Raw genomic sequence first — 144,179 nt, forward strand, 5'->3', positions numbered from 1 at the left:
GAATCTCCCACAGGGCAATGTCGTCTCAGGGAGCTCCAGTCCTCCCTTATAAAGAGCTCGGATGATTGAATTAGACCCAGCCCTTAGCAGCTATTGGCTCAGGATATCCCTAAGGTAATCAGGGATTTGGGCGGGCTCATCCATTCACGCTTCCGCCCACACCCAAGGGAGGGGCAGACACAGGGCGAGTCTCCGAGGGGCGGGAAATGCAGGGGGTATTTCAGAATTCAGTCTTCCTCACAGAATCGCAAAGTTCACGTTTCACAACCATAAAGAAACTATTTACGCTAAAAATGAGACTTTTTATGGAGTTGCACTTAGAAAACTTCAATGTCTGAGAAAAAAAAAATCTCTAACGCACAGGGAAACAGGTGGTTTATCCAATACTCTGAAAATAAAATGGGCTGGGTGAGGGGAATATGAAAATATTATTTCAATTTCATTTCATTTTATTTATTTATTTAGGTACTTATTGATTTATTTCTGAGACAGAGTCTCCCTCTGTCCCCCAGGCTGGATTACAGTGGCCTGAGCTCAGCTCACTGCAGCCTCCGCATCCTGGGCTCAAGGCATTCTCCTGCCTCAGCCTCCAGAGTAGCTGGGACTAAATGAGCACGCCACCACGCCAGGCAAATTTTTGTCTTTTGTTTAAAGTGTAGAGGAGGTTTCACCATTTGGGCCAGGGTGGTCTTCAACGGCCGACTTCAGGTGATCTGCCCCAACTTGACTTCCCAAAGTGAAGGGACTATAGGCGTGAGCCACTGCGCCCAGACTATGATAGTTTCACACGGAAGCCTGAAGCTGCTCTGCCTTAGGATTTTTCCTGAATTTTACTTTCTTGCCATGATGAGTTGCTAGCTCATATTTTCCGTTGGATCTTTTCGAAAGGCATTACTGATGAGATTATGGCTTTCTCACAAAGAATACCACTTTGGTGAAACTATACTGAAATTAAGAGTACCTTAAGTTTCCGATACTTATCAAGCACAATATTTGAACACGGCGTGGTAGGTGAAAGTGTAAGAAGCAGAATTTGGCAAACCCCATTTTTTTTCAATTTCGACGGTTTCAGGTTTTTTGGTTTCAGCCAAACTGAAGAATGTCCTAATGAGCTGTCAATTCACAGGCCATTGCAGACAGTTTTTGAAACTACATCACAGTGTAATTTAAGGAGTACGATTCTAAAGAAATTTGAACAATCTGGTGGTATTGCTAACACCAAACAAGGTTGTTCAGCTCTTTCATCTTTAAAAACAAACAAACAAAAACATGATGTGGAATTCTCTCCTTTTACCAAACAGCCGTACGCTCCCTTGAATATGTGACTATGAAACCCAAGTAACTGGAAGACAAAAAATAAAGGAAACACCTCATCAGTCTCATTAACAGTGTTGTTGAGAATAATTTATTTTTCAAAAACTGCTGGCTATGTCTTGATATTTGTAGACACGGCTAAAATTGAAATTGCATGAATCCTCTCTCTAGCATTCATGCTACTTAAGAAACTTTTCCCAAGATTTGACTGCATTCATTTCATAAAAGCCCTGTCCTCTTCTCCCCTATATATCGATATTAGCACTCTGCCTTCTACCCTCTTCCATAGGAAACACGAATCCGTCAATTGATCACTTAAGCCTTTCCAGTTTGGGTACAACATTTTCTGTAGTTGTACTCGTACGATTTGTCCTTTATACTTCTAAAGACTAGACCCTAGATAATACATGCTTGGGAATAGTGGAGCTAGCTTGCTTAAACTTTATTTAGGCGTATGCTAATTACTTGTGGGGGGCAAAGGCAGGCAGTGAGGATGTTAAGCTTATCCCAAAATAGTCAATTTTGGAAAAGACACAAGTACAGGCCGGGCGCGGTGGCTCAGACCTGTAATCCCAGCACCTTGGGAGGCCAAGGCGCCCGGTCACGAGGTCAGGAGATCGCCACCATCCTGGCTAACACGATGAAACCCCGTCTCTGCTAAACATACACAAATTAGCCGGGCGTGGTGGCAGGCGCTTGTAGTCTCAGCTACTCGGGAGGCTGAGGCAGGAGAAGAGCACGATCCCGGGTGGCGGAGCTTGCAGTGAGCCGAGATTGCGCCACTGCACTCCGGCCTGGGCGGCAGAGTGGGATTCCGCCTCAAAAAAGAAAAAAAAAAAATCTACCTATATATGTATGTGTGTGTTTGTGTGTGTGTGTGTGTTTGTGTGTGTGTGTGTGTGTGTGTGTGTGTGTGTGTGTGTGTGTGTATAGTCAGGTACACTCATTTTACTTCTGAGTTATCTCGTCACCACTTAACCAGCACCAATCAGAGACCACATTTTTCTAGGCAGTCTCCAAATGTACATTACGAATAGTAACGTACTTTAAGGATAGTATTGAAGCTCCGGGAAAAATTGCTTGTCTCCACCTCAGCAGACCAACCTGCCTGGGCCAGCTTCTCTTTTCCTCTACTCTTCAGAAAGTGCTAGACCTGCAACATCTGACAGAATACAGCTTCCATGACTCCTCAGTGCCATGGCAAAGGAACGAGCTGAGAGCCATCTAAAGACTGGGAGATATTAAGTCTCTTGGATCTTACTTCTTTTGGTTGCTCGAGCACTTTAATTCCCCAGAGAGCCCTCCCATCTCCATCAGTTCTTCCAGGAACCTGTACCCTCCTTGTGTCTCGAAGATACACTGTTCTAACTTGTTACCTGCCTTTACAAGAAAGTTGGTAAAAATAAAAGGAAAGCTGAACAACGTCACTATATGGAGGTATGAAACAGAATTTCCCCATACTTGGTAAAGTTTAGAAATTTGTGTAATACCCGAAGGCAGATTCTATGTACAATAAGTCCTAGTTTAAGAGCAAGAGCGGAGGGTATGAGGAAATAAAACTATATTTTCCGGGAGTATCTCTGGCTTCAGGAAGAAAGAGCACACGTTACTCTCCATTCCATATTAGGGCTGAACTATGGGGTCTTTTCGATCCTTTTTGCTTACCCTCTGCGATTCAGGGGGCACATGGCAAAGGTAAACAGACTGAAACAGCACCGTGGATAGCTGTGAGCTGTGCTGGGAAGATTCACGGTGATTCCATAATAAATCTCAGGTCTTTATTCTATAACAAAAAATTACTCTCTTCCATCATCAAGGTAAAGCCGAGTATGTACAAGTAGAGTATGGGATAACTTTGTCACTCGTGACGAACCTAGTCGGTCCGATACTTTAACAACTTCTCCGATGTCTCTGCACTCAGGTTGGATATTCTGAGTGGGTCATCGGTAGAATGAATGAAATCAAGAATACTCTAAAGCAATGTTTGGAAGTCAATTTCAGTGTCTCCGGAAGCACTGGTAAAATCACCATGTGTAGCGAACGTGAGGTATCCATAGGCTCTCTCTGTGTCTTTGAAACTGCCCATGTGTTCATTACAAACGGCGGCTTGAGGAAAGGTGGTTTTGGAATTGGTTTCCCTCTAGTCTTACGTGATGCATCTCTACTATATTGCATTATAATAAAGCAAAGGGTCACTTGCTGACATAAAGCACAGTAGGCAGGAATGGAAGAGTCAACTTAGAGAACAAAAGTGCTTTTCGGTTTTATGTTCACTTCTGCAGTTTGGAAAACAGTTGAACAGTTTAACTGATTTTGTGGTGGCTCCCAAAAATACATATGAGCGTTGAAAATGTACAGAAGAACAACAATTGGGAGACATTTCCGGAAGCTTCAGTTTCTGAAACCCAGACATGAGCCTACAAGCTAAGACACGGCTACACCAGGCTTCAGCGTGAAACCATACAAATCTCCTGGGGAGGGCTTCCCTCTCTGAACGCAGCTACCTGTCCACAGGATGCTCTAGGCCCAGGCACCTTTATTCTCCCAACTAGAAAGACATAGAAAGATGCCTCAATATCCCATGAAGATGCCCAAGCATTTGGCCAAGGCTCCTATGAAACAGTCTGCTGTCTTTATCCAGGTAAGGGCAACTTCACATTTTCAGACACGAAGATCGTGGGTAAATCCGGGCTGGACTGAGAGGCGGAAGCTCCAGCAAACGCAGTCCTGTGGTTGGAAGATGAATGCAGTACTTATTCCTGCACCAACAGACCCTTGCCTCTGGCCTTGGGCCTAGAGCATGATTTTTTGGTAGTTGCTGTTGGGGAAGAGGCCCTTGGGCTTTAACCTGCGGACAGCCTCCCTTAAATGCTTGGGCTGCAGCGGGGGCGTTTCTCCCCACATCTCGCACACGTCCAGGGCCTCTTCCACCACCTCTCCAACAAAGACCTTGGCGATTCCAGCCATGGCAATGGCGGCGTTCTCAGACACCGAACTGCCGGTGATAGACTTCATCAGACCCGCAATGCGTGCTTTTGGGAAAGCTGACCGGCGACACACTTCGTAGCGGGCCAGCTGCTCCTCAGACATGGCAGACAGCAGGGCTGTCATCCTCTGAGCCTCCTCTGCATCCACGGTGGGCTTCCTCTCCTTCTTTCCTTTGGTATCTCTTTTCCGTCTTTTGGCGGCAGGAGGAGCTGAGGCTGAGGCCTCCTGGTCCCCTTCTGTGAGGTCCATGACATCCTCACTCCTGAGCTCACCTTCCTGATCCCTGGGTTCTTCCAAGTTCCCACCTAGGTCCTCAGGGATTCCATCCTTCTTGCTGCCCTTCAGACCTCGGGGCATGGCGAACATCTCAGCAGACACACCTGTTTGCCTGCCCGTCTCCACGGGTGAGATTCAAGTCTGCCCCGTGACAGCAGCTGTAGAGGCAGAAGTTCTGGCTGGGGTGGTTTGATTACGGATCTGCAGCGAGAACCTTTCGAAGATTTTAGCTGCCGTGTTTCTGCTGAGCCACTTTAGCCATAACTGGACACAGCTCCCTGCCTCCCCTTCCCACACACAAACACACACGCTGAATTTTCTCACTTCCACAATGTGAAGAAACTTGTGGATGGAGAGTATATTAGTTTTACATCAATGCAGAATAGATTCTCACAAGTTTTGGACACTTAAAACAAACACCAGCTCAGAGGTCAGAAGTTCTACCAGTCCAAGTGACTGCCACCTGCTCAGAGGCACACGAGGGACCTCCGGGATGGGTCCGGCTGTGTGGCCGCTGCCTTCACCTGAGAAGGGTCTGGCTTCGATCTGACTCGAGGTGGTGGCAGAATTCAATGCCTTCCGGTTGTGAGCCCCAGGCCCACTTGTCTGTTCTGCCTGCTGCCGTGAGGATGCTCTCGGCTCCTGCAAGTGTTGCCCAGGTCTGGGCTGTGAGGCTCCCTGGGTCTGCACGGCCAGTGCCGGGGAATCTCCCACAGGGCAATGTCGTCTCAGGGAGCTCCAGTCCTCCCTTATAAAGAGCTCGGATGATTGAATTAGACCCAGCCCTTAGCAGCTATTGGCTCAGGATATCCCTAAGGTAATCAGGGATTTGGGCGGGCTCATCCATTCACGCTTCCGCCCACACCCAAGGGAGGGGCAGACACAGGGCGAGTCTCCGAGGGGCGGGAAATGCAGGGGGTATTTCAGAATTCAGTCTTCCTCACAGAATCGCAAAGTTCACGTTTCACAACCATAAAGAAACTATTTACGCTAAAAATGAGACTTTTTATGGAGTTGCACTTAGAAAACTTCAATGTCTGAGAAAAAAAAAATCTCTAACGCACAGGGAAACAGGTGGTTTATCCAATACTCTGAAAATAAAATGGGCTGGGTGAGGGGAATATGAAAATATTATTTCAATTTCATTTCATTTTATTTATTTATTTAGGTACTTATTGATTTATTTCTGAGACAGAGTCTCCCTCTGTCCCCCAGGCTGGATTACAGTGGCCTGAGCTCAGCTCACTGCAGCCTCCGCATCCTGGGCTCAAGGCATTCTCCTGCCTCAGCCTCCAGAGTAGCTGGGACTAAATGAGCACGCCACCACGCCAGGCAAATTTTTGTCTTTTGTTTAAAGTGTAGAGGAGGTTTCACCATTTGGGCCAGGGTGGTCTTCAACGGCCGACTTCAGGTGATCTGCCCCAACTTGACTTCCCAAAGTGAAGGGACTATAGGCGTGAGCCACTGCGCCCAGACTATGATAGTTTCACACGGAAGCCTGAAGCTGCTCTGCCTTAGGATTTTTCCTGAATTTTACTTTCTTGCCATGATGAGTTGCTAGCTCATATTTTCCGTTGGATCTTTTCGAAAGGCATTACTGATGAGATTATGGCTTTCTCACAAAGAATACCACTTTGGTGAAACTATACTGAAATTAAGAGTACCTTAAGTTTCCGATACTTATCAAGCACAATATTTGAACACGGCGTGGTAGGTGAAAGTGTAAGAAGCAGAATTTGGCAAACCCCATTTTTTTTCAATTTCGACGGTTTCAGGTTTTTTGGTTTCAGCCAAACTGAAGAATGTCCTAATGAGCTGTCAATTCACAGGCCATTGCAGACAGTTTTTGAAACTACATCACAGTGTAATTTAAGGAGTACGATTCTAAAGAAATTTGAACAATCTGGTGGTATTGCTAACACCAAACAAGGTTGTTCAGCTCTTTCATCTTTAAAAACAAACAAACAAAAACATGATGTGGAATTCTCTCCTTTTACCAAACAGCCGTACGCTCCCTTGAATATGTGACTATGAAACCCAAGTAACTGGAAGACAAAAAATAAAGGAAACACCTCATCAGTCTCATTAACAGTTTTGTTGAGAATAATTTATTTTTCAAAAACTGCTGGCTATGTCTTGATATTTGTAGACACGGCTAAAATTGAAATTGCATGAATCCTCTCTCTAGCATTCATGCTACTTAAGAAACTTTTCCCAAGATTTGACTGCATTCATTTCATAAAAGCCCTGTCCTCTTCTCCCCTATATATCGATATTAGCACTCTGCCTTCTACCCTCTTCCATAGGAAACACGAATCCGTCAATTGATCACTTAAGCCTTTCCAGTTTGGGTACAACATTTTCTGTAGTTGTACTCGTACGATTTGTCCTTTATACTTCTAAAGACTAGACCCTAGATAATACATGCTTGGGAATAGTGGAGCTAGCTTGCTTAAACTTTATTTAGGCGTATGCTAATTACTTGTGGGGGGCAAAGGCAGGCAGTGAGGATGTTAAGCTTATCCCAAAATAGTCAATTTTGGAAAAGACACAAGTACAGGCCGGGCGCGGTGGCTCAGACCTGTAATCCCAGCACCTTGGGAGGCCAAGGCGCCCGGTCACGAGGTCAGGAGATCGCCACCATCCTGGCTAACACGATGAAACCCCGTCTCTGCTAAACATACACAAATTAGCCGGGCGTGGTGGCAGGCGCTTGTAGTCTCAGCTACTCGGGAGGCTGAGGCAGGAGAAGAGCACGATCCCGGGTGGCGGAGCTTGCAGTGAGCCGAGATTGCGCCACTGCACTCCGGCCTGGGCGGCAGAGTGGGATTCCGCCTCAAAAAAGAAAAAAAAAAAATCTACCTATATATGTATGTGTGTGTTTGTGTGTGTGTGTGTGTTTGTGTGTGTGTGTGTGTGTGTGTGTGTGTGTGTGTGTGTGTGTATAGTCAGGTACACTCATTTTACTTCTGAGTTATCTCGTCACCACTTAACCAGCACCAATCAGAGACCACATTTTTCTAGGCAGTCTCCAAATGTACATTACGAATAGTAACGTACTTTAAGGATAGTATTGAAGCTCCGGGAAAAATTGCTTGTCTCCACCTCAGCAGACCAACCTGCCTGGGCCAGCTTCTCTTTTCCTCTACTCTTCAGAAAGTGCTAGACCTGCAACATCTGACAGAATACAGCTTCCATGACTCCTCAGTGCCATGGCAAAGGAACGAGCTGAGAGCCATCTAAAGACTGGGAGATATTAAGTCTCTTGGATCTTACTTCTTTTGGTTGCTCGAGCACTTTAATTCCCCAGAGAGCCCTCCCATCTCCATCAGTTCTTCCAGGAACCTGTACCCTCCTTGTGTCTCGAAGATACACTGTTCTAACTTGTTACCTGCCTTTACAAGAAAGTTGGTAAAAATAAAAGGAAAGCTGAACAACGTCACAATATGGAGGTATGAAACAGAATTTCCCCATACTTGGTAAAGTTTAGAAATTTGTGTAATACCCGAAGGCAGATTCTATGTACAATAAGTCCTAGTTTAAGAGCAAGAGCGGAGGGTATGAGGAAATAAAACTATATTTTCCGGGAGTATCTCTGGCTTCAGGAAGAAAGAGCACACGTTACTCTCCATTCCATATTAGGGCTGAACTATGGGGTCTTTTCGATCCTTTTTGCTTACCCTCTGCGATTCAGGGGGCACATGGCAAAGGTAAACAGACTGAAACAGCACCGTGGATAGCTGTGAGCTGTGCTGGGAAGATTCACGGTGATTCCATAATAAATCTCAGGTCTTTATTCTATAACAAAAAATTACTCTCTTCCATCATCAAGGTAAAGCCGAGTATGTACAAGTAGAGTATGGGATAACTTTGTCACTCGTGACGAACCTAGTCGGTCCGATACTTTAACAACTTCTCCGATGTCTCTGCACTCAGGTTGGATATTCTGAGTGGGTCATCGGTAGAATGAATGAAATCAAGAATACTCTAAAGCAATGTTTGGAAGTCAATTTCAGTGTCTCCGGAAGCACTGGTAAAATCACCATGTGTAGCGAACGTGAGGTATCCATAGGCTCTCTCTGTGTCTTTGAAACTGCCCATGTGTTCATTACAAACGGCGGCTTGAGGAAAGGTGGTTTTGGAATTGGTTTCCCTCTAGTCTTACGTGATGCATCTCTACTATATTGCATTATAATAAAGCAAAGGGTCACTTGCTGACATAAAGCACAGTAGGCAGGAATGGAAGAGTCAACTTAGAGAACAAAAGTGCTTTTCGGTTTTATGTTCACTTCTGCAGTTTGGAAAACAGTTGAACAGTTTAACTGATTTTGTGGTGGCTCCCAAAAATACATATGAGCGTTGAAAATGTACAGAAGAACAACAATTGGGAGACATTTCCGGAAGCTTCAGTTTCTGAAACCCAGACATGAGCCTACAAGCTAAGACACGGCTACACCAGGCTTCAGCGTGAAACCATACAAATCTCCTGGGGAGGGCTTCCCTCTCTGAACGCAGCTACCTGTCCACAGGATGCTCTAGGCCCAGGCACCTTTATTCTCCCAACTAGAAAGACATAGAAAGATGCCTCAATATCCCATGAAGATGCCCAAGCATTTGGCCAAGGCTCCTATGAAACAGTCTGCTGTCTTTATCCAGGTAAGGGCAACTTCACATTTTCAGACACGAAGATCGTGGGTAAATCCGGGCTGGACTGAGAGGCGGAAGCTCCAGCAAACGCAGTCCTGTGGTTGGAAGATGAATGCAGTACTTATTCCTGCACCAACAGACCCTTGCCTCTGGCCTTGGGCCTAGAGCATGATTTTTTGGTAGTTGCTGTTGGGGAAGAGGCCCTTGGGCTTTAACCTGCGGACAGCCTCCCTTAAATGCTTGGGCTGCAGCGGGGGCGTTTCTCCCCACATCTCGCACACGTCCAGGGCCTCTTCCACCACCTCTCCAACAAAGACCTTGGCGATTCCAGCCATGGCAATGGCGGCGTTCTCAGACACCGAACTGCCGGTGATAGACTTCATCAGACCTGCAATGCGTGCTTTTGGGAAAGCTGACCGGCGACACACTTCGTAGCGGGCCAGCTGCTCCTCAGACATGGCAGACAGCAGGGCTGTCATCCTCTGAGCCTCCTCTGCATCCACGGTGGGCTTCCTCTCCTTCTTTCCTTTGGTATCTCTTTTCCGTCTTTTGGCGGCAGGAGGAGCTGAGGCTGAGGCCTCCTGGTCCCCTTCTGTGAGGTCCATGACATCCTCACTCCTGAGCTCACCTTCCTGATCCCTGGGTTCTTCCAAGTTCCCACCTAGGTCCTCAGGGATTCCATCCTTCTTGCTGCCCTTCAGACCTCGGGGCATGGCGAACATCTCAGCAGACACACCTGTTTGCCTGCCCGTCTCCACGGGTGAGATTCAAGTCTGCCCCGTGACAGCAGCTGTAGAGGCAGAAGTTCTGGCTGGGGTGGTTTGATTACGGATCTGCAGCGAGAACCTTTCGAAGATTTTAGCTGCCGTGTTTCTGCTGAGCCACTTTAGCCATAACTGGACACAGCTCCCTGCCTCCCCTTCCCACACACAAACACACACGCTGAATTTTCTCACTTCCACAATGTGAAGAAACTTGTGGATGGAGAGTATATTAGTTTTACATCAATGCAGAATAGATTCTCACAAGTTTTGGACACTTAAAACAAACACCAGCTCAGAGGTCAGAAGTTCTACCAGTCCAAGTGACTGCCACCTGCTCAGAGGCACACGAGGGACCTCCGGGATGGGTCCGGCTGTGTGGCCGCTGCCTTCACCTGAGAAGGGTCTGGCTTCGATCTGACTCGAGGTGGTGGCAGAATTCAATGCCTTCCGGTTGTGAGCCCCAGGCCCACTTGTCTGTTCTGCCTGCTGCCGTGAGGATGCTCTCGGCTCCTGCAAGTGTTGCCCAGGTCTGGGCTGTGAGGCTCCCTGGGTCTGCACGGCCAGTGCCGGGGAATCTCCCACAGGGCAATGTCGTCTCAGGGAGCTCCAGTCCTCCCTTATAAAGAGCTCGGATGATTGAATTAGACCCAGCCCTTAGCAGCTATTGGCTCAGGATATCCCTAAGGTAATCAGGGATTTGGGCGGGCTCATCCATTCACGCTTCCGCCCACACCCAAGGGAGGGGCAGACACAGGGCGAGTCTCCGAGGGGCGGGAAATGCAGGGGGTATTTCAGAATTCAGTCTTCCTCACAGAATCGCAAAGTTCACGTTTCACAACCATAAAGAAACTATTTACGCTAAAAATGAGACTTTTTATGGAGTTGCACTTAGAAAACTTCAATGTCTGAGAAAAAAAAAATCTCTAACGCACAGGGAAACAGGTGGTTTATCCAATACTCTGAAAATAAAATGGGCTGGGTGAGGGGAATATGAAAATATTATTTCAATTTCATTTCATTTTATTTATTTATTTAGGTACTTATTGATTTATTTCTGAGACAGAGTCTCCCTCTGTCCCCCAGGCTGGATTACAGTGGCCTGAGCTCAGCTCACTGCAGCCTCCGCATCCTGGGCTCAAGGCATTCTCCTGCCTCAGCCTCCAGAGTAGCTGGGACTAAATGAGCACGCCACCACGCCAGGCAAATTTTGGTCTTTTGTTTAAAGTGTAGAGGAGGTTTCACCATTTGGGCCAGGGTGGTCTTCAACGGCCGACTTCAGGTGATCTGCCCCAACTTGACTTCCCAAAGTGAAGGGACTATAGGCGTGAGCCACTGCGCCCAGACTATGATAGTTTCACACGGAAGCCTGAAGCTGCTCTGCCTTAGGATTTTTCCTGAATTTTACTTTCTTGCCATGATGAGTTGCTAGCTCATATTTTCCGTTGGATCTTTTCGAAAGGCATTACTGATGAGATTATGGCTTTCTCACAAAGAATACCACTTTGGTGAAACTATACTGAAATTAAGAGTACCTTAAGTTTCCGATACTTATCAAGCACAATATTTGAACACGGCGTGGTAGGTGAAAGTGTAAGAAGCAGAATTTGGCAAACCCCATTTTTTTTCAATTTCGACGGTTTCAGGTTTTTTGGTTTCAGCCAAACTGAAGAATGTCCTAATGAGCTGTCAATTCACAGGCCATTGCAGACAGTTTTTGAAACTACATCACAGTGTAATTTAAGGAGTACGATTCTAAAGAAATTTGAACAATCTGGTGGTATTGCTAACACCAAACAAGGTTGTTCAGCTCTTTCATCTTTAAAAACAAACAAACAAAAACATGATGTGGAATTCTCTCCTTTTACCAAACAGCCGTACGCTCCCTTGAATATGTGACTATGAAACCCAAGTAACTGGAAGACAAAAAATAAAGGAAACACCTCATCAGTCTCATTAACAGTTTTGTTGAGAATAATTTATTTTTCAAAAACTGCTGGCTGTGTCTTGATATTTGTAGACACGGCTAAAATTGAAATTGCATGAATCCTCTCTCTAGCATTCATGCTACTTAAGAAACTTTTCCCAAGATTTGACTGCATTCATTTCATAAAAGCCCTGTCCTCTTCTCCCCTATATATCGATATTAGCACTCTGCCTTCTACCCTCTTCCATAGGAAACACGAATCCGTCAATTGATCACTTAAGCCTTTCCAGTTTGGGTACAACATTTTCTGTAGTTGTACTCGTACGATTTGTCCTTTATACTTCTAAAGACTAGACCCTAGATAATACATGCTTGGGAATAGTGGAGCTAGCTTGCTTAAACTTTATTTAGGCGTATGCTAATTACTTGTGGGGGGCAAAGGCAGGCAGTGAGGATGTTAAGCTTATCCCAAAATAGTCAATTTTGGAAAAGACACAAGTACAGGCCGGGCGCGGTGGCTCAGACCTGTAATCCCAGCACCTTGGGAGGCCAAGGCGCCCGGTCACGAGGTCAGGAGATCGCCACCATCCTGGCTAACACGATGAAACCCCGTCTCTGCTAAACATACACAAATTAGCCGGGCGTGGTGGCAGGCGCTTGTAGTCTCAGCTACTCGGGAGGCTGAGGCAGGAGAAGAGCACGATCCCGGGTGGCGGAGCTTGCAGTGAGCCGAGATTGCGCCACTGCACTCCGGCCTGGGCGGCAGAGTGGGATTCCGCCTCAAAAAAGAAAAAAAAAAAATCTACCTATATATGTATGTGTGTGTTTGTGTGTGTGTGTGTGTTTGTGTGTGTGTGTGTGTGTGTGTGTGTGTGTGTGTGTGTGTGTGTATAGTCAGGTACACTCATTTTACTTCTGAGTTATCTCGTCACCACTTAACCAGCACCAATCAGAGACCACATTTTTCTAGGCAGTCTCCAAATGTACATTACGAATAGTAACGTACTTTAAGGATAGTATTGAAGCTCCGGGAAAAATTGCTTGTCTCCACCTCAGCAGACCAACCTGCCTGGGCCAGCTTCTCTTTTCCTCTACTCTTCAGAAAGTGCTAGACCTGCAACATCTGACAGAATACAGCTTCCATGACTCCTCAGTGCCATGGCAAAGGAACGAGCTGAGAGCCATCTAAAGACTGGGAGATATTAAGTCTCTTGGATCTTACTTCTTTTGGTTGCTCGAGCACTTTAATTCCCCAGAGAGCCCTCCCATCTCCATCAGTTCTTCCAGGAACCTGTACCCTCCTTGTGTCTCGAAGATACACTGTTCTAACTTGTTACCTGCCTTTACAAGAAAGTTGGTAAAAATAAAAGGAAAGCTGAACAACGTCACTATATGGAGGTATGAAACAGAATTTCCCCATACTTGGTAAAGTTTAGAAATTTGTGTAATACCCGAAGGCAGATTCTATGTACAATAAGTCCTAGTTTAAGAGCAAGAGCGGAGGGTATGAGGAAATAAAACTATATTTTCCGGGAGTATCTCTGGCTTCAGGAAGAAAGAGCACACGTTACTCTCCATTCCATATTAGGGCTGAACTATGGGGTCTTTTCGATCCTTTTTGCTTACCCTCTGCGATTCAGGGGGCACATGGCAAAGGTAAACAGACTGAAACAGCACCGTGGATAGCTGTGAGCTGTGCTGGGAAGATTCACGGTGATTCCATAATAAATCTCAGGTCTTTATTCTATAACAAAAAATTACTCTCTTCCATCATCAAGGTAAAGCCGAGTATGTACAAGTAGAGTATGGGATAACTTTGTCACTCGTGACGAACCTAGTCGGTCCGATACTTTAACAACTTCTCCGATGTCTCTGCACTCAGGTTGGATATTCTGAGTGGGTCATCGGTAGAATGAATGAAATCAAGAATACTCTAAAGCAATGTTTGGAAGTCAATTTCAGTGTCTCCGGAAGCACTGGTAAAATCACCATGTGTAGCGAACGTGAGGTATCCATAGGCTCTCTCTGTGTCTTTGAAACTGCCCATGTGTTCATTACAAACGGCGGCTTGAGGAAAGGTGGTTTTGGAATTGGTTTCCCTCTAGTCTTACGTGATGCATCTCTACTATATTGCATTATAATAAAGCAAAGGGTCACTTGCTGACATAAAGCACAGTAGGCAGGAATGGAAGAGTCAACTTAGAGAACAAAAGTGCTTTTCGGTTTTATGTTCACTTCTGCAGTTTGGAAAACAGTTGAACAGTTTAACTGATTTTGTGGTGGCTCCCAAAAATACATATGAGCGTTGAAAATGTACAGAAGAACAACAATTGGGAGACATTTCCGGAAGCTTCAGTTTCTGAAACCCAGACATGAGCCTACAAGCTAAGACACGGCTACACCAGGCTTCAGCGTGAAACCATACAAATCTCCTGGGGAGGGCTTCCCTCTCTGAACGCAGCTACCTGTCCACAGGATGCTCTAGGCCCAGGCACCTTTATTCTCCCAACTAGAAAGACATAGAAAGATGCCTCAATATCCCATGAAGATGCCCAAGCATTTGGCCAAGGCTCCTATGAAACAGTCTGCTGTCTTTATCCAGGTAAGGGCAACTTCACATTTTCAGACACGAAGATCGTGGGTAAATCCGGGCTGGACTGAGAGGCGGAAGCTCCAGCAAACGCAGTCCTGTGGTTGGAAGATGAATGCAGTACTTATTCCTGCACCAACAGACCCTTGCCTCTGGCCTTGGGCCTAGAGCATGATTTTTTGGTAGTTGCTGTTGGGGAAGAGGCCCTTGGGCTTTAACCTGCGGACAGCCTCCCTTAAATGCTTGGGCTGCAGCGGGGGCGTTTCTCCCCACATCTCGCACACGTCCAGGGCCTCTTCCACCACCTCTCCAACAAAGACCTTGGCGATTCCAGCCATGGCAATGGCGGCGTTCTCAGACACCGAACTGCCGGTGATAGACTTCATCAGACCTGCAATGCGTGCTTTTGGGAAAGCTGACCGGCGACACACTTCGTAGCGGGCCAGCTGCTCCTCAGACATGGCAGACAGCAGGGCTGTCATCCTCTGAGCCTCCTCTGCATCCACGGTGGGCTTCCTCTCCTTCTTTCCTTTGGTATCTCTTTTCCGTCTTTTGGCGGCAGGAGGAGCTGAGGCTGAGGCCTCCTGGTCCCCTTCTGTGAGGTCCATGACATCCTCACTCCTGAGCTCACCTTCCTGATCCCTGGGTTCTTCCAAGTTCCCACCTAGGTCCTCAGGGATTCCATCCTTCTTGCTGCCCTTCAGACCTCGGGGCATGGCGAACATCTCAGCAGACACACCTGTTTGCCTGCCCGTCTCCACGGGTGAGATTCAAGTCTGCCCCGTGACAGCAGCTGTAGAGGCAGAAGTTCTGGCTGGGGTGGTTTGATTACGGATCTGCAGCGAGAACCTTTCGAAGATTTTAGCTGCCGTGTTTCTGCTGAGCCACTTTAGCCATAACTGGACACAGCTCCCTGCCTCCCCTTCCCACACACAAACACACACGCTGAATTTTCTCACTTCCACAATGTGAAGAAACTTGTGGATGGAGAGTATATTAGTTTTACATCAATGCAGAATAGATTCTCACAAGTTTTGGACACTTAAAACAAACACCAGCTCAGAGGTCAGAAGTTCTACCAGTCCAAGTGACTGCCACCTGCTCAGAGGCACACGAGGGACCTCCGGGATGGGTCCGGCTGTGTGGCCGCTGCCTTCACCTGAGAAGGGTCTGGCTTCGATCTGACTCGAGGTGGTGGCAGAATTCAATGCCTTCCGGTTGTGAGCCCCAGGCCCACTTGTCTGTTCTGCCTGCTGCCGTGAGGATGCTCTCGGCTCCTGCAAGTGTTGCCCAGGTCTGGGCTGTGAGGCTCCCTGGGTCTGCACGGCCAGTGCCGGGGAATCTCCCACAGGGCAATGTCGTCTCAGGGAGCTCCAGTCCTCCCTTATAAAGAGCTCGGATGATTGAATTAGACCCAGCCCTTAGCAGCTATTGGCTCAGGATATCCCTAAGGTAATCAGGGATTTGGGCGGGCTCATCCATTCACGCTTCCGCCCACACCCAAGGGAGGGGCAGACACAGGGCGAGTCTCCGAGGGGCGGGAAATGCAGGGGGTATTTCAGAATTCAGTCTTCCTCACAGAATCGCAAAGTTCACGTTTCACAACCATAAAGAAACTATTTACGCTAAAAATGAGACTTTTTATGGAGTTGCACTTAGAAAACTTCAATGTCTGAGAAAAAAAAAATCTCTAACGCACAGGGAAACAGGTGGTTTATCCAATACTCTGAAAATAAAATGGGCTGGGTGAGGGGAATATGAAAATATTATTTCAATTTCATTTCATTTTATTTATTTATTTAGGTACTTATTGATTTATTTCTGAGACAGAGTCTCCCTCTGTCCCCCAGGCTGGATTACAGTGGCCTGAGCTCAGCTCACTGCAGCCTCCGCATCCTGGGCTCAAGGCATTCTCCTGCCTCAGCCTCCAGAGTAGCTGGGACTAAATGAGCACGCCACCACGCCAGGCAAATTTTGGTCTTTTGTTTAAAGTGTAGAGGAGGTTTCACCATTTGGGCCAGGGTGGTCTTCAACGGCCGACTTCAGGTGATCTGCCCCAACTTGACTTCCCAAAGTGAAGGGACTATAGGCGTGAGCCACTGCGCCCAGACTATGATAGTTTCACACGGAAGCCTGAAGCTGCTCTGCCTTAGGATTTTTCCTGAATTTTACTTTCTTGCCATGATGAGTTGCTAGCTCATATTTTCCGTTGGATCTTTTCGAAAGGCATTACTGATGAGATTATGGCTTTCTCACAAAGAATACCACTTTGGTGAAACTATACTGAAATTAAGAGTACCTTAAGTTTCCGATACTTATCAAGCACAATATTTGAACACGGCGTGGTAGGTGAAAGTGTAAGAAGCAGAATTTGGCAAACCCCATTTTTTTTCAATTTCGACGGTTTCAGGTTTTTTGGTTTCAGCCAAACTGAAGAATGTCCTAATGAGCTGTCAATTCACAGGCCATTGCAGACAGTTTTTGAAACTACATCACAGTGTAATTTAAGGAGTACGATTCTAAAGAAATTTGAACAATCTGGTGGTATTGCTAACACCAAACAAGGTTGTTCAGCTCTTTCATCTTTAAAAACAAACAAACAAAAACATGATGTGGAATTCTCTCCTTTTACCAAACAGCCGTACGCTCCCTTGAATATGTGACTATGAAACCCAAGTAACTGGAAGACAAAAAATAAAGGAAACACCTCATCAGTCTCATTAACAGTTTTGTTGAGAATAATTTATTTTTCAAAAACTGCTGGCTATGTCTTGATATTTGTAGACACGGCTAAAATTGAAATTGCATGAATCCTCTCTCTAGCATTCATGCTACTTAAGAAACTTTTCCCAAGATTTGACTGCATTCATTTCATAAAAGCCCTGTCCTCTTCTCCCCTATATATCGATATTAGCACTCTGCCTTCTACCCTCTTCCATAGGAAACACGAATCCGTCAATTGATCACTTAAGCCTTTCCAGTTTGGGTACAACATTTTCTGTAGTTGTACTCGTACGATTTGTCCTTTATACTTCTAAAGACTAGACCCTAGATAATACATGCTTGGGAATAGTGGAGCTAGCTTGCTTAAACTTTATTTAGGCGTATGCTAATTACTTGTGGGGGGCAAAGGCAGGCAGTGAGGATGTTAAGCTTATCCCAAAATAGTCAATTTTGGAAAAGACACAAGTACAGGCCGGGCGCGGTGGCTCAGACCTGTAATCCCAGCACCTTGGGAGGCCAAGGCGCCCGGTCACGAGGTCAGGAGATCGCCACCATCCTGGCTAACACGATGAAACCCCGTCTCTGCTAAACATACACAAATTAGCCGGGCGTGGTGGCAGGCGCTTGTAGTCTCAGCTACTCGGGAGGCTGAGGCAGGAGAAGAGCACGATCCCGGGTGGCGGAGCTTGCAGTGAGCCGAGATTGCGCCACTGCACTCCGGCCTGGGCGGCAGAGTGGGATTCCGCCTCAAAAAAGAAAAAAAAAAAATCTACCTATATATGTATGTGTGTGTTTGTGTGTGTGTGTGTGTTTGTGTGTGTGTGTGTGTGTGTGTGTGTGTGTGTGTGTGTGTGTGTGTGTGTATAGTCAGGTACACTCATTTTACTTCTGAGTTATCTCGTCACCACTTAACCAGCACCAATCAGAGACCACATTTTTCTAGGCAGTCTCCAAATGTACATTACGAATAGTAACGTACTTTAAGGATAGTATTGAAGCTCCGGGAAAAATTGCTTGTCTCCACCTCAGCAGACCAACCTGCCTGGGCCAGCTTCTCTTTTCCTCTACTCTTCAGAAAGTGCTAGACCTGCAACATCTGACAGAATACAGCTTCCATGACTCCTCAGTGCCATGGCAAAGGAACGAGCTGAGAGCCATCTAAAGACTGGGAGATATTAAGTCTCTTGGATCTTACTTCTTTTGGTTGCTCGAGCACTTTAATTCCCCAGAGAGCCCTCCCATCTCCATCAGTTCTTCCAGGAACCTGTACCCTCCTTGTGTCTCGAAGATACACTGTTCTAACTTGTTACCTGCCTTTACAAGAAAGTTGGTAAAAATAAAAGGAAAGCTGAACAACGTCACTATATGGAGGTATGAAACAGAATTTCCCCATACTTGGTAAAGTTTAGAAATTTGTGTAATACCCGAAGGCAGATTCTATGTACAATAAGTCCTAGTTTAAGAGCAAGAGCGGAGGGTATGAGGAAATAAAACTATATTTTCCGGGAGTATCTCTGGCTTCAGGAAGAAAGAGCACACGTTACTCTCCATTCCATATTAGGGCTGAACTATGGGGTCTTTTCGATCCTTTTTGCTTACCCTCTGCGATTCAGGGGGCACATGGCAAAGGTAAACAGACTGAAACAGCACCGTGGATAGCTGTGAGCTGTGCTGGGAAGATTCACGGTGATTCCATAATAAATCTCAGGTCTTTATTCTATAACAAAAAATTACTCTCTTCCATCATCAAGGTAAAGCCGAGTATGTACAAGTAGAGTATGGGATAACTTTGTCACTCGTGACGAACCTAGTCGGTCCGATACTTTAACAACTTCTCCGATGTCTCTGCACTCAGGTTGGATATTCTGAGTGGGTCATCGGTAGAATGAATGAAATCAAGAATACTCTAAAGCAATGTTTGGAAGTCAATTTCAGTGTCTCCGGAAGCACTGGTAAAATCACCATGTGTAGCGAACGTGAGGTATCCATAGGCTCTCTCTGTGTCTTTGAAACTGCCCATGTGTTCATTACAAACGGCGGCTTGAGGAAAGGTGGTTTTGGAATTGGTTTCCCTCTAGTCTTACGTGATGCATCTCTACTATATTGCATTATAATAAAGCAAAGGGTCACTTGCTGACATAAAGCACAGTAGGCAGGAATGGAAGAGTCAACTTAGAGAACAAAAGTGCTTTTCGGTTTTATGTTCACTTCTGCAGTTTGGAAAACAGTTGAACAGTTTAACTGATTTTGTGGTGGCTCCCAAAAATACATATGAGCGTTGAAAATGTACAGAAGAACAACAATTGGGAGACATTTCCGGAAGCTTCAGTTTCTGAAACCCAGACATGAGCCTACAAGCTAAGACACGGCTACACCAGGCTTCAGCGTGAAACCATACAAATCTCCTGGGGAGGGCTTCCCTCTCTGAACGCAGCTACCTGTCCACAGGATGCTCTAGGCCCAGGCACCTTTATTCTCCCAACTAGAAAGACATAGAAAGATGCCTCAATATCCCATGAAGATGCCCAAGCATTTGGCCAAGGCTCCTATGAAACAGTCTGCTGTCTTTATCCAGGTAAGGGCAACTTCACATTTTCAGACACGAAGATCGTGGGTAAATCCGGGCTGGACTGAGAGGCGGAAGCTCCAGCAAACGCAGTCCTGTGGTTGGAAGATGAATGCAGTACTTATTCCTGCACCAACAGACCCTTGCCTCTGGCCTTGGGCCTAGAGCATGATTTTTTGGTAGTTGCTGTTGGGGAAGAGGCCCTTGGGCTTTAACCTGCGGACAGCCTCCCTTAAATGCTTGGGCTGCAGCGGGGGCGTTTCTCCCCACATCTCGCACACGTCCAGGGCCTCTTCCACCACCTCTCCAACAAAGACCTTGGCGATTCCAGCCATGGCAATGGCGGCGTTCTCAGACACCGAACTGCCGGTGATAGACTTCATCAGACCTGCAATGCGTGCTTTTGGGAAAGCTGACCGGCGACACACTTCGTAGCGGGCCAGCTGCTCCTCAGACATGGCAGACAGCAGGGCTGTCATCCTCTGAGCCTCCTCTGCATCCACGGTGGGCTTCCTCTCCTTCTTTCCTTTGGTATCTCTTTTCCGTCTTTTGGCGGCAGGAGGAGCTGAGGCTGAGGCCTCCTGGTCCCCTTCTGTGAGGTCCATGACATCCTCACTCCTGAGCTCACCTTCCTGATCCCTGGGTTCTTCCAAGTTCCCACCTAGGTCCTCAGGGATTCCATCCTTCTTGCTGCCCTTCAGACCTCGGGGCATGGCGAACATCTCAGCAGACACACCTGTTTGCCTGCCCGTCTCCACGGGTGAGATTCAAGTCTGCCCCGTGACAGCAGCTGTAGAGGCAGAAGTTCTGGCTGGGGTGGTTTGATTACGGATCTGCAGCGAGAACCTTTCGAAGATTTTAGCTGCCGTGTTTCTGCTGAGCCACTTTAGCCATAACTGGACACAGCTCCCTGCCTCCCCTTCCCACACACAAACACACACGCTGAATTTTCTCACTTCCACAATGTGAAGAAACTTGTGGATGGAGAGTATATTAGTTTTACATCAATGCAGAATAGATTCTCACAAGTTTTGGACACTTAAAACAAACACCAGCTCAGAGGTCAGAAGTTCTACCAGTCCAAGTGACTGCCACCTGCTCAGAGGCACACGAGGGACCTCCGGGATGGGTCCGGCTGTGTGGCCGCTGCCTTCACCTGAGAAGGGTCTGGCTTCGATCTGACTCGAGGTGGTGGCAGAATTCAATGCCTTCCGGTTGTGAGCCCCAGGCCCACTTGTCTGTTCTGCCTGCTGCCGTGAGGATGCTCTCGGCTCCTGCAAGTGTTGCCCAGGTCTGGGCTGTGAGGCTCCCTGGGTCTGCACGGCCAGTGCCGGGGAATCTCCCACAGGGCAATGTCGTCTCAGGGAGCTCCAGTCCTCCCTTATAAAGAGCTCGGATGATTGAATTAGACCCAGCCCTTAGCAGCTATTGGCTCAGGATATCCCTAAGGTAATCAGGGATTTGGGCGGGCTCATCCATTCACGCTTCCGCCCACACCCAAGGGAGGGGCAGACACAGGGCGAGTCTCCGAGGGGCGGGAAATGCAGGGGGTATTTCAGAATTCAGTCTTCCTCACAGAATCGCAAAGTTCACGTTTCACAACCATAAAGAAACTATTTACGCTAAAAATGAGACTTTTTATGGAGTTGCACTTAGAAAACTTCAATGTCTGAGAAAAAAAAAATCTCTAACGCACAGGGAAACAGGTGGTTTATCCAATACTCTGAAAATAAAATGGGCTGGGTGAGGGGAATATGAAAATATTATTTCAATTTCATTTCATTTTATTTATTTATTTAGGTACTTATTGATTTATTTCTGAGACAGAGTCTCCCTCTGTCCCCCAGGCTGGATTACAGTGGCCTGAGCTCAGCTCACTGCAGCCTCCGCATCCTGGGCTCAAGGCATTCTCCTGCCTCAGCCTCCAGAGTAGCTGGGACTAAATGAGCACGCCACCACGCCAGGCAAATTTTGGTCTTTTGTTTAAAGTGTAGAGGAGGTTTCACCATTTGGGCCAGGGTGGTCTTCAACGGCCGACTTCAGGTGATCTGCCCCAACTTGACTTCCCAAAGTGAAGGGACTATAGGCGTGAGCCACTGCGCCCAGACTATGATAGTTTCACACGGAAGCCTGAAGCTGCTCTGCCTTAGGATTTTTCCTGAATTTTACTTTCTTGCCATGATGAGTTGCTAGCTCATATTTTCCGTTGGATCTTTTCGAAAGGCATTACTGATGAGATTATGGCTTTCTCACAAAGAATACCACTTTGGTGAAACTATACTGAAATTAAGAGTACCTTAAGTTTCCGATACTTATCAAGCACAATATTTGAACACGGCGTGGTAGGTGAAAGTGTAAGAAGCAGAATTTGGCAAACCCCATTTTTTTTCAATTTCGACGGTTTCAGGTTTTTTGGTTTCAGCCAAACTGAAGAATGTCCTAATGAGCTGTCAATTCACAGGCCATTGCAGACAGTTTTTGAAACTACATCACAGTGTAATTTAAGGAGTACGATTCTAAAGAAATTTGAACAATCTGGTGGTATTGCTAACACCAAACAAGGTTGTTCAGCTCTTTCATCTTTAAAAACAAACAAACAAAAACATGATGTGGAATTCTCTCCTTTTACCAAACAGCCGTACGCTCCCTTGAATATGTGACTATGAAACCCAAGTAACTGGAAGACAAAAAATAAAGGAAACACCTCATCAGTCTCATTAACAGTTTTGTTGAGAATAATTTATTTTTCAAAAACTGCTGGCTATGTCTTGATATTTGTAGACACGGCTAAAATTGAAATTGCATGAATCCTCTCTCTAGCATTCATGCTACTTAAGAAACTTTTCCCAAGATTTGACTGCATTCATTTCATAAAAGCCCTGTCCTCTTCTCCCCTATATATCGATATTAGCACTCTGCCTTCTACCCTCTTCCATAGGAAACACGAATCCGTCAATTGATCACTTAAGCCTTTCCAGTTTGGGTACAACATTTTCTGTAGTTGTACTCGTACGATTTGTCCTTTATACTTCTAAAGACTAGACCCTAGATAATACATGCTTGGGAATAGTGGAGCTAGCTTGCTTAAACTTTATTTAGGCGTATGCTAATTACTTGTGGGGGGCAAAGGCAGGCAGTGAGGATGTTAAGCTTATCCCAAAATAGTCAATTTTGGAAAAGACACAAGTACAGGCCGGGCGCGGTGGCTCAGACCTGTAATCCCAGCACCTTGGGAGGCCAAGGCGCCCGGTCACGAGGTCAGGAGATCGCCACCATCCTGGCTAACACGATGAAACCCCGTCTCTGCTAAACATACACAAATTAGCCGGGCGTGGTGGCAGGCGCTTGTAGTCTCAGCTACTCGGGAGGCTGAGGCAGGAGAAGAGCACGATCCCGGGTGGCGGAGCTTGCAGTGAGCCGAGATTGCGCCACTGCACTCCGGCCTGGGCGGCAGAGTGGGATTCCGCCTCAAAAAAGAAAAAAAAAAAATCTACCTATATATGTATGTGTGTGTTTGTGTGTGTGTGTGTGTTTGTGTGTGTGTGTGTGTGTGTGTGTGTGTGTGTGTGTGTGTGTGTGTGTATAGTCAGGTACACTCATTTTACTTCTGAGTTATCTCGTCACCACTTAACCAGCACCAATCAGAGACCACATTTTTCTAGGCAGTCTCCAAATGTACATTACGAATAGTAACGTACTTTAAGGATAGTATTGAAGCTCCGGGAAAAATTGCTTGTCTCCACCTCAGCAGACCAACCTGCCTGGGCCAGCTTCTCTTTTCCTCTACTCTTCAGAAAGTGCTAGACCTGCAACATCTGACAGAATACAGCTTCCATGACTCCTCAGTGCCATGGCAAAGGAACGAGCTGAGAGCCATCTAAAGACTGGGAGATATTAAGTCTCTTGGATCTTACTTCTTTTGGTTGCTCGAGCACTTTAATTCCCCAGAGAGCCCTCCCATCTCCATCAGTTCTTCCAGGAACCTGTACCCTCCTTGTGTCTCGAAGATACACTGTTCTAACTTGTTACCTGCCTTTACAAGAAAGTTGGTAAAAATAAAAGGAAAGCTGAACAACGTCACTATATGGAGGTATGAAACAGAATTTCCCCATACTTGGTAAAGTTTAGAAATTTGTGTAATACCCGAAGGCAGATTCTATGTACAATAAGTCCTAGTTTAAGAGCAAGAGCGGAGGGTATGAGGAAATAAAACTATATTTTCCGGGAGTATCTCTGGCTTCAGGAAGAAAGAGCACACGTTACTCTCCATTCCATATTAGGGCTGAACTATGGGGTCTTTTCGATCCTTTTTGCTTACCCTCTGCGATTCAGGGGGCACATGGCAAAGGTAAACAGACTGAAACAGCACCGTGGATAGCTGTGAGCTGTGCTGGGAAGATTCACGGTGATTCCATAATAAATCTCAGGTCTTTATTCTATAACAAAAAATTACTCTCTTCCATCATCAAGGTAAAGCCGAGTATGTACAAGTAGAGTATGGGATAACTTTGTCACTCGTGACGAACCTAGTCGGTCCGATACTTTAACAACTTCTCCGATGTCTCTGCACTCAGGTTGGATATTCTGAGTGGGTCATCGGTAGAATGAATGAAATCAAGAATACTCTAAAGCAATGTTTGGAAGTCAATTTCAGTGTCTCCGGAAGCACTGGTAAAATCACCATGTGTAGCGAACGTGAGGTATCCATAGGCTCTCTCTGTGTCTTTGAAACTGCCCATGTGTTCATTACAAACGGCGGCTTGAGGAAAGGTGGTTTTGGAATTGGTTTCCCTCTAGTCTTACGTGATGCATCTCTACTATATTGCATTATAATAAAGCAAAGGGTCACTTGCTGACATAAAGCACAGTAGGCAGGAATGGAAGAGTCAACTTAGAGAACAAAAGTGCTTTTCGGTTTTATGTTCACTTCTGCAGTTTGGAAAACAGTTGAACAGTTTAACTGATTTTGTGGTGGCTCCCAAAAATACATATGAGCGTTGAAAATGTACAGAAGAACAACAATTGGGAGACATTTCCGGAAGCTTCAGTTTCTGAAACCCAGACATGAGCCTACAAGCTAAGACACGGCTACACCAGGCTTCAGCGTGAAACCATACAAATCTCCTGGGGAGGGCTTCCCTCTCTGAACGCAGCTACCTGTCCACAGGATGCTCTAGGCCCAGGCACCTTTATTCTCCCAACTAGAAAGACATAGAAAGATGCCTCAATATCCCATGAAGATGCCCAAGCATTTGGCCAAGGCTCCTATGAAACAGTCTGCTGTCTTTATCCAGGTAAGGGCAACTTCACATTTTCAGACACGAAGATCGTGGGTAAATCCGGGCTGGACTGAGAGGCGGAAGCTCCAGCAAACGCAGTCCTGTGGTTGGAAGATGAATGCAGTACTTATTCCTGCACCAACAGACCCTTGCCTCTGGCCTTGGGCCTAGAGCATGATTTTTTGGTAGTTGCTGTTGGGGAAGAGGCCCTTGGGCTTTAACCTGCGGACAGCCTCCCTTAAATGCTTGGGCTGCAGCGGGGGCGTTTCTCCCCACATCTCGCACACGTCCAGGGCCTCTTCCACCACCTCTCCAACAAAGACCTTGGCGATTCCAGCCATGGCAATGGCGGCGTTCTCAGACACCGAACTGCCGGTGATAGACTTCATCAGACCTGCAATGCGTGCTTTTGGGAAAGCTGACCGGCGACACACTTCGTAGCGGGCCAGCTGCTCCTCAGACATGGCAGACAGCAGGGCTGTCATCCTCTGAGCCTCCTCTGCATCCACGGTGGGCTTCCTCTCCTTCTTTCCTTTGGTATCTCTTTTCCGTCTTTTGGCGGCAGGAGGAGCTGAGGCTGAGGCCTCCTGGTCCCCTTCTGTGAGGTCCATGACATCCTCACTCCTGAGCTCACCTTCCTGATCCCTGGGTTCTTCCAAGTTCCCACCTAGGTCCTCAGGGATTCCATCCTTCTTGCTGCCCTTCAGACCTCGGGGCATGGCGAACATCTCAGCAGACACACCTGTTTGCCTGCCCGTCTCCACGGGTGAGATTCAAGTCTGCCCCGTGACAGCAGCTGTAGAGGCAGAAGTTCTGGCTGGGGTGGTTTGATTACGGATCTGCAGCGAGAACCTTTCGAAGATTTTAGCTGCCGTGTTTCTGCTGAGCCACTTTAGCCATAACTGGACACAGCTCCCTGCCTCCCCTTCCCACACACAAACACACACGCTGAATTTTCTCACTTCCACAATGTGAAGAAACTTGTGGATGGAGAGTATATTAGTTTTACATCAATGCAGAATAGATTCTCACAAGTTTTGGACACTTAAAACAAACACCAGCTCAGAGGTCAGAAGTTCTACCAGTCCAAGTGACTGCCACCTGCTCAGAGGCACACGAGGGACCTCCGGGATGGGTCCGGCTGTGTGGCCGCTGCCTTCACCTGAGAAGGGTCTGGCTTCGATCTGACTCGAGGTGGTGGCAGAATTCAATGCCTTCCGGTTGTGAGCCCCAGGCCCACTTGTCTGTTCTGCCTGCTGCCGTGAGGATGCTCTCGGCTCCTGCAAGTGTTGCCCAGGTCTGGGCTGTGAGGCTCCCTGGGTCTGCACGGCCAGTGCCGGGGAATCTCCCACAGGGCAATGTCGTCTCAGGGAGCTCCAGTCCTCCCTTATAAAGAGCTCGGATGATTGAATTAGACCCAGCCCTTAGCAGCTATTGGCTCAGGATATCCCTAAGGTAATCAGGGATTTGGGCGGGCTCATCCATTCACGCTTCCGCCCACACCCAAGGGAGGGGCAGACACAGGGCGAGTCTCCGAGGGGCGGGAAATGCAGGGGGTATTTCAGAATTCAGTCTTCCTCACAGAATCGCAAAGTTCACGTTTCACAACCAGAAAGAAACTATTTACGCTAAAAATGAGACTTTTTATGGAGTTGCACTTAGAAAACTTCAATGTCTGAGAAAAAAAAAATCTCTAACGCACAGGGAAACAGGTGGTTTATCCAATACTCTGAAAATAAAATGGGCTGGGTGAGGGGAATATGAAAATATTATTTCAATTTCATTTCATTTTATTTATTTATTTAGGTACTTATTGATTTATTTCTGAGACAGAGTCTCCCTCTGTCCCCCAGGCTGGATTACAGTGGCCTGAGCTCAGCTCACTGCAGCCTCCGCATCCTGGGCTCAAGGCATTCTCCTGCCTCAGCCTCCAGAGTAGCTGGGACTAAATGAGCACGCCACCACGCCAGGCAAATTTTTGTCTTTTGTTTAAAGTGTAGAGGAGGTTTCACCATTTGGGCCAGGGTGGTCTTCAACGGCCGACTTCAGGTGATCTGCCCCAACTTGCCTTCCCAAAGTGAAGGGACTATAGGCGTGAGCCACTGCGCCCAGACTATGATAGTTTCACACGGAAGCCTGAAGCTGCTCTGCCTTAGGATTTTTCCTGAATTTTACTTTCTTGCCATGATGAGTTGCTAGCTCATATTTTCCGTTGGATCTTTTCGAAAGGCATTACTGATGAGATTATGGCTTTCTCACAAAGAATACCACTTTGGTGAAACTATACTGAAATTAAGAGTACCTTAAGTTTCCGATACTTATCAAGCACAATATTTGAACACGGCGTGGTAGGTGAAAGTGTAAGAAGCAGAATTTGGCAAACCCCATTTTTTTTCAATTTCGACGGTTTCAGGTTTTTTGGTTTCAGCCAAACTGAAGAATGTCCTAATGAGCTGTCAATTCACAGGCCATTGCAGACAGTTTTTGAAACTACATCACAGTGTAATTTAAGGAGTACGATTCTAAAGAAATTTGAACAATCTGGTGGTATTGCTAACACCAAACAAGGTTGTTCAGCTCTTTCATCTTTAAAAACAAACAAACAAAAACATGATGTGGAATTCTCTCCTTTTACCAAACAGCCGTACGCTCCCTTGAATATGTGACTATGAAACCCAAGTAACTGGAAGACAAAAAATAAAGGAAACACCTCATCAGTCTCATTAACAGTTTTGTTGAGAATAATTTATTTTTCAAAAACTGCTGGCTATGTCTTGATATTTGTAGACACGGCTAAAATTGAAATTGCATGAATCCTCTCTCTAGCATTCATGCTACTTAAGAAACTTTTCCCAAGATTTGACTGCATTCATTTCATAAAAGCCCTGTCCTCTTCTCCCCTATATATCGATATTAGCACTCTGCCTTCTACCCTCTTCCATAGGAAACACGAATCCGTCAATTGATCACTTAAGCCTTTCCAGTTTGGGTACAACATTTTCTGTAGTTGTACTCGTACGATTTGTCCTTTATACTTCTAAAGACTAGACCCTAGATAATACATGCTTGGGAATAGTGGAGCTAGCTTGCTTAAACTTTATTTAGGCGTATGCTAATTACTTGTGGGGGGCAAAGGCAGGCAGTGAGGATGTTAAGCTTATCCCAAAATAGTCAATTTTGGAAAAGACACAAGTACAGGCCGGGCGCGGTGGCTCAGACCTGTAATCCCAGCACCTTGGGAGGCCAAGGCGCCCGGTCACGAGGTCAGGAGATCGCCACCATCCTGGCTAACACGATGAAACCCCGTCTCTGCTAAACATACACAAATTAGCCGGGCGTGGTGGCAGGCGCTTGTAGTCTCAGCTACTCGGGAGGCTGAGGCAGGAGAAGAGCACGATCCCGGGTGGCGGAGCTTGCAGTGAGCCGAGATTGCGCCACTGCACTCCGGCCTGGGCGGCAGAGTGGGATTCCGCCTCAAAAAAGAAAAAAAAAAAATCTACCTATATATGTATGTGTGTGTTTGTGTGTGTGTGTGTGTTTTTGTGTGTGTGTGTGTGTGTGTGTGTGTGTGTGTGTGTGTATAGTCAGGTACACTCATTTTACTTCTGAGTTATCTCGTCACCACTTAACCAGCACCAATCAGAGACCACATTTTTCTAGGCAGTCTCCAAATGTACATTACGAATAGTAACGTACTTTAAGGATAGTATTGAAGCTCCGGGAAAAATTGCTTGTCTCCACCTCAGCAGACCAACCTGCCTGGGCCAGCTTCTCTTTTCCTCTACTCTTCAGAAAGTGCTAGACCTGCAACATCTGACAGAATACAGCTTCCATGACTCCTCAGTGCCATGGCAAAGGAACGAGCTGAGAGCAATCTAAAGACTGGGAGATATTAAGTCTCTTGGATCTTACTTCTTTTGGTTGCTCGAGCACTTTAATTCCCCAGAGAGCCCTCCCATCTCCATCAGTTCTTCCAGGAACCTGTACCCTCCTTGTGTCTCGAAGATACACTGTTCTAACTTGTTACCTGCCTTTACAAGAAAGTTGGTAAAAATAAAAGGAAAGCTGAACAACGTCACTATATGGAGGTATGAAACAGAATTTCCCCATACTTGGTAAAGTTTAGAAATTTGTGTAATACCCGAAGGCAGATTCTATGTACAATAAGTCCTAGTTTAAGAGCAAGAGCGGAGGGTATGAGGAAATAAAACTATATTTTCCGGGAGTATCTCTGGCTTCAGGAAGAAAGAGCACACGTTACTCTCCATTCCATATTAGGGCTGAACTATGGGGTCTTTTCGATCCTTTTTGCTTACCCTCTGCGATTCAGGGGGCACATGGCAAAGGTAAACAGACTGAAACAGCACCGTGGATAGCTGTGAGCTGTGCTGGGAAGATTCACGGTGATTCCATAATAAATCTCAGGTCTTTATTCTATAACAAAAAATTACTCTCTTCCATCATCAAGGTAAAGCCGAGTATGTACAAGTAGAGTATGGGATAACTTTGTCACTCGTGACGAACCTAGTCGGTCCGATACTTTAACAACTTCTCCAATGTCTCTGCACTCAGGTTGGATATTCTGAGTGGGTCATCGGTAGAATGAATGAAATCAAGAATACTCTAAAGCAATGTTTGGAAGTCAATTTCAGTGTCTCCGGAAGCACTGGTAAAATCACCATGTGTAGCGAACGTGAGGTATCCATAGGCTCTCTCTGTGTCTTTGAAACTGCCCATGTGTTCATTACAAACGGCGGCTTGAGGAAAGGTGGTTTTGGAATTGGTTTCCCTCTAGTCTTACGTGATGCATCTCTACTATATTGCATTATAATAAAGCAAAGGGTCACTTGCTGACATAAAGCACAGTAGGCAGGAATGGAAGAGTCAACTTAGAGAACAAAAGTGCTTTTCGGTTTTATGTTCACTTCTGCAGTTTGGAAAACAGTTGAACAGTTTAACTGATTTTGTGGTGGCTCCCAAAAATACATATGAGCGTTGAAAATGTACAGAAGAACAACAATTGGGAGACATTTCCGGAAGCTTCAGTTTCTGAAACCCAGACATGAGCCTACAAGCTAAGACACGGCTACACCAGGCTTCAGCGTGAAACCATACAAATCTCCTGGGGAGGGCTTCCCTCTCTGAACGCAGCTACCTGTCCACAGGATGCTCTAGGCCCAGGCACCTTTATTCTCCCAACTAGAAAGACATAGAAAGATGCCTCAATATCCCATGAAGATGCCCAAGCATTTGGCCAAGGCTCCTATGAAACAGTCTGCTGTCTTTATCCAGGTAAGGGCAACTTCACATTTTCAGACACGAAGATCGTGGGTAAATCCGGGCTGGACTGAGAGGCGGAAGCTCCAGCAAACGCAGTCCTGTGGTTGGAAGATGAATGCAGTACTTATTCCTGCACCAACAGACCCTTGCCTCTGGCCTTGGGCCTAGAGCATGATTTTTTGGTAGTTGCTGTTGGGGAAGAGGCCCTTGGGCTTTAACCTGCGGACAGCCTCCCTTAAATGCTTGGGCTGCAGCGGGGGCGTTTCTCCCCACATCTCGCACACGTCCAGGGCCTCTTCCACCACCTCTCCAACAAAGACCTTGGCGATTCCAGCCATGGCAATGGCGGCGTTCTCAGACACCGAACTGCCGGTGATAGACTTCATCAGACCTGCAATGCGTGCTTTTGGGAAAGCTGACCGGCGACACACTTCGTAGCGGGCCAGCTGCTCCTCAGACATGGCAGACAGCAGGGCTGTCATCCTCTGAGCCTCCTCTGCATCCACGGTGGGCTTCCTCTCCTTCTTTCCTTTGGTATCTCTTTTCCGTCTTTTGGCGGCAGGAGGAGCTGAGGCTGAGGCCTCCTGGTCCCCTTCTGTGAGGTCCATGACATCCTCACTCCTGAGCTCACCTTCCTGATCCCTGGGTTCTTCCAAGTTCCCACCTAGGTCCTCAGGGATTCCATCCTTCTTGCTGCCCTTCAGACCTCGGGGCATGGCGAACATCTCAGCAGACACACCTGTTTGCCTGCCCGTCTCCACGGGTGAGATTCAAGTCTGCCCCGTGACAGCAGCTGTAGAGGCAGAAGTTCTGGCTGGGGTGGTTTGATTACGGATCTGCAGCGAGAACCTTTCGAAGATTTTAGCTGCCGTGTTTCTGCTGAGCCACTTTAGCCATAACTGGACACAGCTCCCTGCCTCCCCTTCCCACACACAAACACACACGCTGAATTTTCTCACTTCCACAATGTGAAGAAACTTGTGGATGGAGAGTATATTAGTTTTACATCAATGCAGAATAGATTCTCACAAGTTTTGGACACTTAAAACAAACACCAGCTCAGAGGTCAGAAGTTCTACCAGTCCAAGTGACTGCCACCTGCTCAGAGGCACACGAGGGACCTCCGGGATGGGTCCGGCTGTGTGGCCGCTGCCTTCACCTGAGAAGGGTCTGGCTTCGATCTGACTCGAGGTGGTGGCAGAATTCAATGCCTTCCGGTTGTGAGCCCCAGGCCCACTTGTCTGTTCTGCCTGCTGCCGTGAGGACGCTCTCGGCTCCTGCAAGTGTTGCCCAGGTCTGGGCTGTGAGGCTCCCTGGGTCTGCACGGCCAGTGCCGGGGAATCTCCCACAGGGCAATGTCGTCTCAGGGAGCTCCAGTCCTCCCTTATAAAGAGCTCGGATGATTGAATTAGACCCAGCCCTTAGCAGCTATTGGCTCAGGATATCCCTAAGGTAATCAGGGATTTGGGCGGGCTCATCCATTCACGCTTCCGCCCACACCCAAGGGAGGGGCAGACACAGGGCGAGTCTCCGAGGGGCGGGAAATGCAGGGGGTATTTCAGAATTCAGTCTTCCTCACAGAATCGCAAAGTTCACGTTTCACAACCAGAAAGAAACTATTTACGCTAAAAATGAGACTTTTTATGGAGTTGCACTTAGAAAACTTCAATGTCTGAGAAAAAAAAAATCTCTAACGCACAGGGAAACAGGTGGTTTATCCAATACTCTGAAAATAAAATGGGCTGGGTGAGGGGAATATGAAAATATTATTTCAATTTCATTTCATTTTATTTATTTATTTAGGTACTTATTGATTTATTTCTGAGACAGAGTCTCCCTCTGTCCCCCAGGCTGGATTACAGTGGCCTGAGCTCAGCTCACTGCAGCCTCCGCATCCTGGGCTCAAGGCATTCTCCTGCCTCAGCCTCCAGAGTAGCTGGGACTAAATGAGCACGCCACCACGCCAGGCAAATTTTTGTCTTTTGTTTAAAGTGTAGAGGAGGTTTCACCATTTGGGCCAGGGTGGTCTTCAACGGCCGACTTCAGGTGATCTGCCCCAACTTGCCTTCCCAAAGTGAAGGGACTATAGGCGTGAGCCACTGCGCCCAGACTATGATAGTTTCACACGGAAGCCTGAAGCTGCTCCGCCTTAGGATTTTTCCTGAATTTTACTTTCTTGCCATGATGAGTTGCTAGCTCATATTTTCCGTTGGATCTTTTCGAAAGGCATTACTGATGAGATTATGGCTTTCTCACAAAGAATACCACTTTGGTGAAACTATACTGAAATTAAGAGTACCTTAAGTTTCCGATACTTATCAAGCACAATATTTGAACACGGCGTGGTAGGTGAAAGTGTAAGAAGCAGAATTTGGCAAACCCCATTTTTTTTCAATTTCGACGGTTTCAGGTTTTTTGGTTTCAGCCAAACTGAAGAATGTCCTAATGAGCTGTCAATTCACAGGCCATTGCAGACAGTTTTTGAAACTACATCACAGTGTAATTTAAGGAGTACGATTCTAAAGAAATTTGAACAATCTGGTGGTATTGCTAACACCAAACAAGGTTGTTCAGCTCTTTCATCTTTAAAAACAAACAAACAAAAACATGATGTGGAATTCTCTCCTTTTACCAAACAGCCGTACGCTCCCTTGAATATGTGACTATGAAACCCAAGTAACTGGAAGACAAAAAATAAAGGAAACACCTCATCAGTCTCATTAACAGTTTTGTTGAGAATAATTTATTTTTCAAAAACTGCTGGCTATGTCTTGATATTTGTAGACACGGCTAAAATTGAAATTGCATGAATCCTCTCTCTAGCATTCATGCTACTTAAGAAACTTTTCCCAAGATTTGACTGCATTCATTTCATAAAAGCCCTGTCCTCTTCTCCCCTATATATCGATATTAGCACTCTGCCTTCTACCCTCTTCCATAGGAAACACGAATCCGTCAATTGATCACTTAAGCCTTTCCAGTTTGGGTACAACATTTTCTGTAGTTGTACTCGTACGATTTGTCCTTTATACTTCTAAAGACTAGACCCTAGATAATACATGCTTGGGAATAGTGGAGCTAGCTTGCTTAAACTTTATTTAGGCGTATGCTAATTACTTGTGGGGGGCAAAGGCAGGCAGTGAGGATGTTAAGCTTATCCCAAAATAGTCAATTTTGGAAAAGACACAAGTACAGGCCGGGCGCGGTGGCTCAGACCTGTAATCCCAGCACCTTGGGAGGCCAAGGCGCCCGGTCACGAGGTCAGGAGATCGCCACCATCCTGGCTAACACGATGAAACCCCGTCTCTGCTAAACATACACAAATTAGCCGGGCGTGGTGGCAGGCGCTTGTAGTCTCAGCTACTCGGGAGGCTGAGGCAGGAGAAGAGCACGATCCCGGGTGGCGGAGCTTGCAGTGAGCCGAGATTGCGCCACTGCACTCCGGCCTGGGCGGCAGAGTGGGATTCCGCCTCAAAAAAGAAAAAAAAAAAATCTACCTATATATGTATGTGTGTGTTTGTGTGTGTGTGTGTGTTTGTGTGTGTGTGTGTGTGTGTGTGTGTGTGTGTGTGTGTGTGTATAGTCAGGTACACTCATTTTACTTCTGAGTTATCTCGTCACCACTTAACCAGCACCAATCAGAGACCACATTTTTCTAGGCAGTCTCCAAATGTACATTACGAATAGTAACGTACTTTAAGGATAGTATTGAAGCTCCGGGAAAAATTGCTTGTCTCCACCTCAGCAGACCAACCTGCCTGGGCCAGCTTCTCTTTTCCTCTACTCTTCAGAAAGTGCTAGACCTGCAACATCTGACAGAATACAGCTTCCATGACTCCTCAGTGCCATGGCAAAGGAACGAGCTGAGAGCAATCTAAAGACTGGGAGATATTAAGTCTCTTGGATCTTACTTCTTTTGGTTGCTCGAGCACTTTAATTCCCCAGAGAGCCCTCCCATCTCCATCAGTTCTTCCAGGAACCTGTACCCTCCTTGTGTCTCGAAGATACACTGTTCTAACTTGTTACCTGCCTTTACAAGAAAGTTGGTAAAAATAAAAGGAAAGCTGAACAACGTCACTATATGGAGGTATGAAACAGAATTTCCCCATACTTGGTAAAGTTTAGAAATTTGTGTAATACCCGAAGGCAGATTCTATGTACAATAAGTCCTAGTTTAAGAGCAAGAGCGGAGGGTATGAGGAAATAAAACTATATTTTCCGGGAGTATCTCTGGCTTCAGGAAGAAAGAGCACACGTTACTCTCCATTCCATATTAGGGCTGAACTATGGGGTCTTTTCGATCCTTTTTGCTTACCCTCTGCGATTCAGGGGGCACATGGCAAAGGTAAACAGACTGAAACAGCACCGTGGATAGCTGTGAGCTGTGCTGGGAAGATTCACGGTGATTCCATAATAAATCTCAGGTCTTTATTCTATAACAAAAAATTACTCTCTTCCATCATCAAGGTAAAGCCGAGTATGTACAAGTAGAGTATGGGATAACTTTGTCACTCGTGACGAACCTAGTCGGTCCGATACTTTAACAACTTCTCCAATGTCTCTGCACTCAGGTTGGATATTCTGAGTGGGTCATCGGTAGAATGAATGAAATCAAGAATACTCTAAAGCAATGTTTGGAAGTCAATTTCAGTGTCTCCGGAAGCACTGGTAAAATCACCATGTGTAGCGAACGTGAGGTATCCATAGGCTCTCTCTGTGTCTTTGAAACTGCCCATGTGTTCATTACAAACGGCGGCTTGAGGAAAGGTGGTTTTGGAATTGGTTTCCCTCTAGTCTTACGTGATGCATCTCTACTATATTGCATTATAATAAAGCAAAGGGTCACTTGCTGACATAAAGCACAGTAGGCAGGAATGGAAGAGTCAACTTAGAGAACAAAAGTGCTTTTCGGTTTTATGTTCACTTCTGCAGTTTGGAAAACAGTTGAACAGTTTAACTGATTTTGTGGTGGCTCCCAAAAATACATATGAGCGTTGAAAATGTACAGAAGAACAACAATTGGGAGACATTTCCGGAAGCTTCAGTTTCTGAAACCCAGACATGAGCCTACAAGCTAAGACACGGCTACACCAGGCTTCAGCGTGAAACCATACAAATCTCCTGGGGAGGGCTTCCCTCTCTGAACGCAGCTACCTGTCCACAGGATGCTCTAGGCCCAGGCACCTTTATTCTCCCAACTAGAAAGACATAGAAAGATGCCTCAATATCCCATGAAGATGCCCAAGCATTTGGCCAAGGCTCCTATGAAACAGTCTGCTGTCTTTATCCAGGTAAGGGCAACTTCACATTTTCAGACACGAAGATCGTGGGTAAATCCGGGCTGGACTGAGAGGCGGAAGCTCCAGCAAACGCAGTCCTGTGGTTGGAAGATGAATGCAGTACTTATTCCTGCACCAACAGACCCTTGCCTCTGGCCTTGGGCCTAGAGCATGATTTTTTGGTAGTTGCTGTTGGGGAAGAGGCCCTTGGGCTTTAACCTGCGGACAGCCTCCCTTAAATGCTTGGGCTGCAGCGGGGGCGTTTCTCCCCACATCTCGCACACGTCCAGGGCCTCTTCCACCACCTCTCCAACAAAGACCTTGGCGATTCCAGCCATGGCAATGGCGGCGTTCTCAGACACCGAACTGCCGGTGATAGACTTCATCAGACCTGCAATGCGTGCTTTTGGGAAAGCTGACCGGCGACACACTTCGTAGCGGGCCAGCTGCTCCTCAGACATGGCAGACAGCAGGGCTGTCATCCTCTGAGCCTCCTCTGCATCCACGGTGGGCTTCCTCTCCTTCTTTCCTTTGGTATCTCTTTTCCGTCTTTTGGCGGCAGGAGGAGCTGAGGCTGAGGCCTCCTGGTCCCCTTCTGTGAGGTCCATGACATCCTCACTCCTGAGCTCACCTTCCTGATCCCTGGGTTCTTCCAAGTTCCCACCTAGGTCCTCAGGGATTCCATCCTTCTTGCTGCCCTTCAGACCTCGGGGCATGGCGAACATCTCAGCAGACACACCTGTTTGCCTGCCCGTCTCCACGGGTGAGATTCAAGTCTGCCCCGTGACAGCAGCTGTAGAGGCAGAAGTTCTGGCTGGGGTGGTTTGATTACGGATCTGCAGCGAGAACCTTTCGAAGATTTTAGCTGCCGTGTTTCTGCTGAGCCACTTTAGCCATAACTGGACACAGCTCCCTGCCTCCCCTTCCCACACACAAACACACACGCTGAATTTTCTCACTTCCACAATGTGAAGAAACTTGTGGATGGAGAGTATATTAGTTTTACATCAATGCAGAATAGATTCTCACAAGTTTTGGACATTTAAAACAAACACCAGCTCAGAGGTCAGAAGTTCTACCAGTCCAAGTGACTGCCACCTGCTCAGAGGCACACGAGGGACCTCCGGGATGGGTCCGGCTGTGTGGCCGCTGCCTTCACCTGAGAAGGGTCTGGCTTCGATCTGACTCGAGGTGGTGGCAGAATTCAATGCCTTCCGGTTGTGAGCCCCAGGCCCACTTGTCTGTTCTGCCTGCTGCCGTGAGGATGCTCTCGGCTCCTGCAAGTGTTGCCCAGGTCTGGGCTGTGAGGCTCCCTGGGTCTGCACGGCCAGTGCCGGGGAATCTCCCACAGGGCAATGTCGTCTCAGGGAGCTCCAGTCCTCCCTTATAAAGAGCTCGGATGATTGAATTAGACCCAGCCCTTAGCAGCTATTGGCTCAGGATATCCCTAAGGTAATCAGGGATTTGGGCGGGCTCATCCATTCACGCTTCCGCCCACACCCAAGGGAGGGGCAGACACAGGGCGAGTCTCCGAGGGGCGGGAAATGCAGGGGGTATTTCAGAATTCAGTCTTCCTCACAGAATCGCAAAGTTCACGTTTCACAACCAGAAAGAAACTATTTACGCTAAAAATGAGACTTTTTATGGAGTTGCACTTAGAAAACTTCAACGTCTGAGAAAAAAAATCTCTAACGCACAGGGAAACGGGTGGTTTATCCAATACTCTGAAAATAAAATGGGCCGGGTGAGGGGAATATGAAAATATTATTTCAATTTCATTTCATTTTATTTATTTATTTATGTACTTATTTATTCATTTTTGAGACAGTGTCTCCCTCTGTCCCCCAGGCTGGATTACAGTGGCCTGAGCTCAGCTCACTGCAGCCTCCGCATCCTAGGCTCAAGGCATTCTCCTGCCTCAGCCTCCAGACCAGCTGGGACTAAATGAGCACGCCACCACGCCAGGCAAATTTTTGTCTTTTGTTTAAAGTGTAGAGGAGGTTTCACCATTTGGGCCAGGGTGGTCTTCAACGGCCGACTTCAGGTGATCTGCCCCAACTTGCCTTCCCAAAGTGAAGGGACTATAGGCGTGAGCCACTGCGCCCAGACTATGATAGTATCACACCGAAGCCTGAAGCTGCTCTGCCTTAGGATTTTTCCTGAATTTTACTTTCTTGTCATGATGAGTTGCTAGCTCATATTTTCCGTTGGATCTTTTCGAAAGGCTTCACTGATGAGATTATGGCTTTCTCACAAAGAATACCACTTTGGTGAAACTATACTGAAATTAAGAGTACCTTAAGTTTCCGATACTTATCAAGCACACTATTTGAACACGGCGTGGTAGGTGAAAGTGTAAGAAGCAGAATTTGGCAAACCCCATTATTTTTCAATTTCGACGGTTTCAGGATTTTTGGTTTCAGCCAAACTGAAGAATGTCCTAATGAGCTGTCAATTGACAGGCCGTTACAGACAATTTTTGAAACCACATCACAGTGTAATTTAAGGAGTACGATTCTAAAGAAATTTGAACAATCTGGTGGTACTGCTAACACCCAACAAGGTTGTTCAGCTCTTTCATCTTTAAAAACAAACAAACAAAAACATGATGTGGAATTCTCTCATTTTACCAAACAGCCGTACGCTCCCTTGAATATGTGACTGTGAAACCCAAGTAACTGGAAGACAAAAAATAAAGGAAACACCTCATCAGTCTCATTAATAGTTTTGTTGAGAATAATTTATTTTTCAAAAACTGCTGGCTATGTCTTGATATTTTTAGACACGGCTAAGATTGAAATTGCATGAATCCTCTCTCTAACATTCATGCTACTTAAGAAACTTTTCCCAAGATTTGACTGCATTCATTTCATAAAAGCCCTGTCCTCTTCTCCCCTATATATGTATATTAGCACTCTGCCTTCTACCCTCTTCCATAGGAAACACAAATCCGTCAATTGATCACTTAAGCCTTTCCAGTTTGGGTACAACATTTTCTGTAGTTGTACTCGTACGATTTGTCCTTTATACTTCTAAAGACTAGACCCTAGATTATGCATGCTTGGGAATAGTGGAGCTAGCTTGCTTAAAGTTTATTTAGGCGTATGCTAATTACTTGTGGGGGGCAAAGGCAGGCAGTGAGGATGTTAAGCTTATCCCAAAATAGTCAATTTTGGAAAAGACACAAGTACAGGCCGGGCGCGGTGGCTCTGACCTGTAATCCCAGCACCTTGGGAGGTCTTCTCGCAGAAGACCAGAGCGAGACCCCAGGGAAAAGATGCATCCCCGGCGTGATGGCCTGACGTTGGATTCCTGTGTCCCGCAACATGGGGAGTCTGCAGTGTGGCCGGTTTGGAAACTGGCAAGGAGAGCGAAGAGACACCATGCCAGTCTTCCACCCTTCCCTGGATGCCTGTGTGTGCCCGCAGAGCTCCGGAAGCAAACAGTCAACATGCTCAGCCTTTCCGGGGCCGGAGAGACGTGAGCAACAGGCCCCCTTGCAGAGGGCACAGCAGCGTGGAATCCCAAATCACGCTTCACTCGTCCTGAGTGTGGCTCCTCTGTGGTCGGGGCGGTCGGCCTGGCGCTCCGTTGCGAGGCTCAGCCTGGGGATGTGCGGTCTGTGAACCACGCGGGTGAAAACCCGACGGCAACCCGGGTCCCGGGCTTTTGTCCCTGAGGTAGCTGCCCGTTCCTTGTTCCACGGAATCGGGGCGAATGGGTGCCCCGTCCTCCCGACGCGGCGGCCGTGGGCCCAGCCCTCAGCCCGCGCCGGGCACTTACCCTTTTCCCGGAGCGCAGGGGTCCCGTTGCTCCCGGAGGCCGGAGACCGTTTTTTCTCTCTGCCTTCCTCCCTCTGTCCCTGGCTCCCTCCCGCCCGCCCTCTGTCCCTGCGTCGCTCTGTCTCTCCCTCCGTTCCTCACTGCCTCCCTCTCTCTCCCTCCCTCCCCCCCTCCCTCCCTCCCTCCCAACTTCCCTCTGCCCATCCTTCGGGCCCTCTGGGTCTCCCGTTCGTCTCTCCATCTCTGCCCGCCTTCCCTCCCGCCTGGAACGGTCGGCATCGCCGGCGCGGGGCCTGGGGTCTGCGTTCAGCCGCCAGGCACTCCACGGTGGCAGCTGGGAGTCTGCAGGGACACGGGCGAGCGGGCGGGCGGGCGGGCGGGCGACGGTGGAGCGGAGGCGCAGAGGAGGCTAGCCGCTGCCGGAGGGATGGCGGGCCCGAACCCTGCGCGGGCCCGGTGTTTCGCGGGACCGGGGTCTCCACCCAGCCCAGGGGAGGACGCATTTTCCGTGGGTGGGGGTTGGGGGGTGCGGGGTGTGGGTGGCGAGGGGTTGGTCAGGCCGGGGTGGGGTGGCGGAAAGGCACGAGAGCTCTGCCCGGGCTGCTCCCAGAGCCTAGGCGGCTGCCCGAGAACCCGCGCGTGCGCAGTACACAGCCCACCTGCTGGTAGCTGGGCCGGCGCTGGGATCCCCGGGATGCCCAGGAAAGAATGGCAGCTCTCCGCTCTGTGGAGTCTCTCACCGGGCCTAGACCTGGAAGGCAGGAATCCCAGTCGTGTCGGCCCGGAGGGAACACACGCCCCTCCACGCCGAGCCAGGTGTTCCCCGCAAAAGAGAGGCCACCGGCCACCGCCCTGCCCCGACCCCGTCCCAGCCCCGCGTCCTTTTAAAGCTCCTCCAGCAGAGCCCGGTATTCTTCCTCGCTGAGGGGTGGTTCCAGCGAGGCGGCCTCTTCCGAGGCCTCCAGCTCCCCCGGGGCCTCCGTTTCTAGGAAAGGTTGCGCCCCCTGCAGAAACTCCGGGCTCGCCAGGAGCTCATCCAGCAGGCCGGAGGGGAGTGCAGACGAGCGCCCCGGCTCCTGGAGGAGCCCCGCCTGGGGGGGCGCCCGGATGGCTTGCACCTGCCCCTGCCGCGCGGAGGCCTCCGGGGGCGCGGGCTGGGGAGGTGGGGCTGCCCCGGCTTGGGGTTCCCACGCCGCCCCGGCGACCTGGGGACCCTGGCCCCAGCCCCACCACGGACTCCCCTGGGACGCGAGGGGCGGGAAATGCAGGGGGTACTTCAGAATTCAGTCTTCCTCACAGAATCGCAAAGTTCACGTTTCACAACCAGAAAGAAACTATTTACGCTAAAAATGAGACTTTTTATGGAGTTGCACTTAGAAAACTTCAACGTCTGAGAAAAAAAATCTCTAACGCACAGGGAAACGGGTGGTTTATCCAATACTCTGAAAATAAAATGGGCCGGGTGAGGGGAATATGAAAATATTATTTCAATTTCATTTCATTTTATTTATTTATTTATGTACTTATTTATTCATTTTTGAGACAGTGTCTCCCTCTGTCCCCCAGGCTGGATTACAGTGGCCTGAGCTCAGCTCACTGCAGCCTCCGCATCCTAGGCTCAAGGCATTCTCCTGCCTCAGCCTCCAGACTAGCTGGGACTAAATGAGCACGCCACCACGCCAGGCAAATTTTTGTCTTTCGTTTAAAGTGTAGAGGAGGTTTCACCATTTGGGCCAGGGTGGTCTTCAACGGCCGACTTCAGGTGACCTGCCCCAACTAGCCTTCCCAAAGTGAAGGGACTATAGGCGTGAGCCACTGTGCCCAGACTATGATAGTTTCACACCGAAGCCTGAAGCTGCTCTGCCTTAGGATTTTTCCTGAATTTTACTTTCTTGTCATGATGAGTTGCTAGCTCATATTTTCCGTTGGATCTTTTCGAAAGGCTTTACTGATGAGATTATGGCTTTCTCACAAAGAATACCACTTTGGTGAAACTATACTGAAATTAAGAGTACCTTAAGTTTCCGATACTTATCAAGCACACTATTTGAACACGGCGTGGTAGGTGAAAGTGTAAGAAGCAGAATTTGGCAAACCCCATTATTTTTCAATTTCGACGGTTTCAGGATTTTTGGTTTCAGCCAAACTGAAGAATGTCCTAATGAGCTGTCAATTGACAGGCCATTACAGACAATTTTTGAAACTACATCACAGTGTAATTTAAGGAGTACGATTCTAAAGAAATTTGAACAATCTGGTGGTATTGCTAACACCAAACAAGGTTGTTCAGCTCTTTCATCTTTAAAAACAAACAAACAAAAACATGATGTGGAATTCTCTCATTTTACCAAACAGCCGTACGCTCCCTTGAATATGTGACTGTGAAACCCAAGTAACTGGAAGACAAAAAATAAAGGAAACACCTCATCAGTCTCATTAATGGTTTTGTTGAGAATAATTTATTTTTCAAAAACTGCTGGCTATGTCTTGATATTTTTAGACACGGCTAAGATTGAAATTGCATGAATCCTCTCTCTAACATTCATGCTACTTAAGAAACTTTTCCCAAGATTTGACTGCATTCATTTCATAAAAGCCCTGTCCTCTTCTCCCCTATATATGTATATTAGCACTCTGCCTTCTACCCTCTTCCATAGGAAACACAAATCCGTCAATTGATCACTTAAGCCTTTCCAGTTTGGGTACAACATTTTCTGTAGTTGTACTCGTACGATTTGTCCTTTATACTTCTAAAGACTAGACCCTAGATTATGCATGCTTGGGAATAGTGGAGCTAGCTTGCTTAAACTTTATTTAGGCGTATGCTAATTACTTGTGGGGGGCAAAGGCAGGCAGTGAGGATGTTAAGCTTATCCCAAAATAGTCAATTTTGGAAATGACACCAGTACAGGCCGGGCGCGGTGGCTCTGACCTGTAATCCCAGCACCTTGGGAGGTCTTCTCGCAGAAGACCAGAGCGAGACCCCAGGGAAAGGATGCATCCCCGGCGTGCTGGCCTGACGATGGATTCCTGTGTCCCGCAACATGGGGAGTCTGCAGTGTGGCCGGTTTGGAAACTGGCAAGGAGAGCGAAGAGACACCATGCCAGTCTTCCACCCTTCCCTGGATGCCTGTGGGTGCCCGCAGAGCTCCGGAAGCAAACAGTCAACATGCTCAGCCTTTCGGGGGCCGGAGAGACGTGAGCAACAGGGCCCCTTGCAGAGGGCACAGCAGCGTGGAATCCCAAATCACGCTTCAGTCGTCCTGAGTGTGGCTCCTCTGTGGTCGGGGCTGTCGGCCTGGCGCTCCTTTGCGAGGCTCAGCCTGGGGATGTGCGGTCTGTGAACCACGCGGGTGAAAACCCGACGGCAACCCGGGTCCCGGTCTTTTGTCTCTGAGGTAGCTGCCCGTTCCTTGTTCCACGGAATCGGGGCGAATTGGTGCCCCGCCCTCCCGACGCGGCGGCCGTGGGCCCAGCCCTCAGCCCCCGCCGTGCACTTACCCTTTTCCCGGTGCGCTGGGGTCCCGTTGCTCCCGGAGGCCGGAGACCGTTTTTTCTCTCTGCCTTCCTCCCTCTGTCCCTGGCTCCCCCCGCCCACCCTCTGTCCCTGCGTCGCTCTGTCTCTCCCTCCGTTCCTCACTGCCTCCCTCTCTCTCCCTCCCTCACCCCCTCCCTCCCTCCCTCCCAACTTCCCTCTGCCCATCCTTCGGCCCCTCTGGGTCTCCCGTTCGTCACTCCAACTCTGCCCGCCTTCCCTCCCGCCTGGAACGGTCGGCGTCGCCGGCGCGGGGCCTGGGGTCTGCGTTCAGCCGCCAGGCACTCCACGGTGGCAGCTGGGAGGCTGCAGGGACACGGGCGGGCGGGCGGGCGGGCGACGGTGGAGCGGAGGCGCAGAGGAGGCGAGCCGCTGCCGGAGGGATGGCGGGCCCGAACCCTGCGCGGGCGCGGTGTTTCGCGGGACCAGGGTCTCCACCCAGCCCAGGGGAGGACGCATTTTCCGTGGGTGGGGGTTGGGGGTTGCGGGGTGTGGGTGGCGAGGGGTTGGTCAGGCCGGGGTGGGGTGGCGGAAAGGCACGAGAGCTCTGCCCGGGCTGCTCCCAGAGCCTAGGCGGCTGCCCGCGAACCCGCGCGTGCGCAGTACACGGCCCACCTGCTGGTACCTGGGCCGGCGCTGGGATCCCCGGGATGCCCAGGAAAGAATGGCAGCTCTCCGCTCTGTGGAGTCTCTCGCCGGGCCTAGACCTGGAAGGCAGGAATCCCAGTCGTGTCGGCCCGGAGGGAACACACGCCCCTCCACGCCGAGCCAGGTGTTCCCCGCGAAAGAGAGGCTACCGGCCACCGCCCTGCCCCGACCCCGTCCCAGCCCCGCGTCCTTTTAAAGCTCCTCCAGCAGAGCCCGGTATTCTTCCTCGCTGAGGGGTGGTTCCAGCGAGGCGGCCTCTTCCGAGGCCTCCAGCTCCCCCGGGTCCTCCGTTTCTAGGAAAGGTTGCGCCCCCTGCAGAAACTCCGGGCTCGCCAGGAGCTCATCCAGCAGGCCGGAGGGGAGTGCAGACGAGCGCCCCGGCTCCTGGAGGAGCCCCGCCTGGGGGGGCGCCCGGATGGCTTGCACCTGCCCCTGCCGCGCGGAGGCCTCCGGGGGCGCGGGCTGGGGAGGTGGGGCTGTCCCGGCTTGGGGTTCCCACGCCGCCCCGGCGACCTGGGGACCCTGGCCCCAGCCCCACCACGGACTCCCCTGGGACGCGGGTGGCGCAAGCCCACCTTGGCCCTGTGGCCCCGCTTGTGCCGGCCCAGGCTGTCCCACCGCGCAAGGGCCCGGCAGGCCGTCGCGCTGCGGGTCCCGGTCCTCCCGGCCTTTGCTCGGGTGCGCAGGCCACCGAGGAGCCTGAGGGTGGGAGAGCGCCCCGTCCCCGGGAGCCAGGGCAGCGTAGGCAAAATCCGCGCGTGCCGGGGCCGCTTGGGAGATCCCTCGTGCCGGCGCGGCCTGGCTGGGCTGGAGCACGGGGACGGCCCTCGCTCCCTGGCTCACGAAAGCCCCCTGGGGGAGAGCCCCAGGCGCGCAGGGCACGCGGGGTGCGGGAAGCGCCGTTCCCCACGCCCCGGCGTGGGCGAAGGTGACCCACGAGGGAGCAGGGTGACACCCACCGGGGGCCGCGTTGCACAGGCCGCCTGCGTGCGCGGGCGCCCTGCCACCCTGTCCCGGGTGCCTGGCCCGTCGATTCTGAAACCAGATCTGAATCCTGGACTCCGGGAGGCCCGTCTCTCTGGCCAGTTCTTCCCTGGCGGCGATGCCTGGAAAGCGATCCTTCTCAAAGGCGCGGAGGAGCAGGGCGGTCTGGGATCCGGTGACGGCGGTCCGCTTTCGCCTGCCTTCTTGCGGGCCGCGTCTCCCGGGCCAGGGCCGAGATTCCCGCCGGTGCTGCCTCAGCTGGCGTGACCTCTCATTCTGAAACCAAATCTGGACCCTGGGCTCCGGAACGCCGATGGCCTGGGCCAGCCCTTCTCTGGTGGCGATGCCCGGGTACGGGTTCCGCTCAAAGCAGGCTCGCAGGGCCTCGCTTTGGCTCGGGGTCCAGACGAGTCTCCTTCGCCGTCCTCGTCCTCGGGCTTCCGCGGGGAGGGGGCCGTCCGAAGGTGTCGGGAGAGCCATCGCGGGGAGCCCCGGCCGGAATTTCACGGACGGACACGGGCAGAGAGAGGCCCGCGGGCTCCCGGGCACCTCAGCCGGCCTGTGCACTGGGCGCAGGTGCAGCCAGGAGACCGGCCCGGACAGCCAGCCAGCCGCTCTTATAAAGACCAACAGGCAGGCAGGCTCCACCCCTTCATGAATGGCGGTGAGCCCTGGGACAGCCCGCCCTCCGGAAGGGTCCCAGGGCGTGGAGGCCCCCTGGGGCCGGGGGGAGGGGGGGCGCTGGTGGTGGTGGTGGTGGTGGTGACGCTGGTGGTGGGGGCGGGGGTGGCGGTGGGGGCGGGAGGGACGAAGCGGAAGGGGGAGAGGGGGAAGGGGTGAGGGGGGCGGGTTTCGGGGTCTGGCTCTCCGGACCTCTCCAGGAATCCCGCGGGAACTGGAGGCCGCTCTCTGGGCTCCCACGCGCCTTCAGCAGGGAGAATCCAGCCTGGAAGGCTGGAGGGGAGTGTGGAACTGAACCTCCGTGGGAGTCTTGAGTTTTCCAGGCCCTCTCTCCGTGAAGGAGGCAACGCCTGTGGGTGTCGCCGTGGCCGTGACAGTCTCACACACGCACAGGCGTGTGGCTCTCGTTCATTCCCACGCAGAAGACCAGAGCGAGACCCCAGGGAAAGGATGCATCCCCGGCGTGATGGCCTGACGATGGATTCCTGTGTCCCGCAACATGGGGAGTCTGCAGTGTGGCCGGTTTGGAAACTGGCAAGGGGAGCGAAGAGACACCATGCCAGTCTTCCACCCTTCCCTGGATGCCTGTGGGTGCCCGCAGAGCTCCGGAAGCAAACAGTCAACATGCTCAGCCTTTCAGGGGCCGGAGAGACGTGAGCAACAGGCCCCCTTGCAGAGGGCACAGCAGCGTGGAATCCCAAATCACGCTTCACTCGTCCTGAGTGTGGCTCCTCTGTGGTCGGGGCTGTCGGCCTGGCGCTCCGTTGCGAGGCTCAGCCTGGGGATGTGCGGTCTGTGAACCACGCGGTTGAAAACCCGACGGCAAACCGGGTCCCGGGCTTTTGTCTCTGAGGAAGCCGCCCTTTCCTTGGGCCACGGAATCGGGGCGAATGGGTGCCCCGCCGGCCCGACGCGGTGGCCGTGGGCCCAGCCCTCAGCCCGCGCCGGGCGCTTACCCTTTTCCCGGAGCGCGGGGGTCCCGTTGCTCCCGGAGGCCAGAGACCGTTTATTCTCTCTGCCTTCCTCCCTCTGTCCCTGGCTCCCTCCCGCCCGCCCTCTGTCCCTGAGTCGCTCTGTCTCTCCCTCCGTTCCTCACTGCCTCCCTCTCTCTCCCTCCCTCCCTCCCTCCCTGCCTCCCTCCCTCCCAACTTCCCTCCGCCCATCCTTCGGCCCCTCTGGGTCTCCCGTTCGTCTCTCCATCGCTGCCCGCCTTCCCTCCCGCCTGGAACGGTCGGCATCGCCAGCGAGCGCGGGGCCTGGGGTCTGCGTTCAGCCGCCAGGCGCTCCACGGTGGCAGCTGGGAGGCTGCAGGGGCAAGGGCGGGCGGGCGGGCGGGCGACGGTGGAGCGGAGGCGAAGAGGAGGCGAGCCGCCGCTGGAGGGATGGCGGGCCCGGACGCTGCGCGGGCCCGGTGTTTCGCGGGACGGGGTTCTCCACCCAGCCCAGGGGAGGACGCATTGTCCGGGGTGGGGGGTGTGGGTGGCGAGGGGTTGGTCAGGCCGGGGTGGGGTGGCGGAAAGGCAAGAGAGCTCTGCCCGGGCTGCTCCCAGAGCCTAGGCGGCTGCCCGCGAACCCGCGCGTGCGCAGTACACGGCCCAACTGCTGGTACCTGGGCCGGCGCTGGGATCCCCGGGATGCCCAGGAAAGAATGGCAGCTCTCCGCTCTGTGGAGTCTCTCACCGGGCCTAGACCTGGAAGGCAGGAATCCCAGGCGGGTCGGCCCGGAGGGAACACACGCCCCTCCACGCCGAGCCAGGTGTTCCCCGCGAAAGAGAGGCCACCGGCCACCGCCCTGCCCCGACCCCGTCCCAGCCCCGCGTCCTTTTAAAGCTCCTCCAGCAGAGCCCGGTATTCTTCCTCGCTGAGGGGTGGTTCCAGCGAGGCGGCCTCTTCCGAGGCCTCCAGCTCCCCCGGGGCCTCCGTTTCTAGGAAAGGTTGCGCCCGCTGCAGAAACTCCGGGCTCGCCAGGAGCTCATCCAGCAGGCCGGAGGGGAGTGCAGACGAGCGCCCCGGCTCCTGGAGGAGCCCCGCCTGGGGGGGCGCCCGGATGGCTTGCACCTGCCCCTGCCGCGCGGAGGCCTCCGGGGGCGCGGGCTGGGGAGGTGGGGCTGCCCCGGCTTGGGGTTCCCACGCCGCCCCGGCGACCTGGGGACCCTGGCCCCAGCCCCACCACGGACTCCCCTGGGACGCGAGGGGCGGGAAATGCAGGGGGTACTTCAGAATTCAGTCTTCCTCACAGAATCGCAAAGTTCACGTTTCACAACCAGAAAGAAACTATTTACGCTAAAAATGAGACTTTTTATGGAGTTGCACTTAGAAAACTTCAACGTCTGAGAAAAAAAATCTCTAACGCACAGGGAAACGGGTGGTTTATCCAATACTCTGAAAATAAAATGGGCCGGGTGAGGGGAATATGAAAATATTATTTCAATTTCATTTCATTTTATTTATTTATTTATGTACTTATTTATTCATTTTTGAGACAGTGTCTCCCTCTGTCCCCCAGGCTGGATTACAGTGGCCTGAGCTCAGCTCACTGCAGCCTCCGCATCCTAGGCTCAAGGCATTCTCCTGCCTCAGCCTCCAGACTAGCTGGGACTAAATGAGCACGCCACCACGCCAGGCAAATTTTTGTCTTTCGTTTAAAGTGTAGAGGAGGTTTCACCATTTGGGCCAGGGTGGTCTTCAACGGCCGACTTCAGGTGATCTGCCCCAACTAGCCTTCCCAAAGTGAAGGGACTATAGGCGTGAGCCACTGCGCCCAGACTATGATAGTTTCACACCGAAGCCTGAAGCTGCTCTGCCTTAGGATTTTTCCTGAATTTTACTTTCTTGTCATGATGAGTTGCTAGCTCATATTTTCCGTTGGATCTTTTCGAAAGGCTTTACTGATGAGATTATGGCTTTCTCACAAAGAATACCACTTTGGTGAAACTATACTGAAATTAAGAGTACCTTAAGTTTCCGATACTTATCAAGCACACTATTTGAACACGGCGTGGTAGGTGAAAGTGTAAGAAGCAGAATTTGGCAAACCCCATTATTTTTCAATTTCGACGGTTTCAGGATTTTTGGTTTCAGCCAAACTGAAGAATGTCCTAATGAGCTGTCAATTGACAGGCCATTACAGACAATTTTTGAAACTACATCACAGTGAAATTTAAGGAGTACGATTCTAAAGAAATTTGAACAATCTGGTGGTATTGCTAACACCAAACAAGGTTGTTCAGCTCTTTCATCTTTAAAAACAAACAAACAAAAACATGATGTGGAATTCTCTCATTTTACCAAACAGCCGTACGCTCCCTTGAATATGTGACTGTGAAACCCAAGTAACTGGAAGACAAAAAATAAAGGAAACACCTCATCAGTCTCATTAATGGTTTTGTTGAGAATAATTTATTTTTCAAAAACTGCTGGCTATGTCTTGATATTTTTAGACACGGCTAAGATTGAAATTGCATGAATCCTCTCTCTAACATTCATGCTACTTAAGAAACTTTTCCCAAGATTTGACTGCATTCATTTCATAAAAGCCCTGTCCTCTTCTCCCCTATATATGTATATTAGCACTCTGCCTTCTACCCTCTTCCATAGGAAACACAAATCCGTCAATTGATCACTTAAGCCTTTCCAGTTTGGGTACAACATTTTCTGTAGTTGTACTCGTACGATTTGTCCTTTATACTTCTAAAGACTAGACCCTAGATTATGCATGCTTGGGAATAGTGGAGCTAGCTTGCTTAAACTTTATTTAGGCGTATGCTAATTACTTGTGGGGGGCAAAGGCAGGCAGTGAGGATGTTAAGCTTATCCCAAAATAGTCAATTTTGGAAATGACACCAGTACAGGCCGGGCGCGGTGGCTCTGACCTGTAATCCCAGCACCTTGGGAGGTCTTCTCGCAGAAGACCAGAGCGAGACCCCAGGGAAAAGATGCATCCCCGGCGTGCTGGCCTGACGATGGATTCCTGTGTCCCGCAACATGGGGAGTCTGCAGTGTGGCCGGTTTGGAAACTGGCAAGGAGAGCGAAGAGACACCATGCCAGTCTTCCACCCTTCCCTGGATGCCTGTGGGTGCCCGCAGAGCTCCGGAAGCAAACAGTCAACATGCTCAGCCTTTCGGGGGCCGGAGAGACGTGAGCAACAGGCCCCCTTGCAGAGGGCACAGCAGCGTGGAATCCCAAATCACGCTTCAGTCGTCCTGAGTGTGGCTCCTCTGTGGTCGGGGCTGTCGGCCTGGCGCTCCTTTGCGAGGCTCAGCCTGGGGATGTGCGGTCTGTGAACCACGCGGGTGAAAACCCGACGGCAACCCGGGTCCCGGTCTTTTGTCTCTGAGGTAGCTGCCCGTTCTTTGTTCCACGGAATCGGGGCGAATTGGTGCCCCGCCCTCCCGACGCGGCGGCCGTGGGCCCAGCCCTCAGCCCCCGCCGTGCACTTACCCTTTTCCCGGTGCGCGGGGGTCCCGTTGCTCCCGGAGGCCGGAGACCGTTTTTTCTCTCTGCCTTCCTCCCTCTGTCCCTGGCTCCCTCCCGCCCGCCCTCTGTCCCTGCGTCGCTCTGTCTCTCCCTCCTTTCCTCACTGCCTCCCTCTCTCTCCCTCCCTCACCCCCTCCCTCCCTCCCTCCCAACTTCCCTCTGCCCATCCTTCGGCCCCTCTGGGTCTCCCGATCGTCACTCCAACTCTGCCCGCCTTCCCTCCCGCCTGGAACGGTCGGCGTCGCCGGCGCGGGGCCTGGGGTCTGCGTTCAGCCGCCAGGCACTCCACGGTGGCAGCTGGGAGGCTGCAGGGACACGGGCGGGCGGGCGGGCGGGCGACGGTGGAGCGGAGGCGCAGAGGAGGCGAGCCGCTGCCGGAGGGATGGCGGGCCCGAACCCTGCGCGGGCGCGGTGTTTCGCGGGACCAGGGTCTCCACCCAGCCCAGGGGAGGACGCATTTTCCGTGGGTGGGGGTTGGGGGTTGCGGGGTGTGGGTGGCGAGGGGTTGGTCAGGCCGGGGTGGGGTGGCGGAAAGGCACGAGAGCTCTGCCCGGGCTGCTCCCAGAGCCTAGGCGGCTGCCCGCGAACCCGCGCGTGCGCAGTACACGGCCCACCTGCTGGTACCTGGGCCGGCGCTGGGATCCCCGGGATGCCCAGGAAAGAATGGCAGCTCTCCGCTCTGTGGAGTCTCTCGCCGGGCCTAGACCTGGAAGGCAGGAATCCCAGTCGTGTCGGCCCGGAGGGAACACACGCCCCTCCACGCCGAGCCAGGTGTTCCCCGCGAAAGAGAGGCTACCGGCCACCGCCCTGCCCCGACCCCGTCCCAGCCCCGCGTCCTTTTAAAGCTCCTCCAGCAGAGCCCGGTATTCTTCCTCGCTGAGGGGTGGTTCCAGCGAGGCGGCCTCTTCCGAGGCCTCCAGCTCCCCCGGGTCCTCCGTTTCTAGGAAAGGTTGCGCCCCCTGCAGAAACTCCGGGCTCGCCAGGAGCTCATCCAGCAGGCCGGAGGGGAGTGCAGACGAGCGCCCCGGCTCCTGGAGGAGCCCCGCCTGGGGGGGCGCCCGGATGGCTTGCACCTGCCCCTGCCGCGCGGAGGCCTCCGGGGGCGCGGGCTGGGGAGGTGGGGCTGTCCCGGCTTGGGGTTCCCACGCCGCCCCGGCGACCTGGGGACCCTGGCCCCAGCCCCACCACGGACTCCCCTGGGACGCGGGTGGCGCAAGCCCACCTTGGCCCTGTGGCCCCGCTTGTGCCGGCCCAGGCTGTCCCACCGCGCAAGGGCCCGGCAGGCCGTCGCGCTGCGGGTCCCGGTCCTCCCGGCCTTTGCTCGGGTGCGCAGGCCACCGAGGAGCCTGAGGGTGGGAGAGCGCCCCGTCCCCGGGAGCCAGGGCAGCGTAGGCAAAATCCGCGCGTGCCGGGGCCGCTTGGGAGATCCCTCGTGCCGGCGCGGCCTGGCTGGGCTGGAGCACGGGGACGGCCCTCGCTCCCTGGCTCACGAAAGCCCCCTGGGGGAGAGCCCCAGGCGCGCAGGGCACGCGGGGTGCGGGAAGCGCCGTTCCCCACGCCCCGGCGTGGGCGAAGGTGACCCACGAGGGAGCAGGGTGACACCCACCTGGGGCCGCGTTGCACAGGCCGCCTGCGTGCGCGGGCGCCCTGCCACCCTGTCCCGGGTGCCTGGCCCGTCGATTCTGAAACCAGATCTGAATCCTGGACTCCGGGAGGCCCGTCTCTCTGGCCAGTTCTTCCCTGGCGGCGATGCCTGGAAAGCGATCCTTCTCAAAGGCGCGGAGGAGCAGGGCGGTCTGGGATCCGGTGACGGCGGTCCGCTTTCGCCTGCCTTCTTGCGGGCCGCGTCTCCCGGGCCAGGGCCGAGATTCCCGCCGGTGCTGCCTCAGCTGGCGTGACCGCTCATTCTGAAACCAAATCTGGACCCTGGGCTCCGGAACGCCGATGGCCTGGGCCAGCCCTTCTCTGGTGGCGATGCCCGGGTACGGGTTCCGCTCAAAGCAGGCTCGCAGGGCCTCGCTTTGGCTCGGGGTCCAGACGAGTCTCCTTCGCCGTCCTCGTCCTCGGGCTTCCGCGGGGAGGGGGCCGTCCGAAGGTGTCGGGAGAGCCATCGCGGGGAGCCCCGGCCGGAATTTCACGGACGGACACGGGCAGAGAGAGGCCCGCGGGCTCCCGGGCACCTCAGCCGGCCTGTGCACTGGGCGCAGGTGCAGCCAGGAGACCGGCCCGGACAGCCAGCCAGCCGCTCTTATAAAGACCAACAGGCAGGCAGGCTCCACCCCTTCATGAATGGCGGTGAGCCCTGGGACAGCCCGCCCTCCGGAAGGGTCCCAGGGCGTGGAGGCCCCCTGGGGCCGGGGGGAGGGGGGGCGCTGGTGGTGGTGGTGGTGGTGGTGACGCTGGTGGTGGGGGCGGGGGTGGCGGTGGGGGCGGGAGGGACGAAGCGGAAGGGGGAGAGGGGGAAGGGGTGAGGGGGGCGGGTTTCGGGGTCTGGCTCTCCGGACCTCTCCAGGAATCCCGCGGGAACTGGAGGCCGCTCTCTGGGCTCCCACGCGCCTTCAGCAGGGAGAATCCAGCCTGGAAGGCTGGAGGGGAGTGTGGAACTGAACCTCCGTGGGAGTCTTGAGTTTTCCAGGCCCTCTCTCCGTGAAGGAGGCAACGCCTGTGGGTGTCGCCGTGGCCGTGACAGTCTCACACACGCACAGGCGTGTGGCTCTCGTTCATTCCCACGCAGAAGACCAGAGCGAGACCCCAGGGAAAGGATGCATCCCCGGCGTGATGGCCTGACGATGGATTCCTGTGTCCCGCAACATGGGGAGTCTGCAGTGTGGCCGGTTTGGAAACTGGCAAGGGGAGCGAAGAGACACCATGCCAGTCTTCCACCCTTCCCTGGATGCCTGTGGGTGCCCGCAGAGCTCCGGAAGCAAACAGTCAACATGCTCAGCCTTTCAGGGGCCGGAGAGACGTGAGCAACAGGCCCCCTTGCAGAGGGCACAGCAGCGTGGAATCCCAAATCACGCTTCACTCGTCCTGAGTGTGGCTCCTCTGTGGTCGGGGCTGTCGGCCTGGCGCTCCGTTGCGAGGCTCAGCCTGGGGATGTGCGGTCTGTGAACCACGCGGTTGAAAACCCGACGGCAAACCGGGTCCCGGTCTTTTGTCTCTGAGGAAGCCGCCCTTTCCTTGGGCCACGGAATCGGGGCGAATGGGTGCCCCGCCGGCCCGACGCGGTGGCCGTGGGCCCAGCCCTCAGCCCGCGCCGGGCGCTTACCCTTTTCCCGGAGCGCGGGGGTCCCGTTGCTCCCGGAGGCCAGAGACCGTTTATTCTCTCTGCCTTCCTCCCTCTGTCCCTGGCTCCCTCCCGCCCGCCCTCTGTCCCTGAGTCGCTCTGTCTCTCCCTCCGTTCCTCACTGCCTCCCTCTCTCTCCCTCCCTCCCTCCCTCCCTGCCTCCCTCCCTCCCAACTTCCCTCCGCCCATCCTTCGGCCCCTCTGGGTCTCCCGTTCGTCTCTCCATCGCTGCCCGCCTTCCCTCCCGCCTGGAACGGTCGGCATCGCCAGCGAGCGCGGGGCCTGGGGTCTGCGTTCAGCCGCCAGGCGCTCCACGGTGGCAGCTGGGAGGCTGCAGGGGCAAGGGCGGGCGGGCGGGCGGGCGACGGTGGAGCGGAGGCGAAGAGGAGGCGAGCCGCCGCTGGAGGGATGGCGGGCCCGGACGCTGCGCGGGCCCGGTGTTTCGCGGGACGGGGTTCTCCACCCAGCCCAGGGGAGGACGCATTGTCCGGGGTGGGGGGTGTGGGTGGCGAGGGGTTGGTCAGGCCGGGGTGGGGTGGCGGAAAGGCAAGAGAGCTCTGCCCGGGCTGCTCCCAGAGCCTAGGCGGCTGCCCGCGAACCCGCGCGTGCGCAGTACACGGCCCAACTGCTGGTACCTGGGCCGGCGCTGGGATCCCCGGGATGCCCAGGAAAGAATGGCAGCTCTCCGCTCTGTGGAGTCTCTCACCGGGCCTAGACCTGGAAGGCAGGAATCCCAGGCGGGTCGGCCCGGAGGGAACACACGCCCCTCCACGCCGAGCCAGGTGTTCCCCGCGAAAGAGAGGCCACCGGCCACCGCCCTGCCCCGACCCCGTCCCAGCCCCGCGTCCTTTTAAAGCTCCTCCAGCAGAGCCCGGTATTCTTCCTCGCTGAGGGGTGGTTCCAGCGAGGCGGCCTCTTCCGAGGCCTCCAGCTCCCCCGGGGCCTCCGTTTCTAGGAAAGGTTGCGCCCGCTGCAGAAACTCCGGGCTCGCCAGGAGCTCATCCAGCAGGCCGGAGGGGAGTGCAGACGAGCGCCCCGGCTCCTGGAGGAGCCCCGCCTGGGGGGGCGCCCGGATGGCTTGCACCTGCCCCTGCCGCGCGGAGGCCTCCGGGGGCGCGGGCTGGGGAGGTGGGGCTGCCCCGGCTTGGGGTTCCCACGCCGCCCCGGCGACCTGGGGACCCTGGCCCCAGCCCCACCACGGACTCCCCTGGGACGCGAGGGGCGGGAAATGCAGGGGGTACTTCAGAATTCAGTCTTCCTCACAGAATCGCAAAGTTCACGTTTCACAACCAGAAAGAAACTATTTACGCTAAAAATGAGACTTTTTATGGAGTTGCACTTAGAAAACTTCAACGTCTGAGAAAAAAAATCTCTAACGCACAGGGAAACGGGTGGTTTATCCAATACTCTGAAAATAAAATGGGCCGGGTGAGGGGAATATGAAAATATTATTTCAATTTCATTTCATTTTATTTATTTATTTATGTACTTATTTATTCATTTTTGAGACAGTGTCTCCCTCTGTCCCCCAGGCTGGATTACAGTGGCCTGAGCTCAGCTCACTGCAGCCTCCGCATCCTAGGCTCAAGGCATTCTCCTGCCTCAGCCTCCAGACTAGCTGGGACTAAATGAGCACGCCACCACGCCAGGCAAATTTTTGTCTTTCGTTTAAAGTGTAGAGGAGGTTTCACCATTTGGGCCAGGGTGGTCTTCAACGGCCGACTTCAGGTGATCTGCCCCAACTAGCCTTCCCAAAGTGAAGGGACTATAGGCGTGAGCCACTGCGCCCAGACTATGATAGTTTCACACCGAAGCCTGAAGCTGCTCTGCCTTAGGATTTTTCCTGAATTTTACTTTCTTGTCATGATGAGTTGCTAGCTCATATTTTCCGTTGGATCTTTTCGAAAGGCTTTACTGATGAGATTATGGCTTTCTCACAAAGAATACCACTTTGGTGAAACTATACTGAAATTAAGAGTACCTTAAGTTTCCGATACTTATCAAGCACACTATTTGAACACGGCGTGGTAGGTGAAAGTGTAAGAAGCAGAATTTGGCAAACCCCATTATTTTTCAATTTCGACGGTTTCAGGATTTTTGGTTTCAGCCAAACTGAAGAATGTCCTAATGAGCTGTCAATTGACAGGCCATTACAGACAATTTTTGAAACTACATCACAGTGAAATTTAAGGAGTACGATTCTAAAGAAATTTGAACAATCTGGTGGTATTGCTAACACCAAACAAGGTTGTTCAGCTCTTTCATCTTTAAAAACAAACAAACAAAAACATGATGTGGAATTCTCTCATTTTACCAAACAGCCGTACGCTCCCTTGAATATGTGACTGTGAAACCCAAGTAACTGGAAGACAAAAAATAAAGGAAACACCTCATCAGTCTCATTAATGGTTTTGTTGAGAATAATTTATTTTTCAAAAACTGCTGGCTATGTCTTGATATTTTTAGACACGGCTAAGATTGAAATTGCATGAATCCTCTCTCTAACATTCATGCTACTTAAGAAACTTTTCCCAAGATTTGACTGCATTCATTTCATAAAAGCCCTGTCCTCTTCTCCCCTATATATGTATATTAGCACTCTGCCTTCTACCCTCTTCCATAGGAAACACAAATCCGTCAATTGATCACTTAAGCCTTTCCAGTTTGGGTACAACATTTTCTGTAGTTGTACTCGTACGATTTGTCCTTTATACTTCTAAAGACTAGACCCTAGATTATGCATGCTTGGGAATAGTGGAGCTAGCTTGCTTAAACTTTATTTAGGCGTATGCTAATTACTTGTGGGGGGCAAAGGCAGGCAGTGAGGATGTTAAGCTTATCCCAAAATAGTCAATTTTGGAAATGACACCAGTACAGGCCGGGCGCGGTGGCTCTGACCTGTAATCCCAGCACCTTGGGAGGTCTTCTCGCAGAAGACCAGAGCGAGACCCCAGGGAAAAGATGCATCCCCGGCGTGCTGGCCTGACGATGGATTCCTGTGTCCCGCAACATGGGGAGTCTGCAGTGTGGCCGGTTTGGAAACTGGCAAGGAGAGCGAAGAGACACCATGCCAGTCTTCCACCCTTCCCTGGATGCCTGTGGGTGCCCGCAGAGCTCCGGAAGCAAACAGTCAACATGCTCAGCCTTTCGGGGGCCGGAGAGACGTGAGCAACAGGCCCCCTTGCAGAGGGCACAGCAGCGTGGAATCCCAAATCACGCTTCAGTCGTCCTGAGTGTGGCTCCTCTGTGGTCGGGGCTGTCGGCCTGGCGCTCCTTTGCGAGGCTCAGCCTGGGGATGTGCGGTCTGTGAACCACGCGGGTGAAAACCCGACGGCAACCCGGGTCCCGGTCTTTTGTCTCTGAGGTAGCTGCCCGTTCTTTGTTCCACGGAATCGGGGCGAATTGGTGCCCCGCCCTCCCGACGCGGCGGCCGTGGGCCCAGCCCTCAGCCCCCGCCGTGCACTTACCCTTTTCCCGGTGCGCGGGGGTCCCGTTGCTCCCGGAGGCCGGAGACCGTTTTTTCTCTCTGCCTTCCTCCCTCTGTCCCTGGCTCCCTCCCGCCCGCCCTCTGTCCCTGCGTCGCTCTGTCTCTCCCTCCTTTCCTCACTGCCTCCCTCTCTCTCCCTCCCTCACCCCCTCCCTCCCTCCCTCCCAACTTCCCTCTGCCCATCCTTCGGCCCCTCTGGGTCTCCCGATCGTCACTCCAACTCTGCCCGCCTTCCCTCCCGCCTGGAACGGTCGGCGTCGCCGGCGCGGGGCCTGGGGTCTGCGTTCAGCCGCCAGGCACTCCACGGTGGCAGCTGGGAGGCTGCAGGGACACGGGCGGGCGGGCGGGCGGGCGACGGTGGAGCGGAGGCGCAGAGGAGGCGAGCCGCTGCCGGAGGGATGGCGGGCCCGAACCCTGCGCGGGCGCGGTGTTTCGCGGGACCAGGGTCTCCACCCAGCCCAGGGGAGGACGCATTTTCCGTGGGTGGGGGTTGGGGGTTGCGGGGTGTGGGTGGCGAGGGGTTGGTCAGGCCGGGGTGGGGTGGCGGAAAGGCACGAGAGCTCTGCCCGGGCTGCTCCCAGAGCCTAGGCGGCTGCCCGCGAACCCGCGCGTGCGCAGTACACGGCCCACCTGCTGGTACCTGGGCCGGCGCTGGGATCCCCGGGATGCCCAGGAAAGAATGGCAGCTCTCCGCTCTGTGGAGTCTCTCGCCGGGCCTAGACCTGGAAGGCAGGAATCCCAGTCGTGTCGGCCCGGAGGGAACACACGCCCCTCCACGCCGAGCCAGGTGTTCCCCGCGAAAGAGAGGCTACCGGCCACCGCCCTGCCCCGACCCCGTCCCAGCCCCGCGTCCTTTTAAAGCTCCTCCAGCAGAGCCCGGTATTCTTCCTCGCTGAGGGGTGGTTCCAGCGAGGCGGCCTCTTCCGAGGCCTCCAGCTCCCCCGGGTCCTCCGTTTCTAGGAAAGGTTGCGCCCCCTGCAGAAACTCCGGGCTCGCCAGGAGCTCATCCAGCAGGCCGGAGGGGAGTGCAGACGAGCGCCCCGGCTCCTGGAGGAGCCCCGCCTGGGGGGGCGCCCGGATGGCTTGCACCTGCCCCTGCCGCGCGGAGGCCTCCGGGGGCGCGGGCTGGGGAGGTGGGGCTGTCCCGGCTTGGGGTTCCCACGCCGCCCCGGCGACCTGGGGACCCTGGCCCCAGCCCCACCACGGACTCCCCTGGGACGCGGGTGGCGCAAGCCCACCTTGGCCCTGTGGCCCCGCTTGTGCCGGCCCAGGCTGTCCCACCGCGCAAGGGCCCGGCAGGCCGTCGCGCTGCGGGTCCCGGTCCTCCCGGCCTTTGCTCGGGTGCGCAGGCCACCGAGGAGCCTGAGGGTGGGAGAGCGCCCCGTCCCCGGGAGCCAGGGCAGCGTAGGCAAAATCCGCGCGTGCCGGGGCCGCTTGGGAGATCCCTCGTGCCGGCGCGGCCTGGCTGGGCTGGAGCACGGGGACGGCCCTCGCTCCCTGGCTCACGAAAGCCCCCTGGGGGAGAGCCCCAGGCGCGCAGGGCACGCGGGGTGCGGGAAGCGCCGTTCCCCACGCCCCGGCGTGGGCGAAGGTGACCCACGAGGGAGCAGGGTGACACCCACCTGGGGCCGCGTTGCACAGGCCGCCTGCGTGCGCGGGCGCCCTGCCACCCTGTCCCGGGTGCCTGGCCCGTCGATTCTGAAACCAGATCTGAATCCTGGACTCCGGGAGGCCCGTCTCTCTGGCCAGTTCTTCCCTGGCGGCGATGCCTGGAAAGCGATCCTTCTCAAAGGCGCGGAGGAGCAGGGCGGTCTGGGATCCGGTGACGGCGGTCCGCTTTCGCCTGCCTTCTTGCGGGCCGCGTCTCCCGGGCCAGGGCCGAGATTCCCGCCGGTGCTGCCTCAGCTGGCGTGACCGCTCATTCTGAAACCAAATCTGGACCCTGGGCTCCGGAACGCCGATGGCCTGGGCCAGCCCTTCTCTGGTGGCGATGCCCGGGTACGGGTTCCGCTCAAAGCAGGCTCGCAGGGCCTCGCTTTGGCTCGGGGTCCAGACGAGTCTCCTTCGCCGTCCTCGTCCTCGGGCTTCCGCGGGGAGGGGGCCGTCCGAAGGTGTCGGGAGAGCCATCGCGGGGAGCCCCGGCCGGAATTTCACGGACGGACACGGGCAGAGAGAGGCCCGCGGGCTCCCGGGCACCTCAGCCGGCCTGTGCACTGGGCGCAGGTGCAGCCAGGAGACCGGCCCGGACAGCCAGCCAGCCGCTCTTATAAAGACCAACAGGCAGGCAGGCTCCACCCCTTCATGAATGGCGGTGAGCCCTGGGACAGCCCGCCCTCCGGAAGGGTCCCAGGGCGTGGAGGCCCCCTGGGGCCGGGGGGAGGGGGGGCGCTGGTGGTGGTGGTGGTGGTGGTGACGCTGGTGGTGGGGGCGGGGGTGGCGGTGGGGGCGGGAGGGACGAAGCGGAAGGGGGAGAGGGGGAAGGGGTGAGGGGGGCGGGTTTCGGGGTCTGGCTCTCCGGACCTCTCCAGGAATCCCGCGGGAACTGGAGGCCGCTCTCTGGGCTCCCACGCGCCTTCAGCAGGGAGAATCCAGCCTGGAAGGCTGGAGGGGAGTGTGGAACTGAACCTCCGTGGGAGTCTTGAGTTTTCCAGGCCCTCTCTCCGTGAAGGAGGCAACGCCTGTGGGTGTCGCCGTGGCCGTGACAGTCTCACACACGCACAGGCGTGTGGCTCTCGTTCATTCCCACGCAGAAGACCAGAGCGAGACCCCAGGGAAAGGATGCATCCCCGGCGTGATGGCCTGACGATGGATTCCTGTGTCCCGCAACATGGGGAGTCTGCAGTGTGGCCGGTTTGGAAACTGGCAAGGGGAGCGAAGAGACACCATGCCAGTCTTCCACCCTTCCCTGGATGCCTGTGGGTGCCCGCAGAGCTCCGGAAGCAAACAGTCAACATGCTCAGCCTTTCAGGGGCCGGAGAGACGTGAGCAACAGGCCCCCTTGCAGAGGGCACAGCAGCGTGGAATCCCAAATCACGCTTCACTCGTCCTGAGTGTGGCTCCTCTGTGGTCGGGGCTGTCGGCCTGGCGCTCCGTTGCGAGGCTCAGCCTGGGGATGTGCGGTCTGTGAACCACGCGGTTGAAAACCCGACGGCAAACCGGGTCCCGGTCTTTTGTCTCTGAGGAAGCCGCCCTTTCCTTGGGCCACGGAATCGGGGCGAATGGGTGCCCCGCCGGCCCGACGCGGTGGCCGTGGGCCCAGCCCTCAGCCCGCGCCGGGCGCTTACCCTTTTCCCGGAGCGCGGGGGTCCCGTTGCTCCCGGAGGCCAGAGACCGTTTATTCTCTCTGCCTTCCTCCCTCTGTCCCTGGCTCCCTCCCGCCCGCCCTCTGTCCCTGAGTCGCTCTGTCTCTCCCTCCGTTCCTCACTGCCTCCCTCTCTCTCCCTCCCTCCCTCCCTCCCTGCCTCCCTCCCTCCCAACTTCCCTCCGCCCATCCTTCGGCCCCTCTGGGTCTCCCGTTCGTCTCTCCATCGCTGCCCGCCTTCCCTCCCGCCTGGAACGGTCGGCATCGCCAGCGTGCGCGGGGCCTGGGGTCTGCGTTCAGCCGCCAGGCGCTCCACGGTGGCAGCTGGGAGGCTGCAGGGGCAAGGGCGGGCGGGCGGGCGGGCGACGGTGGAGCGGAGGCGAAGAGGAGGCGAGCCGCCGCTGGAGGGATGGCGGGCCCGGACGCTGCGCGGGCCCGGTGTTTCGCGGGACGGGGTTCTCCACCCAGCCCAGGGGAGGACGCATTGTCCGGGGTGGGGGGTGTGGGTGGCGAGGGGTTGGTCAGGCCGGGGTGGGGTGGCGGAAAGGCAAGAGAGCTCTGCCCGGGCTGCTCCCAGAGCCTAGGCGGCTGCCCGCGAACCCGCGCGTGCGCAGTACACGGCCCACCTGCTGGTACCTGGGCCGGCGCTGGGATCCCCGGGATGCCCAGGAAAGAATGGCAGCTCTCCGCTCTGTGGAGTCTCTCACCGGGCCTAGACCTGGAAGGCAGGAATCCCAGGCGGGTCGGCCCGGAGGGAACACACGCCCCTCCACGCCGAGCCAGGTGTTCCCCGCGAAAGAGAGGCCACCGGCCACCGCCCTGCCCCGACCCCATCCCAGCCCCGCGTCCTTTTAAAGCTCCTCCAGCAGAGCCCGGTATTCTTCCTCGCTGAGGGGTGGTTCCAGCGAGGCGGCCTCTTCCGAGGCCTCCAGCTCCCCCGGGGCCTCCGTTTCTAGGAAAGGTTGCGCCCGCTGCAGAAACTCCGGGCTCGCCAGGAGCTCATCCAGCAGGCCGGAGGGGAGTGCAGACGAGCGCCCCGGCTCCTGGAGGAGCCCCGCCTGGGGGGGCGCCCGGATGGCTTGCACCTGCCCCTGCCGCGCGGAGGCCTCCGGGGGCGCGGGCTGGGGAGGTGGGGCTGCCCCGGCTTGGGGTTCCCACGCCGCCCCGGCGACCTGGGGACCCTGGCCCCAGCCCCACCACGGACTCCCCTGGGACGCGAGGGGCGGGAAATGCAGGGGGTACTTCAGAATTCAGTCTTCCTCACAGAATCGCAAAGTTCACGTTTCACAACCAGAAAGAAACTATTTACGCTAAAAATGAGACTTTTTATGAAGTTGCACTTAGAAAACTTCAATGTCTGAGAAAAAAAAATCTCTAACGCACAGGGAAACAGGTGGTTTATCCAATACTCTGAAAATAAAATGGGCTGGGTGAGGGGAATATGAAAATATTATTTCAATTTCATCTCATTTTATTTATTTACTTATGTACTTATTTATTTATTTTTGAGACAGAGTCTCCCTCTGTCCCCCAGGCTGGATTACAGTGGCCTGAGCTCAGCTCACTGCAGCCTCCGCATCCTGGGCTCAAGGCATTCTCCTGCCTCAGCCTCCAGAGTAGCTGGGACTAAATGAGCACGCCACCACGCCAGGCAAATTTTGGTCTTTTGTTTAAAGTGTAGAGGAGGTTTCACCATTTGGGCCAGGGTGGTCTTCAACTGCCGACTTCAGGTGATCTGCCCCAACTTGCCTTCCCAAAGTGAAGGGACTATAGGCGTGAGCCACTGCGCCCAGACTATGATAGTTTCACACTGAAACCTGAAGCTGCTCTACCTTAGGATTTTTCCTGAGTTTTACTTTCTTGTCATGATGAGTTGCTAGTTCCTATTTTCCGTTGGATCTTTTCCAAAGGCATTACGGATGAGATTATGGCTTTCTCACAAAGAATACCACTTTGGTGAAACTATACTGAAATTAAGAGTACCTTAAGTTTCCGATACTTATCAAGCACAATATTTGAACACGGCGTGGTAGGTGAAAGTGTAAGAAGCAGTATTTAGCAAAACCCTTATTTTTTCAATTTCGACGGTTTCAGGTTTTTTGGTTTCAGCCAAACTGAAGAATGTCCTAATGAGCTGTCAATTCACAGCTCATTACAGACAATTTTTGAAACTACATCACAGTGTAATTTAAGGAGTACGATTCTAAAGAAATTAGAACAATCTGGTGGTATTGCTAACACCAAAGAAGGTTGTTCCGTTCTTTCATCTTTAAAAACAAACAAAGAAAAACAGGATGTAGAATTCTCTCATTTTACCAAACAGCGGTACGCTCCCTTGAATATGTGACTATGAAACCCAAGTAATTGGAAGAAAAAAAATAAAGGAAACACCTCCTCAGTCTCATTAATAGTTTTGTTGAGAATAGTTTATTTTTCAAAAACTGCTGGCTATGTCTTGATATTTTTAGACACGGCTAAAGTTGAAATTGCATGAATCCTCTCTCTAACATTCATGCTACTTAAGAAACTTTTCCCAAGATTTGACTGCATTCATTTCATAAAAGCCCTGTCCTCTTCTCCCCTATATATCTCTATTAGCACTCTGCCTTCTACCCTCTTCCATAGGAAACGCAAATCCGTCAATTGATCACTTAAGCCTTTCCAGTTTGGGTACAACATTTTCTGTAGTTGTACTCGTACGATTTGTCCTTTATACTTCTAAAGACTAGACCCTAGATAATACATGCTTGGGAATAGTGGAGCTAGCTTGCTTAAACTTTATTTAGGCGTATGCTAATTACTTGTGGGGGGCAAAGGCAGGCAGTGAGGATGTTAAGCTTATCCCAAAATAGTCAATTTTGGAAAAGACACAAGTACAGGCCAGGCGCGGTGGCTCAGACCTGTAATCCCAGCACCTTGGGAGGCCGAGGCGCCCGGTCACGAGGTCAGGAGATCGACACCATCCTGGCTAACACGGTGAAACCCCGTCTCTGCTAAACATACACAAATTAGCCGGGCGTGGTGGCAGGCGCTTGTAGTCTCAGCTACTCGGGAGGCTGAGGCAGGAGAAGAGCACGAACCCGGGAGGCGGAGCTTGCAGTGAGCCGAGATTGCGCCACTGCACCCCGGCCTGGGCGGCACAGTGGGATTCTGCCTCAAAAAAGAAAGAAAGAAAAATCTTCATATATATGTATGTGTGTGTGTGTGCGTGTGTGTGTGTGTGTGTGTGTGTGTGTATAGTCAGGTACACTCACTTTACTTCTGAGTTATCTCGTCACCACTTAACCAGCACCAATCAGAGACCACATTTTTCTAGGCAGTCTCCAAATGTACATTACAAATAGTAACGTACTTTAAGGATAGTAATGAAGCTCCGGGAAAAATTGCTTGTCTCCACCTCAGCAGACCAACCTGCCTGGGCCAGCTTCTCTTTTCCTCTACTCTTCAGAAAGTGCTAGACCTGCAACATCTGACAGAATACAGCTTCCATGACTCCTCAGTGCCATGGAAAAGGAACGAGCTGAGAGCAATCTAAAGACTGGGAGATATTAAGTCTCTTGGATCTTACTTCTTTTGGTTGCTCGAGCACTTTAATTCCCGAGAGAGCCCTCCCATCTCCATCAGTTCTTCCAGGAACCTGTACCCTCCTTGTGTCTCTAAGATACGCTGGCCTAACTTGTTACATGCCTTTACAAGAAAGTTGGTAAAAATAAAAGGAAAGCTGAACAACGTCACAATATGGAGGTATGAAACAGAATTTGCCCATACTTGGTAAAGTTTAGAAATTTGTGTAATACCCGAAGGCAGATTCTGTGTACAATAAGTCCTAGTTGAAGAACAAGAGCTGAGGGTATGAGGAAATAAAACTATATTTTCCGGGAGTATCTCTGGCTTCAGGAAGAAAGAGCACATGTTACTCTCCATTCAATATTAGGGCTGAACTATGGGGTCTTTTCGATCCTTTTCGCTTACGCTCTGCGATTCAGGGGGCACATGGCAAAGGTAAACAGACTGAAACAGCACCGTGGATAGCTGTGAGCTGTGCTGGGAAGATTCACGGTGATTCCATAATAAATCTCAGGTGTTTATTCTGTAACAAAAAATTACTCTTTTCCATCATCAAGGTAAAGCCGAGTATGTACAAGTAGAGTATGCGATAACTTTGTCACTCGTGACGAACCTAGTCGGTCCGATACTTTAACAACTTCTCCAATGTCTCTGCACTCAGGTTGGATATTCTGAGTGGGTCATCGGTAGAATGAATGAAATCAAGAATACTCTAAATCAATGTTTGGAGGTCAATTTCAGTGTCTCCGGAAGCACTGGGAAAATCACCATGTGTAGCGAACGTGAAGTATCCATAGGCTCTCTCTGTGTCTTTGAAACTCCCCATGGGTTCATTAGAAACGGCGGCTTGAGGAAAGGTGGTTTTGGAATTGGTTTCCCTCTAGTCTTACGTGATGCATCTCTACTATATTGCATTATAATAAAGCAAAGGGTCACTTGCTGACATAAAGCACAGTAGGCAGGAATGGAAGAGTCAACTTAGAGAAAAAAAGTGCTTTTCGGTTTTATTTTCATTTCTGCAGTTTGGAAAACAGTTTAACAGTTTAACTGATTTTGTGGTGGCTCACAGAAATACATATGAGCGTTGAAAATGTACAGAAGAAGAACAATTGGGAGACATTTCCGGAAGCTTCAGTTTCTGAAACCCAGACGTGAGCCTACAATCTAAGACACGGCTACACCAGGCTTCAGCGTGAAACCATACAAATCTCCTGGGAAGGGCTTCCCTCTCTGAACGCAGCTACCTGTCCGCAGGATGCTCTAGGCCCAGGCACCTTTATTCTTCCAACTAGAGAGACATAGAAAGATGCCTCAATATCCCATGAAGATGCCCAAGCGTTTCGCCAAGGCTCCTATGAAACAGTCTGCTGTCTTCATCCAGGTAAGGGCAACTTCACATTTTCAGACACTAAGGTCGTGCGTAAATCCAGGGTGGACTGAGAGGCGGAAGCTCCAGCAAACACAGTCCTGTGGCTGGAAGATGAATGCAGTACTTATTCCTGCACCAACAGACCCTTGCCTCTGGCCTTGGGCCTAGAGCATGATTTTTTGGTAGTTGCTGTTGGGGAAGAGGCCCTTGGGCTTTAACCTGCGGACAGCCTCCCTTAAATGCTTGGGCTGCAGCGGGGGCGTTTCTCCCCACATCTCACACACGTCCAGGGCCTCTTCCACCACCTCTCCAACAAAGACCTTGGCGATTCCAGCCATGGCAATGGCGGCGTTCTCAGACACCGAACTGCCGGTGATAGACTTCATCAGACCTGCAATGCGTGCTTTTGGGAAAGCTGACCGGCGACACACTTCGTAGCGGGCCAGCTGCTCCTCCGACATGGCAGACAGCAGGGCTGTCATCCTCTGAGCCTCCTCTGCATCCACGGTGGGCTTCCTCTCCTTCTTTCCTTTGGTATGCCTTTTCCGTCTTTTGGCGGCAGGAGGAGCTGAGGCTGAGGCCTCCTTGTCCCCTTCTGTGAGGTCCATGACATCCTCACTCCTGAGCTCACCTTCCTGATCCCTGGGTTCTTCCAAGTTCCCACCTAGGTCCTCGGGGATTCCATCCTTCTTGCTGCCCTTCAGACCTCGGGGCATGGCGAACATCTCAGCAGACACACCTGTTTGCCTGCCCGTCTCCACGGGTGAGATTCAAGTCTGCCCCGTGACAGCAGCTGTAGAGGCAGAAGTTCTGGCTGGGGTGGTTTGATTACGGATCTGCAGCGAGAACCTTTCGAAGATTTTAGCTGCCGTGTTTCTGCTGAGCCACTTTAGCCATAACTGGACACAGCTCCCTGCCTCCCCTTCCCACACACAAACACACACGCTGAATTTTCTCACTTCCACAATGTGAAGAAACTTGTGGATGGAGAGTATATTGGTTTTACATCAATGCAGAATAAATTCTCACAAATTTTGGACATTTAAAACAAACACCAGCTCAGAGGTCAGAAGTTCTACCAGTCCAAGTGACTGCCACCTGCTGAGAGCCACACGAGGGACCTCCGGGATGGGTTCGGCTGTGTGGTCGCTGCCTTCACCTGAGAAGGGTCTGGCTTCGATCTGACTCGAGGTGGTGGCAGAATTCAATGCCTTCGGGTTGTGAGCCAAAGGCCCACTTGTCCGTTCTGCCTGCTGCCGTGAGGACGCTCTCGGCTCCTGCAAGTGTTGCCCAGGTCTGGGCTGTGAGGCTCCCTGGGTCTGCACGGCCAGTGCCGGGGAATCTCCCACAGGGCAATGTCATCTCAGGGAGCTCCAGTCCTCCCTTATAAAGAGCTCGGATGATTGAACTAGACCCAGCCCTTAGCAGCTATTGGCTCAGGATATCCCTAAGGAAATCAGGGATTTGGGCGGGCTCATCAATTCACGCTTCCGCCCACACCCAAGGCAGGGGCAGACACAGGGGGAGTCTCCGAGGGGGCGGGAAATGCAGGGGGTATTTCAGAATTCAGTCTTCCTCACAGAATCGCAAAGTTCACGTTTCACAACCATAAAGAAACTATTTACGCTAAAAATGAGATTTTTATGAAGTTGCACTTAGAAAACTTCAATGTCTGAGAAAAAAAAATCTCTAACGCACAGGGAAACAGGTGGCTTATCCAATACTCTGAAAATAAAATGGGCTGGGTGAGGGGAATATGAAAATATTATTTCAATTTCATCTCATTTTATTTATTTACTTATGTACTTATTCATTTATTTTTGAGACAGAGTCTCCCTCTGTCCCCCAGGCTGGATTACAGTGGCCTGAGCTCAGCTCACTGCAGCCTCCGCATCCTGCGCTCAAGGCATTCTCCTGCCTCAGCCTCCAGAGTAGCTGGGACTAAATGAGCACGCCACCACGCCAGGCAAATTTTGGTCTTTTGTTTAAAGTGTAGAGGAGGTTTCACCATTTGGGCCAGGGTGGTCTTCAACTGCCGACTTCAGGTGATCTGCCCCAACTTGCCTTCCCAAAGTGAAGGGACTATAGGCGTGAGCCACTGCGCCCAGACTATGATAGTTTCACACTGAAGCCTGAAGCTGCTCTGCCTTAGGATTTTTCCTGAGTTTTACTTTCTTGTCATGATGAGTTGCTAGTTCCTATTTTCCGTTGGATCTTTTCCAAAGGCATTACGGATGAGATTATGGCTTTCTCACAAAGAATACCACTTTGGTGAAACTATACTGAAATTAAGAGTACCTTAAGTTTCCGATACTTATCAAGCACAATATTTGAACACGGCGTGGTAGGTGAAAGTGTAAGAAGCAGAATTTGGCAAACCCCTTTTTTTTTCAATTTCGACGGTTTCAGGTTTTTTGGTTTCAGCCAAACTGAAGAATGTCCTAATGAGCTGTCAATTCACAGCTCATTACAGACAATTTTTGAAACTACATCACAGTGTAATTTAAGGAGTACGATTCTAAAGAAATTTGAACAATCTGGTGGTATTGCTAACACCAAACAAGGTTGTTCCGTTCTTTCATCTTTAAAAACAAACAAAGAAAAACAGGATGTGGAATTCTCTCATTTTACCAAACAGCGGTACGCTCCCTTGAATATGTGACTATGAAACCCAAGTAATTGGAAGAAAAAAAATAAAGGAAACACCTCCTCAGTCTCATTAATAGTTTTGTCGAGAATAGTTTATTTTTCAAAAACTGCTGGCTATGTCTTGATATTTTTAGACACGGCTAAAGTTGAAATTGCATGAATCCTCTCTCTAACATTCATGCTACTTAAGAAACTTTTCCCAAGATTTGACTGCATTCATTTCATAAAAGCCCTGTCCTCTTCTCCCCTATATATCTCTATTAGCACTCTGCCTTCTACCCTCTTCCATAGGAAACGCAAATCCGTCAATTGATCACTTAAGCCTTTCCAGTTTGGGTACAACATTTTCTGTAGTTGTACTCGTACGATTTGTCCTTTATACTTCTAAAGACTAGACCCTAGATAATACATGCTTGGGAATAGTGGAGCTAGCTTGCTTAAACTTTATTTAGGCGTATGCTAATTACTTGTGGGGGGCAAAGGCAGGCAGTGAGGATGTTAAGCTTATCCCAAAATAGTCAATTTTGGAAAAGACACAAGTACAGGCCGGGCGCGGTGGCTCAGACCTGTAATCCCAGCACCTTGGGAGGCCGAGGCGCCCGGTCACGAGGTCAGGAGATCGACACCATCCTGGCTAACACGGTGAAACCCCGTCTCTGCTAAACATACACAAATTAGCCGGGCGTGGTGGCAGGCGCTTGTAGTCTCAGCTACTCGGGAGGCTGAGGCAGGAGAAGAGCACGAACCCGGGAGGCGGAGCTTGCAGTGAGCCGAGATTGCGCCACTGCACCCCGGCCTGGGCGGCACAGTGGGATTCTGCCTCAAAAAAGAAAGAAAAAAAAATCTTCATATATATGTATGTGTGTGTGTGTGCGTGTGTGTGTGTGTGTGTGTGTTTGTGTGTGTGTGTGTATAGTCAGGTACACTCACTTTACTTCTGAGTTATCTCGTCACCACTTAACCAGCACCAATCAGAGACCACATTTTTCTAGGCCGTCTCCAAATGTACATTACAAATAGTAACGTACTTTAAGGATAGTAATGAAGCTCCGGGAAAAATTGCTTGTCTCCACCTCAGCAGACCAACCTGCCTGGGCCAGCTTCTCTTTTCCTCTACTCTTCAGAAAGTGCTAGACCTGCAACATCTGACAGAATACAGCTTCCATGACTCCTCAGTGCCATGGAAAAGGAACGAGCTGAGAGCAATCTAAAGACTGGGAGATAATAAGTCTCTTGGATCTTACTTCTTTTGGTTGCTCGAGCACTTTAATTCCCGAGAGAGCCCTCCCATCTCCATCAGTTCTTCCAGGAACCTGTACCCTCCTTGTGTCTCTAAGATACGCTGGCCTAACTTGTTACATGCCTTTACAAGAAAGTTGGTAAAAATAAAAGGAAAGCTGAACAACGTCACAATATGGAGGTATGAAACAGAATTTGCCCATACTTGGTAAAGTTTAGAAATTTGTGTACTACCCGAAGGCAGATTCTGTGTACAATAAGTCCTAGTTTAAGAACAAGAGCTGAGGGTATGAGGAAATAAAACTATATTTTCCGGGAGTATCTCTGGCTTCAGGAAGAAAGAGCACATGTTACTCTCCATTCAATATTAGGGCTGAACTATGGGGTCTTTTCGATCCTTTTCGCTTACGCTCTGCGATTCAGGGGGCACATGGCAAAGGTAAACAGACTGAAACAGCACCGTGGATAGCTGTGAGCTGTGCTGGGAAGATTCACGGTGATTCCATAATAAATCTCAGGTGTTTATTCTGTAACAAAAAATTACTCTTTTCCATCATCAAGGTAAAGCCGAGTATGTACAAGTAGAGTATGCGATAACTTTGTCACTCGTGACGAACCTAGTCGGTCCGATACTTTAACAACTTCTCCAATGTCTCTGCACTCAGGTTGGATATTCTGAGTGGGTCATCGGTAGAATGAATGAAATCAAGAATACTCTAAAGCAATGTTTGGAGGTCAATTTCAGTGTCTCCGGAAGCACTGGGAAAATCACCATGTGTAGCGAACGTGAAGTATCCATAGGCTCTCTCTGTGTCTTTGAAACTGCCCATGGGTTCATTAGAAACGGCGGCTTGAGGAAAGGTGGTTTTGGAATTGCTTTCCCTCTAGTCTTACGTGATGCATCTCTACTATATTGCATTATAATAAAGCAAAGGGTCACTTGCTGACATAAAGCACAGTAGGCAGGAATGGAAGAGTCAACTTAGAGAAAAAAAGTGCTTTTCGGTTTTATTTTCATTTCTGCAGTTTGGAAAACAGTTTAAGAGTTTAACTGATTTTGTGGTGGCTCGCAGAAATACATAAGAGCGTTGAAAATGTACAGAAGAACAACAATTGGGAGACATTTCCGGAAGCTTCAGTTTCTGAAACCCAGACGTGAGCCTACAAGCTAAGACACGGCTACACCAGGCTTCAGCGTGAAACCATACAAATCTCCTGGGAAGGGCTTCCCTCTCTGAACGCAGCTACCTGTCCGCAGGATGCTCTAGGCCCAGGCACCTTTATTCTTCCAACTAGAGAGACATAGAAAGATGCCTCAATATCCCATGAAGATGCCCAAGCGTTTCGCCAAGGCTCCTATGAAACAGTCTGCTGTCTTCATCCAGGTAAGGGCAACTTCACATTTTCAGACACTAAGGTCGTGGGTAAATCCAGGGTGGACTGAGAGGCGGAAGCTCCAGCAAACACAGTCCTGTGGCTGGAAGATGAATGCAGTACTTATTCCTGCACCAACAGACCCTTGCCTCTGGCCTTGGGCCTAGAGCATGATTTTTTGGTAGTTGCTGTTGGGGAAGAGGCCCTTGGGCTTTAACCTGCGGACAGCCTCCCTTAAATGCTTGGGCTGCAGCGGGGGTGTTTCTCCCCACATCTCACACACGTCCAGGGCCTCTTCCACCACCTCTCCAACAAAGACCTTGGCGATTCCAGCCATGGCAATGGCGGCGTTCTCAGACACCGAACTGCCGGTGATAGACTTCATCAGACCTGCAATGCGTGCTTTTGGGAAAGCTGACCGGCGACACACTTCGTAGCGGGCCAGCTGCTCCTCCGACATGGCAGACAGCAGGGCTGTCATCCTCTGAGCCTCCTCTGCATCCACGGTGGGCTTCCTCTCCTTCTTTCCTTTGGTATGCCTTTTCCGTCTTTTGGCGGCAGGAGGAGCTGAGGCTGAGGCCTCCTTGTCCCCTTCTGTGAGGTCCATGACATCCTCACTCCTGAGCTCACCTTCCTGATCCCTGGGTTCTTCCAAGTTCCCACCTAGGTCCTCGGGGATTCCATCCTTCTTGCTGCCCTTCAGACCTCGGGGCATGGTGAACATCTCAGCAGACACACCTGTTTGCCTGCCCGTCTCCACGGGTGAGATTCAAGTCTGCCCCGTGACAGCAGCTGTAGAGGCAGAAGTTCTGGCTGGGGTGGTTTGATTACGGATCTGCAGCGAGAACCTTTCGAAGATTTTAGCTGCCGTGTTTCTGCTGAGCCACTTTAGCCATAACTGGACACAGCTCCCTGCCTCCCCTTCCCACACACAAACACACACGCTGAATTTTCTCACTTCCACAATGTGAAGAAACTTGTGGATGGAGAGTATATTAGTTTTACATCAATGCAGAATAAATTCTCACAAATTTTGGACATTTAAAACAAACACCAGCTCAGAGGTCAGAAGTTCTACCAGTCCAAGTGACTGCCACCTGCTGAGAGCCACACGAGGGACCTCCGGGATGGGTCTGGCTGTGTGGTCGCTGCCTTCACCTGAGAAGGGTCTGGCTTCGATCTGACTCGAGGTGGTGGCAGAATTCAATGCCTTCGGGTTGTGAGCCCCAGGCCCACTTGTCCGTTCTGCCTGCTGCCGTGAGGACGCTCTCGGCTCCTGCAAGTGTTGCCCAGGTCTGGGCTGTGAGGCTCCCTGGGTCTGCACGGCCAGTGCCGGGGAATCTCCCACAGGGCAATGTCATCTCAGGGAGCTCCAGTCCTCCCTTATAAAGAGCTCGGATGATTGAACTAGACCCAGCCCTTAGCAGCTATTGGCTCAGGATATCCCTAAGGAAATCAGGGATTTGGGCGGGCTCATCAATTCACGCTTCCGCCCACACCCAAGGCAGGGGCAGACACAGGGCGAGTCTCCGAGGGGGCGGGAAATGCAGGGGGTATTTCAGAATTCAGTCTTCCTCACAGAATCGCAAAGTTCACGTTTCACAACCATAAAGAAACTATTTACGCTAAAAATGAGACTTTTTATGAAGTTGCACTTAGAAAACTTCAATGTCTGAGAAAAAAAAATCTCTAACGCACAGGGAAACAGGTGGTTTATCCAATACTCTGAAAATAAAATGGGCTGGGTGAGGGGAATATGAAAATATTATTTCAATTTCATCTCATTTTATTTATTTACTTATGTACTTATTTATTTATTTTTGAGACAGAGTCTCCCTCTGTCCCCCAGGCTGGATTACAGTGGCCTGAGCTCAGCTCACTGCAGCCTCCGCATCCTGGGCTCAAGGCATTCTCCTGCCTCAGCCTCCAGAGTAGCTGGGACTAAATGAGCACGCCACCACGCCAGGCAAATTTTGGTCTTTTGTTTAAAGTGTAGAGGAGGTTTCACCATTTGGGCCAGGGTGGTCTTCAACTGCCGACTTCAGGTGATCTGCCCCAACTTGCCTTCCCAAAGTGAAGGGACTATAGGCGTGAGCCACTGCGCCCAGACTATGATAGTTTCACACTGAAGCCTGAAGCTGCTCTGCCTTAGGATTTTTCCTGAGTTTTACTTTCTTGTCATGATGAGTTGCTAGTTCCTATTTTCCGTTGGATCTTTTCCAAAGGCATTACGGATGAGATTATGGCTTTCTCACAAAGAATACCACTTTGGTGAAACTATACTGAAATTAAGAGTACCTTAAGTTTCCGATACTTATCAAGCACAATATTTGAACACGGCGTGGTAGGTGAAAGTGTAAGAAGCAGAATTTGGCAAACCCCTTTTTTTTTCAATTTCGACGGTTTCAGGTTTTTTGGTTTCAGCCAAACTGAAGAATGTCCTAATGAGCTGTCAATTCACAGGCCATTACAGACAATTTTTGAAACTACATCACACTGTAATTTAAGGAGTACGATTCTAAAGAAATTAGAACAATCTGGTGGTATTGCTAACACCAAACAAGGTTGTTCCGTTCTTTCATCTTTAAAAACAAACAAAGAAAAACAGGATGTGGAATTCTCTCATTTTACCAAACAGCGGTACGCTCCCTTGAATATGTGACTATGAAACCCAAGTAATTGGAAGAAAAAAAATAAAGGAAACACCTCCTCAGTCTCATTAATAGTTTTGTCGAGAATAGTTTATTTTTCAAAAACTGCTGGCTATGTCTTGATATTTTTAGACACGGCTAAAGTTGAAATTGCATGAATCCTCTCTCTAACATTCATGCTACTTAAGAAACTTTTCCCAAGATTTGACTGCATTCATTTCATAAAAGCCCTGTCCTCTTCTCCCCTATATATCTCTATTAACACTCTGCCTTCTACCCTCTTCCATAGGAAACACAAATCCGTCAATTGATCACTTAAGCCTTTCCAGTTTGGGTACAACATTTTCTGTAGTTGTACTCGTACGATTTGTCCTTTATACTTCTAAAGACTAGACCCTAGATAATACATGCTTGGGAATAGTGGAGCTAGCTTGCTTAAACTTTATTTAGGCGTATGCTAATTACTTGTGGGGGGCAAAGGCAGGCAGTGAGGATGTTAAGCTTATCCCAAAATAGTCAATTTTGGAAAAGACACAAGTACAGGCCGGGCGCGGTGGCTCAGACCTGTAATCCCAGCACCTTGGGAGGCCGAGGCGCCCGGTCACGAGGTCAGGAGATCGACACCATCCTGGCTAACACGGTGAAACCCCGTCTCTGCTAAACATACACAAATTAGCCGGGCGTGGTGGCAGGCGCTTGTAGTCTCAGCTACTCGGGAGGCTGAGGCAGGAGAAGAGCACGAACCCGGGAGGCGGAGCTTGCAGTGAGCCGAGATTGCGCCACTGCACCCCGGCCTGGGCGGCACAGTGGGATTCTGCCTCAAAAAAGAAAGAAAAAAAAATCTTCATATATATGTATGTGTGTGTGTGTGCGTGTGTGTGTGTGTGTGTGTGTGTGTATAGTCAGGTACACTCACTTTACTTCTGAGTTATCTCGTCACCACTTAACCAGCACCAATCAGAGACCACATTTTTCTAGGCAGTCTCCAAATGTACATTACAAATAGTAACGTACTTTAAGGATAGTAATGAAGCTCCGGGAAAAATTGCTTGTCTCCACCTCAGCAGACCAACCTGCCTGGGCCAGCTTCTCTTTTCCTCTACTCTTCAGAAAGTGCTAGACCTGCAACATCTGACAGAATACAGCTTCCATGACTCCTCAGTGCCATGGAAAAGGAACGAGCTGAGAGCAATCTAAAGACTGGGAGATATTAAGTCTCTTGGATCTTACTTCTTTTGGTTGCTCGAGCACTTTAATTCCCGAGAGAGCCCTCCCATCTCCATCAGTTCTTCCAGGAACCTGTACCCTCCTTGTGTCTCTAAGATACGCTGGCCTAACTTGTTACATGCCTTTACAAGAAAGTTGGTAAAAATAAAAGGAAAGCTGAACAACGTCACAATATGGAGGTATGAAACAGAATTTGCCCATACTTGGTAAAGTTTAGAAATTTGTGTAATACCCGAAGGCAGATTCTGTGTACAATAAGTCCTAGTTGAAGAACAAGAGCTGAGGGTATGAGGAAATAAAACTATATTTTCCGGGAGTATCTCTGGCTTCAGGAAGAAAGAGCACATGTTACTCTCCATTCAATATTAGGGCTGAACTATGGGGTCTTTTCGATCCTTTTCGCTTACGCTCTGCGATTCAGGGGGCACATGGCAAAGGTAAACAGACTGAAACAGCACCGTGGATAGCTGTGAGCTGTGCTGGGAAGATTCACGGTGATTCCATAATAAATCTCAGGTGTTTATTCTGTAACAAAAAATTACTCTTTTCCATCATCAAGGTAAAGCCGAGTATGTACAAGTAGAGTATGCGATAACTTTGTCACTCGTGACGAACCTAGTCGGTCCGATACTTTAACAACTTCTCCAATGTCTCTGCACTCAGGTTGGATATTCTGAGTGGGTCATCGGTAGAATGAATGAAATCAAGAATACTCTAAAGCAATGTTTGGAGGTCAATTTCAGTGTCTCCGGAAGCACTGGGAAAATCACCATGTGTAGCGAACGTGAAGTATCCATAGGCTCTCTCTGTGTCTTTGAAACTGCCCATGGGTTCATTAGAAACGGCGGCTTGAGGAAAGGTGGTTTTGGAATTGCTTTCCCTCTAGTCTTACGTGATGCATCTCTACTATATTGCATTATAATAAAGCAAAGGGTCACTTGCTGACATAAAGCACAGTAGGCAGGAATGGAAGAGTCAACTTAGAGAAAAAAAGTGCTTTTCGGTTTTATTTTCATTTCTGCAGTTTGGAAAACAGTTTAACAGTTTAACTGATTTTGTGGTGGCTCACAGAAATACATAAGAGCGTTGAAAATGTACAGAAGAACAACAATTGGGAGACATTTCCGGAAGCTTCAGTTTCTGAAACCCAGACGTGAGCCTACAAGCTAAGACACGGCTACACCAGGCTTCAGCGTGAAACCATACAAATCTCCTGGGAAGGGCTTCCCTCTCTGAACGCAGCTACCTGTCCGCAGGATGCTCTAGGCCCAGGCACCTTTATTCTTCCAACTAGAGAGACATAGAAAGATGCCTCAATATCCCATGAAGATGCCCAAGCGTTTCGCCAAGGCTCCTATGAAACAGTCTGCTGTCTTCATCCAGGTAAGGGCAACTTCACATTTTCAGACACTAAGGTCGTGGGTAAATCCAGGGTGGACTGAGAGGCGGAAGCTCCAGCAAACACAGTCCTGTGGCTGGAAGATGAATGCAGTACTTATTCCTGCACCAACAGACCCTTGCCTCTGGCCTTGGGCCTAGAGCATGATTTTTTGGTAGTTGCTGTTGGGGAAGAGGCCCTTGGGCTTTAACCTGCGGACAGCCTCCCTTAAATGCTTGGGCTGCAGCGGGGGCGTTTCTCCCCACATCTCACACACGTCCAGGGCCTCTTCCACCACCTCTCCAACAAAGACCTTGGCGATTCCAGCCATGGCAATGGCGGCGTTCTCAGACACCGAACTGCCGGTGATAGACTTCATCAGACCTGCAATGCGTGCTTTTGGGAAAGCTGACCGGCGACACACTTCGTAGCGGGCCAGCTGCTCCTCCGACATGGCAGACAGCAGGGCTGTCATCCTCTGAGCCTCCTCTGCATCCACGGTGGGCTTCCTCTCCTTCTTTCCTTTGGTATGCCTTTTCCGTCTTTTGGCGGCAGGAGGAGCTGAGGCTGAGGCCTCCTTGTCCCCTTCTGTGAGGTCCATGACATCCTCACTCCTGAGCTCACCTTCCTGATCCCTGGGTTCTTCCAAGTTCCCACCTAGGTCCTCGGGGATTCCATCCTTCTTGCTGCCCTTCAGACCTCGGGGCATGGCGAACATCTCAGCAGACACACCTGTTTGCCTGCCCGTCTCCACGGGTGAGATTCAAGTCTGCCCCGTGACAGCAGCTGTAGAGGCAGAAGTTCTGGCTGGGGTGGTTTGATTACGGATCTGCAGCGAGAACCTTTCGAAGATTTTAGCTGCCGTGTTTCTGCTGAGCCACTTTAGCCATAACTGGACACAGCTCCCTGCCTCCCCTTCCCACACACAAACACACACGCTGAATTTTCTCACTTCCACAATGTGAAGAAACTTGTGGATGGAGAGTATATTAGTTTTACATCAATGCAGAATAAATTCTCACAAATTTTGGACATTTAAAACAAACACCAGCTCAGAGGTCAGAAGTTCTACCAGTCCAAGTGACTGCCACCTGCTGAGAGCCACACGAGGGACCTCCGGGATGGGTCTGGCTGTGTGGTCGCTGCCTTCACCTGAGAAGGGTCTGGCTTCGATCTGACTCGAGGTGGTGGCAGAATTCAATGCCTTCGGGTTGTGAGCCCCAGGCCCACTTGTCCGTTCTGCCTGCTGCCGTGAGGACGCTCTCGGCTCCTGCAAGTGTTGCCCAGGTCTGGGCTGTGAGGCTCCCTGGGTCTGCACGGCCAGTGCCGGGGAATCTCCCACAGGGCAATGTCATCTCAGGGAGCTCCAGTCCTCCCTTATAAAGAGCTCGGATGATTGAACTAGACCCAGCCCTTAGCAGCTATTGGCTCAGGATATCCCTAAGGAAATCAGGGATTTGGGCGGGCTCATCAATTCACGCTTCCGCCCACACCCAAGGCAGGGGCAGACACAGGGCGAGTCTCCGAGGGGGCGGGAAATGCAGGGGGTATTTCAGAATTCAGTCTTCCTCACAGAATCGCAAAGTTCACGTTTCACAACCATAAAGAAACTATTTACGCTAAAAATGAGACTTTTTATGAAGTTGCACTTAGAAAACTTCAATGTCTGAGAAAAAAAAATCTCTAACGCACAGGGAAACAGGTGGTTTATCCAATACTCTGAAAATAAAATGGGCTGGGTGAGGGGAATATGAAAATATTATTTCAATTTCATCTCATTTTATTTATTTACTTATGTACTTATTTATTTATTTTTGAGACAGAGTCTCCCTCTGTCCCCCAGGCTGGATTACAGTGGCCTGAGCTCAGCTCACTGCAGCCTCCGCATCCTGGGCTCAAGGCATTCTCCTGCCTCAGCCTCCAGAGTAGCTGGGACTAAATGAGCACGCCACCACGCCAGGCAAATTTTGGTCTTTTGTTTAAAGTGTAGAGGAGGTTTCACCATTTGGGCCAGGGTGGTCTTCAACTGCCGACTTCAGGTGATCTGCCCCAACTTGCCTTCCCAAAGTGAAGGGACTATAGGCGTGAGCCACTGCGCCCAGACTATGATAGTTTCACACTGAAGCCTGAAGCTGCTCTGCCTTAGGATTTTTCCTGAGTTTTACTTTCTTGTCATGATGAGTTGCTAGTTCCTATTTTCCGTTGGATCTTTTCCAAAGGCATTACGGATGAGATTATGGCTTTCTCACAAAGAATACCACTTTGGTGAAACTATACTGAAATTAAGAGTACCTTAAGTTTCCGATACTTATCAAGCACAATATTTGAACACGGCGTGGTAGGTGAAAGTGTAAGAAGCAGAATTTGGCAAACCCCTTTTTTTTTCAATTTCGACGGTTTCAGGTTTTTTGGTTTCAGCCAAACTGAAGAATGTCCTAATGAGCTGTCAATTCACAGCTCATTACAGACAATTTTTGAAACTACATCACAGTGTAATTTAAGGAGTACGATTCTAAAGAAATTTGAACAATCTGGTGGTATTGCTAACACCAAACAAGGTTGTTCCGTTCTTTCATCTTTAAAAACAAACAAAGAAAAACAGGATGTGGAATTCTCTCATTTTACCAAACAGCGGTACGCTCCCTTGAATATGTGACTATGAAACCCAAGTAATTGGAAGAAAAAAAATAAAGGAAACACCTCCTCAGTCTCATTAATAGTTTTGTCGAGAATAGTTTATTTTTCAAAAACTGCTGGCTATGTCTTGATATTTTTAGACACGGCTAAAGTTGAAATTGCATGAATCCTCTCTCTAACATTCATGCTACTTAAGAAACTTTTCCCAAGATTTGACTGCATTCATTTCATAAAAGCCCTGTCCTCTTCTCCCCTATATATCTCTATTAGCACTCTGCATTCTACCCTCTTCCATAGGAAACGCAAATCCGTCAATTGATCACTTAAGCCTTTCCAGTTTGGGTACAACATTTTCTGTAGTTGTACTCGTACGATTTGTCCTTTATACTTCTAAAGACTAGACCCTAGATAATACATGCTTGGGAATAGTGGAGCTAGCTTGCTTAAACTTTATTTAGGCGTATGCTAATTACTTGTGGGGGGCAAAGGCAGGCAGTGAGGATGTTAAGCTTATCCCAAAATAGTCAATTTTGGAAAAGACACAAGTACAGGCCGGGCGCGGTGGCTCAGACCTGTAATCCCAGCACCTTGGGAGGCCGAGGCGCCCGGTCACGAGGTCAGGAGATCGACACCATCCTGGCTAACACGGTGAAACCCCGTCTCTGCTAAACATACACAAATTAGCCGGGCGTGGTGGCAGGCGCTTGTAGTCTCAGCTACTCGGGAGGCTGAGGCAGGAGAAGAGCACGAACCCGGGAGGCGGAGCTTGCAGTGAGCCGAGATTGCGCCACTGCACCCCGGCCTGGGCGGCACAGTGGGATTCTGCCTCAAAAAAGAAAGAAAAAAAAATCTTCATATATATGTATGTGTGTGTGTGTGCGTGTGTGTGTGTGTGTGTGTGTGTGTGTGTGTGTGTATAGTCAGGTACACTCACTTTACTTCTGAGTTATCTCGTCACCACTTAACCAGCACCAATCAGAGACCACATTTTTCTAGGCCGTCTCCAAATGTACATTACAAATAGTAACGTACTTTAAGGATAGTAATGAAGCTCCGGGAAAAATTGCTTGTCTCCACCTCAGCAGACCAACCTGCCTGGGCCAGCTTCTCTTTTCCTCTACTCTTCAGAAAGTGCTAGACCTGCAACATCTGACAGAATACAGCTTCCATGACTCCTCAGTGCCATGGAAAAGGAACGAGCTGAGAGCAATCTAAAGACTGGGAGATAATAAGTCTCTTGGATCTTACTTCTTTTGGTTGCTCGAGCACTTTAATTCCCGAGAGAGCCCTCCCATCTCCATCAGTTCTTCCAGGAACCTGTACCCTCCTTGTGTCTCTAAGATACGCTGGCCTAACTTGTTACATGCCTTTACAAGAAAGTTGGTAAAAATAAAAGGAAAGCTGAACAACGTCACAATATGGAGGTATGAAACAGAATTTGCCCATACTTGGTAAAGTTTAGAAATTTGTGTACTACCCGAAGGCAGATTCTGTGTACAATAAGTCCTAGTTTAAGAACAAGAGCTGAGGGTATGAGGAAATAAAACTATATTTTCCGGGAGTATCTCTGGCTTCAGGAAGAAAGAGCACATGTTACTCTCCATTCAATATTAGGGCTGAACTATGGGGTCTTTTCGATCCTTTTCGCTTACGCTCTGCGATTCAGGGGGCACATGGCAAAGGTAAACAGACTGAAACAGCACCGTGGATAGCTGTGAGCTGTGCTGGGAAGATTCACGGTGATTCCATAATAAATCTCAGGTGTTTATTCTGTAACAAAAAATTACTCTTTTCCATCATCAAGGTAAAGCCGAGTATGTACAAGTAGAGTATGCGATAACTTTGTCACTCGTGACGAACCTAGTCGGTCCGATACTTTAACAACTTCTCCAATGTCTCTGCACTCAGGTTGGATATTCTGAGTGGGTCATCGGTAGAATGAATGAAATCAAGAATACTCTAAAGCAATGTTTGGAGGTCAATTTCAGTGTCTCCGGAAGCACTGGGAAAATCACCATGTGTAGCGAACGTGAAGTATCCATAGGCTCTCTCTGTGTCTTTGAAACTGCCCATGGGTTCATTAGAAACGGCGGCTTGAGGAAAGGTGGTTTTGGAATTGCTTTCCCTCTAGTCTTACGTGATGCATCTCTACTATATTGCATTATAATAAAGCAAAGGGTCACTTGCTGACATAAAGCACAGTAGGCAGGAATGGAAGAGTCAACTTAGAGAAAAAAAGTGCTTTTCGGTTTTATTTTCATTTCTGCAGTTTGGAACACAGTTTAACAGTTTAACTGATTTTGTGGTGGCTCGCAGAAATACATAAGAGCGTTGAAAATGTACAGAAGAACAACAATTGGGAGACATTTCCGGAAGCTTCAGTTTCTGAAACCCAGACGTGAGCCTACAAGCTAAGACACGGCTACACCAGGCTTCAGCGTGAAACCATACAAATCTCCTGGGAAGGGCTTCCCTCTCTGAACGCAGCTACCTGTCCGCAGGATGCTCTAGGCCCAGGCACCTTTATTCTTCCAACTAGAGAGACATAGAAAGATGCCTCAATATCCCATGAAGATGCCCAAGCGTTTCGCCAAGGCTCCTATGAAACAGCCTGCTGTCTTCATCCAGGTAAGGGCAACTTCACATTTTCAGACACTAAGGTCGTGGGTAAATCCAGGGTGGACTGAGAGGCGGAAGCTCCAGCAAACACAGTCCTGTGGCTGGAAGATGAATGCAGTACTTATTCCTGCACCAACAGACCCTTGCCTCTGGCCTTGGGCCTAGAGCATGATTTTTTGGTAGTTGCTGTTGGGGAAGAGGCCCTTGGGCTTTAACCTGCGGACAGCCTCCCTTAAATGCTTGGGCTGCAGCGGGGGCGTTTCTCCCCACATCTCACACACGTCCAGGGCCTCTTCCACCACCTCTCCAACAAAGACCTTGGCGATTCCAGCCATGGCAATGGCGGCGTTCTCAGACACCGAACTGCCGGTGATAGACTTCATCAGACCTGCAATGCGTGCTTTTGGGAAAGCTGACCGGCGACACACTTCGTAGCGGGCCAGCTGCTCCTCCGACATGGCAGACAGCAGGGCTGTCATCCTCTGAGCCTCCTCTGCATCCACGGTGGGCTTCCTCTCCTTCTTTCCTTTGGTATGCCTTTTCCGTCTTTTGGCGGCAGGAGGAGCTGAGGCTGAGGCCTCCTTGTCCCCTTCTGTGAGGTCCATGACATCCTCACTCCTGAGCTCACCTTCCTGATCCCTGGGTTCTTCCAAGTTCCCACCTAGGTCCTCGGGGATTCCATCCTTCTTGCTGCCCTTCAGACCTCGGGGCATGGCGAACATCTCAGCAGACACACCTGTTTGCCTGCCCGTCTCCACGGGTGAGATTCAAGTCTGCCCCGTGACAGCAGCTGTAGAGGCAGAAGTTCTGGCTGGGGTGGTTTGATTACGGATCTGCAGCGAGAACCTTTCGAAGATTTTAGCTGCCGTGTTTCTGCTGAGCCACTTTAGCCATAACTGGACACAGCTCCCTGCCTCCCCTTCCCACACACAAACACACACGCTGAATTTTCTCACTTCCACAATGTGAAGAAACTTGTGGATGGAGAGTATATTAGTTTTACATCAATGCAGAATAAATTCTCACAAATTTTGGACATTTAAAACAAACACCAGCTCAGAGGTCAGAAGTTCTACCAGTCCAAGTGACTGCCACCTGCTGAGAGCCACACGAGGGACCTCCGGGATGGGTCTGGCTGTGTGGTCGCTGCCTTCACCTGAGAAGGGTCTGGCTTCGATCTGACTCGAGGTGGTGGCAGAATTCAATGCCTTCGGGTTGTGAGCCCCAGGCCCACTTGTCCGTTCTGCCTGCTGCCGTGAGGACGCTCTCGGCTCCTGCAAGTGTTGCCCAGGTCTGGGCTGTGAGGCTCCCTGGGTCTGCACGGCCAGTGCCGGGGAATCTCCCACAGGGCAATGTCATCTCAGGGAGCTCCAGTCCTCCCTTATAAAGAGCTCGGATGATTGAACTAGACCCAGCCCTTAGCAGCTATTGGCTCAGGATATCCCTAAGGAAATCAGGGATTTGGGCGGGCTCATCAATTCACGCTTCCGCCCACACCCAAGGCAGGGGCAGACACAGGGCGAGTCTCCGAGGGGGCGGGAAATGCAGGGGGTATTTCAGAATTCAGTCTTCCTCACAGAATCGCAAAGTTCACGTTTCACAACCATAAAGAAACTATTTACGCTAAAAATGAGACTTTTTATGAAGTTGCACTTAGAAAACTTCAATGTCTGAGAAAAAAAAATCTCTAACGCACAGGGAAACAGGTGGTTTATCCAATACTCTGAAAATAAAATGGGCTGGGTGAGGGGAATATGAAAATATTATTTCAATTTCATCTCATTTTATTTATTTACTTATGTACTTATTTATTTATTTTTGAGACAGAGTCTCCCTCTGTCCCCCAGGCTGGATTACAGTGGCCTGAGCTCAGCTCACTGCAGCCTCCGCATCCTGGGCTCAAGGCATTCTCCTGCCTCAGCCTCCAGAGTAGCTGGGACTAAATGAGCACGCCACCACGCCAGGCAAATTTTGGTCTTTTGTTTAAAGTGTAGAGGAGGTTTCACCATTTGGGCCAGGGTGGTCTTCAACTGCCGACTTCAGGTGATCTGCCCCAACTTGCCTTCCCAAAGTGAAGGGACTATAGGCGTGAGCCACTGCGCCCAGACTATGATAGTTTCACACTGAAGCCTGAAGCTGCTCTGCCTTAGGATTTTTCCTGAGTTTTACTTTCTTGTCATGATGAGTTGCTAGTTCCTATTTTCCGTTGGATCTTTTCCAAAGGCATTACGGATGAGATTATGGCTTTCTCACAAAGAATACCACTTTGGTGAAACTATACTGAAATTAAGAGTACCTTAAGTTTCCGATACTTATCAAGCACAATATTTGAACACGGCGTGGTAGGTGAAAGTGTAAGAAGCAGAATTTGGCAAACCCCTTTTTTTTTCAATTTCGACGGTTTCAGGTTTTTTGGTTTCAGCCAAACTGAAGAATGTCCTAATGAGCTGTCAATTCACAGCTCATTACAGACAATTTTTGAAACTACATCACAGTGTAATTTAAGGAGTACGATTCTAAAGAAATTTGAACAATCTGGTGGTATTGCTAACACCAAACAAGGTTGTTCCGTTCTTTCATCTTTAAAAACAAACAAAGAAAAACAGGATGTGGAATTCTCTCATTTTACCAAACAGCGGTACGCTCCCTTGAATATGTGACTATGAAACCCAAGTAATTGGAAGAAAAAAAATAAAGGAAACACCTCCTCAGTCTCATTAATAGTTTTGTCGAGAATAGTTTATTTTTCAAAAACTGCTGGCTATGTCTTGATATTTTTAGACACGGCTAAAGTTGAAATTGCATGAATCCTCTCTCTAACATTCATGCTACTTAAGAAACTTTTCCCAAGATTTGACTGCATTCATTTCATAAAAGCCCTGTCCTCTTCTCCCCTATATATCTCTATTAGCACTCTGCATTCTACCCTCTTCCATAGGAAACGCAAATCCGTCAATTGATCACTTAAGCCTTTCCAGTTTGGGTACAACATTTTCTGTAGTTGTACTCGTACGATTTGTCCTTTATACTTCTAAAGACTAGACCCTAGATAATACATGCTTGGGAATAGTGGAGCTAGCTTGCTTAAACTTTATTTAGGCGTATGCTAATTACTTGTGGGGGGCAAAGGCAGGCAGTGAGGATGTTAAGCTTATCCCAAAATAGTCAATTTTGGAAAAGACACAAGTACAGGCCGGGCGCGGTGGCTCAGACCTGTAATCCCAGCACCTTGGGAGGCCGAGGCGCCCGGTCACGAGGTCAGGAGATCGACACCATCCTGGCTAACACGGTGAAACCCCGTCTCTGCTAAACATACACAAATTAGCCGGGCGTGGTGGCAGGCGCTTGTAGTCTCAGCTACTCGGGAGGCTGAGGCAGGAGAAGAGCACGAACCCGGGAGGCGGAGCTTGCAGTGAGCCGAGATTGCGCCACTGCACCCCGGCCTGGGCGGCACAGTGGGATTCTGCCTCAAAAAAGAAAGAAAAAAAAATCTTCATATATATGTATGTGTGTGTGTGTGCGTGTGTGTGTGTGTGTGTGTGTGTGTGTGTGTGTGTGTATAGTCAGGTACACTCACTTTACTTCTGAGTTATCTCGTCACCACTTAACCAGCACCAATCAGAGACCACATTTTTCTAGGCCGTCTCCAAATGTACATTACAAATAGTAACGTACTTTAAGGATAGTAATGAAGCTCCGGGAAAAATTGCTTGTCTCCACCTCAGCAGACCAACCTGCCTGGGCCAGCTTCTCTTTTCCTCTACTCTTCAGAAAGTGCTAGACCTGCAACATCTGACAGAATACAGCTTCCATGACTCCTCAGTGCCATGGAAAAGGAACGAGCTGAGAGCAATCTAAAGACTGGGAGATAATAAGTCTCTTGGATCTTACTTCTTTTGGTTGCTCGAGCACTTTAATTCCCGAGAGAGCCCTCCCATCTCCATCAGTTCTTCCAGGAACCTGTACCCTCCTTGTGTCTCTAAGATACGCTGGCCTAACTTGTTACATGCCTTTACAAGAAAGTTGGTAAAAATAAAAGGAAAGCTGAACAACGTCACAATATGGAGGTATGAAACAGAATTTGCCCATACTTGGTAAAGTTTAGAAATTTGTGTACTACCCGAAGGCAGATTCTGTGTACAATAAGTCCTAGTTTAAGAACAAGAGCTGAGGGTATGAGGAAATAAAACTATATTTTCCGGGAGTATCTCTGGCTTCAGGAAGAAAGAGCACATGTTACTCTCCATTCAATATTAGGGCTGAACTATGGGGTCTTTTCGATCCTTTTCGCTTACGCTCTGCGATTCAGGGGGCACATGGCAAAGGTAAACAGACTGAAACAGCACCGTGGATAGCTGTGAGCTGTGCTGGGAAGATTCACGGTGATTCCATAATAAATCTCAGGTGTTTATTCTGTAACAAAAAATTACTCTTTTCCATCATCAAGGTAAAGCCGAGTATGTACAAGTAGAGTATGCGATAACTTTGTCACTCGTGACGAACCTAGTCGGTCCGATACTTTAACAACTTCTCCAATGTCTCTGCACTCAGGTTGGATATTCTGAGTGGGTCATCGGTAGAATGAATGAAATCAAGAATACTCTAAAGCAATGTTTGGAGGTCAATTTCAGTGTCTCCGGAAGCACTGGGAAAATCACCATGTGTAGCGAACGTGAAGTATCCATAGGCTCTCTCTGTGTCTTTGAAACTGCCCATGGGTTCATTAGAAACGGCGGCTTGAGGAAAGGTGGTTTTGGAATTGCTTTCCCTCTAGTCTTACGTGATGCATCTCTACTATATTGCATTATAATAAAGCAAAGGGTCACTTGCTGACATAAAGCACAGTAGGCAGGAATGGAAGAGTCAACTTAGAGAAAAAAAGTGCTTTTCGGTTTTATTTTCATTTCTGCAGTTTGGAACACAGTTTAACAGTTTAACTGATTTTGTGGTGGCTCGCAGAAATACATAAGAGCGTTGAAAATGTACAGAAGAACAACAATTGGGAGACATTTCCGGAAGCTTCAGTTTCTGAAACCCAGACGTGAGCCTACAAGCTAAGACACGGCTACACCAGGCTTCAGCGTGAAACCATACAAATCTCCTGGGAAGGGCTTCCCTCTCTGAACGCAGCTACCTGTCCGCAGGATGCTCTAGGCCCAGGCACCTTTATTCTTCCAACTAGAGAGACATAGAAAGATGCCTCAATATCCCATGAAGATGCCCAAGCGTTTCGCCAAGGCTCCTATGAAACAGCCTGCTGTCTTCATCCAGGTAAGGGCAACTTCACATTTTCAGACACTAAGGTCGTGGGTAAATCCAGGGTGGACTGAGAGGCGGAAGCTCCAGCAAACACAGTCCTGTGGCTGGAAGATGAATGCAGTACTTATTCCTGCACCAACAGACCCTTGCCTCTGGCCTTGGGCCTAGAGCATGATTTTTTGGTAGTTGCTGTTGGGGAAGAGGCCCTTGGGCTTTAACCTGCGGACAGCCTCCCTTAAATGCTTGGGCTGCAGCGGGGGCGTTTCTCCCCACATCTCACACACGTCCAGGGCCTCTTCCACCACCTCTCCAACAAAGACCTTGGCGATTCCAGCCATGGCAATGGCGGCGTTCTCAGACACCGAACTGCCGGTGATAGACTTCATCAGACCTGCAATGCGTGCTTTTGGGAAAGCTGACCGGCGACACACTTCGTAGCGGGCCAGCTGCTCCTCCGACATGGCAGACAGCAGGGCTGTCATCCTCTGAGCCTCCTCTGCATCCACGGTGGGCTTCCTCTCCTTCTTTCCTTTGGTATGCCTTTTCCGTCTTTTGGCGGCAGGAGGAGCTGAGGCTGAGGCCTCCTTGTCCCCTTCTGTGAGGTCCATGACATCCTCACTCCTGAGCTCACCTTCCTGATCCCTGGGTTCTTCCAAGTTCCCACCTAGGTCCTCGGGGATTCCATCCTTCTTGCTGCCCTTCAGACCTCGGGGCATGGCGAACATCTCAGCAGACACACCTGTTTGCCTGCCCGTCTCCACGGGTGAGATTCAAGTCTGCCCCGTGACAGCAGCTGTAGAGGCAGAAGTTCTGGCTGGGGTGGTTTGATTACGGATCTGCAGCGAGAACCTTTCGAAGATTTTAGCTGCCGTGTTTCTGCTGAGCCACTTTAGCCATAACTGGACACAGCTCCCTGCCTCCCCTTCCCACACACAAACACACACGCTGAATTTTCTCACTTCCACAATGTGAAGAAACTTGTGGATGGAGAGTATATTAGTTTTACATCAATGCAGAATAAATTCTCACAAATTTTGGACATTTAAAACAAACACCAGCTCAGAGGTCAGAAGTTCTACCAGTCCAAGTGACTGCCACCTGCTGAGAGCCACACGAGGGACCTCCGGGATGGGTCTGGCTGTGTGGTCGCTGCCTTCACCTGAGAAGGGTCTGGCTTCGATCTGACTCGAGGTGGTGGCAGAATTCAATGCCTTCGGGTTGTGAGCCCCAGGCCCACTTGTCCGTTCTGCCTGCTGCCGTGAGGACGCTCTCGGCTCCTGCAAGTGTTGCCCAGGTCTGGGCTGTGAGGCTCCCTGGGTCTGCACGGCCAGTGCCGGGGAATCTCCCACAGGGCAATGTCATCTCAGGGAGCTCCAGTCCTCCCTTATAAAGAGCTCGGATGATTGAACTAGACCCAGCCCTTAGCAGCTATTGGCTCAGGATATCCCTAAGGAAATCAGGGATTTGGGCGGGCTCATCAATTCACGCTTCCGCCCACACCCAAGGCAGGGGCAGACACAGGGCGAGTCTCCGAGGGGGCGGGAAATGCAGGGGGTATTTCAGAATTCAGTCTTCCTCACAGAATCGCAAAGTTCACGTTTCACAACCATAAAGAAACTATTTACGCTAAAAATGAGACTTTTTATGAAGTTGCACTTAGAAAACTTCAATGTCTGAGAAAAAAAAATCTCTAACGCACAGGGAAACAGGTGGTTTATCCAATACTCTGAAAATAAAATGGGCTGGGTGAGGGGAATATGAAAATATTATTTCAATTTCATCTCATTTTATTTATTTACTTATGTACTTATTTATTTATTTTTGAGACAGAGTCTCCCTCTGTCCCCCAGGCTGGATTACAGTGGCCTGAGCTCAGCTCACTGCAGCCTCCGCATCCTGGGCTCAAGGCATTCTCCTGCCTCAGCCTCCAGAGTAGCTGGGACTAAATGAGCACGCCACCACGCCAGGCAAATTTTGGTCTTTTGTTTAAAGTGTAGAGGAGGTTTCACCATTTGGGCCAGGGTGGTCTTCAACTGCCGACTTCAGGTGATCTGCCCCAACTTGCCTTCCCAAAGTGAAGGGACTATAGGCGTGAGCCACTGCGCCCAGACTATGATAGTTTCACACTGAAGCCTGAAGCTGCTCTGCCTTAGGATTTTTCCTGAGTTTTACTTTCTTGTCATGATGAGTTGCTAGTTCCTATTTTCCGTTGGATCTTTTCCAAAGGCATTACGGATGAGATTATGGCTTTCTCACAAAGAATACCACTTTGGTGAAACTATACTGAAATTAAGAGTACCTTAAGTTTCCGATACTTATCAAGCACAATATTTGAACACGGCGTGGTAGGTGAAAGTGTAAGAAGCAGAATTTGGCAAACCCCTTTTTTTTTCAATTTCGACGGTTTCAGGTTTTTTGGTTTCAGCCAAACTGAAGAATGTCCTAATGAGCTGTCAATTCACAGGCCATTACAGACAATTTTTGAAACTACATCACACTGTAATTTAAGGAGTACGATTCTAAAGAAATTAGAACAATCTGGTGGTATTGCTAACACCAAACAAGGTTGTTCCGTTCTTTCATCTTTAAAAACAAACAAAGAAAAACAGGATGTGGAATTCTCTCATTTTACCAAACAGCGGTACGCTCCCTTGAATATGTGACTATGAAACCCAAGTAATTGGAAGAAAAAAAATAAAGGAAACACCTCCTCAGTCTCATTAATAGTTTTGTCGAGAATAGTTTATTTTTCAAAAACTGCTGGCTATGTCTTGATATTTTTAGACACGGCTAAAGTTGAAATTGCATGAATCCTCTCTCTAACATTCATGCTACTTAAGAAACTTTTCCCAAGATTTGACTGCATTCATTTCATAAAAGCCCTGTCCTCTTCTCCCCTATATATCTCTATTAACACTCTGCCTTCTACCCTCTTCCATAGGAAACACAAATCCGTCAATTGATCACTTAAGCCTTTCCAGTTTGGGTACAACATTTTCTGTAGTTGTACTCGTACGATTTGTCCTTTATACTTCTAAAGACTAGACCCTAGATAATACATGCTTGGGAATAGTGGAGCTAGCTTGCTTAAACTTTATTTAGGCGTATGCTAATTACTTGTGGGGGGCAAAGGCAGGCAGTGAGGATGTTAAGCTTATCCCAAAATAGTCAATTTTGGAAAAGACACAAGTACAGGCCGGGCGCGGTGGCTCAGACCTGTAATCCCAGCACCTTGGGAGGCCGAGGCGCCCGGTCACGAGGTCAGGAGATCGACACCATCCTGGCTAACACGGTGAAACCCCGTCTCTGCTAAACATACACAAATTAGCCGGGCGTGGTGGCAGGCGCTTGTAGTCTCAGCTACTCGGGAGGCTGAGGCAGGAGAAGAGCACGAACCCGGGAGGCGGAGCTTGCAGTGAGCCGAGATTCGCCACTGCACCCCGGCCTGGGCGGCACAGTGGGATTCTGCCTCAAAAAAGAAAGAAAGAAAAATCTTCATATATATGTATGTGTGTGTGTGTGTGTGTGTGTGTGTGTGTGTGTGTGTGTGTATAGTCAGGTACACTCACTTTACTTCTGAGTTATCTCGTCACCACTTAACCAGCAACAATCAGAGACCACATTTTTCTAGGCAGTCTCCAAATGTACATTACAAATAGTAACGTACTTTAAGGATAGTAATGAAGCTCCGGGAAAAATTGCTTGTCTCCACCTCAGCAGACCAACCTGCCTGGGCCAGCTTCTCTTTTCCTCTACTCTTCAGAAAGTGCTAGACCTGCAACATCTGACAGAATACAGCTTCCATGACTCCTCAGTGCCATGGAAAAGGAACGAGCTGAGAGCAATCTAAAGACTGGGAGATATTAAGTCTCTTGGATCTTACTTCTTTTGGTTGCTCGAGCACTTTAATTCCCGAGAGAGCCCTCCCATCTCCATCAGTTCTTCCAGGAACCTGTACCCTCCTTGTGTCTCTAAGATACGCTGGCCTAACTTGTTACATGCCTTTACAAGAAAGTTGGTAAAAATAAAAGGAAAGCTGAACAACGTCACAATATGGAGGTATGAAACAGAATTTGCCCATACTTGGTAAAGTTTAGAAATTTGTGTAATACCCGAAGGCAGATTCTGTGTACAATAAGTCCTAGTTGAAGAACAAGAGCTGAGGGTATGAGGAAATAAAACTATATTTTCCGGGAGTATCTCTGGCTTCAGGAAGAAAGAGCACATGTTACTCTCCATTCAATATTAGGGCTGAACTATGGGGTCTTTTCGATCCTTTTCGCTTACGCTCTGCGATTCAGGGGGCACATGGCAAAGGTAAACAGACTGAAACAGCACCGTGGATAGCTGTGAGCTGTGCTGGGAAGATTCACGGTGATTCCATAATAAATCTCAGGTGTTTATTCTGTAACAAAAAATTACTCTTTTCCATCATCAAGGTAAAGCCGAGTATGTACAAGTAGAGTATGCGATAACTTTGTCACTCGTGACGAACCTAGTCGGTCCGATACTTTAACAACTTCTCCAATGTCTCTGCACTCAGGTTGGATATTCTGAGTGGGTCATCGGTAGAATGAATGAAATCAAGAATACTCTAAAGCAATGTTTGGAGGTCAATTTCAGTGTCTCCGGAAGCACTGGGAAAATCACCATGTGTAGCGAACGTGAAGTATCCATAGGCTCTCTCTGTGTCTTTGAAACTGCCCATGGGTTCATTAGAAACGGCGGCTTGAGGAAAGGTGGTTTTGGAATTGCTTTCCCTCTAGTCTTACGTGATGCATCTCTACTATATTGCATTATAATAAAGCAAAGGGTCACTTGCTGACATAAAGCACAGTAGGCAGGAATGGAAGAGTCAACTTAGAGAAAAAAAGTGCTTTTCGGTTTTATTTTCATTTCTGCAGTTTGGAAAACAGTTTAACAGTTTAACTGATTTTGTGGTGGCTCACAGAAATACATAAGAGCGTTGAAAATGTACAGAAGAACAACAATTGGGAGACATTTCCGGAAGCTTCAGTTTCTGAAACCCAGACATGAGCCTACAAGCTAAGACACGGCTACACCAGGCTTCAGCGTGAAACCATACAAATCTCCTGGGAAGGGCTTCCCTCTCTGAACGCAGCTACCTGTCCGCAGGATGCTCTAGGCCCAGGCACCTTTATTCTTCCAACTAGAGAGACATAGAAAGATGCCTCAATATCCCATGAAGATGCCCAAGCGTTTCGCCAAGGCTCCTATGAAACAGTCTGCTGTCTTCATCCAGGTAAGGGCAACTTCACATTTTCAGACACTAAGGTCGTGGGTAAATCCAGGGTGGACTGAGAGGCGGAAGCTCCAGCAAACACAGTCCTGTGGCTGGAAGATGAATGCAGTACTTATTCCTGCACCAACAGACCCTTGCCTCTGGCCTTGGGCCTAGAGCATGATTTTTTGGTAGTTGCTGTTGGGGAAGAGGCCCTTGGGCTTTAACCTGCGGACAGCCTCCCTTAAATGCTTGGGCTGCAGCGGGGGCGTTTCTCCCCACATCTCACACACGTCCAGGGCCTCTTCCACCACCTCTCCAACAAAGACCTTGGCGATTCCAGCCATGGCAATGGCGGCGTTCTCAGACACCGAACTGCCGGTGATAGACTTCATCAGACCTGCAATGCGTGCTTTTGGGAAAGCTGACCGGCGACACACTTCGTAGCGGGCCAGCTGCTCCTCCGACATGGCAGACAGCAGGGCTGTCATCCTCTGAGCCTCCTCTGCATCCACGGTGGGCTTCCTCTCCTTCTTTCCTTTGGTATGCCTTTTCCGTCTTTTGGCGGCAGGAGGAGCTGAGGCTGAGGCCTCCTTGTCCCCTTCTGTGAGGTCCATGACATCCTCACTCCTGAGCTCACCTTCCTGATCCCTGGGTTCTTCCAAGTTCCCACCTAGGTCCTCGGGGATTCCATCCTTCTTGCTGCCCTTCAGACCTCGGGGCATGGCGAACATCTCAGCAGACACACCTGTTTGCCTGCCCGTCTCCACGGGTGAGATTCAAGTCTGCCCCGTGACAGCAGCTGTAGAGGCAGAAGTTCTGGCTGGGGTGGTTTGATTACGGATCTGCAGCGAGAACCTTTCGAAGATTTTAGCTGCCGTGTTTCTGCTGAGCCACTTTAGCCATAACTGGACACAGCTCCCTGCCTCCCCTTCCCACACACAAACACACACGCTGAATTTTCTCACTTCCACAATGTGAAGAAACTTGTGGATGGAGAGTATATTAGTTTTACATCAATGCAGAATAAATTCTCACAAATTTTGGACATTTAAAACAAACACCAGCTCAGAGGTCAGAAGTTCTACCAGTCCAAGTGACTGCCACCTGCTGAGAGCCACACGAGGGACCTCCGGGATGGGTCTGGCTGTGTGGTCGCTGCCTTCACCTGAGAAGGGTCTGGCTTCGATCTGACTCGAGGTGGTGGCAGAATTCAATGCCTTCGGGTTGTGAGCCCCAGGCCCACTTGTCCGTTCTGCCTGCTGCCGTGAGGACGCTCTCGGCTCCTGCAAGTGTTGCCCAGGTCTGGGCTGTGAGGCTCCCTGGGTCTGCACGGCCAGTGCCGGGGAATCTCCCACAGGGCAATGTCATCTCAGGGAGCTCCAGTCCTCCCTTATAAAGAGCTCGGATGATTGAACTAGACCCAGCCCTTAGCAGCTATTGGCTCAGGATATCCCTAAGGAAATCAGGGATTTGGGCGGGCTCATCAATTCACGCTTCCGCCCACACCCAAGGCAGGGGCAGACACAGGGCGAGTCTCCGAGGGGGCGGGAAATGCAGGGGGTATTTCAGAATTCAGTCTTCCTCACAGAATCGCAAAGTTCACGTTTCACAACCATAAAGAAACTATTTACGCTAAAAATGAGACTTTTTATGAAGTTGCACTTAGAAAACTTCAATGTCTGAGAAAAAAAAATCTCTAACGCACAGGGAAACAGGTGGTTTATCCAATACTCTGAAAATAAAATGGGCTGGGTGAGGGGAATATGAAAATATTATTTCAATTTCATCTCATTTTATTTATTTACTTATGTACTTATTTATTTATTTTTGAGACAGAGTCTCCCTCTGTCCCCCAGGCTGGATTACAGTGGCCTGAGCTCAGCTCACTGCAGCCTCCGCATCCTGGGCTCAAGGCATTCTCCTGCCTCAGCCTCCAGAGTAGCTGGGACTAAATGAGCACGCCACCACGCCAGGCAAATTTTGGTCTTTTGTTTAAAGTGTAGAGGAGGTTTCACCATTTGGGCCAGGGTGGTCTTCAACTGCCGACTTCAGGTGATCTGCCCCAACTTGCCTTCCCAAAGTGAAGGGACTATAGGCGTGAGCCACTGCGCCCAGACTATGATAGTTTCACACTGAAGCCTGAAGCTGCTCTGCCTTAGGATTTTTCCTGAGTTTTACTTTCTTGTCATGATGAGTTGCTAGTTCCTATTTTCCGTTGGATCTTTTCCAAAGGCATTACGGATGAGATTATGGCTTTCTCACAAAGAATACCACTTTGGTGAAACTATACTGAAATTAAGAGTACCTTAAGTTTCCGATACTTATCAAGCACAATATTTGAACACGGCGTGGTAGGTGAAAGTGTAAGAAGCAGAATTTGGCAAACCCCTTTTTTTTTCAATTTCGACGGTTTCAGGTTTTTTGGTTTCAGCCAAACTGAAGAATGTCCTAATGAGCTGTCAATTCACAGCTCATTACAGACAATTTTTGAAACTACATCACAGTGTAATTTAAGGAGTACGATTCTAAAGAAATTTGAACAATCTGGTGGTATTGCTAACACCAAACAAGGTTGTTCCGTTCTTTCATCTTTAAAAACAAACAAAGAAAAACAGGATGTGGAATTCTCTCATTTTACCAAACAGCGGTACGCTCCCTTGAATATGTGACTATGAAACCCAAGTAATTGGAAGAAAAAAAATAAAGGAAACACCTCCTCAGTCTCATTAATAGTTTTGTCGAGAATAGTTTATTTTTCAAAAACTGCTGGCTATGTCTTGATATTTTTAGACACGGCTAAAGTTGAAATTGCATGAATCCTCTCTCTAACATTCATGCTACTTAAGAAACTTTTCCCAAGATTTGACTGCATTCATTTCATAAAAGCCCTGTCCTCTTCTCCCCTGTATATCTCTATTAACACTCTGCCTTCTACCCTCTTCCATAGGAAACACAAATCCGTCAATTGATCACTTAAGCCTTTCCAGTTTGGGTACAACATTTTCTGTAGTTGTACTCGTACGATTTGTCCTTTATACTTCTAAAGACTAGACCCTAGATAATACATGCTTGGGAATAGTGGAGCTAGCTTGCTTAAACTTTATTTAGGCGTATGCTAATTACTTGTGGGGGGCAAAGGCAGGCAGTGAGGATGTTAAGCTTATCCCAAAATAGTCAATTTTGGAAAAGACACAAGTACAGGCCGGGCGCGGTGGCTCAGACCTGTAATCCCAGCACCTTGGGAGGCCGAGGCGCCCGGTCACGAGGTCAGGAGATCGACACCATCCTGGCTAACACGGTGAAACCCCGTCTCTGCTAAACATACACAAATTAGCCGGGCGTGGTGGCAGGCGCTTGTAGTCTCAGCTACTCGGGAGGCTGAGGCAGGAGAAGAGCACGAACCCGGGAGGCGGAGCTTGCAGTGAGCCGAGATTGCGCCACTGCACCCCGGCCTGGGCGGCACAGTGGGATTCTGCCTCAAAAAAGAAAGAAAAAAAAATCTTCATATATATGTATGTGTGTGTGTGTGCGTGTGTGTGTGTGTGTGTGTGTGTGTGTGTGTGTGTATAGTCAGGTACACTCACTTTACTTCTGAGTTATCTCGTCACCACTTAACCAGCACCAATCAGAGACCACATTTTTCTAGGCAGTCTCCAAATGTACATTACAAATAGTAACGTACTTTAAGGATAGTAATGAAGCTCCGGGAAAAATTGCTTGTCTCCACCTCAGCAGACCAACCTGCCTGGGCCAGCTTCTCTTTTCCTCTACTCTTCAGAAAGTGCTAGACCTGCAACATCTGACAGAATACAGCTTCCATGACTCCTCAGTGCCATGGAAAAGGAACGAGCTGAGAGCAATCTAAAGACTGGGAGATATTAAGTCTCTTGGATCTTACTTCTTTTGGTTGCTCGAGCACTTTAATTCCCGAGAGAGCCCTCCCATCTCCATCAGTTCTTCCAGGAACCTGTACCCTCCTTGTGTCTCTAAGATACGCTGGCCTAACTTGTTACATGCCTTTACAAGAAAGTTGGTAAAAATAAAAGGAAAGCTGAACAACGTCACAATATGGAGGTATGAAACAGAATTTGCCCATACTTGGTAAAGTTTAGAAATTTGTGTAATACCCGAAGGCAGATTCTGTGTACAATAAGTCCTAGTTGAAGAACAAGAGCTGAGGGTATGAGGAAATAAAACTATATTTTCCGGGAGTATCTCTGGCTTCAGGAAGAAAGAGCACATGTTACTCTCCATTCAATATTAGGGCTGAACTATGGGGTCTTTTCGATCCTTTTCGCTTACGCTCTGCGATTCAGGGGGCACATGGCAAAGGTAAACAGACTGAAACAGCACCGTGGATAGCTGTGAGCTGTGCTGGGAAGATTCACGGTGATTCCATAATAAATCTCAGGTGTTTATTCTGTAACAAAAAATTACTCTTTTCCATCATCAAGGTAAAGCCGAGTATGTACAAGTAGAGTATGCGATAACTTTGTCACTCGTGACGAACCTAGTCGGTCCGATACTTTAACAACTTCTCCAATGTCTCTGCACTCAGGTTGGATATTCTGAGTGGGTCATCGGTAGAATGAATGAAATCAAGAATACTCTAAAGCAATGTTTGGAGGTCAATTTCAGTGTCTCCGGAAGCACTGGGAAAATCACCATGTGTAGCGAACGTGAAGTATCCATAGGCTCTCTCTGTGTCTTTGAAACTGCCCATGGGTTCATTAGAAACGGCGGCTTGAGGAAAGGTGGTTTTGGAATTGCTTTCCCTCTAGTCTTACGTGATGCATCTCTACTATATTGCATTATAATAAAGCAAAGGGTCACTTGCTGACATAAAGCACAGTAGGCAGGAATGGAAGAGTCAACTTAGAGAAAAAAAGTGCTTTTCGGTTTTATTTTCATTTCTGCAGTTTGGAAAACAGTTTAACAGTTTAACTGATTTTGTGGTGGCTCGCAGAAATACATAAGAGCGTTGAAAATGTACAGAAGAACAACAATTGGGAGACATTTCCGGAAGCTTCAGTTTCTGAAACCCAGACGTGAGCCTACAAGCTAAGACACGGCTACACCAGGCTTCAGCGTGAAACCATACAAATCTCCTGGGAAGGGCTTCCCTCTCTGAACGCAGCTACCTGTCCGCAGGATGCTCTAGGCCCAGGCACCTTTATTCTTCCAACTAGAGAGACATAGAAAGATGCCTCAATATCCCATGAAGATGCCCAAGCGTTTCGCCAAGGCTCCTATGAAACAGCCTGCTGTCTTCATCCAGGTAAGGGCAACTTCACATTTTCAGACACTAAGGTCGTGGGTAAATCCAGGGTGGACTGAGAGGCGGAAGCTCCAGCAAACACAGTCCTGTGGCTGGAAGATGAATGCAGTACTTATTCCTGCACCAACAGACCCTTGCCTCTGGCCTTGGGCCTAGAGCATGATTTTTTGGTAGTTGCTGTTGGGGAAGAGGCCCTTGGGCTTTAACCTGCGGACAGCCTCCCTTAAATGCTTGGGCTGCAGCGGGGGTGTTTCTCCCCACATCTCACACACGTCCAGGGCCTCTTCCACCACCTCTCCAACAAAGACCTTGGCGATTCCAGCCATGGCAATGGCGGCGTTCTCAGACACCGAACTGCCGGTGATAGACTTCATCAGACCTGCAATGCGTGCTTTTGGGAAAGCTGACCGGCGACACACTTCGTAGCGGGCCAGCTGCTCCTCCGACATGGCAGACAGCAGGGCTGTCATCCTCTGAGCCTCCTCTGCATCCACGGTGGGCTTCCTCTCCTTCTTTCCTTTGGTATGCCTTTTCCGTCTTTTGGCGGCAGGAGGAGCTGAGGCTGAGGCCTCCTTGTCCCCTTCTGTGAGGTCCATGACATCCTCACTCCTGAGCTCACCTTCCTGATCCCTGGGTTCTTCCAAGTTCCCACCTAGGTCCTCGGGGATTCCATCCTTCTTGCTGCCCTTCAGACCTCGGGGCATGGCGAACATCTCAGCAGACACACCTGTTTGCCTGCCCGTCTCCACGGGTGAGATTCAAGTCTGCCCCGTGACAGCAGCTGTAGAGGCAGAAGTTCTGGCTGGGGTGGTTTGATTACGGATCTGCAGCGAGAACCTTTCGAAGATTTTAGCTGCCGTGTTTCTGCTGAGCCACTTTAGCCATAACTGGACACAGCTCCCTGCCTCCCCTTCCCACACACAAACACACACGCTGAATTTTCTCACTTCCACAATGTGAAGAAACTTGTGGATGGAGAGTATATTAGTTTTACATCAATGCAGAATAAATTCTCACAAATTTTGGACATTTAAAACAAACACCAGCTCAGAGGTCAGAAGTTCTACCAGTCCAAGTGACTGCCACCTGCTGAGAGCCACACGAGGGACCTCCGGGATGGGTCTGGCTGTGTGGTCGCTGCCTTCACCTGAGAAGGGTCTGGCTTCGATCTGACTCGAGGTGGTGGCAGAATTCAATGCCTTCGGGTTGTGAGCCCCAGGCCCACTTGTCCGTTCTGCCTGCTGCCGTGAGGACGCTCTCGGCTCCTGCAAGTGTTGCCCAGGTCTGGGCTGTGAGGCTCCCTGGGTCTGCACGGCCAGTGCCGGGGAATCTCCCACAGGGCAATGTCATCTCAGGGAGCTCCAGTCCTCCCTTATAAAGAGCTCGGATGATTGAACTAGACCCAGCCCTTAGCAGCTATTGGCTCAGGATATCCCTAAGGAAATCAGGGATTTGGGCGGGCTCATCAATTCACGCTTCCGCCCACACCCAAGGCAGGGGCAGACACAGGGCGAGTCTCCGAGGGGGCGGGAAATGCAGGGGGTATTTCAGAATTCAGTCTTCCTCACAGAATCGCAAAGTTCACGTTTCACAACCATAAAGAAACTATTTACGCTAAAAATGAGACTTTTTATGAAGTTGCACTTAGAAAACTTCAATGTCTGAGAAAAAAAAATCTCTAACGCACAGGGAAACAGGTGGTTTATCCAATACTCTGAAAATAAAATGGGCTGGGTGAGGGGAATATGAAAATATTATTTCAATTTCATCTCATTTTATTTATTTACTTATGTACTTATTTATTTATTTTTGAGACAGAGTCTCCCTCTGTCCCCCAGGCTGGATTACAGTGGCCTGAGCTCAGCTCACTGCAGCCTCCACATCCTGGGCTCAAGGCATTCTCCTGCCTCAGCCTCCAGAGTAGCTGGGACTAAATGAGCACGCCACCACGCCAGGCAAATTTTGGTCTTTTGTTTAAAGTGTAGAGGAGGTTTCACCATTTGGGCCAGGGTGGTCTTCAACTGCCGACTTCAGGTGATCTGCCCCAACTTGCCTTCCCAAAGTGAAGGGACTATAGGCGTGAGCCACTGCGCCCAGACTATGATAGTTTCACACTGAAGCCTGAAGCTGCTCTGCCTTAGGATTTTTCCTGAGTTTTACTTTCTTGTCATGATGAGTTGCTAGTTCCTATTTTCCGTTGGATCTTTTCCAAAGGCATTACGGATGAGATTATGGCTTTCTCACAAAGAATACCACTTTGGTGAAACTATACTGAAATTAAGAGTACCTTAAGTTTCCGATACTTATCAAGCACAATATTTGAACACGGCGTGGTAGGTGAAAGTGTAAGAAGCAGAATTTGGCAAACCCCTTTTTTTTTCAATTTCGACGGTTTCAGGTTTTTTGGTTTCAGCCAAACTGAAGAATGTCCTAATGAGCTGTCAATTCACAGGCCATTACAGACAATTTTTGAAACTACATCACACTGTAATTTAAGGAGTACGATTCTAAAGAAATTAGAACAATCTGGTGGTATTGCTAACACCAAACAAGGTTGTTCCGTTCTTTCATCTTTAAAAACAAACAAAGAAAAACAGGATGTGGAATTCTCTCATTTTACCAAACAGCGGTACGCTCCCTTGAATATGTGACTATGAAACCCAAGTAATTGGAAGAAAAAAAATAAAGGAAACACCTCCTCAGTCTCATTAATAGTTTTGTCGAGAATAGTTTATTTTTCAAAAACTGCTGGCTATGTCTTGATATTTTTAGACACGGCTAAAGTTGAAATTGCATGAATCCTCTCTCTAACATTCATGCTACTTAAGAAACTTTTCCCAAGATTTGACTGCATTCATTTCATAAAAGCCCTGTCCTCTTCTCCCCTATATATCTCTATTAACACTCTGCCTTCTACCCTCTTCCATAGGAAACACAAATCCGTCAATTGATCACTTAAGCCTTTCCAGTTTGGGTACAACATTTTCTGTAGTTGTACTCGTACGATTTGTCCTTTATACTTCTAAAGACTAGACCCTAGATAATACATGCTTGGGAATAGTGGAGCTAGCTTGCTTAAACTTTATTTAGGCGTATGCTAATTACTTGTGGGGGGCAAAGGCAGGCAGTGAGGATGTTAAGCTTATCCCAAAATAGTCAATTTTGGAAAAGACACAAGTACAGGCCGGGCGCGGTGGCTCAGACCTGTAATCCCAGCACCTTGGGAGGCCGAGGCGCCCGGTCACGAGGTCAGGAGATCGACACCATCCTGGCTAACACGGTGAAACCCCGTCTCTGCTAAACATACACAAATTAGCCGGGCGTGGTGGCAGGCGCTTGTAGTCTCAGCTACTCGGGAGGCTGAGGCAGGAGAAGAGCACGAACCCGGGAGGCGGAGCTTGCAGTGAGCCGAGATTGCGCCACTGCACCCCGGCCTGGGCGGCACAGTGGGATTCTGCCTCAAAAAAGAAAGAAAGAAAAATCTTCATATATATGTATGTGTGTGTGTGTGCGTGTGTGTGTGTGTGTGTGTGTGTGTGTATAGTCAGGTACACTCACTTTACTTCTGAGTTATCTCGTCACCACTTAACCAGCAACAATCAGAGACCACATTTTTCTAGGCAGTCTCCAAATGTACATTACAAATAGTAACGTACTTTAAGGATAGTAATGAAGCTCCGGGAAAAATTGCTTGTCTCCACCTCAGCAGACCAACCTGCCTGGGCCAGCTTCTCTTTTCCTCTACTCTTCAGAAAGTGCTAGACCTGCAACATCTGACAGAATACAGCTTCCATGACTCCTCAGTGCCATGGAAAAGGAACGAGCTGAGAGCAATCTAAAGACTGGGAGATATTAAGTCTCTTGGATCTTACTTCTTTTGGTTGCTCGAGCACTTTAATTCCCGAGAGAGCCCTCCCATCTCCATCAGTTCTTCCAGGAACCTGTACCCTCCTTGTGTCTCTAAGATACGCTGGCCTAACTTGTTACATGCCTTTACAAGAAAGTTGGTAAAAATAAAAGGAAAGCTGAACAACGTCACAATATGGAGGTATGAAACAGAATTTGCCCATACTTGGTAAAGTTTAGAAATTTGTGTAATACCCGAAGGCAGATTCTGTGTACAATAAGTCCTAGTTGAAGAACAAGAGCTGAGGGTATGAGGAAATAAAACTATATTTTCCGGGAGTATCTCTGGCTTCAGGAAGAAAGAGCACATGTTACTCTCCATTCAATATTAGGGCTGAACTATGGGGTCTTTTCGATCCTTTTCGCTTACGCTCTGCGATTCAGGGGGCACATGGCAAAGGTAAACAGACTGAAACAGCACCGTGGATAGCTGTGAGCTGTGCTGGGAAGATTCACGGTGATTCCATAATAAATCTCAGGTGTTTATTCTGTAACAAAAAATTACTCTTTTCCATCATCAAGGTAAAGCCGAGTATGTACAAGTAGAGTATGCGATAACTTTGTCACTCGTGACGAACCTAGTCGGTCCGATACTTTAACAACTTCTCCAATGTCTCTGCACTCAGGTTGGATATTCTGAGTGGGTCATCGGTAGAATGAATGAAATCAAGAATACTCTAAAGCAATGTTTGGAGGTCAATTTCAGTGTCTCCGGAAGCACTGGGAAAATCACCATGTGTAGCGAACGTGAAGTATCCATAGGCTCTCTCTGTGTCTTTGAAACTGCCCATGGGTTCATTAGAAACGGCGGCTTGAGGAAAGGTGGTTTTGGAATTGCTTTCCCTCTAGTCTTACGTGATGCATCTCTACTATATTGCATTATAATAAAGCAAAGGGTCACTTGCTGACATAAAGCACAGTAGGCAGGAATGGAAGAGTCAACTTAGAGAAAAAAAGTGCTTTTCGGTTTTATTTTCATTTCTGCAGTTTGGAAAACAGTTTAACAGTTTAACTGATTTTGTGGTGGCTCACAGAAATACATAAGAGCGTTGAAAATGTACAGAAGAACAACAATTGGGAGACATTTCCGGAAGCTTCAGTTTCTGAAACCCAGACATGAGCCTACAAGCTAAGACACGGCTACACCAGGCTTCAGCGTGAAACCATACAAATCTCCTGGGAAGGGCTTCCCTCTCTGAACGCAGCTACCTGTCCGCAGGATGCTCTAGGCCCAGGCACCTTTATTCTTCCAACTAGAGAGACATAGAAAGATGCCTCAATATCCCATGAAGATGCCCAAGCGTTTCGCCAAGGCTCCTATGAAACAGTCTGCTGTCTTCATCCAGGTAAGGGCAACTTCACATTTTCAGACACTAAGGTCGTGGGTAAATCCAGGGTGGACTGAGAGGCGGAAGCTCCAGCAAACACAGTCCTGTGGCTGGAAGATGAATGCAGTACTTATTCCTGCACCAACAGACCCTTGCCTCTGGCCTTGGGCCTAGAGCATGATTTTTTGGTAGTTGCTGTTGGGGAAGAGGCCCTTGGGCTTTAACCTGCGGACAGCCTCCCTTAAATGCTTGGGCTGCAGCGGGGGCGTTTCTCCCCACATCTCACACACGTCCAGGGCCTCTTCCACCACCTCTCCAACAAAGACCTTGGCGATTCCAGCCATGGCAATGGCGGCGTTCTCAGACACCGAACTGCCGGTGATAGACTTCATCAGACCTGCAATGCGTGCTTTTGGGAAAGCTGACCGGCGACACACTTCGTAGCGGGCCAGCTGCTCCTCCGACATGGCAGACAGCAGGGCTGTCATCCTCTGAGCCTCCTCTGCATCCACGGTGGGCTTCCTCTCCTTCTTTCCTTTGGTATGCCTTTTCCGTCTTTTGGCGGCAGGAGGAGCTGAGGCTGAGGCCTCCTTGTCCCCTTCTGTGAGGTCCATGACATCCTCACTCCTGAGCTCACCTTCCTGATCCCTGGGTTCTTCCAAGTTCCCACCTAGGTCCTCGGGGATTCCATCCTTCTTGCTGCCCTTCAGACCTCGGGGCATGGCGAACATCTCAGCAGACACACCTGTTTGCCTGCCCGTCTCCACGGGTGAGATTCAAGTCTGCCCCGTGACAGCAGCTGTAGAGGCAGAAGTTCTGGCTGGGGTGGTTTGATTACGGATCTGCAGCGAGAACCTTTCGAAGATTTTAGCTGCCGTGTTTCTGCTGAGCCACTTTAGCCATAACTGGACACAGCTCCCTGCCTCCCCTTCCCACACACAAACACACACGCTGAATTTTCTCACTTCCACAATGTGAAGAAACTTGTGGATGGAGAGTATATTAGTTTTACATCAATGCAGAATAAATTCTCACAAATTTTGGACATTTAAAACAAACACCAGCTCAGAGGTCAGAAGTTCTACCAGTCCAAGTGACTGCCACCTGCTGAGAGCCACACGAGGGACCTCCGGGATGGGTCTGGCTGTGTGGTCGCTGCCTTCACCTGAGAAGGGTCTGGCTTCGATCTGACTCGAGGTGGTGGCAGAATTCAATGCCTTCGGGTTGTGAGCCCCAGGCCCACTTGTCCGTTCTGCCTGCTGCCGTGAGGACGCTCTCGGCTCCTGCAAGTGTTGCCCAGGTCTGGGCTGTGAGGCTCCCTGGGTCTGCACGGCCAGTGCCGGGGAATCTCCCACAGGGCAATGTCATCTCAGGGAGCTCCAGTCCTCCCTTATAAAGAGCTCGGATGATTGAACTAGACCCAGCCCTTAGCAGCTATTGGCTCAGGATATCCCTAAGGAAATCAGGGATTTGGGCGGGCTCATCAATTCACGCTTCCGCCCACACCCAAGGCAGGGGCAGACACAGGGCGAGTCTCCGAGGGGGCGGGAAATGCAGGGGGTATTTCAGAATTCAGTCTTCCTCACAGAATCGCAAAGTTCACGTTTCACAACCATAAAGAAACTATTTACGCTAAAAATGAGACTTTTTATGAAGTTGCACTTAGAAAACTTCAATGTCTGAGAAAAAAAAATCTCTAACGCACAGGGAAACAGGTGGTTTATCCAATACTCTGAAAATAAAATGGGCTGGGTGAGGGGAATATGAAAATATTATTTCAATTTCATCTCATTTTATTTATTTACTTATGTACTTATTTATTTATTTTTGAGACAGAGTCTCCCTCTGTCCCCCAGGCTGGATTACAGTGGCCTGAGCTCAGCTCACTGCAGCCTCCGCATCCTGGGCTCAAGGCATTCTCCTGCCTCAGCCTCCAGAGTAGCTGGGACTAAATGAGCACGCCACCACGCCAGGCAAATTTTGGTCTTTTGTTTAAAGTGTAGAGGAGGTTTCACCATTTGGGCCAGGGTGGTCTTCAACTGCCGACTTCAGGTGATCTGCCCCAACTTGCCTTCCCAAAGTGAAGGGACTATAGGCGTGAGCCACTGCGCCCAGACTATGATAGTTTCACACTGAAGCCTGAAGCTGCTCTGCCTTAGGATTTTTCCTGAGTTTTACTTTCTTGTCATGATGAGTTGCTAGTTCCTATTTTCCGTTGGATCTTTTCCAAAGGCATTACGGATGAGATTATGGCTTTCTCACAAAGAATACCACTTTGGTGAAACTATACTGAAATTAAGAGTACCTTAAGTTTCCGATACTTATCAAGCACAATATTTGAACACGGCGTGGTAGGTGAAAGTGTAAGAAGCAGAATTTGGCAAACCCCTTTTTTTTTCAATTTCGACGGTTTCAGGTTTTTTGGTTTCAGCCAAACTGAAGAATGTCCTAATGAGCTGTCAATTCACAGCTCATTACAGACAATTTTTGAAACTACATCACAGTGTAATTTAAGGAGTACGATTCTAAAGAAATTTGAACAATCTGGTGGTATTGCTAACACCAAACAAGGTTGTTCCGTTCTTTCATCTTTAAAAACAAACAAAGAAAAACAGGATGTGGAATTCTCTCATTTTACCAAACAGCGGTACGCTCCCTTGAATATGTGACTATGAAACCCAAGTAATTGGAAGAAAAAAAATAAAGGAAACACCTCCTCAGTCTCATTAATAGTTTTGTCGAGAATAGTTTATTTTTCAAAAACTGCTGGCTATGTCTTGATATTTTTAGACACGGCTAAAGTTGAAATTGCATGAATCCTCTCTCTAACATTCATGCTACTTAAGAAACTTTTCCCAAGATTTGACTGCATTCATTTCATAAAAGCCCTGTCCTCTTCTCCCCTGTATATCTCTATTAACACTCTGCCTTCTACCCTCTTCCATAGGAAACACAAATCCGTCAATTGATCACTTAAGCCTTTCCAGTTTGGGTACAACATTTTCTGTAGTTGTACTCGTACGATTTGTCCTTTATACTTCTAAAGACTAGACCCTAGATAATACATGCTTGGGAATAGTGGAGCTAGCTTGCTTAAACTTTATTTAGGCGTATGCTAATTACTTGTGGGGGGCAAAGGCAGGCAGTGAGGATGTTAAGCTTATCCCAAAATAGTCAATTTTGGAAAAGACACAAGTACAGGCCGGGCGCGGTGGCTCAGACCTGTAATCCCAGCACCTTGGGAGGCCGAGGCGCCCGGTCACGAGGTCAGGAGATCGACACCATCCTGGCTAACACGGTGAAACCCCGTCTCTGCTAAACATACACAAATTAGCCGGGCGTGGTGGCAGGCGCTTGTAGTCTCAGCTACTCGGGAGGCTGAGGCAGGAGAAGAGCACGAACCCGGGAGGCGGAGCTTGCAGTGAGCCGAGATTGCGCCACTGCACCCCGGCCTGGGCGGCACAGTGGGATTCTGCCTCAAAAAAGAAAGAAAAAAAAATCTTCATATATATGTATGTGTGTGTGTGTGCGTGTGTGTGTGTGTGTTTGTGTGTGTGTGTGTGTGTGTATAGTCAGGTACACTCACTTTACTTCTGAGTTATCTCGTCACCACTTAACCAGCACCAATCAGAGACCACATTTTTCTAGGCAGTCTCCAAATGTACATTACAAATAGTAACGTACTTTAAGGATAGTAATGAAGCTCCGGGAAAAATTGCTTGTCTCCACCTCAGCAGACCAACCTGCCTGGGCCAGCTTCTCTTTTCCTCTACTCTTCAGAAAGTGCTAGACCTGCAACATCTGACAGAATACAGCTTCCATGACTCCTCAGTGCCATGGAAAAGGAACGAGCTGAGAGCAATCTAAAGACTGGGAGATATTAAGTCTCTTGGATCTTACTTCTTTTGGTTGCTCGAGCACTTTAATTCCCGAGAGAGCCCTCCCATCTCCATCAGTTCTTCCAGGAACCTGTACCCTCCTTGTGTCTCTAAGATACGCTGGCCTAACTTGTTACATGCCTTTACAAGAAAGTTGGTAAAAATAAAAGGAAAGCTGAACAACGTCACAATATGGAGGTATGAAACAGAATTTGCCCATACTTGGTAAAGTTTAGAAATTTGTGTAATACCCGAAGGCAGATTCTGTGTACAATAAGTCCTAGTTGAAGAACAAGAGCTGAGGGTATGAGGAAATAAAACTATATTTTCCGGGAGTATCTCTGGCTTCAGGAAGAAAGAGCACATGTTACTCTCCATTCAATATTAGGGCTGAACTATGGGGTCTTTTCGATCCTTTTCGCTTACGCTCTGCGATTCAGGGGGCACATGGCAAAGGTAAACAGACTGAAACAGCACCGTGGATAGCTGTGAGCTGTGCTGGGAAGATTCACGGTGATTCCATAATAAATCTCAGGTGTTTATTCTGTAACAAAAAATTACTCTTTTCCATCATCAAGGTAAAGCCGAGTATGTACAAGTAGAGTATGCGATAACTTTGTCACTCGTGACGAACCTAGTCGGTCCGATACTTTAACAACTTCTCCAATGTCTCTGCACTCAGGTTGGATATTCTGAGTGGGTCATCGGTAGAATGAATGAAATCAAGAATACTCTAAAGCAATGTTTGGAGGTCAATTTCAGTGTCTCCGGAAGCACTGGGAAAATCACCATGTGTAGCGAACGTGAAGTATCCATAGGCTCTCTCTGTGTCTTTGAAACTGCCCATGGGTTCATTAGAAACGGCGGCTTGAGGAAAGGTGGTTTTGGAATTGCTTTCCCTCTAGTCTTACGTGATGCATCTCTACTATATTGCATTATAATAAAGCAAAGGGTCACTTGCTGACATAAAGCACAGTAGGCAGGAATGGAAGAGTCAACTTAGAGAAAAAAAGTGCTTTTCGGTTTTATTTTCATTTCTGCAGTTTGGAAAACAGTTTAACAGTTTAACTGATTTTGTGGTGGCTCACAGAAATACATATGAGCGTTGAAAATGTACAGAAGAACAACAATTGGGAGACATTTCCGGAAGCTTCAGTTTCTGAAACCCAGACATGAGCCTACAAGCTAAGACACGGCTACACCAGGCTTCAGCGTGAAACCATACAAATCTCCTGGGAAGGGCTTCCCTCTCTGAACGCAGCTACCTGTCCGCAGGATGCTCTAGGCCCAGGCACCTTTATTCTTCCAACTAGAGAGACATAGAAAGATGCCTCAATATCCCATGAAGATGCCCAAGCGTTTCGCCAAGGCTCCTATGAAACAGTCTGCTGTCTTCATCCAGGTAAGGGCAACTTCACATTTTCAGACACTAAGGTCGTGGGTAAATCCAGGGTGGACTGAGAGGCGGAAGCTCCAGCAAACACAGTCCTGTGGCTGGAAGATGAATGCAGTACTTATTCCTGCACCAACAGACCCTTGCCTCTGGCCTTGGGCCTAGAGCATGATTTTTTGGTAGTTGCTGTTGGGGAAGAGGCCCTTGGGCTTTAACCTGCGGACAGCCTCCCTTAAATGCTTGGGCTGCAGCGGGGGCGTTTCTCCCCACATCTCACACACGTCCAGGGCCTCTTCCACCACCTCTCCAACAAAGACCTTGGCGATTCCAGCCATGGCAATGGCGGCGTTCTCAGACACCGAACTGCCGGTGATAGACTTCATCAGACCTGCAATGCGTGCTTTTGGGAAAGCTGACCGGCGACACACTTCGTAGCGGGCCAGCTGCTCCTCCGACATGGCAGACAGCAGGGCTGTCATCCTCTGAGCCTCCTCTGCATCCACGGTGGGCTTCCTCTCCTTCTTTCCTTTGGTATGCCTTTTCCGTCTTTTGGCGGCAGGAGGAGCTGAGGCTGAGGCCTCCTTGTCCCCTTCTGTGAGGTCCATGACATCCTCACTCCTGAGCTCACCTTCCTGATCCCTGGGTTCTTCCAAGTTCCCACCTAGGTCCTCGGGGATTCCATCCTTCTTGCTGCCCTTCAGACCTCGGGGCATGGCGAACATCTCAGCAGACACACCTGTTTGCCTGCCCGTCTCCACGGGTGAGATTCAAGTCTGCCCCGTGACAGCAGCTGTAGAGGCAGAAGTTCTGGCTGGGGTGGTTTGATTACGGATCTGCAGCGAGAACCTTTCGAAGATTTTAGCTGCCGTGTTTCTGCTGAGCCACTTTAGCCATAACTGGACACAGCTCCCTGCCTCCCCTTCCCACACACAAACACACACGCTGAATTTTCTCACTTCCACAATGTGAAGAAACTTGTGGATGGAGAGTATATTAGTTTTACATCAATGCAGAATAAATTCTCACAAATTTTGGACATTTAAAACAAACACCAGCTCAGAGGTCAGAAGTTCTACCAGTCCAAGTGACTGCCACCTGCTGAGAGCCACACGAGGGACCTCCGGGATGGGTCTGGCTGTGTGGTCGCTGCCTTCACCTGAGAAGGGTCTGGCTTCGATCTGACTCGAGGTGGTGGCAGAATTCAATGCCTTCGGGTTGTGAGCCCCAGGCCCACTTGTCCGTTCTGCCTGCTGCCGTGAGGACGCTCTCGGCTCCTGCAAGTGTTGCCCAGGTCTGGGCTGTGAGGCTCCCTGGGTCTGCACGGCCAGTGCCGGGGAATCTCCCACAGGGCAATGTCATCTCAGGGAGCTCCAGTCCTCCCTTATAAAGAGCTCGGATGATTGAACTAGACCCAGCCCTTAGCAGCTATTGGCTCAGGATATCCCTAAGGAAATCAGGGATTTGGGCGGGCTCATCAATTCACGCTTCCGCCCACACCCAAGGCAGGGGCAGACACAGGGCGAGTCTCCGAGGGGGCGGGAAATGCAGGGGGTATTTCAGAATTCAGTCTTCCTCACAGAATCGCAAAGTTCACGTTTCACAACCATAAAGAAACTATTTACGCTAAAAATGAGACTTTTTATGAAGTTGCACTTAGAAAACTTCAATGTCTGAGAAAAAAAAATCTCTAACGCACAGGGAAACAGGTGGTTTATCCAATACTCTGAAAATAAAATGGGCTGGGTGAGGGGAATATGAAAATATTATTTCAATTTCATCTCATTTTATTTATTTACTGATGTACTTATTTATTTATTTTTGAGACAGAGTCTCCCTCTGTCCCCCAGGCTGGATTACAGTGGCCTGAGCTCAGCTCACTGCAGCCTCCGCATCCTGGGCTCAAGGCATTCTCCTGCCTCAGCCTCCAGAGTAGCTGGGACTAAATGAGCACGCCACCACGCCAGGCAAATTTTGGTCTTTTGTTTAAAGTGTAGAGGAGGTTTCACCATTTGGGCCAGGGTGGTCTTCAACTGCCGACTTCAGGTGATCTGCCCCAACTTGCCTTCCCAAAGTGAAGGGACTATAGGCGTGAGCCACTGCGCCCAGACTATGATAGTTTCACACTGAAGCCTGAAGCTGCTCTGCCTTAGGATTTTTCCTGAGTTTTACTTTCTTGTCATGATGAGTTGCTAGTTCCTATTTTCCGTTGGATCTTTTCCAAAGGCATTACGGATGAGATTATGGCTTTCTCACAAAGAATACCACTTTGGTGAAACTATACTGAAATTAAGAGTACCTTAAGTTTCCGATACTTATCAAGCACAATATTTGAACACGGCGTGGTAGGTGAAAGTGTAAGAAGCAGAATTTGGCAAACCCCTTTTTTTTTCAATTTCGACGGTTTCAGGTTTTTTGGTTTCAGCCAAACTGAAGAATGTCCTAATGAGCTGTCAATTCACAGGCCATTACAGACAATTTTTGAAACTACATCACACTGTAATTTAAGGAGTACGATTCTAAAGAAATTAGAACAATCTGGTGGTATTGCTAACACCAAACAAGGTTGTTCCGTTCTTTCATCTTTAAAAACAAACAAAGAAAAACAGGATGTGGAATTCTCTCATTTTACCAAACAGCGGTACGCTCCCTTGAATATGTGACTATGAAACCCAAGTAATTGGAAGAAAAAAAATAAAGGAAACACCTCCTCAGTCTCATTAATAGTTTTGTCGAGAATAGTTTATTTTTCAAAAACTGCTGGCTATGTCTTGATATTTTTAGACACGGCTAAAGTTGAAATTGCATGAATCCTCTCTCTAACATTCATGCTACTTAAGAAACTTTTCCCAAGATTTGACTGCATTCATTTCATAAAAGCCCTGTCCTCTTCTCCCCTATATATCTCTATTAACACTCTGCCTTCTACCCTCTTCCATAGGAAACACAAATCCGTCAATTGATCACTTAAGCCTTTCCAGTTTGGGTACAACATTTTCTGTAGTTGTACTCGTACGATTTGTCCTTTATACTTCTAAAGACTAGACCCTAGATAATACATGCTTGGGAATAGTGGAGCTAGCTTGCTTAAACTTTATTTAGGCGTATGCTAATTACTTGTGGGGGGCAAAGGCAGGCAGTGAGGATGTTAAGCTTATCCCAAAATAGTCAATTTTGGAAAAGACACAAGTACAGGCCGGGCGCGGTGGCTCAGACCTGTAATCCCAGCACCTTGGGAGGCCGAGGCGCCCGGTCACGAGGTCAGGAGATCGACACCATCCTGGCTAACACGGTGAAACCCCGTCTCTGCTAAACATACACAAATTAGCCGGGCGTGGTGGCAGGCGCTTGTAGTCTCAGCTACTCGGGAGGCTGAGGCAGGAGAAGAGCACGAACCCGGGAGGCGGAGCTTGCAGTGAGCCGAGATTCGCCACTGCACCCCGGCCTGGGCGGCACAGTGGGATTCTGCCTCAAAAAAGAAAGAAAAAAAAATCTTCATATATATGTATGTGTGTGTGTGTGCGTGTGTGTGTGTGTGTGTGTGTGTGTGTATAGTCAGGTACACTCACTTTACTTCTGAGTTATCTCGTCACCACTTAACCAGCACCAATCATAGACGACATTTTTCTAGGCAGTCTCCAAATGTACATTACAAATAGTAACGTACTTTAAGGATAGTAATGAAGCTCCGGGAAAAATTGCTTGTCTCCACCTCAGCAGACCAACCTGCCTGGGCCAGCTTCTCTTTTCCTCTACTCTTCAGAAAGTGCTAGACCTGCAACATCTGACAGAATACAGCTTCCATGACTCCTCAGTGCCATGGAAAAGGAACGAGCTGAGAGCAATCTAAAGACTGGGAGATATTAAGTCTCTTGGATCTTACTTCTTTTGGTTGCTCGAGCACTTTAATTCCCGAGACAGCCCTCCCATCTCCATCAGTTCTTCCAGGAACCTGTACCCTCCTTGTGTCTCTAAGATACGCTGGCCTAACTTGTTACATGCCTTTACAAGAAAGTTGGTAAAAATAAAAGGAAAGCTGAACAACGTCACAATATGGAGGTATGAAACAGAATTTGCCCATACTTGGTAAAGTTTAGAAATTTGTGTAATACCCGAAGGCAGATTCTGTGTACAATAAGTCCTAGTTGAAGAACAAGAGCTGAGGGTATGAGGAAATAAAACTATATTTTCCGGGAGTATCTCTGGCTTCAGGAAGAAAGAGCACATGTTACTCTCCATTCAATATTAGGGCTGAACTATGGGGTCTTTTCGATCCTTTTCGCTTACGCTCTGCGATTCAGGGGGCACATGGCAAAGGTAAACAGACTGAAACAGCACCGTGGATAGCTGTGAGCTGTGCTGGGAAGATTCACGGTGATTCCATAATAAATCTCAGGTGTTTATTCTGTAACAAAAAATTACTCTTTTCCATCATCAAGGTAAAGCCGAGTATGTACAAGTAGAGTATGCGATAACTTTGTCACTCGTGACGAACCTAGTCGGTCCGATACTTTAACAACTTCTCCAATGTCTCTGCACTCAGGTTGGATATTCTGAGTGGGTCATCGGTAGCATGAATGAAATCAAGAATACTCTAAAGCAATGTTTGGAGGTCAATTTCAGTGTCTCCGGAAGCACTGGGAAAATCACCATGTGTAGCGAACGTGAAGTATCCATAGGCTCTCTCTGTGTCTTTGAAACTGCCCATGGGTTCATTAGAAACGGCGGCTTGAGGAAAGGTGGTTTTGGAATTGCTTTCCCTCTAGTCTTACGTGATGCATCTCTACTATATTGCATTATAATAAAGCAAAGGGTCACTTGCTGACATAAAGCACAGTAGGCAGGAATGGAAGAGTCAACTTAGAGAAAAAAAGTGCTTTTCGGTTTTATTTTCATTTCTGCAGTTTGGAAAACAGTTTAACAGTTTAACTGATTTTGTGGTGGCTCACAGAAATACATAAGAGCGTTGAAAATGTACAGAAGAACAACAATTGGGAGACATTTCCGGAAGCTTCAGTTTCTGAAACCCAGACATGAGCCTACAAGCTAAGACACGGCTACACCAGGCTTCAGCGTGAAACCATACAAATCTCCTGGGAAGGGCTTCCCTCTCTGAACGCAGCTACCTGTCCGCAGGATGCTCTAGGCCCAGGCACCTTTATTCTTCCAACTAGAGAGACATAGAAAGATGCCTCAATATCCCATGAAGATGCCCAAGCGTTTCGCCAAGGCTCCTATGAAACAGTCTGCTGTCTTCATCCAGGTAAGGGCAACTTCACATTTTCAGACACTAAGGTCGTGGGTAAATCCAGGGTGGACTGAGAGGCGGAAGCTCCAGCAAACACAGTCCTGTGGCTGGAAGATGAATGCAGTACTTATTCCTGCACCAACAGACCCTTGCCTCTGGCCTTGGGCCTAGAGCATGATTTTTTGGTAGTTGCTGTTGGGGAAGAGGCCCTTGGGCTTTAACCTGCGGACAGCCTCCCTTAAATGCTTGGGCTGCAGCGGGGGCGTTTCTCCCCACATCTCACACACGTCCAGGGCCTCTTCCACCACCTCTCCAACAAAGACCTTGGCGATTCCAGCCATGGCAATGGCGGCGTTCTCAGACACCGAACTGCCGGTGATAGACTTCATCAGACCTGCAATGCGTGCTTTTGGGAAAGCTGACCGGCGACACACTTCGTAGCGGGCCAGCTGCTCCTCCGACATGGCAGACAGCAGGGCTGTCATCCTCTGAGCCTCCTCTGCATCCACGGTGGGCTTCCTCTCCTTCTTTCCTTTGGTATGCCTTTTCCGTCTTTTGGCGGCAGGAGGAGCTGAGGCTGAGGCCTCCTTGTCCCCTTCTGTGAGGTCCATGACATCCTCACTCCTGAGCTCACCTTCCTGATCCCTGGGTTCTTCCAAGTTCCCACCTAGGTCCTCGGGGATTCCATCCTTCTTGCTGCCCTTCAGACCTCGGGGCATGGCGAACATCTCAGCAGACACACCTGTTTGCCTGCCCGTCTCCACGGGTGAGATTCAAGTCTGCCCCGTGACAGCAGCTGTAGAGGCAGAAGTTCTGGCTGGGGTGGTTTGATTACGGATCTGCAGCGAGAACCTTTCGAAGATTTTAGCTGCCGTGTTTCTGCTGAGCCACTTTAGCCATAACTGGACACAGCTCCCTGCCTCCCCTTCCCACACACAAACACACACGCTGAATTTTCTCACTTCCACAATGTGAAGAAACTTGTGGATGGAGAGTATATTAGTTTTACATCAATGCAGAATAAATTCTCACAAATTTTGGACATTTAAAACAAACACCAGCTCAGAGGTCAGAAGTTCTACCAGTCCAAGTGACTGCCACCTGCTGAGAGCCACACGAGGGACCTCCGGGATGGGTCTGGCTGTGTGGTCGCTGCCTTCACCTGAGAAGGGTCTGGCTTCGATCTGACTCGAGGTGGTGGCAGAATTCAATGCCTTCGGGTTGTGAGCCCCAGGCCCACTTGTCCGTTCTGCCTGCTGCCGTGAGGACGCTCTCGGCTCCTGCAAGTGTTGCCCAGGTCTGGGCTGTGAGGCTCCCTGGGTCTGCACGGCCAGTGCCGGGGAATCTCCCACAGGGCAATGTCATCTCAGGGAGCTCCAGTCCTCCCTTATAAAGAGCTCGGATGATTGAACTAGACCCAGCCCTTAGCAGCTATTGGCTCAGGATATCCCTAAGGAAATCAGGGATTTGGGCGGGCTCATCAATTCACGCTTCCGCCCACACCCAAGGCAGGGGCAGACACAGGGCGAGTCTCCGAGGGGGCGGGAAATGCAGGGGGTATTTCAGAATTCAGTCTTCCTCACAGAATCGCAAAGTTCACGTTTCACAACCATAAAGAAACTATTTACGCTAAAAATGAGACTTTTTATGAAGTTGCACTTAGAAAACTTCAATGTCTGAGAAAAAAAAATCTCTAACGCACAGGGAAACAGGTGGTTTATCCAATACTCTGAAAATAAAATGGGCTGGGTGAGGGGAATATGAAAATATTATTTCAATTTCATCTCATTTTATTTATTTACTGATGTACTTATTTATTTATTTTTGAGACAGAGTCTCCCTCTGTCCCCCAGGCTGGATTACAGTGGCCTGAGCTCAGCTCACTGCAGCCTCCGCATCCTGGGCTCAAGGCATTCTCCTGCCTCAGCCTCCAGAGTAGCTGGGACTAAATGAGCACGCCACCACGCCAGGCAAATTTTGGTCTTTTGTTTAAAGTGTAGAGGAGGTTTCACCATTTGGGCCAGGGTGGTCTTCAACTGCCGACTTCAGGTGATCTGCCCCAACTTGCCTTCCCAAAGTGAAGGGACTATAGGCGTGAGCCACTGCGCCCAGACTATGATAGTTTCACACTGAAGCCTGAAGCTGCTCTGCCTTAGGATTTTTCCTGAGTTTTACTTTCTTGTCATGATGAGTTGCTAGTTCCTATTTTCCGTTGGATCTTTTCCAAAGGCATTACGGATGAGATTATGGCTTTCTCACAAAGAATACCACTTTGGTGAAACTATACTGAAATTAAGAGTACCTTAAGTTTCCGATACTTATCAAGCACAATATTTGAACACGGCGTGGTAGGTGAAAGTGTAAGAAGCAGAATTTGGCAAACCCCTTTTTTTTTCAATTTCGACGGTTTCAGGTTTTTTGGTTTCAGCCAAACTGAAGAATGTCCTAATGAGCTGTCAATTCACAGCTCATTACAGACAATTTTTGAAACTACATCACAGTGTAATTTAAGGAGTACGATTCTAAAGAAATTTGAACAATCTGGTGGTATTGCTAACACCAAACAAGGTTGTTCAGCTCTTTCATCTTTAAAAACAAACAAAGAAAAACAGGATGTGGAATTCTCTCATTTTACCAAACAGCGGTACGCTCCCTTGAATATGTGACTATGAAACCCAAGTAATTGGAAGAAAAAAAATAAAGGAAACACCTCCTCAGTCTCATTAATAGTTTTGTTGAGAATAGTTTATTTTTCAAAAACTGCTGGCTATGTCTTGATATTTTTAGACACGGCTAAAGTTGAAATTGCATGAATCCTCTCTCTAACATTCATGCTACTTAAGAAACTTTTCCCAAGATTTGACTGCATTCATTTCATAAAAGCCCTGTCCTCTTCTCCCCTATATATCTATATTAACACTCTGCCTTCTACCCTCTTCCATAGGAAACGCAAATCCGTCAATTGATCACTTAAGCCTTTCCAGTTTGGGTACAACATTTTCTGTAGTTGTACTCGTACGATTTGTCCTTTATACTTCTAAAGACTAGACCCTAGATAATACATGCTTGGGAATAGTGGAGCTAGCTTGCTTAAACTTTATTTAGGCGTATGCTAATTACTTGTGGGGGGCAAAGGCAGGCAGTGAGGATGTTAAGCTTATCCCAAAATAGTCAATTTTGGAAAAGACACAAGTACAGGCCGGGCGCAGTGGCTCAGACCTGTAATCCCAGCACCTTGGGAGGCCGAGGCGCCCGGTCACGAGGTCAGGAGATCGACACCATCCTGGCTAACACGGTGAAACCCCGTCTCTGCTAAACATACACAAATTAGCCGGGCGTGGTGGCAGGCGCTTGTAGTCTCAGCTACTCGGGAGGCTGAGGCAGGAGAAGAGCACGAACCCGGGAGGCGGAGCTTGCAGTGAGCCGAGATTGCGCCACTGCACCCCGGCCTGGGCGGCACAGTGGGATTCTGCCTCAAAAAAGAAAGAAAAAAAAATCTTCATATATATGTATGTGTGTGTGTGTGCGTGTGTGTGTGTGTGTGTGTGTGTGTATAGTCAGGTACACTCACTTTACTTCTGAGTTATCTCGTCACCACTTAACCAGCACCAATCAGAGACCACATTTTTCTAGGCAGTCTCCAAATGTACATTACAAATAGTAACGTACTTTAAGGATAGTAATGAAGCTCCGGGAAAAATTGCTTGTCTCCACCTCAGCAGACCAACCTGCCTGGGCCAGCTTCTCTTTTCCTCTACTCTTCAGAAAGTGCTAGACCTGCAACATCTGACAGAATACAGCTTCCATGACTCCTCAGTGCCATGGAAAAGGAACGAGCTGAGAGCAATCTAAAGACTGGGAGATATTAAGTCTCTTGGATCTTACTTCTTTTGGTTGCTCGAGCACTTTAATTCCCGAGAGAGCCCTCCCATCTCCATCAGTTCTTCCAGGAACCTGTACCCTCCTTGTGTCTCTAAGATACGCTGGCCTAACTTGTTACATGCCTTTACAAGAAAGTTGGTAAAAATAAAAGGAAAGCTGAACAACGTCACAATATGGAGGTATGAAACAGAATTTGCCCATACTTGGTAAAGTTTAGAAATTTGTGTAATACCCGAAGGCAGATTCTGTGTACAATAAGTCCTAGTTTAAGAACAAGAGCTGAGGGTATGAGGAAATAAAACTATATTTTCCGGGAGTATCTCTGGCTTCAGGAAGAAAGAGCACATGTTACTCTCCATTCAATATTAGGGCTGAACTATGGGGTCTTTTCGATCCTTTTCGCTTACGCTCTGCGATTCAGGGGGCACATGGCAAAGGTAAACAGACTGAAACAGCACCGTGGATAGCTGTGAGCTGTGCTGGGAAGATTCACGGTGATTCCATAATAAATCTCAGGTGTTTATTCTGTAACAAAAAATTACTCTTTTCCATCATCAAGGTAAAGCCGAGTATGTACAAGTAGAGTATGCGATAACTTTGTCACTCGTGACGAACCTAGTCGGTCCGATACTTTAACAACTTCTCCAATGTCTCTGCACTCAGGTTGGATATTCTGAGTGGGTCATCGGTAGAATGAATGAAATCAAGAATACTCTAAAGCAATGTTTGGAGGTCAATTTCAGTGTCTCCGGAAGCACTGGGAAAATCACCATGTGTAGCGAACGTGAAGTATCCATAGGCTCTCTCTGTGTCTTTGAAACTGCCCATGGGTTCATTAGAAACGGCGGCTTGAGGAAAGGTGGTTTTGGAATTGCTTTCCCTCTAGTCTTACGTGATGCATCTCTACTATATTGCATTATAATAAAGCAAAGGGTCACTTGCTGACATAAAGCACAGTAGGCAGGAATGGAAGAGTCAACTTAGAGAAAAAAAGTGCTTTTCGGTTTTATTTTCATTTCTGCAGTTTGGAAAACAGTTTAACAGTTTAACTGATTTTGTGGTGGCTCACAGAAATACATATGAGCGTTGAAAATGTACAGAAGAACAACAATTGGGAGACATTTCCGGAAGCTTCAGTTTCTGAAACCCAGACATGAGCCTACAAGCTAAGACACGGCTACACCAGGCTTCAGCGTGAAACCATACAAATCTCCTGGGAAGGGCTTCCCTCTCTGAACGCAGCTACCTGTCCGCAGGATGCTCTAGGCCCAGGCACCTTTATTCTTCCAACTAGAGAGACATAGAAAGATGCCTCAATATCCCATGAAGATGCCCAAGCGTTTCGCCAAGGCTCCTATGAAACAGTCTGCTGTCTTCATCCAGGTAAGGGCAACTTCACATTTTCAGACACTAAGGTCGTGGGTAAATCCAGGGTGGACTGAGAGGCGGAAGCTCCAGCAAACACAGTCCTGTGGCTGGAAGATGAATGCAGTACTTATTCCTGCACCAACAGACCCTTGCCTCTGGCCTTGGGCCTAGAGCATGATTTTTTGGTAGTTGCTGTTGGGGAAGAGGCCCTTGGGCTTTAACCTGCGGACAGCCTCCCTTAAATGCTTGGGCTGCAGCGGGGGCGTTTCTCCCCACATCTCACACACGTCCAGGGCCTCTTCCACCACCTCTCCAACAAAGACCTTGGCGATTCCAGCCATGGCAATGGCGGCGTTCTCAGACACCGAACTGCCGGTGATAGACTTCATCAGACCTGCAATGCGTGCTTTTGGGAAAGCTGACCGGCGACACACTTCGTAGCGGGCCAGCTGCTCCTCCGACATGGCAGACAGCAGGGCTGTCATCCTCTGAGCCTCCTCTGCATCCACGGTGGGCTTCCTCTCCTTCTTTCCTTTGGTATGCCTTTTCCGTCTTTTGGCGGCAGGAGGAGCTGAGGCTGAGGCCTCCTTGTCCCCTTCTGTGAGGTCCATGACATCCTCACTCCTGAGCTCACCTTCCTGATCCCTGGGTTCTTCCAAGTTCCCACCTAGGTCCTCGGGGATTCCATCCTTCTTGCTGCCCTTCAGACCTCGGGGCATGGCGAACATCTCAGCAGACACACCTGTTTGCCTGCCCGTCTCCACGGGTGAGATTCAAGTCTGCCCCGTGACAGCAGCTGTAGAGGCAGAAGTTCTGGCTGGGGTGGTTTGATTACGGATCTGCAGCGAGAACCTTTCGAAGATTTTAGCTGCCGTGTTTCTGCTGAGCCACTTTAGCCATAACTGGACACAGCTCCCTGCCTCCCCTTCCCACACACAAACACACACGCTGAATTTTCTCACTTCCACAATGTGAAGAAACTTGTGGATGGAGAGTATATTAGTTTTACATCAATGCAGAATAAATTCTCACAAATTTTGGACATTTAAAACAAACACCAGCTCAGAGGTCAGAAGTTCTACCAGTCCAAGTGACTGCCACCTGCTGAGAGCCACACGAGGGACCTCCGGGATGGGTCTGGCTGTGTGGTCGCTGCCTTCACCTGAGAAGGGTCTGGCTTCGATCTGACTCGAGGTGGTGGCAGAATTCAATGCCTTCGGGTTGTGAGCCCCAGGCCCACTTGTCCGTTCTGCCTGCTGCCGTGAGGACGCTCTCGGCTCCTGCAAGTGTTGCCCAGGTCTGGGCTGTGAGGCTCCCTGGGTCTGCACGGCCAGTGCCGGGGAATCTCCCACAGGGCAATGTCATCTCAGGGAGCTCCAGTCCTCCCTTATAAAGAGCTCGGATGATTGAACTAGACCCAGCCCTTAGCAGCTATTGGCTCAGGATATCCCTAAGGAAATCAGGGATTTGGGCGGGCTCATCAATTCACGCTTCCGCCCACACCCAAGGCAGGGGCAGACACAGGGCGAGTCTCCGAGGGGGCGGGAAATGCAGGGGGTATTTCAGAATTCAGTCTTCCTCACAGAATCGCAAAGTTCACGTTTCACAACCATAAAGAAACTATTTACGCTAAAAATGAGACTTTTTATGAAGTTGCACTTAGAAAACTTCAATGTCTGAGAAAAAAAAATCTCTAACGCACAGGGAAACAGGTGGTTTATCCAATACTCTGAAAATAAAATGGGCTGGGTGAGGGGAATATGAAAATATTATTTCAATTTCATCTCATTTTATTTATTTACTTATGTACTTATTTATTTATTTTTGAGACAGAGTCTCCCTCTGTCCCCCAGGCTGGATTACAGTGGCCTGAGCTCAGCTCACTGCAGCCTCCGCATCCTGGGCTCAAGGCATTCTCCTGCCTCAGCCTCCAGAGTAGCTGGGACTAAATGAGCACGCCACCACGCCAGGCAAATTTTGGTCTTTTGTTTAAAGTGTAGAGGAGGTTTCACCATTTGGGCCAGGGTGGTCTTCAACTGCCGACTTCAGGTGATCTGCCCCAACTTGCCTTCCCAAAGTGAAGGGACTATAGGCGTGAGCCACTGCGCCCAGACTATGATAGTTTCACACTGAAGCCTGAAGCTGCTCTGCCTTAGGATTTTTCCTGAGTTTTACTTTCTTGTCATGATGAGTTTCTAGTTCCTATTTTCCGTTGGATCTTTTCCAAATTCCAAAGGCATTACGGATGAGATTATGGCTTTCTCACAAAGAATACCACTTTGGTGAAACTATACTGAAATTAAGAGTACCTTAAGTTTCCGATACTTACCAAGCACAATATTTGAACACGGCGTGGTAGGTGAAAGTGTAAGAAGCAGAATTTGGCAAACCCCTTTTTTTTTCAATTTCGACGGTTTCAGGTTTTTTGGTTTCAGCCAAACTGAAGAATGTCCTAATGAGCTGTCAATTCACAGCTCATTACAGACAATTTTTGAAACTACATCACAGTGTAATTTAAGGAGTACGATTCTAAAGAAATTTGAACAATCTGGTGGTATTGCTAACACCAAACAAGGTTGTTCCGTTCTTTCATCTTTAAAAACAAACAAAGAAAAACAGGATGTGGAATTCTCTCATTTTACCAAACAGCGGTACGCTCCCTTGAATATGTGACTATGAAACCCAAGTAATTGGAAGAAAAAAAATAAAGGAAACACCTCCTCAGTCTCATTAATAGTTTTGTCGAGAATAGTTTATTTTTCAAAAACTGCTGGCTATGTCTTGATATTTTTAGACACGGCTAAAGTTGAAATTGCATGAATCCTCTCTCTAACATTCATGCTACTTAAGAAACTTTTCCCAAGATTTGACTGCATTCATTTCATAAAAGCCCTGTCCTCTTCTCCCCTATATATCTATATTAACACTCTGCCTTCTACCCTCTTCCATAGGAAACGCAAATCCGTCAATTGATCACTTAAGCCTTTCCAGTTTGGGTACAACATTTTCTGTAGTTGTACTCGTACGATTTGTCCTTTATACTTCTAAAGACTAGACCCTAGATAATACATGCTTGGGAATAGTGGAGCTAGCTTGCTTAAACTTTATTTAGGCGTATGCTAATTACTTGTGGGGGGCAAAGGCAGGCAGTGAGGATGTTAAGCTTATCCCAAAATAGTCAATTTTGGAAAAGACACAAGTACAGGCCGGCCGCGGTGGCTCAGACCTGTAATCCCAGCACCTTGGGAGGCCGAGGCGCCCGGTCACGAGGTCAGGAGATCGACACCATCCTGGCTAACACGGTGAAACCCCGTCTCTGCTAAACATACACAAATTAGCCGGGCGTGGTGGCAGGCGCTTGTAGTCTCAGCTACTCGGGAGGCTGAGGCAGGAGAAGAGCACGAACCCGGGAGGCGGAGCTTGCAGTGAGCCGAGATTGCGCCACTGCACCCCGGCCTGGGCGGCACAGTGGGATTCTGCCTCAAAAAAGAAAGAAAAAAAAATCTTCATATATATGTATGTGTGTGTGTGTGCGTGTGTGTGTGTGTGTGTGTGTGTGTGTGTGTGTATAGTCAGGTACACTCACTTTACTTCTGAGTTATCTCGTCACCACTTAACCAGCACCAATCAGAGACCACATTTTTCTAGGCAGTCTCCAAATGTACATTACAAATAGTAACGTACTTTAAGGATAGTAATGAAGCTCCGGGAAAAATTGCTTGTCTCCACCTCAGCAGACCAACCTGCCTGGGCCAGCTTCTCTTTTCCTCTACTCTTCAGAAAGTGCTAGACCTGCAACATCTGACAGAATACAGCTTCCATGACTCCTCAGTGCCATGGAAAAGGAACGAGCTGAGAGCAATCTAAAGACTGGGAGATATTAAGTCTCTTGGATCTTACTTCTTTTGGTTGCTCGAGCACTTTAATTCCCGAGAGAGCCCTCCCATCTCCATCAGTTCTTCCAGGAACCTGTACCCTCCTTGTGTCTCTAAGATACGCTGGCCTAACTTGTTACATGCCTTTACAAGAAAGTTGGTAAAAATAAAAGGAAAGCTGAACAACGTCACAATATGGAGGTATGAAACAGAATTTGCCCATACTTGGTAAAGTTTAGAAATTTGTGTAATACCCGAAGGCAGATTCTGTGTACAATAAGTCCTAGTTTAAGAACAAGAGCTGAGGGTATGAGGAAATAAAACTATATTTTCCGGGAGTATCTCTGGCTTCAGGAAGAAAGAGCACATGTTACTCTCCATTCAATATTAGGGCTGAACTATGGGGTCTTTTCGATCCTTTTCGCTTACGCTCTGCGATTCAGGGGGCACATGGCAAAGGTAAACAGACTGAAACAGCACCGTGGATAGCTGTGAGCTGTGCTGGGAAGATTCACGGTGATTCCATAATAAATCTCAGGTGTTTATTCTGTAACAAAAAATTACTCTTTTCCATCATCAAGGTAAAGCCGAGTATGTACAAGTAGAGTATGCGATAACTTTGTCACTCGTGACGAACCTAGTCGGTCCGATACTTTAACAACTTCTCCAATGTCTCTGCACTCAGGTTGGATATTCTGAGTGGGTCATCGGTAGAATGAATGAAATCAAGAATACTCTAAAGCAATGTTTGGAGGTCAATTTCAGTGTCTCCGGAAGCACTGGGAAAATCACCATGTGTAGCGAACGTGAAGTATCCATAGGCTCTCTCTGTGTCTTTGAAACTGCCCATGGGTTCATTAGAAACGGCGGCTTGAGGAAAGGTGGTTTTGGAATTGCTTTCCCTCTAGTCTTACGTGATGCATCTCTACTATATTGCATTATAATAAAGCAAAGGGTCACTTGCTGACATAAAGCACAGTAGGCAGGAATGGAAGAGTCAACTTAGAGAAAAAAAGTGCTTTTCGGTTTTATTTTCATTTCTGCAGTTTGGAAAACAGTTTAACAGTTTAACTGATTTTGTGGTGGCTCACAGAAATACATAAGAGCGTTGAAAATGTACAGAAGAACAACAATTGGGAGACATTTCCGGAAGCTTCAGTTTCTGAAACCCAGACATGAGCCTACAAGCTAAGACACGGCTACACCAGGCTTCAGCGTGAAACCATACAAATCTCCTGGGAAGGGCTTCCCTCTCTGAACGCAGCTACCTGTCCGCAGGATGCTCTAGGCCCAGGCACCTTTATTCTTCCAACTAGAGAGACATAGAAAGATGCCTCAATATCCCATGAAGATGCCCAAGCGTTTCGCCAAGGCTCCTATGAAACAGTCTGCTGTCTTCATCCAGGTAAGGGCAACTTCACATTTTCAGACACTAAGGTCGTGGGTAAATCCAGGGTGGACTGAGAGGCGGAAGCTCCAGCAAACACAGTCCTGTGGCTGGAAGATGAATGCAGTACTTATTCCTGCACCAACAGACCCTTGCCTCTGGCCTTGGGCCTAGAGCATGATTTTTTGGTAGTTGCTGTTGGGGAAGAGGCCCTTGGGCTTTAACCTGCGGACAGCCTCCCTTAAATGCTTGGGCTGCAGCGGGGGCGTTTCTCCCCACATCTCACACACGTCCAGGGCCTCTTCCACCACCTCTCCAACAAAGACCTTGGCGATTCCAGCCATGGCAATGGCGGCGTTCTCAGACACCGAACTGCCGGTGATAGACTTCATCAGACCTGCAATGCGTGCTTTTGGGAAAGCTGACCGGCGACACACTTCGTAGCGGGCCAGCTGCTCCTCCGACATGGCAGACAGCAGGGCTGTCATCCTCTGAGCCTCCTCTGCATCCACGGTGGGCTTCCTCTCCTTCTTTCCTTTGGTATGCCTTTTCCGTCTTTTGGCGGCAGGAGGAGCTGAGGCTGAGGCCTCCTTGTCCCCTTCTGTGAGGTCCATGACATCCTCACTCCTGAGCTCACCTTCCTGATCCCTGGGTTCTTCCAAGTTCCCACCTAGGTCCTCGGGGATTCCATCCTTCTTGCTGCCCTTCAGACCTCGGGGCATGGCGAACATCTCAGCAGACACACCTGTTTGCCTGCCCGTCTCCACGGGTGAGATTCAAGTCTGCCCCGTGACAGCAGCTGTAGAGGCAGAAGTTCTGGCTGGGGTGGTTTGATTACGGATCTGCAGCGAGAACCTTTCGAAGATTTTAGCTGCCGTGTTTCTGCTGAGCCACTTTAGCCATAACTGGACACAGCTCCCTGCCTCCCCTTCCCACACACAAACACACACGCTGAATTTTCTCACTTCCACAATGTGAAGAAACTTGTGGATGGAGAGTATATTAGTTTTACATCAATGCAGAATAAATTCTCACAAATTTTGGACATTTAAAACAAACACCAGCTCAGAGGTCAGAAGTTCTACCAGTCCAAGTGACTGCCACCTGCTGAGAGCCACACGAGGGACCTCCGGGATGGGTCTGGCTGTGTGGTCGCTGCCTTCACCTGAGAAGGGTCTGGCTTCGATCTGACTCGAGGTGGTGGCAGAATTCAATGCCTTCGGGTTGTGAGCCCCAGGCCCACTTGTCCGTTCTGCCTGCTGCCGTGAGGACGCTCTCGGCTCCTGCAAGTGTTGCCCAGGTCTGGGCTGTGAGGCTCCCTGGGTCTGCACGGCCAGTGCCGGGGAATCTCCCACAGGGCAATGTCATCTCAGGGAGCTCCAGTCCTCCCTTATAAAGAGCTCGGATGATTGAACTAGACCCAGCCCTTAGCAGCTATTGGCTCAGGATATCCCTAAGGAAATCAGGGATTTGGGCGGGCTCATCAATTCACGCTTCCGCCCACACCCAAGGCAGGGGCAGACACAGGGCGAGTCTCCGAGGGGGCGGGAAATGCAGGGGGTATTTCAGAATTCAGTCTTCCTCACAGAATCGCAAAGTTCACGTTTCACAACCATAAAGAAACTATTCACGCTAAAAATGAGACTTTTTATGAAGTTGCACTTAGAAAACTTCAATGTCTGAGAAAAAAAAATCTCTAACGCACAGGGAAACAGGTGGTTTATCCAATACTCTGAAAATAAAATGGGCTGGGTGAGGGGAATATGAAAATATTATTTCAATTTCATCTCATTTTATTTATTTACTTATGTACTTATTTATTTATTTTTGAGACAGAGTCTCCCTCTGTCCCCCAGGCTGGATTACAGTGGCCTGAGCTCAGCTCACTGCAGCCTCCGCATCCTGGGCTCAAGGCATTCTCCTGCCTCAGCCTCCAGAGTAGCTGGGACTAAATGAGCACGCCACCACGCCAGGCAAATTTTGGTCTTTTGTTTAAAGTGTAGAGGAGGTTTCACCATTTGGGCCAGGGTGGTCTTCAACTGCCGACTTCAGGTGATCTGCCCCAACTTGCCTTCCCAAAGTGAAGGGACTATAGGCGTGAGCCACTGCGCCCAGACTATGATAGTTTCACACTGAAGCCTGAAGCTGCTCTGCCTTAGGATTTTTCCTGAGTTTTACTTTCTTGTCATGATGAGTTTCTAGTTCCTATTTTCCGTTGGATCTTTTCCAAATTCCAAAGGCATTACGGATGAGATTATGGCTTTCTCACAAAGAATACCACTTTGGTGAAACTATACTGAAATTAAGAGTACCTTAAGTTTCCGATACTTACCAAGCACAATATTTGAACACGGCGTGGTAGGTGAAAGTGTAAGAAGCAGAATTTGGCAAACCCCTTTTTTTTTCAATTTCGACGGTTTCAGGTTTTTTGGTTTCAGCCAAACTGAAGAATGTCCTAATGAGCTGTCAATTCACAGCTCATTACAGACAATTTTTGAAACTACATCACAGTGTAATTTAAGGAGTACGATTCTAAAGAAATTTGAACAATCTGGTGGTATTGCTAACACCAAACAAGGTTGTTCCGTTCTTTCATCTTTAAAAACAAACAAAGAAAAACAGGATGTGGAATTCTCTCATTTTACCAAACAGCGGTACGCTCCCTTGAATATGTGACTATGAAACCCAAGTAATTGGAAGAAAAAAAATAAAGGAAACACCTCCTCAGTCTCATTAATAGTTTTGTCGAGAATAGTTTATTTTTCAAAAACTGCTGGCTATGTCTTGATATTTTTAGACACGGCTAAAGTTGAAATTGCATGAATCCTCTCTCTAACATTCATGCTACTTAAGAAACTTTTCCCAAGATTTGACTGCATTCATTTCATAAAAGCCCTGTCCTCTTCTCCCCTATATATCTCTATTAACACTCTGCCTTCTACCCTCTTCCATAGGAAACACAAATCCGTCAATTGATCACTTAAGCCTTTCCAGTTTGGGTACAACATTTTCTGTAGTTGTACTCGTACGATTTGTCCTTTATACTTCTAAAGACTAGACCCTAGATAATACATGCTTGGGAATAGTGGAGCTAGCTTGCTTAAACTTTATTTAGGCGTATGCTAATTACTTGTGGGGGGCAAAGGCAGGCAGTGAGGATGTTAAGCTTATCCCAAAATAGTCAATTTTGGAAAAGACACAAGTACAGGCCGGGCGCGGTGGCTCAGACCTGTAATCCCAGCACCTTGGGAGGCCGAGGCGCCGGGTCACGAGGTCAGGAGATCGACACCATCCTGGCTAACACGGTGAAACCCCGTCTCTGCTAAACATACACAAATTAGCCGGGCGTGGTGGCAGGCGCTTGTAGTCTCAGCTACTCGGGAGGCTGAGGCAGGAGAAGAGCACGAACCCGGGAGGCGGAGCTTGCAGTGAGCCGAGATTGCGCCACTGCACCCCGGCCTGGGCGGCACAGTGGGATTCTGCCTCAAAAAAGAAAGAAAGAAAAATCTTCATATATATGTATGTGTGTGTGTGTGCGTGTGTGTGTGTGTGTGTGTGTGTGTATAGTCAGGTACACTCACTTTACTTCTGAGTTATCTCGTCACCACTTAACCAGCACCAATCAGAGACCACATTTTTCTAGGCAGTCTCCAAATGTACATTACAAATAGTAACGTACTTTAAGGATAGTAATGAAGCTCCGGGAAAAATTGCTTGTCTCCACCTCAGCAGACCAACCTGCCTGGGCCAGCTTCTCTTTTCCTCTACTCTTCAGAAAGTGCTAGACCTGCAACATCTGACAGAATACAGCTTCCATGACTCCTCAGTGCCATGGAAAAGGAACGAGCTGAGAGCAATCTAAAGACTGGGAGATATTAAGTCTCTTGGATCTTACTTCTTTTGGTTGCTCGAGCACTTTAATTCCCCAGAGAGCCCTCCCATCTCCATCAGTTCTTCCAGGAACCTGTACCCTCCTTGTGTCTCGAAGATACACTGTTCTAACTTGTTACCTGCCTTTACAAGAAAGTTGGTAAAAATAAAAGGAAAGCTGAACAACGTCACTATATGGAGGTATGAAACAGAATTTCCCCATACTTGGTAAAGTTTAGAAATTTGTGTAATACCCGAAGGCAGATTCTATGTACAATAAGTCCTAGTCTAAGAGCAAGAGCGGAGGGTATGAGGAAATAAAAGTATATTTTCCGGGAGTATCTCTGGCTTCAGGAAGAAAGAGCACACGTTACTCTCCATTCCATATTAGGGCTGAACTCTGGGGTCTTTTCGATCCTTTTTGCTTACCCTCTGCGATTCAGGGGGCACATGGCAAAGGTAAACAGACTGAAACAGCACCGTGGATAGCTGTGAGCTGTGCTGGGAAGATTCACGGTGATTCCATAATAAATCTCAGGTCTTTATTCTATAACAAAAAATTACTCTCTTCCATCATCAAGGTAAAGCCGAGTATGTACAAGTAGAGTATGGGATAACTTTGTCACTCGTGACGAACCTAGTCGGTCCGATACTTTAACAACTTCTCCGATGTCTCTGCACTCAGGTTGGATATTCTGAGTGGGTCATCGGTAGAATGAATGAAATCAAGAATACTCTAAAGCAATGTTTGGAAGTCAATTTCAGTGTCTCCGGAAGCACTGGTAAAATCACCATGTGTAGCGAACGTGAGGTATCCATAGGCTCTCTCTGTGTCTTTGAAACTGCCCATGTGTTCATTACAAACGGCGGCTTGAGGAAAGGTGGTTTTGGAATTGGTTTCCCTCTAGTCTTACGTGATGCATCTCTACTATATTGCATTATAATAAAGCAAAGGGTCACTTGCTGACATAAAGCACAGTAGGCAGGAATGGAAGAGTCAACTTAGAGAACAAAAGTGCTTTTCGGTTTTATGTTCACTTCTGCAGTTTGGAAAACAGTTGAACAGTTTAACTGATTTTGTGGTGGCTCCCAAAAATACATATGAGCGTTGAAAATGTACAGAAGAACAACAATTGGGAGACATTTCCGGAAGCTTCAGTTTCTGAAACCCAGACATGAGCCTACAAGCTAAGACACGGCTACACCAGGCTTCAGCGTGAAACCATACAAATCTCCTGGGGAGGGCTTCCCTCTCTGAACGCAGCTACCTGTCCACAGGATGCTCTAGGCCCAGGCACCTTTATTCTCCCAACTAGAAAGACATAGAAAGATGCCTCCATATCCCATGAAGATGCCCAAGCATTTGGCCAAGGCTCCTATGAAACAGTCTGCTGTCTTTATCCAGGTAAGGGCAACTTCACATTTTCAGACACGAAGATCGTGGGTAAATCCGGGCTGGACTGAGAGGCGGAAGCTCCAGCAAACGCAGTCCTGTGGTTGGAAGATGAATGCAGTACTTATTCCTGCACCAACAGACCCTTGCCTCTGGCCTTGGGCCTAGAGCATGATTTTTTGGTAGTTGCTGTTGGGGAAGAGGCCCTTGGGCTTTAACCTGCGGACAGCCTCCCTTAAATGCTTGGGCTGCAGCGGGGGCGTTTCTCCCCACATCTCGCACACGTCCAGGGCCTCTTCCACCACCTCTCCAACAAAGACCTTGGCGATTCCAGCCATGGCAATGGCGGCGTTCTCAGACACCGAACTGCCGGTGATAGACTTCATCAGACCTGCAATGCGTGCTTTTGGGAAAGCTGACCGGCGACACACTTCGTAGCGGGCCAGCTGCTCCTCAGACATGGCAGACAGCAGGGCTGTCATCCTCTGAGCCTCCTCTGCATCCACGGTGGGCTTCCTCTCCTTCTTTCCTTTGGTATCTCTTTTCCGTCTTTTGGCGGCAGGAGGAGCTGAGGCTGAGGCCTCCTGGTCCCCTTCTGTGAGGTCCATGACATCCTCACTCCTGAGCTCACCTTCCTGATCCCTGGGTTCTTCCAAGTTCCCACCTAGGTCCTCAGGGATTCCATCCTTCTTGCTGCCCTTCAGACCTCGGGGCATGGCGAACATCTCAGCAGACACACCTGTTTGCCTGCCCGTCTCCACGGGTGAGATTCAAGTCTGCCCCGTGACAGCAGCTGTAGAGGCAGAAGTTCTGGCTGGGGTGGTTTGATTACGGATCTGCAGCGAGAACCTTTCGAAGATTTTAGCTGCCGTGTTTCTGCTGAGCCACTTTAGCCATAACTGGACACAGCTCCCTGCCTCCCCTTCCCACACACAAACACACACGCTGAATTTTCTCACTTCCACAATGTGAAGAAACTTGTGGATGGAGAGTATATTAGTTTTACATCAATGCAGAATAGATTCTCACAAGTTTTGGACACTTAAAACAAACACCAGCTCAGAGGTCAGAAGTTCTACCAGTCCAAGTGACTGCCACCTGCTCAGAGGCACACGAGGGACCTCCGGGATGGGTCCGGCTGTGTGGCCGCTGCCTTCACCTGAGAAGGGTCTGGCTTCGATCTGACTCGAGGTGGTGGCAGAATTCAATGCCTTCCGGTTGTGAGCCCCAGGCCCACTTGTCTGTTCTGCCTGCTGCCGTGAGGACGCTCTCGGCTCCTGCAAGTGTTGCCCAGGTCTGGGCTGTGAGGCTCCCTGGGTCTGCACGGCCAGTGCCGGGGAATCTCCCACAGGGCAATGTCGTCTCAGGGAGCTCCAGTCCTCCCTTATAAAGAGCTCGGATGATTGAATTAGACCCAGCCCTTAGCAGCTATTGGCTCAGGATATCCCTAAGGTAATCAGGGATTTGGGCGGGCTCATCCATTCACGCTTCCGCCCACACCCAAGGGAGGGGCACACACAGGGCGAGTCTCCGAGGGGCGGGAAATGCAGGGGGTATTTCAGAATTCAGTCTTCCTCACAGAATCGCAAAGTTCACGTTTCACAACCATAAAGAAACTATTTACGCTAAAAATGAGAATTTTTATGGAGTTGCACTTAGAAAACTTCAATGTCTGAGAAAAAAAAAATCTCTAACGCACAGGGAAACAGGTGGTTTATCCAATACTCTGAAAATAAAATGGGCTGGGTGAGGGGAATATGAAAATATTATTTCAATTTCATTTCATTTTATTTATTTATTTAGGTACTTATTGATTTATTTCTGAGACAGAGTCTCCCTCTGTCCCCCAGGCTGGATTACAGTGGCCTGAGCTCAGCTCACTGCAGCCTCCGCATCCTGGGCTCAAGGCATTCTCCTGCCTCAGCCTCCAGAGTAGCTGGGACTAAATGAGCACGCCACCACGCCAGGCAAATTTTGGTCTTTTGTTTAAAGTGTAGAGGAGGTTTCACCATTTGGGCCAGGGTGGTCTTCAACGGCCGACTTCAGGTGATCTGCCCCAACTTGCCTTCCCAAAGTGAAGGGACTATAGGCGTGAGCCACTGCGCCCAGACTATGATAGTTTCACACGGAAGCCTGAAGCTGCTCCGCCTTAGGATTTTTCCTGAATTTTACTTTCTTGCCATGATGAGTTGCTAGCTCATATTTTCCGTTGGATCTTTTTGAAAGGCATTACTGATGAGATTATGGCTTTCTCACAAAGAATACCACTTTGGTGAAACTATACTGAAATTAAGAGTACCTTAAGTTTCCGATACTTATCAAGCACAATATTTGAACACGGCGTGGTAGGTGAAAGTGTAAGAAGCAGAATTTGGCAAACCCCATTTTTTTTCAATTTCGACGGTTTCAGGTTTTTTGGTTTCAGCCAAACTGAAGAATGTCCTAATGAGCTGTCAATTCACAGGCCATTACAGACAGTTTTTGAAACTACATCACAGTGTAATTTAAGGAGTACGATTCTAAAGAAATTTGAACAATCTGGTGGTATTGCTAACACCAAACAAGGTTGTTCAGCTCTTTCATCTTTAAAAACAAACAAACAAAAACATGATGTGGAATTCTCTCCTTTTACCAAACAGCCGTACGCTCCCTTGAATATGTGACTATGAAACCCAAGTAACTGGAAGACAAAAAATAAAGGAAACACCTCATCAGTCTCATTAACAGTTTTGTTGAGAATAATTTATTTTTCAAAAACTGCTGGCTATGTCTTGATATTTGTAGACACGGCTAAAATTGAAATTGCATGAATCCTCTCTCTAGCATTCATGCTACTTAAGAAACTTTTCCCAAGATTTGACTGCATTCATTTCATAAAAGCCCTGTCCTCTTCTCCCCTATATATCGATATTAGCACTCTGCCTTCTACCCTCTTCCATAGGAAACACGAATCCGTCAATTGATCACTTAAGCCTTTCCAGTTTGGGTACAACATTTTCTGTAGTTGTACTCGTACGATTTGTCCTTTATACTTCTAAAGACTAGACCCTAGATAATACATGCTTGGGAATAGTGGAGCTAGCTTGCTTAAACTTTATTTAGGCGTATGCTAATTACTTGTGGGGGGCAAAGGCAGGCAGTGAGGATGTTAAGCTTATCCCAAAATAGTCAATTTTGGAAAAGACACAAGTACAGGCCGGGCGCGGTGGCTCAGACCTGTAATCCCAGCACCTTGGGAGGCCAAGGCGCCCGGTCACGAGGTCAGGAGATCGCCACCATCCTGGCTAACACGATGAAACCCCGTCTCTGCTAAACATACACAAATTAGCCGGGCGTGGTGGCAGGCGCTTGTAGTCTCAGCTACTCGGGAGGCTGAGGCAGGAGAAGAGCACGATCCCGGGTGGCGGAGCTTGCAGTGAGCCGAGATTGCGCCACTGCACTCCGGCCTGGGCGGCAGAGTGGGATTCCGCCTCAAAAAAGAAAAAAAAAAAATCTACCTATATATGTATGTGTGTGTTTGTGTGTGTGTGTGTGTTTGTGTGTGTGTGTGTGTGTGTGTGTGTGTGTGTGTGTGTATAGTCAGGTACACTCATTTTACTTCTGAGTTATCTCGTCACCACTTAACCAGCACCAATCAGAGACCACATTTTTCTAGGCAGTCTCCAAATGTACATTACGAATAGTAACGTACTTTAAGGATAGTATTGAAGCTCCGGGAAAAATTGCTTGTCTCCACCTCAGCAGACCAACCTGCCTGGGCCAGCTTCTCTTTTCCTCTACTCTTCAGAAAGTGCTAGACCTGCAACATCTGACAGAATACAGCTTCCATGACTCCTCAGTGCCATGGCAAAGGAACGAGCTGAGAGCAATCTAAAGACTGGGAGATATTAAGTCTCTTGGATCTTACTTCTTTTGGTTGCTCGAGCACTTTAATTCCCCAGAGAGCCCTCCCATCTCCATCAGTTCTTCCAGGAACCTGTACCCTCCTTGTGTCTCGAAGATACACTGTTCTAACTTGTTACCTGCCTTTACAAGAAAGTTGGTAAAAATAAAAGGAAAGCTGAACAACGTCACTATATGGAGGTATGAAACAGAATTTCCCCATACTTGGTAAAGTTTAGAAATTTGTGTAATACCCGAAGGCAGATTCTATGTACAATAAGTCCTAGTCTAAGAGCAAGAGCGGAGGGTATGAGGAAATAAAAGTATATTTTCCGGGAGTATCTCTGGCTTCAGGAAGAAAGAGCACACGTTACTCTCCATTCCATATTAGGGCTGAACTATGGGGTCTTTTCGATCCTTTTTGCTTACCCTCTGCGATTCAGGGGGCACATGGCAAAGGTAAACAGACTGAAACAGCACCGTGGATAGCTGTGAGCTGTGCTGGGAAGATTCACGGTGATTCCATAATAAATCTCAGGTCTTTATTCTATAACAAAAAATTACTCTCTTCCATCATCAAGGTAAAGCCGAGTATGTACAAGTAGAGTATGGGATAACTTTGTCACTCGTGACGAACCTAGTCGGTCCGATACTTTAACAACTTCTCCGATGTCTCTGCACTCAGGTTGGATATTCTGAGTGGGTCATCGGTAGAATGAATGAAATCAAGAATACTCTAAAGCAATGTTTGGAAGTCAATTTCAGTGTCTCCGGAAGCACTGGTAAAATCACCATGTGTAGCGAACGTGAGGTATCCATAGGCTCTCTCTGTGTCTTTGAAACTGCCCATGTGTTCATTACAAACGGCGGCTTGAGGAAAGGTGGTTTTGGAATTGGTTTCCCTCTAGTCTTACGTGATGCATCTCTACTATATTGCATTATAATAAAGCAAAGGGTCACTTGCTGACATAAAGCACAGTAGGCAGGAATGGAAGAGTCAACTTAGAGAACAAAAGTGCTTTTCGGTTTTATGTTCACTTCTGCAGTTTGGAAAACAGTTGAACAGTTTAACTGATTTTGTGGTGGCTCCCAAAAATACATATGAGCGTTGAAAATGTACAGAAGAACAACAATTGGGAGACATTTCCGGAAGCTTCAGTTTCTGAAACCCAGACATGAGCCTACAAGCTAAGACACGGCTACACCAGGCTTCAGCGTGAAACCATACAAATCTCCTGGGGAGGGCTTCCCTCTCTGAACGCAGCTACCTGTCCACAGGATGCTCTAGGCCCAGGCACCTTTATTCTCCCAACTAGAAAGACATAGAAAGATGCCTCAATATCCCATGAAGATGCCCAAGCATTTGGCCAAGGCTCCTATGAAACAGTCTGCTGTCTTTATCCAGGTAAGGGCAACTTCACATTTTCAGACACGAAGATCGTGGGTAAATCCGGGCTGGACTGAGAGGCGGAAGCTCCAGCAAACGCAGTCCTGTGGTTGGAAGATGAATGCAGTACTTATTCCTGCACCAACAGACCCTTGCCTCTGGCCTTGGGCCTAGAGCATGATTTTTTGGTAGTTGCTGTTGGGGAAGAGGCCCTTGGGCTTTAACCTGCGGACAGCCTCCCTTAAATGCTTGGGCTGCAGCGGGGGCGTTTCTCCCCACATCTCGCACACGTCCAGGGCCTCTTCCACCACCTCTCCAACAAAGACCTTGGCGATTCCAGCCATGGCAATGGCGGCGTTCTCAGACACCGAACTGCCGGTGATAGACTTCATCAGACCTGCAATGCGTGCTTTTGGGAAAGCTGACCGGCGACACACTTCGTAGCGGGCCAGCTGCTCCTCAGACATGGCAGACAGCAGGGCTGTCATCCTCTGAGCCTCCTCTGCATCCACGGTGGGCTTCCTCTCCTTCTTTCCTTTGGTATCTCTTTTCCGTCTTTTGGCGGCAGGAGGAGCTGAGGCTGAGGCCTCCTGGTCCCCTTCTGTGAGGTCCATGACATCCTCACTCCTGAGCTCACCTTCCTGATCCCTGGGTTCTTCCAAGTTCCCACCTAGGTCCTCGGGGATTCCATCCTTCTTGCTGCCCTTCAGACCTCGGGGCATGGCGAACATCTCAGCAGACACACCTGTTTGCCTGCCCGTCTCCACGGGTGAGATTCAAGTCTGCCCCGTGACAGCAGCTGTAGAGGCAGAAGTTCTGGCTGGGGTGGTTTGATTACGGATCTGCAGCGAGAACCTTTCGAAGATTTTAGCTGCCGTGTTTCTGCTGAGCCACTTTAGCCATAACTGGACACAGCTCCCTGCCTCCCCTTCCCACACACAAACACACACGCTGAATTTTCTCACTTCCACAATGTGAAGAAACTTGTGGATGGAGAGTATATTAGTTTTACATCAATGCAGAATAGATTCTCACAAGTTTTGGACACTTAAAACAAACACCAGCTCAGAGGTCAGAAGTTCTACCAGTCCAAGTGACTGCCACCTGCTCAGAGGCACACGAGGGACCTCCGGGATGGGTCCGGCTGTGTGGCCGCTGCCTTCACCTGAGAAGGGTCTGGCTTCGATCTGACTCGAGGTGGTGGCAGAATTCAATGCCTTCCGGTTGTGAGCCCCAGGCCCACTTGTCTGTTCTGCCTGCTGCCGTGAGGACGCTCTCGGCTCCTGCAAGTGTTGCCCAGGTCTGGGCTGTGAGGCTCCCTGGGTCTGCACGGCCAGTGCCGGGGAATCTCCCACAGGGCAATGTCGTCTCAGGGAGCTCCAGTCCTCCCTTATAAAGAGCTCGGATGATTGAATTAGACCCAGCCCTTAGCAGCTATTGGCTCAGGATATCCCTAAGGTAATCAGGGATTTGGGCGGGCTCATCCATTCACGCTTCCGCCCACACCCAAGGGAGGGGCAGACACAGGGCGAGTCTCCGAGGGGCGGGAAATGCAGGGGGTATTTCAGAATTCAGTCTTCCTCACAGAATCGCAAAGTTCACGTTTCACAACCATAAAGAAACTATTTACGCTAAAAATGAGACTTTTTATGGAGTTGCACTTAGAAAACTTCAATGTCTGAGAAAAAAAAAATCTCTAACGCACAGGGAAACAGGTGGTTTATCCAATACTCTGAAAATAAAATGGGCTGGGTGAGGGGAATATGAAAATATTATTTCAATTTCATTTCATTTTATTTATTTATTTAGGTACTTATTGATTTATTTCTGAGACAGAGTCTCCCTCTGTCCCCCAGGCTGGATTACAGTGGCCTGAGCTCAGCTCACTGCAGCCTCCGCATCCTGGGCTCAAGGCATTCTCCTGCCTCAGCCTCCAGAGTAGCTGGGACTAAATGAGCACGCCACCACGCCAGGCAAATTTTGGTCTTTTGTTTAAAGTGTAGAGGAGGTTTCACCATTTGGGCCAGGGTGGTCTTCAACGGCCGACTTCAGGTGATCTGCCCCAACTTGACTTCCCAAAGTGAAGGGACTATAGGCGTGAGCCACTGCGCCCAGACTATGATAGTTTCACACGGAAGCCTGAAGCTGCTCCGCCTTAGGATTTTTCCTGAATTTTACTTTCTTGCCATGATGAGTTGCTAGCTCATATTTTCCGTTGGATCTTTTCGAAAGGCATTACTGATGAGATTATGGCTTTCTCACAAAGAATACCACTTTGGTGAAACTATACTGAAATTAAGAGTACCTTAAGTTTCCGATACTTATCAAGCACAATATTTGAACACGGCGTGGTAGGTGAAAGTGTAAGAAGCAGAATTTGGCAAACCCCATTTTTTTTCAATTTCGACGGTTTCAGGTTTTTTGGTTTCAGCCAAACTGAAGAATGTCCTAATGAGCTGTCAATTCACAGGCCATTGCAGACAGTTTTTGAAACTACATCACAGTGTAATTTAAGGAGTACGATTCTAAAGAAATTTGAACAATCTGGTGGTATTGCTAACACCAAACAAGGTTGTTCAGCTCTTTCATCTTTAAAAACAAACAAACAAAAACATGATGTGGAATTCTCTCCTTTTACCAAACAGCCGTACGCTCCCTTGAATATGTGACTATGAAACCCAAGTAACTGGAAGACAAAAAATAAAGGAAACACCTCATCAGTCTCATTAACAGTTTTGTTGAGAATAATTTATTTTTCAAAAACTGCTGGCTATGTCTTGATATTTGTAGACACGGCTAAAATTGAAATTGCATGAATCCTCTCTCTAGCATTCATGCTACTTAAGAAACTTTTCCCAAGATTTGACTGCATTCATTTCATAAAAGCCCTGTCCTCTTCTCCCCTATATATCGATATTAGCACTCTGCCTTCTACCCTCTTCCATAGGAAACACGAATCCGTCAATTGATCACTTAAGCCTTTCCAGTTTGGGTACAACATTTTCTGTAGTTGTACTCGTACGATTTGTCCTTTATACTTCTAAAGACTAGACCCTAGATAATACATGCTTGGGAATAGTGGAGCTAGCTTGCTTAAACTTTATTTAGGCGTATGCTAATTACTTGTGGGGGGCAAAGGCAGGCAGTGAGGATGTTAAGCTTATCCCAAAATAGTCAATTTTGGAAAAGACACAAGTACAGGCCGGGCGCGGTGGCTCAGACCTGTAATCCCAGCACCTTGGGAGGCCAAGGCGCCCGGTCACGAGGTCAGGAGATCGCCACCATCCTGGCTAACACGATGAAACCCCGTCTCTGCTAAACATACACAAATTAGCCGGGCGTGGTGGCAGGCGCTTGTAGTCTCAGCTACTCGGGAGGCTGACGAAGGAGAAGAGCACGATCCCGGGTGGCGGAGCTTGCAGTGAGCCGAGATTGCGCCACTGCACTCCGGCCTGGGCGGCAGAGTGGGATTCCGCCTCAAAAAAGAAAAAAAAAATTCTACCTATATATGTATGTGTGTGTTTGTGTGTGTGTGTGTGTTTGTGTGTGTGTGTGTGTGTGTGTGTGTGTGTGTGTGTGTGTATAGTCAGGTACACTCATTTTACTTCTGAGTTATCTCGTCACCACTTAACCAGCACCAATCAGAGACCACATTTTTCTAGGCAGTCTCCAAATGTACATTACGAATAGTAACGTACTTTAAGGATAGTATTGAAGCTCCGGGAAAAATTGCTTGTCTCCACCTCAGCAGACCAACCTGCCTGGGCCAGCTTCTCTTTTCCTCTACTCTTCAGAAAGTGCTAGACCTGCAACATCTGACAGAATACAGCTTCCATGACTCCTCAGTGCCATGGCAAAGGAACGAGCTGAGAGCCATCTAAAGACTGGGAGATATTAAGTCTCTTGGATCTTACTTCTTTTGGTTGCTCGAGCACTTTAATTCCCCAGAGAGCCCTCCCATCTCCATCAGTTCTTCCAGGAACCTGTACCCTCCTTGTGTCTCGAAGATACACTGTTCTAACTTGTTACCTGCCTTTACAAGAAAGTTGGTAAAAATAAAAGGAAAGCTGAACAACGTCACTATATGGAGGTATGAAACAGAATTTCCCCATACTTGGTAAAGTTTAGAAATTTGTGTAATACCCGAAGGCAGATTCTATGTACAATAAGTCCTAGTCTAAGAGCAAGAGCGGAGGGTATGAGGAAATAAAAGTATATTTTCCGGGAGTATCTCTGGCTTCAGGAAGAAAGAGCACACGTTACTCTCCATTCCATATTAGGGCTGAACTATGGGGTCTTTTCGATCCTTTTTGCTTACCCTCTGCGATTCAGGGGGCACATGGCAAAGGTAAACAGACTGAAACAGCACCGTGGATAGCTGTGAGCTGTGCTGGGAAGATTCACGGTGATTCCATAATAAATCTCAGGTCTTTATTCTATAACAAAAAATTACTCTCTTCCATCATCAAGGTAAAGCCGAGTATGTACAAGTAGAGTATGGGATAACTTTGTCACTCGTGACGAACCTAGTCGGTCCGATACTTTAACAACTTCTCCGATGTCTCTGCACTCAGGTTGGATATTCTGAGTGGGTCATCGGTAGAATGAATGAAATCAAGAATACTCTAAAGCAATGTTTGGAAGTCAATTTCAGTGTCTCCGGAAGCACTGGTAAAATCACCATGTGTAGCGAACGTGAGGTATCCATAGGCTCTCTCTGTGTCTTTGAAACTGCCCATGTGTTCATTACAAACGGCGGCTTGAGGAAAGGTGGTTTTGGAATTGATTTCCCTCTAGTCTTACGTGATGCATCTCTACTATATTGCATTATAATAAAGCAAAGGGTCACTTGCTGACATAAAGCACAGTAGGCAGGAATGGAAGAGTCAACTTAGAGAACAAAAGTGCTTTTCGGTTTTATGTTCACTTCTGCAGTTTGGAAAACAGTTGAACAGTTTAACTGATTTTGTGGTGGCTCCCAAAAATACATATGAGCGTTGAAAATGTACAGAAGAACAACAATTGGGAGACATTTCCGGAAGCTTCAGTTTCTGAAACCCAGACATGAGCCTACAAGCTAAGACACGGCTACACCAGGCTTCAGCGTGAAACCATACAAATCTCCTGGGGAGGGCTTCCCTCTCTGAACGCAGCTACCTGTCCACAGGATGCTCTAGGCCCAGGCACCTTTATTCTCCCAACTAGAAAGACATAGAAAGATGCCTCAATATCCCATGAAGATGCCCAAGCATTTGGCCAAGGCTCCTATGAAACAGTCTGCTGTCTTTATCCAGGTAAGGGCAACTTCACATTTTCAGACACGAAGATCGTGGGTAAATCCGGGCTGGACTGAGAGGCGGAAGCTCCAGCAAACGCAGTCCTGTGGTTGGAAGATGAATGCAGTACTTATTCCTGCACCAACAGACCCTTGCCTCTGGCCTTGGGCCTAGAGCATGATTTTTTGGTAGTTGCTGTTGGGGAAGAGGCCCTTGGGCTTTAACCTGCGGACAGCCTCCCTTAAATGCTTGGGCTGCAGCGGGGGCGTTTCTCCCCACATCTCGCACACGTCCAGGGCCTCTTCCACCACCTCTCCAACAAAGACCTTGGCGATTCCAGCCATGGCAATGGCGGCGTTCTCAGACACCGAACTGCCGGTGATAGACTTCATCAGACCTGCAATGCGTGCTTTTGGGAAAGCTGACCGGCGACACACTTCGTAGCGGGCCAGCTGCTCCTCAGACATGGCAGACAGCAGGGCTGTCATCCTCTGAGCCTCCTCTGCATCCACGGTGGGCTTCCTCTCCTTCTTTCCTTTGGTATCTCTTTTCCGTCTTTTGGCGACAGGAGGAGCTGAGGCTGAGGCCTCCTGGTCCCCTTCTGTGAGGTCCATGACATCCTCACTCCTGAGCTCACCTTCCTGATCCCTGGGTTCTTCCAAGTTCCCACCTAGGTCCTCAGGGATTCCATCCTTCTTGCTGCCCTTCAGACCTCGGGGCATGGCGAACATCTCAGCAGACACACCTGTTTGCCTGCCCGTCTCCACGGGTGAGATTCAAGTCTGCCCCGTGACAGCAGCTGTAGAGGCAGAAGTTCTGGCTGGGGTGGTTTGATTACGGATCTGCAGCGAGAACCTTTCGAAGATTTTAGCTGCCGTGTTTCTGCTGAGCCACTTTAGCCATAACTGGACACAGCTCCCTGCCTCCCCTTCCCACACACAAACACACACGCTGAATTTTCTCACTTCCACAATGTGAAGAAACTTGTGGATGGAGAGTATATTAGTTTTACATCAATGCAGAATAGATTCTCACAAGTTTTGGACACTTAAAACAAACACCAGCTCAGAGGTCAGAAGTTCTACCAGTCCAAGTGACTGCCACCTGCTCAGAGGCACACGAGGGACCTCCGGGATGGGTCCGGCTGTGTGGCCGCTGCCTTCACCTGAGAAGGGTCTGGCTTCGATCTGACTCGAGGTGGTGGCAGAATTCAATGCCTTCCGGTTGTGAGCCCCAGGCCCACTTGTCTGTTCTGCCTGCTGCCGTGAGGATGCTCTCGGCTCCTGCAAGTGTTGCCCAGGTCTGGGCTGTGAGGCTCCCTGGGTCTGCACGGCCAGTGCCGGGGAATCTCCCACAGGGCAATGTCGTCTCAGGGAGCTCCAGTCCTCCCTTATAAAGAGCTCGGATGATTGAATTAGACCCAGCCCTTAGCAGCTATTGGCTCAGGATATCCCTAAGGTAATCAGGGATTTGGGCGGGCTCATCCATTCACGCTTCCGCCCACACCCAAGGGAGGGGCAGACACAGGGCGAGTCTCCGAGGGGCGGGAAATGCAGGGGGTATTTCAGAATTCAGTCTTCCTCACAGAATCGCAAAGTTCACGTTTCACAACCAGAAAGAAACTATTTACGCTAAAAATGAGACTTTTTATGGAGTTGCACTTAGAAAACTTCAATGTCTGAGAAAAAAAAAATCTCTAACGCACAGGGAAACAAGTGGTTTATCCAATACTCTGAAAATAAAATGGGCTGGGTGAGGGGAATATGAAAATATTATTTCAATTTCATTTCATTTTATTTATTTATTTAGGTACTTATTGATTTATTTCTGAGACAGAGTCTCCCTCTGTCCCCCAGGCTGGATTACAGTGGCCTGAGCTCAGCTCACTGCAGCCTCCGCATCCTGGGCTCAAGGCATTCTCCTGCCTCAGCCTCCAGAGTAGCTGGGACTAAATGAGCACGCCACCACGCCAGGCAAATTTTGGTCTTTTGTTTAAAGTGTAGAGGAGGTTTCACCATTTGGGCCAGGGTGGTCTTCAACGGCCGACTTCAGGTGATCTGCCCCAACTTGACTTCCCAAAGTGAAGGGACTATAGGCGTGAGCCACTGCGCCCAGACTATGATAGTTTCACACGGAAGCCTGAAGCTGCTCTGCCTTAGGATTTTTCCTGAATTTTACTTTCTTGCCATGATGAGTTGCTAGCTCATATTTTCCGTTGGATCTTTTCGAAAGGCATTACTGATGAGATTATGGCTTTCTCACAAAGAATACCACTTTGGTGAAACTATACTGAAATTAAGAGTACCTTAAGTTTCCGATACTTATCAAGCACAATATTTGAACACGGCGTGGTAGGTGAAAGTGTAAGAAGCAGAATTTGGCAAACCCCATTTTTTTTCAATTTCGACGGTTTCAGGTTTTTTGGTTTCAGCCAAACTGAAGAATGTCCTAATGAGCTGTCAATTCACAGGCCATTGCAGACAGTTTTTGAAACTACATCACAGTGTAATTTAAGGAGTACGATTCTAAAGAAATTTGAACAATCTGGTGGTATTGCTAACACCAAACAAGGTTGTTCAGCTCTTTCATCTTTAAAAACAAACAAACAAAAACATGATGTGGAATTCTCTCCTTTTACCAAACAGCCGTACGCTCCCTTGAATATGTGACTATGAAACCCAAGTAACTGGAAGACAAAAAATAAAGGAAACACCTCATCAGTCTCATTAACAGTTTTTTTGAGAATAATTTATTTTTCAAAAACTGCTGGCTATGTCTTGATATTTGTAGACACGGCTAAAATTGAAATTGCATGAATCCTCTCTCTAGCATTCATGCTACTTAAGAAACTTTTCCCAAGATTTGACTGCATTCATTTCATAAAAGCCCTGTCCTCTTCTCCCCTATATATCGATATTAGCACTCTGCCTTCTACCCTCTTCCATAGGAAACACGAATCCGTCAATTGATCACTTAAGCCTTTCCAGTTTGGGTACAACATTTTCTGTAGTTGTACTCGTACGATTTGTCCTTTATACTTCTAAAGACTAGACCCTAGATAATACATGCTTGGGAATAGTGGAGCTAGCTTGCTTAAACTTTATTTAGGCGTATGCTAATTACTTGTGGGGGGCAAAGGCAGGCAGTGAGGATGTTAAGCTTATCCCAAAATAGTCAATTTTGGAAAAGACACAAGTACAGGCCGGGCGCGGTGGCTCAGACCTGTAATCCCAGCACCTTGGGAGGCCAAGGCGCCCGGTCACGAGGTCAGGAGATCGCCACCATCCTGGCTAACACGATGAAACCCCGTCTCTGCTAAACATACACAAATTAGCCGGGCGTGGTGGCAGGCGCTTGTAGTCTCAGCTACTCGGGAGGCTGACGAAGGAGAAGAGCACGATCCCGGGTGGCGGAGCTTGCAGTGAGCCGAGATTGCGCCACTGCACTCCGGCCTGGGCGGCAGAGTGGGATTCCGCCTCAAAAAAGAAAAAAAAAAATCTACCTATATATGTATGTGTGTGTTTGTGTGTGTGTGTGTGTTTGTGTGTGTGTGTGTGTGTGTGTGTGTGTGTGTATAGTCAGGTACACTCATTTTACTTCTGAGTTATCTCGTCACCACTTAACCAGCACCAATCAGAGACCACATTTTTCTAGGCAGTCTCCAAATGTACATTACGAATAGTAACGTACTTTAAGGATAGTATTGAAGCTCCGGGAAAAATTGCTTGTCTCCACCTCAGCAGACCAACCTGCCTGGGCCAGCTTCTCTTTTCCTCTACTCTTCAGAAAGTGCTAGACCTGCAACATCTGACAGAATACAGCTTCCATGACTCCTCAGTGCCATGGCAAAGGAACGAGCTGAGAGCAATCTAAAGACTGGGAGATATTAAGTCTCTTGGATCTTACTTCTTTTGGTTGCTCGAGCACTTTAATTCCCCAGAGAGCCCTCCCATCTCCATCAGTTCTTCCAGGAACCTGTACCCTCCTTGTGTCTCGAAGATACACTGTTCTAACTTGTTACCTGCCTTTACAAGAAAGTTGGTAAAAATAAAAGGAAAGCTGAACAACGTCACTATATGGAGGTATGAAACAGAATTTCCCCATACTTGGTAAAGTTTAGAAATTTGTGTAATACCCGAAGGCAGATTCTATGTACAATAAGTCCTAGTCTAAGAGCAAGAGCGGAGGGTATGAGGAAATAAAAGTATATTTTCCGGGAGTATCTCTGGCTTCAGGAAGAAAGAGCACACGTTACTCTCCATTCCATATTAGGGCTGAACTATGGGGTCTTTTCGATCCTTTTTGCTTACCCTCTGCGATTCAGGGGGCACATGGCAAAGGTAAACAGACTGAAACAGCACCGTGGATAGCTGTGAGCTGTGCTGGGAAGATTCACGGTGATTCCATAATAAATCTCAGGTCTTTATTCTATAACAAAAAATTACTCTCTTCCATCATCAAGGTAAAGCCGAGTATGTACAAGTAGAGTATGGGATAACTTTGTCACTCGTGACGAACCTAGTCGGTCCGATACTTTAACAACTTCTCCAATGTCTCTGCACTCAGGTTGGATATTCTGAGTGGGTCATCGGTAGAATGAATGAAATCAAGAATACTCTAAAGCAATGTTTGGAAGTCAATTTCAGTGTCTCCGGAAGCACTGGTAAAATCACCATGTGTAGCGAACGTGAGGTATCCATAGGCTCTCTCTGTGTCTTTGAAACTGCCCATGTGTTCATTACAAACGGCGGCTTGAGGAAAGGTGGTTTTGGAATTGGTTTCCCTCTAGTCTTACGTGATGCATCTCTACTATATTGCATTATAATAAAGCAAAGGGTCACTTGCTGACATAAAGCACAGTAGGCAGGAATGGAAGAGTCAACTTAGAGAACAAAAGTGCTTTTCGGTTTTATGTTCACTTCTGCAGTTTGGAAAACAGTTGAACAGTTTAACTGATTTTGTGGTGGCTCCCAAAAATACATATGAGCGTTGAAAATGTACAGAAGAACAACAATTGGGAGACATTTCCGGAAGCTTCAGTTTCTGAAACCCAGACATGAGCCTACAAGCTAAGACACGGCTACACCAGGCTTCAGCGTGAAACCATACAAATCTCCTGGGGAGGGCTTCCCTCTCTGAACGCAGCTACCTGTCCACAGGATGCTCTAGGCCCAGGCACCTTTATTCTCCCAACTAGAAAGACATAGAAAGATGCCTCAATATCCCATGAAGATGCCCAAGCATTTGGCCAAGGCTCCTATGAAACAGTCTGCTGTCTTTATCCAGGTAAGGGCAACTTCACATTTTCAGACACGAAGATCGTGGGTAAATCCGGGCTGGACTGAGAGGCGGAAGCTCCAGCAAACGCAGTCCTGTGGTTGGAAGATGAATGCAGTACTTATTCCTGCACCAACAGACCCTTGCCTCTGGCCTTGGGCCTAGAGCATGATTTTTTGGTAGTTGCTGTTGGGGAAGAGGCCCTTGGGCTTTAACCTGCGGACAGCCTCCCTTAAATGCTTGGGCTGCAGCGGGGGCGTTTCTCCCCACATCTCGCACACGTCCAGGGCCTCTTCCACCACCTCTCCAACAAAGACCTTGGCGATTCCAGCCATGGCAATGGCGGCGTTCTCAGACACCGAACTGCCGGTGATAGACTTCATCAGACCTGCAATGCGTGCTTTTGGGAAAGCTGACCGGCGACACACTTCGTAGCGGGCCAGCTGCTCCTCAGACATGGCAGACAGCAGGGCTGTCATCCTCTGAGCCTCCTCTGCATCCACGGTGGGCTTCCTCTCCTTCTTTCCT

This window comes from Pongo pygmaeus, chromosome 12 (genome assembly GCF_028885625.2).
Source record: "Pongo pygmaeus isolate AG05252 chromosome 12, NHGRI_mPonPyg2-v2.0_pri, whole genome shotgun sequence".
Classification (NCBI taxonomy): Eukaryota; Metazoa; Chordata; class Mammalia; order Primates; family Hominidae; genus Pongo; species Pongo pygmaeus.